At 41.7% G+C, this 112,908-nt stretch overlaps 4 protein-coding genes across 6 annotated transcripts; 3 read left to right on the top strand and 1 right to left on the bottom strand.

Moving 5' to 3' along the window:
• Positions 1-7,375: 7,375 nt before the first annotated feature.
• LOC123774042 (uncharacterized) lies at positions 7,376-39,254 on the top strand. 2 transcript variants are annotated; one of them, XM_045768154.2, is made up of 5 exons: positions 7,376-7,706; positions 9,106-10,473; positions 16,277-18,795; positions 22,738-25,301; positions 29,552-39,254. In XM_045768154.2, the coding sequence occupies exons 2-5, from the start codon at positions 9,441-9,443 to the stop codon at positions 31,608-31,610; spliced, it is 8,175 nt and encodes a 2,724-aa protein (XP_045624110.2). In that variant the 5' UTR covers positions 7,376-7,706; positions 9,106-9,440; the 3' UTR covers positions 31,611-39,254. The 2 variants fall into 2 exon arrangements, with proteins under 2 accessions (XP_045624110.2, XP_045624109.2); XM_045768153.2 differs by having other exon boundaries at positions 7,377-7,706; positions 16,274-18,795.
• LOC123774044 (uncharacterized) lies at positions 38,538-60,334 on the bottom strand. Of its 2 annotated transcripts, XM_069318790.1 has the most exons (6): positions 59,564-60,334; positions 59,294-59,422; positions 58,734-58,912; positions 55,279-56,025; positions 48,677-51,204; positions 38,538-45,514 (listed from the first exon to the last, which is right to left on the bottom strand). In XM_069318790.1, exons 4-6 carry the CDS (start codon positions 56,020-56,022, stop codon positions 42,508-42,510), a joined length of 6,279 nt encoding a protein of 2,092 aa, XP_069174891.1. In that variant the 5' UTR covers positions 56,023-56,025; positions 58,734-58,912; positions 59,294-59,422; positions 59,564-60,334; the 3' UTR covers positions 38,538-42,507. The 2 variants fall into 2 exon arrangements, with proteins under 2 accessions (XP_069174891.1, XP_045624115.2); XM_045768159.2 differs by lacking the exons at positions 58,734-58,912; positions 59,294-59,422; positions 59,564-60,334 and adding an exon at positions 57,050-57,361.
• Positions 60,335-61,972: 1,638 nt separating this feature from the next.
• Positions 61,973-85,362, top strand: LOC123774045 (uncharacterized). The gene is made up of 6 exons (XM_045768160.2): positions 61,973-62,111; positions 65,362-65,522; positions 69,411-69,453; positions 72,602-73,905; positions 76,487-79,239; positions 82,703-85,362. Exons 2-6 carry the CDS (start codon positions 65,421-65,423, stop codon positions 84,429-84,431), a joined length of 5,931 nt encoding a protein of 1,976 aa, XP_045624116.2. The 5' UTR covers positions 61,973-62,111; positions 65,362-65,420; the 3' UTR covers positions 84,432-85,362.
• On the top strand, positions 84,839-98,649 carry LOC138359570 (mucin-2-like). The gene is made up of 3 exons (XM_069318915.1): positions 84,839-84,874; positions 92,977-94,222; positions 97,937-98,649. Exons 1-3 carry the CDS (start codon positions 84,839-84,841, stop codon positions 98,647-98,649), a joined length of 1,995 nt encoding a protein of 664 aa, XP_069175016.1.
• Positions 98,650-112,908: the final 14,259 nt, after the last annotated feature.

Raw genomic sequence — 112,908 nt, 5'->3', positions numbered from 1 at the left:
CCAACTTAGGGTGTTGTGTGTGATTTTCAGGGGCAGTCAGCCGTAGTGTCCTCAAATTCTTGTGTACTGACTCACATTTATGTATTCATGTTGACCTTTAAATGACCTGATTTACTTATGATAATCATAATCCATATGAGTGAAGATCTGATAGTAAATACATAATTAATTAACTTGTTTAAATTGACTAATGTTGTTCCCTAGATCTTTGTCAGTTGAGGCGAGAGTAGAGAGCCCTCTGAGGTTACTAGTTTTAAGATTTTAATGTACAAGTACATGCTAACATGAGAGAATATTATTGGACAGACAAGTTCCATTCCTTGTCTTGTCTATAATTTACCAGAATAGATGTTGGCAGCAACTTTCATCCTTCAACCTTTCTATCTTTCTACTATTCAAGCACTCTTGCTTTCTACTCTTCTAATCTCCTCCTTGATCTCAGTCTCTCCCTCTCATTCTAAACTTTAGCTTTTTCCTGACCACATCTCCCTCCCACCTCTCTTATCTCCCTCACCCCCAGCCCATACTTTATATTTCATATTTTTTTTTCATTTTTCCAATACATTATTGTGCTGCCTGTTGGGTTAATGACACCTTGACCTGGAGTCTTGGGAGTTGTGTTCTCTGCTTGTTCTCCAGTACTATTCTGATGTCATTACTGTTAGAGTACAGCCAGCATCCGCGTTGCATGCTAGGTTTAGGTTGCTGCAACGAGCTTGGTTGGTTTCCCACCCGGATTCCCCGAGGTTGCCCCGTTCTGGTTAGGCGTTCGCTCTTTCCCCCCCCTCCCTGTTCCCGCCTCCGTGAAGAGACTCGTTGGTGCTGAGACTTATGTGGCTTCGGGGGCTGCCTCGTTCAGGTTAGGGACGGAGGCAATCGAGCCTGCTCCTGCTGAGGCTTCTGGGTCGTACCAGCGGCCCTTTCTTTACTGCCTTTCCTCCGCGCACTGCTTTTTCTTAACCACTTAACTGTGCCAACCGAGTATTCTCGGTCGATGGGAAAACTCTTTTTTTCATTTTTTCGTACCCATTCTATATGTGTGCGAGGTTGGTTATGTACGAAATGAACTCTTAGAACCTCCAATGAGAGGCAGCCATCTTGGAAAAAATTCCCAGAATGCCCTAGAGCTGCTGGCTGGGTTAGCCATGGGTGGCGCACGCGCCTCTGGCTCCCAAACACCTGTCTGACGCGGTGTTGAAAGATTGCGCTCTGTCGGTGACATTCAAACCTTATTGTTTGCAGAACATAAGGATCGTAATATTGGTGAAGCTAGGCACAATAAGGACCTAACACAAAGGTCAGATGCAAGTGATACAGCACCTATGAGGACGATACAGCGAGCGTATCTAGTTGTACTGAGCGCCATCCTTGCCCACCTATGCTATGCTATCTCCAATATATTTAGATGATACATAGATGAATCGTTTTCTGCATTCAGTGATGATGCATCTGATACAAGTAGCATAGATGAACAGTGTTACCGGCTTCCATGGTGGTGTTTTCCATAGGTATTTTCAAGAATAGCTGAATCTCTTTTTGACTGAAGGACACTCTTTGAGGCTGGCTGAATCTCTTCATGTGTGGGGCGTTATGTAAGAGCAGCTGCTGGCTTGGAAGAGGGGCCACGCCGTCTCCTTCCAGGTTTATATAACCTCGGCTCAATGCGCGCGCAGCTTGGGGCGGTTAAAGTCAGCTTCCAGACATACGTTCTCTTCCACTCAGAAAACCCACCATTTTTGGGAAAATAGTGTTCTTTTCCTGTAATCTTTTCAAGACTACCTAACATTTTACAAGCTTGGCTACATACCACCTATAGGTACTAATGCCAAGGTGTACGTGAGTACGTTATTTGCAAGCACACAGAACGAAGAAACAGGAAGCGAAAATATATCTGTACCTGGTGCAACGAGAGCGAAGTCGCGCTTTGTATCATGGTACGAAGTACTGAGTGTGTAATACAGTGTTACTGTGTAAATAGTGTGTGAAACTGTACATGTTGTAACTAGTGAATTTTTAACAAGTAATATTGCAACAATAAACATTTATTGTGGACACATTACTGACACATGTATCACAGTTCCATGGAACATTATTAACGTTCTACTGTATAGATATTGTAAAGGACACAAATATGCATCATATACAATAACAAAACAAATAAAACCTCATTGGAAATACAGTACATAGAACAAATAATTGAAAATATATTTGTGGCATCACCCGGTGCTTGAATGGCCCGCGCGACCGTGTCTGGGCGAGTCACGCACGGGCGACCAGCTCCTGATGACGTCACAGTGCACCTTGTCCACGTCTCCACAGCCAAAGTAAGTGGAATTTGGTATTTATTTTTACATAGACATGTTCAGGGAAGGGAATTTATCATTCTACGAAGAAAAAATAATTTTGGGGGAACACTTTATTTCATGCGCACAGGGGGAATTTCACAATAAACTCGGCGCAGCATGGTGGTTAAGGGTATGAGGAAGCAGGAATTCATACAGTTGAGGAAGCTAACAGCAGTAGGGTGTTCAGGCTCGCAGAGGTCAATATTAAAGTCCCCTGCGATAATTAGATAGTCTTTGTTCAGTCTGTTATCGAGTATTAGATTTCTAAGGTTTGAGTTGAATTCGGACACATCAGTGTTAGGAATTCTATAGACTGCACCCACAGACAGGACAGACTCAGCACCCTTGACTCTGAAGCTGGCGAAGATATACTCCCCACAGCAGTCTCTAGTTCTAATTACTTTTAAGCATGTTAGTTCTTGGTGGTAGTAAAAAGCATTACCACCACCTCTCTGAATTTGACGACAGTTGTGAATTGCCGAGTAGTTAGGCATGTTAAAGAGTTGAGTAGTATCCTGTTTCAACCACGTTTCAGTAAGTATAATAAAAGATAATTTGTTGTCAATAGTTTCAATCAAGGCACTAACATCATCGAAGTGTTTACCTAGGGATCTAACGTTCAAGTTGATTACAGAGATATTGTGATTATGTGTTAATACATTGTTTACATCATGTGCTGTAAAATATCTGCAATTTAGATCATTAAAGTGATGATTGTCATAGATAGTGGATAAGAGGTTTAGTTCTGGGTCTATACTTGTCTGCATAAAAAAGCTGATTGCAGGAAAACAAGGCAAGAATGGCAAATTACAAAATAGAATTATGCTATAAAAGGGGGAAAAATTTATAAACAAGACTATACAAAACAAACACAAAATGAACAACAAAAGAAAAAATGAGGTAGCTTACAAGGGGCTTACAAGTACTCTCAGGTACACTATAAGTAATAATTTGCATTATTGAGACACAGGTAAAGCCAGGGGTACAATGGAGTAAGGGAGTATGGCGAGGCTAGGCAACCTAGGTAATAAATGAAATCAAAGAAAAAACATAAACATAGACTATACAATACAAAAGATATAGATATACAAAACAAAGCTATAAACAAGACTATACAATGCAAAAACAAAATGAACAAAAAAAGAAAAATGAGGTAGATTGCTTACAAGTACTCTCAGGTACACTGTAATTAACAATTTGCAATTTGAGACACAGGCAAAGCCAGGGGTACAATGGAGTAAGGGAGTATGGCGAGGCTAGGCAAACTAGGTAATAAATGAAATCAAAGAAAAAAGTTGAATAATAAACATAGGCAAATTTAAGCTAATGATTATTAACTATAAATAGTTCAGTTATGACAGTATAATTAATAAGACCTAAAGAAATATTAATGCACTCAATTAATTAAGTCCAGTAAATGACTAGTATAGAGTAAATTAAAAATTAATTTAAAAAGTGAAACAAGGAGACTTAGGATACCTAGCCCGCACTAGGTGACAAGGGGGTTAATTAAGTTGATTCATTAAGAGTAATAATAAGGTGAGACAAACCACATTGGGAGAGGAAAGTGTTGAGGTTCTCTTCATTAGCAATTGTAAACATTTTACCTACTGAAGTCTTTCTCACTTTAATGAAGCCATCTCTAACGAAGCACTGATGAATCGCATCTGGGTTTTGATGACGGATTTGACGCAGGCGGTAGAGGAGTTGCTGTCTTTTCCTAGTCAAGCACTCGTTGATGTATATTCCCTTCCGTTGGGATGCAGCTGTCCGGACTAGATAAGATTTCATGAACTGGGAAGTCAGCTTCAGGCGAATTTTCCACTGGTTTTGTCCTGATGGATTCTTTTTGCGTACTCTGTAGGCAGCAATAATGTCTGTTTTGTTTAGAATGACCTGCAATTCGTTTTTAATGAGAGCCTGAGCTATTTCAACACACTTTTCACCTTCACGTGATTTTTTTTTATAGATAGAGCTAGTACATACAATGCCTAAAGTCACTATTACGCAAAGCGTTTCGGGCAGGAAAAACATTAATGACTAAAACTTAATGCTAATTGAGATTAAAGTATAAAATGTGTTGAGAAAATTTATAAATAAAATGGGGGGGGGGGGGTATGGAACATGGCAGAAAAACAGCAAAAATACAATTTGGCTGACAAACAGCATTGTTTAAAAATAACAGACATGGGTTGACATTTTAGGGGTAAGGTAGGTTACAGGGAGTTAATTAGGTAGTGCTTAGTTTTTATCTTAAACTGGTTGAGAGAGGTACAGTCTTTATTTATTTATTTATATATAGAAGAAGGTACATTGAGATTGTGAGGATACATAGCATAGTAAAGAACACTGTTTTTCCTTAAAACGGGGGGTTTTCTGAGGGAAGAGAAAACGTATGTCTGGAAGCTGACTTTAACCGCCCAAGCTGCGCGCGCAATGGGCCGAGGTTATATATGCCCTGCGTGCAGACTGCGTGGCCCCTCTTCCCGTCAAGCAAGCAGCTGCTCACTTACAAAATTTATAAAAATGATAACAGTTACATAGCATGAAAATATAAAAGATGAGAGAAAAATTGTAGGTATATTAAAGCACATAGGTAGCTCAGAATGATTGCAATGACAGCTTGAATGGTAGTTTAACAAAACTTTGCAGGCACAATATTTATTTATTTATGCATATACAAGAATGTACATAAGGAATGTGAGGATACAAATATGGTAATTACAGTCTTGTAAAGCCACTAGCACGCGCAGCGTTTCGGGCAGGTAAAGCATATGGCTTATGGCTAGCACATAAAAGAAGACAGCAATGAACACAATGATAAAGTTGTTTGGATTAAGTACATAAAGATTGGGAGATTGGGTAACACTAGATACAGATCAAATATAAAGCTCAGTGTAAGAAACTACGAAGATGAAATTAGGTACTTTTTGTTTTTGTTTTTAAATGAGGCAAAAGTTTGACAGCTTAAAAGTGACTTGTTAAAGAGCAATGCAATAGCAGGGGCTAAAAATCTGGAGTTTTTTTTGTAAATTAGAGTTGGTATCTCCTCAAGGGCACTAGACTTGGTTTTAAAGGAAAGGATTATCTCATTAACATCAGTGGAATTTGCAGGCCTTAGGTACAGAGACTGTGGATAGTTACCTGTAAGATAGTCCTGAACATCAGTACTGGAAGATGGAATATCATTTGCAAGGGATGACCCAATGGAAGAGAAGAACCTATTGAACTCAATAGCAGTATCAGAGGCTGTAAGTTGACCATCGTTATTGGACAGAAGTATTGGTTTGTTATTTAAAATCTTCTTTGATCCCAATATTTGTGAAATTGTGCTCCATGTTTTCTTAATGTTGCCCTGTGTTTGGGTAAATTTATCTTCGTAGTATTTAGTTTTGGCTCTTCTAATTATTTTAGATAGCAATAACGAGTAATTCTTTGAAAATTCTTTGGAGACGATTCCTAACCTATACTTCTTCTCAGGGTCATGTTTTTTATTAATGGATTTGTAACGGTTCTATTGTTACGTAAAGTATGGTGACAAATAAACAGACACTAAGATACTATATATATATTTGGTCGAATGTGCAGAAGTACACAGGTGATACTTTGGTGTGAGTTGAGCGCACTGAGCGTCGGTACAGTATCTCGCAAGTGTCTGCTCTAGACCACACTTGAAAGTAGACTCTGGTTAATGTTTGCTATTCTGCTGCTTATATGCTCGGGCAACACCTCACCGTGTTGCCCGGGCAACGCCTCACCTCATTCATCTCCAAAGGTTGACAGGAATATTAACAATGCATTTGGAGCGAGTATATTATTGGGATAATCTACTCGCTACAGATTTAAGTATTCCCTTTGTAAGCCAAGGATTGTTTAGCCTTTTAGTTGTGAATCGTTTCGTTAGCATAGGACAGTGGGTGTTATAAAGGCTGAGAGTTTTTTGAAGAAAAGATTGCACTGCTAGGTTGATGTCCCCTATGTTACCTAATTCGGACTCCCAGTTGACATTAGCAGCAGTAGTTATAAAACTGCCTATGGCAGCTTCATTGTGCAGCCTATAGCTTATCTCCCTTGTCTCTAGAGGTGGTTTGTTAATGTTAGTTATGAGAAATGTGGGGTAATGGTCTGTAGTGCTATCGATGATTATCCATGAAGTAAGCGGAGAGGTTATGTTGGTCCAGATGTGATCAAGAGTCGTGGCAGTACTATCAGTGATTCTAGTAGGTCTAGTGATTAAGGGTATGAGGAAGCAGGAATTCATACAGTTGAGGAAGCTGGCAGCAGTAGGGTTTCCAGGCTCGCAGAGGTCAATATTAAAGTCCCCTGCGATAATTTTTATCTAATATTAGATTTCTAAGGTTAGAGTTGAATTCGGACACACCAGTGTTAGGAATTCTATAGACTGCTCCCACAGTCAGGACAGACTCAGCACCCTTGACTCTGAAACTGGCGAAGATATACTCCCCACAGTATATGGGGAGTATATCTTATACTCCCAATAATGTCCAAGGCTGCACCTCTCTCAACCAGTTTAAGATGAAAACTAAGTACTACCTAATTAACTCCATGTAACCTACCTTACCCCTAAATATCAACCCATATCTTACTATTTTTAAAACGATGCTGTTTCGTGACCAACTTGTATATTGGCTATTTTCTACCATGTTTTCCCCCTTTTTTAGCTTTTATTTTTTTCTTTCAACGTATTTTATACTTTAAGCTCAATTACTTATAATTACTAAATTAAAAAAATCCTTAACTGTAGCCTCTGTTCACCCAACAGTAAAATGGGTACCTCGTTGTTAAACGATTTAGCGGGTTGTATTCCGGGCAATAGAAGATTAAGGACCTGCACGAAACGCTATGCGTGCTAGTGGCTGTACAAGAATGTAACAACTCTTGTATATAAAAAATATAAATTAAAAATAAATAAAACTACAGAATATAAGTAAGGGAGCCCTAACTTTGAACCAAAGAAAACGAAGAATTAATTCTACTTTGCAGCATAAGCGACCATCGGACGCCATCACCACAACACCAACATAGTCTGAGCTGGGCGCATCCGATCCCACGATCGTCGTCGCCCCTAAATCAACACAACATAGTCTGAGTCTGTCTGCAAGTCTGATTTGCCCCAGTCTTAGCTCTTTAACCCAAGCACCATCAAGTCTGATTCCAAGGGACAAAGTTTAAGTCTAAATTGAGAGTGAGGAGTGATGTGCCGCCTCACAAGACTGATCGGTCGACCAACAGCAAGAGAAATCTTCAGGGATCTCCTCTCTTATGATGAATAACAAACAGAAAAAGATTATTTAACTCAGAAGCCCAAGGAATTACATCAAAAGAAAATTTTTGTATACAGTAAGCCTTACTCTTGCTTTCCTTAAACTCAACACTAACTAGGTGTTAAATATGCTACATCTACACCCCACATATGGTCCAAAATTTTGATTTAATAAATAATAAATAACTTTATTTAGGAAAAGTACATACATAGTTGATTTACAAACATAATGTTGGATTTATAGATAGAGCTAATACATACTATACTTAAAGCCACTAATACGCACAGCGTTTCGGGCAAGAAACTGCAGCTACAGGAGCGGCAGCTACATTTAGCTGCTTTTTGTGACTTATTAAACAAACCTAGAGGAGGCTGCATGAGGCCTATAAACTTATGAATGGCAGCTGTTATAACCAGTCACTCCCACTAATATACGTGCATAATTGACAGGATAGATAAAGATAAATTATTTAACACGGGTGGAATGCGAACAAGGGAACACAGGTGGAGACTAAGTACCCACATGAGCCACAGGGATGTTGGAAAGAATTTTTTCAGTGTCAGAGTAGTTAACAGATGATATGCATTAGACAGTGATGTGGTGGAGGTTGACTCAGTACATAGTTTCAAATGTAGATATGATAAGACCCCAGTAGGCTCAGGAGTCTGTACACCAGTTGATTGACAGTTGAAAGGCAGGACCAAAGAGCTGAAGCTCAACCCCCGCAAGCATAACTAGGTGAGTACAATTAAGTGAATACGTACATACATGTATGTATCTATGGGCCTCGTGGCTGAGTGGACAGCACTTGGGGGTTGTAGTCCTAATGGACCAGATTTGATTCCCGGCGGAGGCGGAAACAAATGGGGAGTTTCTTTCACCCTGATTAGTGCATGTTCACCTAGGAGTAAATAGGTACCTTAGAGTTAGACAGCTGCTACGGGCTGCTTCCTGGGGATGTGTGTGTGTGTTAAGAGAGAAATATATGCAGTAGATTAATATCCACTGCATTCCTAATTACAGGAAAAATAAATTAGTTTGAAAGTTGGAGTCCAAGAGCTAATAGCTGGATTCTACAGACCACATAGTAAATACAAATATAAAAAAAAAAGAGTTTATATTTTGTCTAACATTTATTATGTAAACTGACAATCATTGAGGTAACTTGTTTAGACACAGGATTGAATGGTAACATATGTACAGCTATCACATGTCTGTCCAGCAACTTGTTCACTTGACGGGTGAATTTGGTTACAGTTTATATATTCAACTTCAGCAGCTTATATAAGAGGCTGCAGCTCCCCAGCATTACATACCTTGTGGACCTTAGTATAACCACAGGTTTCTGTTTCTTCTTTTTTAATTTCCTCCATTGCCTCTTCAACAATTGAATGTTGATTGAAAAAGTTATATATAGTATGTTGAAAATTTGCATATCTTATGTTAAATACTAAATATGTATGTAATATTTTCAGATAAATGATTGGATTTGAATGCAGAACTGGAATGCCTTCATTCTCTGAAGATTGTAAAATGTTAAACAAGTTTGACGTTTCATCTTTCTGTTAAGCACTGTATTCTAACACTCGAAGGCTTCGTTCATAAAATATTGGAGCAACAATATTAGAATAAACTCTTGTACGAACTTATACCTCATACTTTATGCATTAAATAATGTGTAAAGATATGCAGACATGAAAGCGGTATTTACTGTCACATTGTCTCGTAACATTTCTCTGAACTCAAAGAATTAATCCACTAGAAGCAATGTTTTATTTAATAGTAAATTTAAGAATGGCATGACAGTAAAATGCCTATAACGAGGACTGGAAGTAAGAACCTTTTGAGGATGAGTGTAGAGAACAGTGTTGTTGATTCACATAGTAATAAAGAAACCTGTGAAGAAAGTAGTAATAATACTGTTAGTGGTGCAAGTAGTAAAGACAGTGCTAAGAGTTTAGAAAATTATAAAGACTGTGTAACATTGTCAAAAAGTAGTAAAGACTGTGCAAAGAAATCAGAAAGTAGTAAAGACAATGCTAAGGGCACAGAAAGTAGTAAAGACTGTGTAAAGGAATCTGAAAGTAGTAAAGACAATGCTAAGGGCACAGAAAGTAGTAAAGACTGTGTAAAGGAATCTGAAAGTAGTAAAGACAATGCTAAGGGCACAGAAAGAAGTATAGACTGTGCAAAGGAATCTGAAAGTAGTAAAGACAATGCTAAGGGCACAGAAAGAAGTAAAGACTGTGCAAAGGAATCTGAAAGTAGTAAAGACTGTGTAAAGGAATCAGAAAGTAGTAAAGACAATGCTAAGGGCACAGAAAGTGCTAAAGACTTTGCAAAGGAATCTGAAATTAGTAAAGACTGTGTAAAGGAATCAGAAAGTAGTAAAGACTGTGCAAAGGAATCTGAAAGTAGTAAAGACTGTGCAAATGAATTAGAAAGTAGTAAAGACAATGCTAAGGGCACAGAAAGTAGTAAAGACTGTGCAAAGAAATCTGAAAGTAGTAAAGACAATGCTAAGGGCACAGAAAGTAGTAAAGACTGTGCAAAGGAATCTGAAAGTAGTAAAGACAATGCTAAAGGTATAAAGAGTAGTAGAGACTGTGCAAATGGACCAGAAAGTCTTAAAGATGATGCTAAAGGTACAGAAAGCAGCGAAGGCTGTCGCAAGGAGTCAGAAAGTATTAACCAGGGATGCCATAAGAATCATGATGAGAAACCCGCAGAAGCAAAACAGAGTGATGTTGCAGTCATTGAAAACTATGCTGGGGGGTCAGAAAGTGACCAGAGGTGCTATGAGAAGAGACCAGCAGAAGCAACACTCATCAATGACTGTATCGGTAAGCAAGTTAATAGAGCTAAGGTATTATACATTGTACAGTAATTGTAAGAAACTTGTATAGCTTTTTTCTCCAGGCTGATGTCTGTAATGAAATACAGTACTTTAATTTTAATCTTCAATACATGAAATGGATTTTATTTTAAATAGCTAAACCTAACTTGGCAACCTAACCTAAGATATATCTCTTTTTCCAAAATTAGCCCTTTAATTAAGCAGATTATATTGATAACATTCATTACTAATTTTAGGATTATAAGAAAATTAACAGGAATGTTTTGGCTATTAGGCAAATTAGGTCTTTTATCACCTGTTATCAAGGCTATGAAAATTTTTGGGCTTGGCTTCTTTTGTGTCTACTGTCTTTGGTACTATAATGTACAGATATGTGGATAATTTTTGTTTTATTATATAGTTGGATTTTCAAAACTTAAATACCAATACAGTACGTATATATTTCTGAAGGAGCCCCTTGTGGCTTCCTGAAACTACAGTACTATACTGTATATTGATATGGTACCATCTACTACGATGCATGAGTCGTGGAGTTCTATAGGCCTACCAGGGACCAGCACCAAATCCTGACTAACTCAAAGAGGCGCAGGTAGCGGTGACATTTATTTTCACCACTTCACTGGGGAAGGCAGCCAGAAAGTCAGCAAATCAAAACAAATCACTGCTGGCTTCAAAAGAAACAGGAACCTTGGAACTAGTACTGTACAAGCTCACTTGCCCCCACGTCCCGACACTTGTTTGAAGGGAGAGGGGGAGGTAGCTCACCACCAGCCAGTGTCTCGGCTCCAGTTCTGTAGCTTATGTAGTGCTTACTGGCTTGTCTCTGTTCTATACTGGCTCTGATGTTTTGCTTGTTCAGCTGAGTAGTGGTGTTTGCCCTAGGCGGCATTTCCTATTCACTGTAATGTAGTGTGAACCTAGTTTGGAGAGTGCTTGGAGGTGCATGTGCACAGGTTTTCCTTTCTTGTGTGTTCCCTAGTGCAGCCCTTGCATTTCCAGGGTTATCTTCTCAGGAGTGTTTCGGGGTCACTCATTTAGAACTGCCTCTGTACTACATGCACCTCCTCTTCTCCTACTGGGCATGCACCTCTGGACATTCTCCACTGGGGTTGCTCCTGTTACATTGCACGGCTCAGCTGTGTTGTGACACGGTGGTGTGTCTGTTCTGCAGGTGAGATTGTACTGTCTGGTGACTGTCGGCCAGGTGCTGGTTCTCACTTTTTGGTGGTGTACTCGCCTAGTTGTGCTTGTGGGGGTTGAGCTCTGGCTCTTTGGTCCCGCCTCTCAAGTGTCATTCACCAGGTATACAAATTCCTGAGCCTCCTGGGCTCAGGAATCTTATCTAATGTGTCTGTGGCTCATTTGGGTACTCAGTTTCCACCTGTGTCACCTTGTAATTACCTAAGTGTAATTACCTAAGTGTAGTTACAGGATGAGAGCTACGCTCGTGGTGTCCCGTCTTCCCAGCACTCTTTGTCATATAACACTTTGAAACTACTGACGGTCTTGGCCTCCACCACCTTCTCACCTAACTTGTTCCAACTGTCTACCACTCTGTTTGCGAAAGTGAATTTTCTTATATTTCTTCAGCATCTGTGTTTAACTAGTTTTAATATATGACCTCTTGTTCTTGAAGTTCCAGGTCTCAGGAAATCTTCCCTATCGATTTTATCAATTCCTGTTACTATTTTGTACGTAGTGATCATATCACCTCTTTTTCTTCTGTCTTCTAGTTTTAGCATATTTAACCCTTAAAGTGCGCATCATGTCATATGACGTGTTGGACATTGTTCCAGTCAACTGCGCATCACGTCATATGACGTGTTGGAGTACTACTACAAAACAAACCCCACATGGTAAAAACTAAAACAAAAAACCAAACAGAGAGGTAGAAACTCCATACAATCTCAAGGAAACAAGCAAACAAGCAAACATCACACTTTACTGCCGCACCGATCGTCCGCGCAGCCCTCCCCGCCCCGAGAGGGGGAGGGGGGCGCCCTGGACCTACGCACCGGCTGCCTAGCACCAGTTCGTAAGCTAATGTCAACCGGGATAGATGCTTCTCTGGCCTCAGTTTCCTAGGCGGTGTTTGCCTTGTGGCGTTCACTGCCGTGTGTTGTGTTGTGCGGTGGCCAGGAGCACCTCATCTGAGTCATGGCTGCATGCGCTTAGTGGCTGACTTCCCTAAGCGCCCTGTGAGTACTGCCCTTGCGTAACAGGGTTATCTTCCCTGGGGCGTTCGGGAACCATTCCCATAGAGGTTCTTGCTGCTCGGCATTTGCCTCACCCTCTGGGCCAGCTGGGGCTTGGGGCCCTTGTTTGGCCCTGGGTAGGGACTGGTATTGTGCTGGTTAGGGCGTCAAGGTGTTGCGCGACCTGCCACCTAAGCGGCGACCGGTTCCTGTTGCCTCTGAAGACGGTGTACTTTTGTGGGGGTTTTCTTTTGTTTTTATATTCATTTGCTTGGTGGGGGTCTGCCTAGTGTGGCTATAGTTCCACTGGTAGTGTTTGGCGGCCCTCTGCTAGGCCCCCGTGATTGTACACGTTGCAGGGGTTTTCAGTGTTATACTCTACCCCTTGTTAATTTTGGGTGTTTTAACCGGTTAGCAACACCTTGCTTGGGCTTCCCGTAGTTGTTACCCCTACGGGCCCTGGAAACCCCTGTCGGGGCTCGGTGGACCATTGTATGTGTCTTCCGGGTTCCAACCCGTCTTGTACGGGATCGTTGGTTGCTGTGCCCTTGTCTCTGGGTGACAGTCGCCACTTTTACCTCCGTCATGTTGCCTGTTGGGTCACTGACACCTTGACCCAGAGTCTTGCCAGAGAGATTCTCTGCTTGTTCTCCAGTACTCTCCTGATGTTATTACTGTTCAGAGTACAGGCGGCATCCGTGTTGCAAGCTAGGTTAGGTTGCTGCAACATGCTAGGTTGGTTTCCCACTCGGATGCCCCGAGGCCACCCCGTTTTGGTTAGGTGCTGTTCGCCCCTTTCCCTCCCTGTTCCCGGCTCCGGATCATCTGCGGGTTTCGGGGTTGGGATGGGGTTTAGTTGGGGCCCGAGACTCGAGCGGTTTTCGGGGGCTGCCCCGTTCGGGTTGAGGACAGAGGTTTTCAAGCCTGTTCCTCCTGCCAAGGCTTCTGGGTCTTACCAGCGGCCCTTTCTTGCTGCCTTTCCCATGGACTCTTCAGTTTCTTTAAGAGTGGAGGGCTTGGAGGACAGCTCTGCCCCGGGGCCTCTGTTGCGGGTTCCCGGGGCTGTGGGGGAAGCCTGCTAGCAGTTCTGGGGCAGTTTGCCCCTGCCTGGGTTTTCTGCTTCTGGGCTGAGTTTTTCGCTCATCCAGTCTGCTTGCTTCCCACTTTTGCTGGCGTGTTTTTGTATCTTTTGCGTCAGACACAGCCCTCTGTTCTGGTGGCCATTTTCGTCTGCCACCAGAACAGAGACCACCAGAACAGTGGCCTCTGTTCACTGGTGAACAGAGGCCACTGTTCATATGACGTGATGCGCATGGATGCATCACGTTCATATGACTGGCCATGGACGTCTTCGAGTCGGCGTGGTTTAGGTGTCGCTTATTTTATGTGGCGCCCTTACCCGCCTGCGAGGCGTTCACGGTGGATGCCCTTCGGCAGGACTGGTCGAGGTGGGGGTATTTGTTCCTCTTCTCCCTGTCCAGCTGTTGCTTTGGGTTCTGGCTCGGTTGGAGCCCATTCCCACAAGAGTAGTCCTTATGGTCCCTTGGTGGCCGGCCTAGCTTCTTTTCAGACGCTGCTTGATAGGTGTTCGAACCCGGGGCGTTTTCCTGCGGCTCCGCCTCTTTCGGCAGGTCAGACCGGTCCTCTACGTGACTGGTTCAGCCTTCTCCTCGGCTCTTCGCGTCTGGTATTTTGACGCAGGTATCACCATCTCTGTGGTGATCAGGTGGCTTTGTTGATGTCCCACCTGTGAGCTTTGTCTCGGCGACAGTATGACGTTCCTGCTGTTTCTATGCACTTTTTCTTGCTCTTCGTAGGTTGTCTTCTCTTTCGCATCGAGTTGTCTTGTCCTTTCTTGGGTTTTCAGGACTAGTTTTGATGTTTCTTACTGTCACCTGGTTTTGTGTGGTGCTGGCGGAGCCGCTCCGGCTTGTGTTCAGGGTTCAGGGTGGTGGACGTCACATCTGCCCCGTTTCGTACGCTTTCTCGTGTTTTGTTTCACCTCCAGCCTGCTCATGCGTCGCCTGAGCCATCCTGATACTTGATCAGGGTGGCCTTCTTATCTTCTCCTCAGTTTTTGGTAGCACCTTCGGTTCAGGTTTCTGTTCTTTGGTACTGGTGGTAGGTTTGTATGTTTGCAGCCTTTCTCCGTCTTGGCGACGGTCGAGATGGCTGCTTTCTGGAGGGGTTCTTGGGTTATTGATGATTGGTTCGGCCGGGGGTGCGTCCTGTATTGTCTGGTTGCGCTTTTTGCCGTTGCCTGCGTACCGTGTCTGGGGATGCGCTTTGGGTTGATCTGGTTCCCCTCGTTCCCTGTTTCAGGGCTCGGGTCTCCCAGGTCGTCCGCAGAGTTTTAAAGTCTTCCAGCCTGTGGTCTGTCCTTGCGCCCGTGCTGTTCGGACGTTTGCAGCTTTTGCTGCTGTGTTGGTGACGTCTTGGGTTCATTTCGGGCGCAGGGATTTGAGGGTCGCACAGGTTCTTGGCCGTCCATTCTTTAGGCGCGTCTGCTCCTGTGCGTTCTTGTTGCCTTGGGTCGCAGGTTGCAGCCTGTTGTCTCGGCTTCGCGTTGCGGAGTTTGTGGCGGCCGCCTCCCGGGTCAGCCCTTTCTTTTCCTTCTCTTTGGGTATGAAGCTCCAGGGAGCCGTAGGGGCTCCCCACAGAAAACCAGCGTTGAATGTAATGAAACACCATTTTCTGGGTGAGCCCCGGAGGCTCCCTGGCAACCCTCCCTCCCACCGGTCGGCGTTTTTTTCGCGTTGATTGAAGCTTGGCTTCCGAACTGGTGCTAGGCAGCCGGCGCGGTAGGTCCGGGGTTTCCCCCTTCCCCTCTCGGGGCGGGGAGGGCTGCGTGGACGATCGGCGCGGCAGTAAAGTGTAATGTTTGGTTGTTTGCTTGTTTCCTTGGGATTGTAGGGAGTTTCTACCTCTCTGTTCATTTTTTTTTTTTTAGTTTTTACCATGTGGGGTTTGTTTTGTTATGCCTACCTCTCTGGGTGCAAACCTTGGTCGATGGCAGATAAGGATGACCCCAATCACAAGGGGTTCATCTAGGGTCATTGCTCCCTGAAACCTCTCTGAAGGGGCCAGGTTCTGGCGCTGGTCCCTGGTAGGTCTGAACTCCTTAGCTAATGTCCTGGTCTAATACACCATACATTAGCCTGATAAGCTCCAGAGAGCCTCTGGGGCTCACCCAGAAAATGGCGTTTCATTACATTCAACGCTGGTTTTTTACAGCCCACCCTCCTAAAATGATAGTACAGTACTTATAACTATTTAATTATTATAAGTAATCCTAGCAATTCTAGGCTTAATGCATGCTATGTTTGGGCTTTTATAGCACATACAATATGTGTGCTATCTTAGACCTGAATGCTTAATTTTGGTTTTAGCTTTATTTTCCTGACTATAAAATTAAAAATTACAGAAAGTGGAGTTTTTGGTGGTCCATCAAGTACTACATATTTATACTGTATTTTGGATCAAATACAGTAGTTACAATAAATTCTAGCATTTCAGAAGGAAGGATTGAGTTTTATGTAGATATATATTGTATGTACAGTAGACTGTTCAGTGTGCTTTGTTATCTTTCAGAAGATGTATCAGAGGAGGAAACTGAGCTGGATTTACTCAATATGGAGGATTTTGAAGTGGTAGATGCTTTTGAGGTTGAAGAGGATCCATCTGAACTGTGCCATGGGAGTCCACTACCAACCTCTGGTGCTGAAAAACACACCAGGAACACACAAGTTACACACACAAGTACTGCAACAACAGATAAAAGCAACAGGAGCAGAGAGGTTGGGGATAAGCGAAGCAGAGTCCATAGCTCTAAAGATTCTTCAGACTTACGTAATGAGCGAAAGAGTAGTGAGTCCTCCAGAAGACATAAGAGAGATGATTCAAGAGGCTCGGGAAATTCTCGTGGGAGATTCGATACTCGTCATGACCAGAGGAAAAATCGTTCGGACAGACCAGTTGATAAGCATCATTCTGTAAGGTCATCTAATCACAGATCCAATAGAAAGCGAGATTACTGTAAATCAAAAGACAGGAACAGTGACAGTAAGAGAGTCTGTGTCAGAGAGGAGAAAAATTATCGTGAAAAAGAAAGTTCTCAGAAGTTAAGAAATAAACAGACAAACTCGCAACTATCTAACAAACAGAATGAAATAAATATACGAAACATATCACAGAATAACGATCAGAAAGTTAGTATAAATAAGAGAGATGCAAGTGACCATGGAAGAGAAGCAGCAAGTGCAAGTTGTGGTTCTAAGAAAGTTGAAAAAAATGAATTAGAATCAAAGCTTGATTGTCACAAAGTCAATGAAAGGTCAGACAGTATTTTAGATTTTCTACTAGAAAAAGACCTGGCTCAGGGAGATAGCTCTATTGATAGAGAATTAAGTCAAGTAATTGATGACAGAAAACAGAAAGAAGAAAATTCTAAGCAGACAAAAAGCAATGAGACCCTGAAGCAAGCTCTACGGACTAATGATGAAATGGAGAGTTGCCAGAAAAAGTGTATCGAGCTGAATTCTAATACTTTGGAATCTAAATTAGTTAGAATTTCTGAAGGTTTAAATAAAGATCCTCAATCTGAGTCAACCATAAAGGATTCTAAACTAGAAAATCCCAGCTTTAATCAGGCTGAAGAACATTTCAAGCAGAAATGCAGCAATATAGAGCAAACAATTCAAACTTTTAATCTGAAACTCCTGCAGGAAACAGCATATTCCAATGAAAATTCAAATTCAAAACAGTCAGTTGAATATTTTAAACATAAAGACAAATCTGTAAAGAGTGCTGTAGGTTTGGAAAAAGAGGATGGCAAGTCCAAGCGGACATGTGACGAGTCCAAGCAGACAAGAGAAGAGTCCAAGGAGAGGAGTGATGAATCTAAGCGGAAGAGTGATCAGTCCAAGCGGAGAAGTGATCAATCCAGGTGGAGGAGTGACGAGTCCAAGCACAGAAGTGACGAGTCCAGGCAGAGGAGTGGCGAGTCCAAGCGGAGAAGTGACGAGTCCAAGAGGAAGAGTGACAAGTCCAAGGGGACGAGTGATGAATCCAAGGGGACGAGTGGCAAGCCCAAGGAGACGAGTGGCGAGCCCAAGGGGACGAGTGGCGAGCCCAAGGGGACGAGTGGCGAGCCCAAGGGGACCAGTGGCGAGCCCAAGGGGACCAGTGGCGAGCCCAAGGGGACCAGTGGCGAGCCCAAGGGGACGAGTGGCGAGCCCAAGGGGACGAGTGGCGAGCCCAAGGGGACGAGTGGCGAGCCCAAGGGGACGAGTGGCGAGCCCAAGGGGACGAATGGCAAGACCCAGCAGGAAAGCCTTGATCACAACCAGGAGGATGCTAAATATAAAACAGATGTTGACTCTGAACAAAACTGTTTCAAAATTAAACAGAAAATTGAGGCTAATAAAGATGACTGTCATAGCAGTAGGAATGGAGCTTCAGATTCCAAGCAGAAGGAGTCTAGGTTTAAATCTGAAATGGCAACAGCTAAAATAGAAATGTCTAAATCTGAACTTAAAACTCATGACTCTGAAGACAAAGATGAAACATTAATGATGGACAGTGAGGGTTCTAAACAGGAAGACCTTCTTTTGATAAAGGCAAAGGAAACCAAGAAGTCTGAGGGAGTTAAACAAGATGTTAGGATATCTCAGATCAATGATAAGTGTTGTAGATGGGATATTTCTATAGAGTCGAAACGAAGTGACAACAGATCTCGGAATACTGCTAAGGGTTCTAGATGGGATAAAACTACAAAGTCTGAACAAGAAGAAAAAAAATCTCAGAATGTTGGTAAAGGTTCTAGGTTGGATAATTCTAAGGAATCTAAACAAAAAGATGGCAAATATCATAACAATTCTAATAACACTAAACAAGAGGATAGCAAGTCGAAACAGCAAATTAACTCCTCTAAGCCAGGAAGGGACACTAAGTCCAAACAAGAAATTAAAGATACTAAGAAGAATTCACCAACTTTGCAGAATGATCCCTGTGACATGGAAGGGATGATAGACAAATACTTAGAGTCTATAAGGAAAGAATATGCAACAACAACAAAGGAACATGTACCTGATAATGATGAAGTATGTAAGAAGGTGAGTAAACTTTCCATGCCTTCTCATTTTATATATGTTCAAATTGATGCCCATGATATGTAGTAATAATTCTGTATGCAGGACTATACCAAGGGTGATAACTTTTTGGCATGCGACCTGCAGTGCCGCCCCTTGATTTCTCATGAACTACCCATAATAATAATTAACTAAGTGACAGATTGCCCTTTAAAAATAGCTTCCATTACAATTGATGGTGCACCCAGCATCAGTTAAAAAAAGCAGGTTTTGTAAATGTGTTTTCAAATTAGGTTGGACATCTCCAAGTAGGGTTTTACTTTATTGTATATGAGGAGGCTTTGTGTCCAAGAGTTGGCCTTAAGGAACTGTAAGTGATGACAGTTGTAACCAAGGTAATTTTATTTCCCCACTTAAAAAAAAAAAAATATGTAAATATATAATATATATATATAATATATATATATATATATATATATATATATAACTGAAAACTCACACCCCAGAAGTGACTCGAACCCATACTCCCACAACTGGTATGTACAGGGACGCCTTAATCCGCTTGACCATCACGAGTTTTTGTGTGAGTTTTCAGTTGTATATAGTCCTGGGGACCATTCAGGCTTGTTTGCATATATATATATATATATATATATATATATATATATATATATAAATTTATTTATTTATATTTATTTATTTATTAGTATGTTTTGGTAGCAGTCTTTCCTGTAGACATATATTATTAAATATGACCGAAAAAGTAAGATTAATAATTCTAACACGAATTTTCTCAATGTTTCTTATATTTTTCTCAACTGTTGATGGTAACTGAAAAATCAATTCTCCAAAATTCATTTTTATTTCTAGTCTGACGCGACACTTGAGCGCGTTTCGTAAAACTTATTATATTTTCAAAGACTATAGTTTACACAGACACAACTATAACTGAACAGAGCTTAAACATCTTCGATTTTATACCTGCATTTGGGTGAGGTGATATGTTACAACAGTTTTGGATGAGGTGAAAACAAACTTTCAACACAAGACAGAACACGAAACAATGGGTATAATATTTTGTAAGTTAAAGGGAAGAATGGAAGTAACTGCAAAGGGCCTATTGGCCCATATTTCTTGATGCTTCTATATTGGTGCAGAGTCTTGAAGTGGGTAGAATATAGTTGTGCATTAATTGGCTGTTGATTGCTGGTGTCGACTTCTTAATGTGTAGTGCCTCACGGATATCTAGCCGCCTGCTATCGCTGTATCTATCGATGATTTCCGTGTTTTTTATTAAGACTTCTCTGGTGATGGTCTGGTTGTGGGAAGAGATTATATGTTCCTTAACCCTTAAAGTGCGCATCAGGCCTGATCGACGACCGGGCCATGGGGACGCTAAGCCCCGGAACAACTCCAAAGGTAACTCCAAGGTAACTCCCAGGTAGTCCGCAGGGTTATTCGGTCCAACCAGCCTGCGGTCTATCCCCGTGCCCACCCGTTCACTGTCCCTGTTCATAAGTTTGCTGCACTGGCTGCCATCTTCGGTAATACGTCTTGGGCTGACATTCGGGCAATGGGGTTTTTGGAGGTTGAACAGGGTCCTGGCCACTCGCTACCTTGTGAATGTTCCGAGGCATGGTCGGGCCTATGTTACATCGGGTTGGTGGTTGCAGCCAGTTGTCTCGACTTCCCGTTGAGGGGCAAGGGGTGAGGGCCGACCGCCTCCCGGGTAAGTCCCTCTTGTTTTTGTCTTTTGGTAAATAGCTCCAGGGAGCCAAAGGGGCTCCCCCTAGAAAACCAGCGTTGAATGTAATGAAATGCCATTTTCTGGGTGAGATCAGGAGGCACCTTGGCAACCCTCCCTCCCTCCAGTCAAGTTTTTTTTTTTCTTTTTCACGGTTTTTGACACCAAGCCTCAGAACTGCAGGGTAGATTGCCAGCGTGAAGGTCTGGGGCCCCACCTTCCCCCTCCCGAGGAGGGAGGGATTGTGCAGACAGCGGCGTGATGTCATGCTCGTTTGCTCGTTTTCATTTGGGGAGTTCTATCCACTAGTTCGGCTTTCAGTAGCAATATTGTGACCAGAATAGGGTTTTGGGGTGCTTACAGGAGGGTTTTGGGGCGCTAACCTTTCTGGGTGCCTGACCCGGTCGATGGCAGACATGGAATTCTTCCAACCACACCGAAGTTTCCATAGGCCATTGCTCCTCGTGCCTCTTCTGAGGGGGCCAGGTTCTGACTCATGGTCACCAGTAGGCCTAGAACTCCACTCACAGTGACTGATGCCTAAGTCTAATATATATATATATGTATCAGCCTGGATAGCTCCGTGAGCTTCCGGGTCTCACCCAGAAAATGGCGTTTCATTACAATCAACGCTGGTTTTGTGTCTTTATTGCCAAATCTACGACAAGCAGGTAGCTTCTCTGACGGTGTCTCACCCGCACTCTTCTTCTTGGCGACAGTATGAGATTTTGTGGTAGTCCTTTTGCCATTTCCTTTCTGCGTCATTTTTTATCAGTTTCTAAGCATGTGGTGTTCTCCTTTCTTGGCTTTTCCTTGATTGGTGTCTCATGCTGAATGCTGTCACCTTGCATCATGCAACACTGGCAGAGCCACTACATCTTGCTTTTGGTGTCGATACTACTCTGGCACCGTTTTGCAGGCTGTCACATGATATGTTTCACCACCTGCCTGCTCATGTGTCACCTCCCATCAAACACCTGATGAAACTACGATGTTGCTGCAACTTTCAAACCAATATAGCAAGTTTTAACAATGTTCTAATGTGTCATAAAAAGTTATAACAAGATGTAACAACTTTATTACAAGTTGGAACAGTGCTGAGCCTGCCTGGTCCTTAGAATGTGTTCTTGGTTTTCTTTCTTTAACTCATTTTACTTTCACCTTTTGGTCTCTGATTCTTTCTCTAAGGCATTGTTTTTGGTTTCTCTTGCCTGCTAATTTTGGGTTCGAGAGCTTCATGCTCTTCCCCGAAGGTACGGTTTCTGTTCCTTTGGCCTTGGTGAGTGTTTTGTTCATTTTGCAGCGGTCTCCTCCTTTTCTGGCAAAGAACGTGCCTGTTGGCTTCCAGAAAGCTCTTTTGGTTATTGATGCTCGGTGTCCCTGATCATGCACTTCCCATGTGCCCATGGTGTTAGGAAGTCTACTGCTCTTTCGGCTACGTTTGTGAATATGTCCTGGGCCAATATTCAGGCGCGGAGGTTTTGGAAAGTCTAATAAGGTTCTGGCGGTTCAGTAGTTGGTGAATGTTCCTGGGCTTCGGCATCCTTATGTGGCCTAAGGTTATTTCTCTTGTCCAGAGGGTTCTTCCTTCTTCGGGGAGCCACAAAGGAGTCCCCTAGAACGCCAGAGTTTGAATGTAATGAAATGCCAATTTCAGGGTGAACCCCTGGTGACTCTCAGATCCACCCCGTCCTTTCCAGGTAATCAGGGTGTGTTTACATTTGCTCCAGAACTGACAGCTCAAATCTGGTCAGGCAGTAAACCACTTCCTTTCTCCAATCGATTGGAGGAAGGTGGGCTGAATGAGCTTGCACTAATTTCGATAGAATGTGATCATTTGTTGACATAGTTAAGGGAGTTCATTAGGCGGGTTTCAAGGCTTTGGTCTCTTTTTTTTTTTAATCTAGCACAGGTTTGTTTTGACTCGCTGACTCTTTAGTTGCCCTCCGCGGTGAGGTAGCAAAATGTCAATGCTCCTGGCAACTCTTTGAGGGGGTTAGGTTCTGATGCTGGTCCCCCGTTAGACCTATACAACTCCACGGCTAGTGCTACATGGTAGATGAATACTGTCTCTGTATATTGCTTCAGGGAACCACAGGGGCTTACTGAGAAATTGGCACTTCAATACACTTAACTTTATTTCAAAAAATACTTTTGACTAACATACTTATTGAGTTTTTTTTAATGAACATGATTGTAATAATTAATTTTTTTATTTACAGGTAATTGGTAAGCGACACAAGTACAGGTTTAGCAAGGTGGTTATAATTGGAGATTCTCGCATCAAGCACTTGGAAGATGTTGGGATAAAGAGAACATTTGGCCCTCTGGAGATCAAGTGTGTGCCAGACTTGACCTTTGATAATCTGGAGGAAGCTGTGAAGCATAATGTTGATAAAAGCAATTGCCCTCAAGGAATCTTGCTCATCTGTAGTGTTGGCATCTATGATGTGATTGAGTTAAATAACAATTTATCCTGCAAGGAAATGCTTGACCATGAACCAATGGAACAAATCTACTCTCGAAACTATTATAAAGCCTCATATATTTCGAATTATGTGGTGAAAATGACTAAAAGATTAAAAGGATTATTGGGAGATAGTTCAAGAGTCTACTTTACAAGTATTCTTCCAGTACATATAAATAAATTTAATGAGTGCCAAGCAAAAGCTCATGAGAAAGCTACTGGACACATCCCAGATTTTCCACCTTTCATAAAAAAGCATTATGATAATGTAGAAAAGAATATTAATAAGGACCTGAATAAATTTAACGCCTCAGTCATAAAATTAAGTTTGAGAGGAGATGGGAAAATAATTCCTTGGAATATTTTACCTTCTAATTCAAGCAGATGTCTGGAGGATGGTATAAACCCATCAAGAGATGCAGTAGAAAAGTATATGGTTCCAATGTTAAAGTGTACCATAAAGCAGTACCATATAAACAGGTACCAGGAATTTGTTATTATTGGCGATTCTAGATTACAAAAAGTACAAAGACTGTGGTTCAATAATTATGAATGGAAAATTTCTATATTTACACAGGGCAAGTTGTCCTTCCGAGCTTTGACTGAGGACAACCCCATTGTGAAGGAAATTTCAGGCAAGAAGGATGCACTTATAGTTCTTAGTTTAGGCATGTATGATATTATAAACTTTGTTGCAGAAGATGGGTGTGACTCCCATAAGATGAAATTGGAATTACCCTCATTATGTTTTGAGAACTTGGACTCAAGTGATAAACTCTGGAATGACTTTGTTAACTCACTGAAGAGCGTTGACGAACTTCTCCGTAAAGTAACGACTAACTGTGATGTAATAATCACAACCATTTATCCATTTGATTTTCTGACCTTACAGAACTACTTGGTCAAGAGACACGCTGAAGAAACCGGACACATTGTAACAATTCCTTCACAATCCATGGAAATAAAGGAAAAATTAAACAGGATTGGGCAGTTTATATTAGGAATTAACAGGATTGCATTTACACTTGCTGAAGTGAAACAGTTGCCTGTCTGGGACTTTAACAGTTTAGTGTTTGGTATTCACCTGCCAAAAGATAATGTTCCTTTGATTGATGGTTTCAATCCAACTTCAGTTGTAGCAAGGAGGATAGCTGAAGCTTGTGTGAAGTTTGCTAAGACTTCTCAGTATGTCTGTTCTCCAAAGTTAAGTCTTGATAAAACAGAGGACGATGCTGACTTTGACAAGATGCTTCATGTGCGCCAGCCTCATTTATCAACTCTTTTAGAAATCTATAATTTTGATTTATCTGTCCCACCACTTTTGATTGAAAAGAAACGGAAAGGTAAAAGTGATGAAAAAAACAGTTGTAATGATTACTACAGTTTTATAAAACAAAAAGTACTTGTGAAAATATCTAGTGTTTTGAGATTAATACCAAATGTTTATATGAGCAGGCCTTTGCCTATTACATTACTGCAAGAAATGAAAAGAGAGAGCAGTATAGACAACTGTGTAGCTGCCAGGGGGGAAACATCAACAGCAAGTGCCAGTGAGAGTAGAGAGAGCACATACAGAACTAAGAGTCGAGCCAAATACTCCCGTCCTGAGTGTGCATCTCCATCTGCCTTGAGCTCATCACCACATAGACATGTAAGTGAGAAAATCAAGTTCAGAACTGAAAGACAACATTGTTCTATTAGAGCTGGCAGCTACAATAAAAATCGGCATCTTGATTCTGTCTCTCCATCTTCCGTGCGTTTGTCATCTCCAGATTATCAAATAGGGAAAAAAACAAAATTTAAATGGGATGAAGCAGACTCTGTTATAAGGAATAAATTGGCAGGAAATTACACAGTAAACTACACAGACAGTAGCTTTACTATTTGCGAGGATGATACTCTAAATAGATTCAAAAGCAGTGAATGGCTGGGTAGAAATTATAGTCCTAGCAGAAGCTGTAGTCCAGAGAGAAAGTATAGTTCAGGGAGGGAATCGAGCCCTTGGAAATATGGTAGTAAATTCAGACGTAACAGTGGAGATATGTCTTACAGTGAAGAAGAAAGTTACTATTATAACCGAAAAAGTTATAGTCCAGAAAGAATTAGTAGGCGGGAGAGATATCACTCGCCTGTTAAACAGTATCCTTTTGATAGAGATGAAACATTCAGGCCAAATCCAAGAAGAAGTTGCAGTCCAGTCCAACACTATGCACATAGCTCAAGTGATCGGGTCAGCAGCGAGCGTTTGAGACAAGATAGGCACCCCAGCCCATGGAAGAGAGCGATGCGCTCATCTTCACTTTCTCCACATTGGAAAAGGTATGAATATACTTGGTTTATATCTTGCCCTAACTTCTTTCTGGCATAATTCTGTGAGTTGAAGGCATCATTAATATAGTATGAAGTATACCTGGAGCATACCCGGACAGGAGTTTCGGGAGTTCTACTTCCCTAGCCCAGCCTGGGGCTAGGCTCGGCTTGGGACAACTTTGTCCAGCAGGCTGTTGCTTGGAGCAATTTGCAGGCCCACATATCCACTACATCCCAATTGGTCCAGTACTTCTTGCAAAAACTTACCCAATTGCTTCTTGAAGAAGTCCACCTTTGTTCTGGCAATATTTTTAATGCTTTCTGCGAGTGTTCATCAACCGTGGACCTCTGTTGTTCAGACAAAGCTTTCCAATTGTGCTTATGGCACTTCTACACTTCACTGGTTCTATTCTGCATTTCCTTCCATATCTTTTGCTCCAGTATGTTGTTATTCTACTGTGCAAATGTAGAACTTGGCCTTCCAGTATCTTCCATGTATGTATATTATATTATACCTCTCTCATCTCCTTTCCAGAGAGTACATTTTGAGAGCTTTGAGATCATCCTAATAATTTAGATGTTGTATAGTTTGTGGTCTTATTTGGCCTTTCTCATCCTCTGTTACATTATCTTCCAACCCTTCCTTTCTGTTCTTTTTTCTTTCCCCATTTCCTTCTCCACCCTGCCCATCATTCCTTTGGCCCTGTCTCATCCTTCCCCTTTCTCTGTTCCTTCCCTCCATTTCTTCATTTCCTACCTCCCTCTCTCCCATCATTTTGTCCCTCCTTCGATCTCTTCAACTTCAAAGGTTTGCTTTCTTCATTGTCTGCAGATTGAGTTTGCAATGTCTTTTTTGCCTGTTCAGATTTTGATTAAGCTGTTAGCTTTTTTCCCTTCATTCTACAGAATGAAGAGGAATTTTTCATTCCCGCATTCAATTGGCCTTGGGTGTGTGCATCATAGATTTCATTTCTTAAGTTTTTGCTGGTGACTTATTTCTTTTCGGTTTTGTGCCAGCCTCCATGGCTAATACAATTTCATAGGAATTTCCACAGTGTTCTTTGCTCTCTATGGGTCCTGTGTGACTCCTGTTGCCCCTGCAGATCTTTTCTAGCTTTGGCATATTTAGCACTTCAATCCTCTTCTTGAAGCTTCAGTTTTTCAGTTCTGGAAGGTATTTAGTAGCATGTTTTTGCATCTTTACCAGTTTATTGATGTGCTTCTTGAGATATGGGCACCAAACAACCATTAAATATTCAAATTTTTATCTCACAAAAGTTGTCAAATATTTCTTTAGTATTTCACCATTCATGAATTTGAAAGCTATTCGAAACTTGGAAAGCATAGCATAAGCTTCTCTCGCAATGTCCTTTATGTGGTCCTTTGGTGACAATTTGCTCTCCAGAACCATCCCCAGATCCCTTTCTTTGTCTGCCTTCTTTAATGCCTTTTCACATAATTTGCAGCGTGTGTGGCCCATTTTCTCCTATGACTTTCCATAACATGGCATTTATACATATTGAATTCCATCTTCTTAGTTGTCCAGGTCATCTTGAAGGGCTTGTTAATTGTCTAATTCTTTTATCTTCCCTAGTAGTTTAGAATCATCAACAAACATGTTCATATAATTCTGTGTTCCCTCTGATAAATTGTTTATATAGACAATGAAAATTACTGGTGTGAACTGAACCTTGTGATACTATACCAGTAACATTTCTCCAGTTTTGTGCCTTTCTTTTTACCACCCTCATTTTCTGTGGGGAACCCCTTCGCCTCCCTGGAGCTATCAGGCTAATATGCAATTCATTAGACCAGGGCATTATTCAAAGGAGTTCAGCCTACTGGGGACCACAAGCCAGAACCTAGCCCCCTCAGAGAGGCACGGAGTAATGGCCCTGGAAAATACCTGTGGTTGGGAGTTTTCCTTATCTGCCATCGACCGGGGCTAGGCACCCAGAAATGTAGGCATAACAAAACAGACCCGACATAGTAAGATAATTACAACTAAAAACTGAACAGAGAGGCAGAATTCCCTCCAATCCCAATAAAACAAGCAAACGTCACACCCCACCGCCACACTGCTAGTCTGTGCAGCCCCCTTCCCCTAGGAGGGGGAGGGTTGAGCCCCCCCCCCCCCCCCAGTGTTTTGCCTTTGTGTGTCCTCTGCTGTTCATTGTGTGGAGGCCAGGTGTCCCTGAGGTGTACTGGGGCTGCATGAGCTTAGGGCAGCCTTCCCTAAGTGCCCTGTGAGTACTATTCTTGCGTGTCAAGGTTTTCTTCCCTGGTACATTCGGGACTCCATTTCCGTAGGAGTTTTTCCTGCTTGGCATCTACCCCACCCTTTGGGTCAGCTGGGGTTTCGTAGCCCTTGTTTGGTCTTGGGTAGGGAGTGATATTGTTGATGGTTGGTGCATCAAGGTGTTGCACAGCCAGCTTACCTACGCAGCCGCCGGTTCCCGTTTCGTCTGGGGACGTTGTATTTTCTGGGGCGAAGCCCCTTCGACTTCCTGGAGCTAACTGAGCTGATGTGAATGTATTAGACTCTGGTATCAGTCAATGCGCATGGAGTTCTAGGCCTACTGGGGACCATGAGCCAGAACCTGGCCCCCTCAGAGACGTACAAGGAGCAATGGCCTATAGAAACCCCTGTTTGGTTGGAAGCTATGTCTGCCATTGACCGGGTCAGGCACCCAGAAAGGTAAGCACCCCAAAACAATCCTCTATTATTAAAATATTGCTACTGAAAGCTGGCCAACTGGACAGAACTCCCCAAATGAAAAGGAGCAAACAAGGATGACGTTACTGTGCCACTGTCTGCGCAAGCCCCCTCTTCCCCCACCCTCCCCGGGAGTGGGAAGGGGGAAACCCTAGACCCCCGCTGGCTATCCACCCTGCAGTTCTGTGGCTGATGTGAACTGGCAAGGTCGTGTGCCTCTGGCTCCCGTTTTCCAGTTCTATGCCTTGTAGTGTGGTACTGTCTAGTGGTGGTGCACGAACCAGCAGTTATTTCACAAGTACTTGGGCTGCTTGCACCTAGGCTCCCCTTCCTTAGGTGCCCTGTAAGTACTGCCACTTGGGGCTTGGGTCCACCTTCCACAAGTCACCTCTGCAAGGTCTTTTGTTGCTCGATGATTGACTGCCTTTGGTGTCTGCTGGAGCAGACAGCAAAGCTCTGGAAGGACGTCCGTCCTTCGCCACGTCCTTCCAGGAAGAACCCTCAGACAAAAGTAGTCTCCCTTTCGATAAGAATGGGGTAAGCAGGTCCAACCACTGCAGGTTGGAGGTCTTGCTCCCTAACCCTTCAGAAGGCTGCAAGCCCTGTGTCACAACAAGAGCATTGGGTCTTTTTTCTGGGTACAGTTGCCAACAATATCTAGTAATGTGGTTTGGACGTTTACAGTGACCGACCACAGATACGTCGGGGAGAAGAGACATTACTAACAGGATTACCCTTCGGTTCACTCGGTCTTCTGTTACTGGTAACATACTGTGTGCTCTTAAGAGTAGTGTGTCCCCATAGCCTTCCTCCTATCACCATAACTGGTGGTTTGAAAAGGCTCTGGCGAGGTTATGTATTAGCCAACCCCCGCTTAACTCATGGGCACTTAATGGAGCGCCGCCCTGCTCCTTATTGTCCGAATTGCATTGTCCCTCTTACGGTTGTGCATATTCTTTTCAGTTGTCCTGACTTCCAGGATGTTCGTGCGTCTTGCTTCCCAACTGTCCCTCACGGTCACCTGTCCCTCAATAGTATCCTTGGTAAATCTTTGATGTTGTTCGCCTTATGTGCTTTTGTTCTTGGATTGGCATCCTAAGTGATATTTAGCGCCTTTGGAATATCCCGCACTTTTGATGCTGCTACATAGCCTTCCCGGCTTGGTGCCTTATTTTGATAATTATTTACTTACTCAGACTACCTGTTGATGATTTCGAGGATCAGCATTCCCACAGCATGGTCTCTGTCGAGGCCTCGTGACTGCTGGTCTGATCAACCAGAAATAAAGCAATGAGTGTAATGCAATGGTTTTTCCATGGTGGCACCTTTGTAGCTACCAATCCCCACTCTGTTCTCCCTTTTTCATGTCTTAGGGCACCTTGATTCAGTAGGTGTTCTGCTATATCAGAGTTTTATTTGGTAGGTTCCTAATTAGCAAACATCTGAAGTTCACTCTGTCACTGTCTATTATTTAATTATAATTATTTTATTATTATTATTTGACTATTATTAAATGTAATTTATAGTTTATCATTATTTTCAGATCACGGCTGCGATCACGATCACAGTCAGGATCACGATCACAGTCACGGTCACGATCCCAGTCATGGTCACGATCACAGTCACGGTCACTGTCGCGCTCACGATCCATCTCGAGCTCTCGCTCGCATTCAAGCAGAGGAAGAAGAACCAAATATGGTTCAAGCAGAGGAAGAAGAGATGAGTCTGGTTCAAAGCATTCAGTTATTGTGCGTGCACTGCACTCTCTGCGTGAAGTTCACGACCGAGAGTGTGATATGTATAGAAAAAACCCTAAAGCTCATCCTAATTACACTAAAGAGTATCGAACATTTGTTGACAAGAAGAGGGAGAGAATTCTTTCACTCGGAGGTGATCCAAGCACATATGACATGACAAGAGAATGGGAAATATTTTGGCAGTCTCGTATGGAAGCTATATTTAATGAATGTTGGACAGTCAAGAGAGACCAGTGTGTATCAATGCTGCCTATTGATAAAAGTTACTCCCGTTCCCCTTCTCCCTCTTCTAGTTGTTCTGTGTCTTCAGATAGTTCATCAGATGCCAGCAATTATAATTGTAGAATCCTTCGTAGAAAGAGAGCTAAACACACTAGATCATTGAGTGCGCATAGAAAGAAAAAAATTAAAAAAATTAGGAAGAATAGAGAGAGAAGTATTAGAAGTAGAGATCCTTCCAGTCATTATGAAGACAAGGAAGTACTAGATGAAAAGAAGAGGAATGCCAAACAGAGAGACTTTACCAGGAAGGGAAGGAAAGATGACCACTTCCAGAGTCCCAAATGTTCATCAAGTGAAACATCTTGGGATAATGATCTCGCTGGAGAGAAAGGAAGTAGTGGTGTTGCTAACCAAAGATTAAAGAATGTAAAGGATACTAAGGAAAAGTTGGGTATGGAAAAGATGGAAGGAATTATTAATGAACTTTTACAACAAGTTATTGAACCCGTAAATCCAAATGAACATGTTACAGCAACTTCAGAAAAGACAAGCTCTAAATCTGAAGATTTGCAGAAAACATGGGATGGGAGGTTGTCTCTGAAGGAAGGTCAGTTGAACCTCCTTGCACCCAGGAATTTAACTGAAGATGAAGTCTCTTCGACAACTCCTTCAGAAGGGTTTTCAGCTGAAGTAATTAAAGTTTTAGAATTATTGAGTCATTTAGGTGAAAGATTGGGAGCATTACAGAGCTCTGTGAAGTTACTACATGAGAAGGCATTAAAGCTGAAGTCAAATGGTCTGGACACAATGAAAATTTTTGATGAAATAGATAACAAAATTCTTTTACATATGGCAGCAGATAAATTAAGAAATGCACTTCAGGGTGACAAACTAAACCTCATTCAGAAAATCATTACAAGTGAAACTGAGCAAAAACTAAGCCTTTTACTTGAAAAAGAAAAAGATCGATCTTTGCTCTATGATTTAAATGTTGATAGCATAGCTAATGCTTGTCTTGGAAAAAGTTCAGCTGAGACTACAACCTTTATTGAAAATGCTTTGATGTATCTTGGTCACACTGAAGTTCCTCAGGATCAGTTAATGAGAATTCACATGGCAGTTAAGACGGAACAAGCAAAGATATTTTCCCTTTCAAAGAATGTGCCTCAAGGTAGAGATTGTGTAGTTAGTAAACCATTACAGATACCTGTGCCATCAGGAAAGCCAAGTCATCATGATGCAGTGCCAATATCACAACAATACACCTCTGTTCCACCTCCCTCTTTAGGATCTGCCACCTATTCTCAGTCTCACATAAGAAATTTATGTCTGCCTTTTCCTGTTGCTCCTGGACAAGAAGCTGTCCCAAAACCTGTTCATACAATATCACAAGCTCCACCTCAACCTATTGCTAGTACATCACAAACTGCACCACACACTATTGCTTCTACACTACAAATGATACCTCAGCCTGTTCCTCCACCTGTCATTATGCCAGGAAGTCACACTTTTGGCTCTTCAACTCACACTGCAAGAACTGTAGTCAGTGACAAATTGTCATTAACTGATTTTCTTTCTTCAATATCAAGTTCCACTGTAATGAACAGTGTAAAACCATCTTAAGGTTTCTTAATTAGGTATTCCCAGTGTAGTTTTTTATCATCTATTTTTCTTCTTTTGACATTTTCCTCCAATATCTCATGTTAAGCCTCTTTGTATTAATTTGAAACTAAAATTTAATACTGTAGTTGAGTTTGAGCCCCAAAAAGTTAGGTTGCTATTAGCCCCTGGCAGCTATTTTCTATTTTGTTATTTGATATTTTTAGCTTTTCATTGTACTAACTTGAAACATACCATGTTTACTCATCACCATGAAATTGAGTTTCCCTTCTGTGGGAACCCACGTCGGCTCCCTGAAGCTGTCTTACTGATCAAGTGCCATATTACGTGAGTGTCATCACTCAGAGTTCTTTGTATGCCTATCATGGGACCATGAGCCAGAACCTGGTCCCCTCAGAGAGGCACAGGGAGCAATGGTCTATGAACACTTTACATGTAAAGTACAATATTGTCATCTTGCCATCAACCAGGGAAGGCACCCAGAAAGGTAGGCGAATCAGAACAGAATACTGCCTTGGTGAAAAGTGTGACCTACATCCTCAAAAGTGCAAAAGAACTCTCTCATAAAGCAAACAAACAAGCAAAGCTTTGTCCAACTAACCCCCCCCCCCTCCCATAAGCGCCCTCCCCCATCCTGGGCGTGAGTAGGTCGGGTCACCCCGAGTCAGTTCTTTGATACCGTGCCAAGTGGTCGCTGGTTGATTTGGGGTCTTCTGTTACGGACTGCCATCTCTTTTTTGGGCTGAGATTTACCACCTTCCTGGTTATTCCCTGTTTTCCTTCTCTGTGGGTTCTTCTCATGTCCTCCTTCGGGGAGCTGACGGGGCTCCCCACAGAAAACCAGCGTTGAATGTAATGGAACGCCAGTTTCTAGGTGAGTCCCGGAGGCCCCCCCTGGCACCCTCCCTCCCTCCCTCTGGCCGGTGGTTTTCATCATTCAAAGAACTGATTGGGGGAGGCCCAACTTACCCAGGCTGGCTCTCCATCCCTCCTGAAGGGGAGGGATTGGCGCTAACCAGCGGGGGGGTTAGTCGGATGAAGTTTTTCTTGCTTGTTTTCTTTATGGGGGAATTCTTTTGTGCTTTTTAGGATGTAGGTTGTACGTTTCAACCAGGCAGTAGTCTGTATTGATTCGCCTACCTTTCTGGGTGCCTTCCTTGGTCAATGGCACGATGGCATACTTTACATGTAATGTGTTCATGTGCCATTGCTCCCTTCACCTCTCTGAGGGGACCAGGTCCTGGCTCATGGTCCTCAATAGGCATACAAAGAACTCTGTGACTGATGACATTCAAGTAGTAAGGCACTTGATTAGTAAGATGGCTTCAGGGGTACTCCGGGGTACACCCAGATACTAGCATTTCATGACATTCAATGCTGTTTTTTATTGAGCTGCCTAGTTCAATGCCAAAATTTTTGGTACATTTGTTTTTTCTATCTCTGTACAGTATGTGGAGAATGCCTCATTATACAGTATTTATTTTAAACTTAAAATATGGCAATGGTGATCGAAACTGATCTTAATCCGTGATATTTAGCAGTCTAGTCCAATGAAAGCTATTGCTTTTATATATTAACTTGTTTACAGATGGAATGGGTGATTTGAACATTCATTCCTGAATCTAGAACTTTTATCGCCAGTTAGGGGGACAAAGCAATAAAAAACTGCCCACCATGTTCCCCCCCCCCCCCCCTCCTCTCCTAAAAAAAACTTACTTGCACTATATCCACACAACTTATGTGTCCACAACCATTTAATACACTATACAGTACTGTACTGTACTATACTATGTATTATCCTCAAAAAACTTGGTCCAAATATTTATATCTTGATTATAATATTCTGAAACTGACATTCTTTCCTACTGTCCCCACGGGACACTTGGCCCTTGAATGAATGCTTGGTGAATCCGATACCATCGATGTTGCTCGCCTTTTGTCTTTTTCTTTTTTCTTGTATTGGAATCCTGGGTGATATTTAGCACCTTTTGAATATCCTGCAATACAGATGGTGCTACATAGTCTTCCTGGCTTGGCATCTTCTTTTAATAGTTACAAGCTTAAAGCTGATATTACTCAATTAGTGAATTCATTATAAAACCTGAAATCCTTATACAGCACTACCTATTCTAATTATGCTACTGGATTCATTATACAGGTGGTCCTGTGATTTAGTGGTATTGAATTACACTTGTTCAGAGTTAAGTGGGTTTGCTCTTTTATACCAAGTTTAAGAATTATGTATGTGGAAAATTGATTAGTAAATATAATGTCCACTATTTCTCAGGTTATCTGTGTTCTGTGGCAGTGGGTCAGGCTTCCACACGTACATTTTACTCTCATTCTCTGAACTCATGCAGGTATTCATTAAATTAAATGTACAATCTTTCCTCCACATTCATTATAATACAGTACAGTACATAAACACATTATAGACAGCCCTTGATTTATGCAGAGATTATATTTTTGTAAAATCTATGTATGTGAGACCTGCACAGCTGAAATTTAAAGGTTTACGGTACTGTATGAGGAAAATAGTGTTATATTTGAGACCTCAATGAACTGCCTTTTTCAATTCATGCTCAACAAAACACCTATGGGACTTGAAACATTATATAAAATACTCCCTCTGCTTTCTAGCCATAATACAGTACATGATGAAGTCCACAGTGCTTGAAGGTGCATTAATCCAAAAATATAATGCAACATTTTGTTAAACAAAAAAATGTTGTGTAGAGACTCAATGAAATGGAAACAATGAAGTAAACCCACAGATAACTTAATATAGTATGTGCTTGACCTGTATAACACAATTCTGAACTTTGTATGAAACTTAAATAGTTCATAACACTGATTGGTGTTTTCCAATATTTTGCAAACCAGGGGCTGCCTGTGTTGTATTTTAACTAATTGATTGTGTAGTACTCACTGAAGTCATTATATTCCAGATACTCATTTCACTCATTACACTTCCTGAACTCATTGCAGTACACTGCTCTGTGTGCCATATCCTGATATATGCCATCTTCAGGATTCCTCTCTTGATTGGTAATGATTACAATATATGTTATCTTCAAAATTTGATGCAGCTATGATTGGAGATCAAATATTTGACTATCTGACAACTTCTCTTAAAAAATTTATGTCACGATAGAACATAACTGCAAACTTCACATAAAGTTTTCTCGCCACTCTTGGCTAACCCAATAAACAAAATATCACCTGACTTTAAAGGATTACTGCAAACTAATCAATTAAAATTTATTTTTTATTCGAAGCTTAACTACAAAAATTGTGTTTTAAGTTTTAAAATACATAAGGTGATGGAAGGATCTGGAAATGCAGAATCTTGTTTAGCATCATCATTGAAACTGTAAGCCAGTGTAGTAAGCTCTTTCTAGAATATTGAAATAATCATGTACAGCAGCTGCATACTCTTGTATTCTGTTTGACTGCAACACCCAACAGCAATAATGTATTTTATATTACTGTACTGTATAATCTTTCATCTCTCCCATAATTAAAAAAGCTTTATTGATCAGAAAATCTGGGAGCCAGGACCATTTTAGTTCTCTACAAAGTCAACTTATATATATACTGTATATAAAAACAAATACTGTATATTGCACCAACAGATGATGGTGCACAAGGCATCATACTGATACACTTATTAATTGTTAGAAATGCACTACTATATTTTTCTTGTTAAATATTTTAAGTGCTGGTTATACAGTACAGTATGTTATTTTTGTATTTATCGTGGATACAAAGGAACGGTGTCCACCAGAGCTTTAATAATTTTCTTGTTCACACAAGTTAAAGTTGATATTTAAGCTTTTACCGTCATTCTATTATCTATTACTGTATTATCTCAATTTTATGTAATTGGAACATGGTGGCATTAGTAAGGCCTGTTAATTTTTCTGATACATTTTCTTTTGATAATTACTTGGTCCCGAGTATTTTGGATTAAAGACATCATTTATTAAGGAATGTGTTTTCTCTTGTTGAATGCTTCAACAATACAAAAACAGCTGTTTAAAGTTATTAAAAATCAGATCAATATTGTAAAAATTAGTTAGGTTTTGTATGTGTCACGCAGAGTGCAGGGGGGAGGGGGAATACAGTTTGAACATAGTTCATATAATTACATACAGTACTCAGTATTTAAATAATTTGTCACAGCTATTCCTGGAATTATTTGTGGATTACATTAAGCAAAATTATACAGAAAATTTGTTTAACAGAATGAGGGCAGGAAAATTTGTGTGGGTTCCTTTTCTGGTCATTACACAGTTGTAATGACCACTAGGCCACTTCTTCAGTTTGATATACTGTACTTTTAAATCTTAAACTGATATTTATTTCTATTAATATTCAATGCATTTTGGTATTATAAAGCAATTTATAAATTGACCTCCATAACATTAGTCTTCATTCATATACAAAACTATTTTAGTTTCTTGCCTTTATACCATGTACAATGAAGTCTTTAATCCCCCTCCCCTCCACTGTCCTGAAATGTCTTTTCTTTGAAAATTTACACCAATTCACAAGCTGCTGCTATATTTATGGACAAGTTAAACTCTGCAGATGCCCATTAGCTTTATTACTCTATATTTTGCAATAGAACCTTAAGGTATTGCTTTCTGCCAGGTATGAATATTTTTACTATGGGTTTTACAAGATTTTATGGGAGATGAAAACAGTTACTTCTCGTGTATCAGTTATTGTTATTTTAAGCTCTTTCAGTGCTCATATGACCCCAGAGGCTTTTTTCAAACGTGTCTCACCCTTGATGATAGAAATCCAACATGCCTTGTTGGATGCCTTGTATCTCATTTTTAGTAGATATAAGGCAGTAGAGGTTTGCGGGGTTCTCAGCCATAGTGGTGTTGTCATCAATCACCTTGTTGAGACCACTTTAAAGAAGTTGTTTGTTCCTGTCCCATTTCCCAGAAGCAAGTTTCATAGATTTCTATCCTGTCTTTCATAGCATGTTCTAAATCCATTGGAGAGAGATGTGGTTAGCCATTGTAAAGACTGTCACAATAATGTGGATAGAAACAGTGCGTATTGTAACTCAACCAACACATGAAATGTAATTAAAGTGGTGACATTTTGGTCCATCTTGGACCCTTAGGAAGTCAAAATGGAGCAGCAGCATTATTTCATATGTGGATTGGGTTATTTGGTTAGCGATTACAAATAAAATACATAGTATACTATCAAGTGTGACCTAATATCATATCCTTCCTCCTGTCACTGAGGCAGACTGTGGGAAACATCTCTAGCTAGGTTACATATTTGTCACACAGGATTTACTCTTGGACACTTACTGGAACAGTAACCTGTATCCTACTTTCATAACAACAGTCATCTCCTTGTAGAATGCCCTGGTTTTCAGGGTTATCTTTTTGAGGTGATTTCGAGGCTTAGCGTCCCCGTGGCCCGGTCCTCGACCAGGCCTCCCTTTTGTCACACATCCCCAGGAAGCAGCCTGTAGCAGTTGTCTATCTTCCAGGTACCTATTTTACTGCTAGGTAACAGGGGCACCAGGGTGAAAGAAACTGCCCATTTGTTTCCGTCTCCACCAGGGATCGAACCTGGAACCTCAGAAAAAAATGACTTGCACTTCGGATTACGAATTCGAAGCGCTGTCCACTCAGCTGTTAGGCCCCTAGCAGAAAGTGATCAGATATTATAATTTCACGCTTCTTAAAAATTATATGTTCCTCGATAAAATCTTCTGTGAATCCGACTTCACTGACAAAGCTCATCTTTTATCAGTGTGCTCTTGTCTTGGCATCCTGAGTGATATCTGAGTACCATTATACATGTATCACTAATGCGAACAAGCCTGAACGGTCTCCAGGCATATATGCAACTGAATTATAGTTATGTATCACTAAATAACATTTTCTTAAGACTGCTGTAATAATATCTTATCAGCATTCATGCACAGAAATTGTAATTTCTTATAAAATAATAACTACATTGATAGAACTTTATAAGGGAAGATGTATAGATATTTGTATTAAAATCTCCAGAAAGTAATGATCCATTGTGAATAATATTGCAAAGTCAAAAAATTTTTATTGCTTAAATTCTTAGCACAAGAGGCACTTACTTTAAATGCTGCCATTATTACATACTGAACTGGGGAAAATCTGAATCCATTGTCATAATTATACAAATACTGTTCTTAACACACTATTATTTTTGTATCATTGCATTATTTGGTATTAATGTGTTAAACTGTATATATGTCAATAAGTGCGAAGAGTTTGAATTCTGTAGAGAGTAGTGACGAGTATTCAAGACATAATTTTTTTGTTAAGTATATTGTACAGTAATACATAAGACAATTGTTTTCTACCTCCTGCACCTAGCTCCAGTTGGTGTGATATATTTTATATGTAAAGATAAAATTGGGTACAGTTTTCAGAGTGATTACTGTGCTGGACTAGCAGTCCAAGGGTCTTGTAGCCAAACTGGTTTGTTGTGAAAATCCAACTGGTTCACATCGCCTAGAGATGGTCTTTCTTTCTCAGTCGGCAATCATCAATCCAGCACCATGAAAGGGTTGAACTTTAAATTCTTCTGTTCCCTCCATTGTGAAGGAACTTGTCTATGCTTGGAACCTGCTCCAAGAGAAGAGTAGTAGAGTTTGATAGCACATTATATAATGTATCATACTTAAATAAAATTCATTGCATTGATCTTTCACTTTTGTATAGAACTTGCAAACATGTAATTGTATTGTACTATATTTGTTTCTGAAAAAAATATGCACTTTCATATTAAAAGTTATGTTTTTGGCTGAGTAAAATTAATAACATTCTTACGGAAACTGAATTTCACAATGCATGGTTTCCCTATCCATATGTCCATAGTATATTTTCAGTATGGGAAAAGAAAAAATTGATATCTTGTAAGATGAACCTTTTAGGCTTTATTCACCAAGTCCTTGAACTTGGCCATTTGCCAACAATTTAATCGTGCAGTTCAGTTCAATACTCGCCAAAGTATTTTATTGGTAAGAGCATAGTCTACAGTAAATAAAATAACAAAGCTAAAACTTTTTATTGTGAAAACATTTCGGAAATGAGACAATTGTACATTTTGCACATAGTTATAAATAGTTATGGCTGTAAGACAAAACTGAAGTTGCTGACATAATGATGTAAGTAAAAAGATGTGTGCAGGAGTTTAATGTTGTGATACATTAACCTTCTCTTAGTTTCATGTACAGTGTAGTACATATTTTAATTTTTCTAATATAGAATAGCATCATTCCATGACCTGAAGGGTGTAAACACATATTATGTATGTATACAGTACATATGTAGTTTAATTAATTGTCGCTACAGATATTATAAAATGTTAATTTGTTGAATTTTTTGTTAATTATATAAGTTAAACCTCTGGTGATTAAATTTACTATACTGTACTTCATGTATTAATGTTTTTTTTATCAAAGCCAATTATATCCATTGCAATTATTCTACACTTCTGAATAAAAAGTTTTTAACCATGAGTAATTTTTTTTTATCTGCTAATCAGTTGTTAGAATTTTTTGTTTGACTATAAATGTAATGAAGAGCACTTGCATATGTATTATAATAAATTGTTTATTCTGAAGAAGGAAGGTTGTTCATTTACCTCAGTGATGATGGGTGAGCTGCATACTTTTGATACAAATTATTGAGAGGTTAGCTTTGTCCTGTTAAGTTCATCTTTAGTTCCAATGTTCAGTAGTTTTTAGGATGTTGCAGTGGGTGTGAGGTATACAAATGATAATTTAAGAGGGCTTCTTGCACATTAAAAATCAGGAAATATGTCATGCATTGTTACATACAATAGCAAGAGTTTACAATATACTTAGGGCATACTTGGCCCTCTCCTCTTTCTCATCTACATTAATGACCTTCCAAATGCCTCCCAACACCTCAAACCAATTCTATTTTCTGACGACACAACCTACATTTACTCCAGTCCTGACCCCCTTGCTCTAAATGCCACAGTAAATACTGAGCTAAATAAAGTCCATCACTGGCTAACTGCCAACAAACTCACCCTTAACAGTGACAAAACTTTCTATATTCTGTTTGGCAATAAATCCTCTAATCAAATAAATCTCAGGATAAACAATACCCAAATTTGTAACAAAATAGATGGCAAATTCCTTGGCATTCTCATTGACCACAAGCTGAATTTCCAGGGACACATTCTAAATATATCAAAGTTTCAAAAACTTTTGGCATTCTTTCTAAGATCAGATATTATGTACCTCGCCCTGCCCTGGTGAGTAACTATTACTCCCTCATCTATCCATATCTCAACTATGGTATTTGTGCTTGGGGTTCTACTACCCAAAATCATTTACGTCCTCTAATTACTCAACACAAAGCTGCTATTAGGACAATATCAAACTCTGGCCCCAGACATCACTCGGTACCCCCTACTCAAATCTCTGAATATGTTAGATATTAAGTCACTGCACATTCTCTCGTGTGTATTATACATATATAAAATGCTGAACTGTAATGCCAATCCTGACCTCAAAAACTTCATTGAAGGTTGTAACAGAACCCATGAGCACCACACCAAACAAATACTGTTTTGATATTCCAAGAGTACGACTTAAACTAGAAATGCTCTACAAATCAAGGTACCCAGAATGTGGAATGACCTGCCCAATGTGGACTGCTGCAATCAAAACGGTGAAGAGTAGGAAAAGCAGAAGAGTAAGCAGGGCAACCATAATCGAGTTTAGACAGTATGAGAGAGGAAAGCAAAGAGAGGAGCATGCGCCTATCTGCTCCCCAAGAAGTATGTGACAGAACCTTAAGTAGGTTAAGGACCTTAGAACATTCAACACAGAGGTAAGAGATATGGGGCGACCAAGACAAACGAGTGTCAAAGATTAACCCCAAAAGCTTAGCGGAATCCCTGTACATAAGGGGATGACCATAAAGTGACATAGAGGGACGAAGAATGACATGCTTCCGACTAAAAGTCATAACGCAAGTCTTAGACGTAGAGAACTTGAAGCCATGATCGGTGGCCCCAAGACGACATGGCATCAAACGCAAGTTGAAGCCGCCGTTGAAGGAGAGGCGAATCATCACCCTGACAGCAAAGGATAAGATCGTCAACGTAGAGAGCGGAGAAGACACCAGAAGGAAGAGAGGACAGAAGACCTTTGAAGGCAACTAGAAAAAGAGTAGTGCTCAGAATACTACCCTGGGGCACACCCTCATACTGCCTAAAAGGGGCAGAGAGAGGGGTACCAACCCGCACACAATAGGAACGACGAGAGAGGAAACTCTGGAGGAAGAGAGGGAGATTCCCACGAAGGCCAAAAGAGTGAAGTTGAGACAGAATATGATACCGCCAGGTAGTGTCGTAAGCCTTTTCCAGGTCAAAAAGGACGGCAACAACGGAGGTCTTCGCAGCAAAAGCAGTACGAATATAGACCTCCAAGTTCACCAGGACATCCGTTGTGCTGCGGCACTTGCGAAAACCAAATTGAGAAGGGGAGAGGGGGTGATAGTGTTCTAAGAACCACATCAAACGAACATTAACTATACGTTCAAAGAACTTGCAGACACAACTCGTGAGGGTAATAGGGCGGAAGTCCTTGGGGGATGACCCGAGAGACCCTGGTTTCCGAACAGGGAGGACAACAGCATCGAGCCAGTCCTAAGGGACTGACGACGACTCCCAGACCTGATTGTACAGACTCGATAAATACTGAGACGTGCACGGAGGGAGATGGCTAAGCATTTCATAATGAATGCCATCTGAGCCTGCCGCCGTAGAACCGCAGAGGGCTAGGGAAGACTGAAGCTCAGAGAGAGAGAAGGGATCATTATAGGGAAGGCGAAGATGAGTACAGAAATCTAAAGGACAAGATTCAAGAATAGGGTTACGAAGAAAGAAGGATTGGGGAAGATGAGAACCAGAACTAACAGATGAAAAGTGGAAACCCAGTTTGGTGGTGACCTGCAATGGGTCCGCCACAAGAGCACCACGGAGGCGAAGGACTGGCGAGACATCGAGAACGAACTTACTGGCTATCTTGCGGATACGTTTCTAGACCAGCGACAGAGGAGTTTCGGACGTAACGGTAGAGACAAAAGACAACCAGCATGCACGTTTAGCCGCACGGATGGTCCTACGGGCCACTGCACTCGCCTTCCGAAACAAAAGAAAAGACTCAACCGTCTGCCAGTGGCGATGTCTCTTCCAGGCTGCACGCTTACAGCGGACAGCCCGAGCACAGTCCACATTCCACCAAGGAACGCACCTCCGCATTCCCTGAGAGGAAGAGCGAGGAATAGAGAGGTAGCTGAGGAAATTTCTTCAGGGGAGTTGGAGGCAGTACAGAATGCCCCTTGCTCAAAAATTAAGAAAATGTGTGCAGCATGGGAAGAACTGCAACTTTTGCTGAAACGACTCACCCTAATCAAGCTGCAGTAGTGCAGTAGTGTCAAGCTGTGTGGTGCCCCTTCCAAACAGTTACACCTCTCCTCCCCCCCCCATCCCTCATCACCATCTTCCATACACCAAGAGTCCTCCATAAAAGTAAGATAAACATATGTACTGTATCGTAGTTAGAGAAAAAATTGTATTCAGTATAAAATGTATTTGTAAGTTAATATTTTGAGGGGTGGGGAACGGATTAATTCAATTCCCTTTACTTCTTATGGGAAAAATAGTTTTGACTTACGTTATTTCGACTTATGATAAGTCTCTGAGAACAGATTACCATCATAAATCGAGGCCCCACTGTATTTGAAATTTGCAAATTATGGGGAAATAAGGATATAATAATCCTTTTTAAGTCACATTATAACAATCTCAAATATATCATCTCTCTACTGCAGTTGCATCAAGTTTTGAAATTAAATGGTTGTACACTGTTCATTACAGTCACACTTGATATGGAAGAAAGAAATTTTTTAAATGACATTTTCTCTCTCGTTACAGCTTTTTCAGTACATGCTGAAAGGTCAAAAGTGTGATTACCTTGCATAACAGGTAAAGACTGAGGTACCATTTGGGTTGTAACTTGTGGAATATTACAGGCATGGTGTGGTGCAGTAGACCTATGGTGTGGTGCAGTAGACCTATGGTGTGGTGCAGTAGACCTATGGTGTGGTGTGGCTTGTGGTGCAGTAGACCTATGGTGTGGTGCAGCTTGTGGTGCAGTAGACACACTGTGTGGTGCAGCAGACACACTGTGTGATGCAGCCTGTGGTGCAGTAGACATACAGTGTGGTGCGGTTTGTGGTGCAGTAGACACATGGTGTGGTGCAGCTTGTGGTGCAGTAGACACACTGTGTGGTGCAGCTTGTGGTGCAGTAGACATACAGTGTGGTGCGGTTTGTGGTGCAGTAGACATACGGTGTGGTGCGGTTTGTGGTGCAGTAGACACATGGTGTGGTGCAGCTTGTGGTGCAGTAGACACACTGTGTGGTGCAGCTTGTGGTGCAGTAGACACACGGTGTGGTGCAGCTTGTGGTGCAGTAGACACACGGTGTGGTGCAGTACACACACTGTGTGGTGCAGTAGACACACTGTGTGGTGCAGCAGACACACTGTGTGGTGCAGCAGACACACTGTGTGGTGCAGCAGACACACTGTGTGGTGCAGCTTGTGGTGCAGTAGACACACTGTGTGGTGCAGCTTGTGGTGCAGTAGACACACTGTGTGATGCAGCCTGTGGTGCAGTAGACATACGGTGTGGTGCGGTTTGTGGTGCAGTAGACACATGGTGTGGTGCAGTAGACACACAGTGTGGTGCAGCTTGTGGTGCAGTAGACACACGGTGTGGTGCAGCTTGTGGTGCAGTAGACACACGGTGTGGTGCAGCTTGGGTAGTAGACAAACACTGTTGTGCAATAGTGGCATAGTGATGTGCAGTTTGTAGTGCATTTGGGGCACAATGGGGTGGAGCTTTTGGTGTATTAGCGGTATGGTGTGGTACAGTGTGTGGTGTGTTCGAACCATGTTGTGCTGTAGTGTGTAGTGTAATAGAAGCAGGTAGAACAGAGGTGTGAGATGAAATGCTTATATAAGGAGAAAATGAGGCCGACTCTAAACAAAGAAGTTGACTGGAGGAGTGTGAAGCAGAGCTGCAGTGCTGTGATGTTGGCACTTCTTCATCATGACTTTGCTTTTCTGGTTGTACAGCTAACTGTAATGGTCTACTAATCCCACTATCTCTATTTTGAGGAATATTTTTTGAAAGACCCAATATCACCGCTTGTTCTACCTTAACTGCCATGTGAATCTTCAATAACTGATCTTGAGAAACCTGTGTATGACCATGATACAATAATACATTTTCAATAAAAGTTGTAATTTCATTAGAACTTTTTCCAAGACAAGCACTAGCTATGCTATCAATCTTTAAATCACAAAATTTAAAGTCATCATTTATCTTTTCAAGGAGAATGCCTAGTCTTTGCTCAGCTTCCTGGATGACAACTTTCTCAATTATATTCAGTGTGCTATCTTTTGTTGCCTTACTTAATTTGTCCTCTATCATGTGTAACAGAACTTTGTCATAAACTGAAGAAAAAATATTCATTATATCCTGCCCATTTGACTTCACTTTCAGTGCATTCTCATGCAATAACTTCACAGGTATCAGCAGAGCACCTAACCTATGCCCTAAATGACTCAACGTTTCAAAAAGACAAATTACCTCATCAGTAAAACCTTCTGAAAGAGATGGGGAAGACACTTCCTCTTCTGACAACTCACTGGTTGAATCAAACATCAGTTTATTATTCTTTGGAAAACTTGTACAATATTTGTTTGGTAAATCCTGTAAATCAGAGCTTGTATTTTTTGTGAGCTGAACATCCAATGCATTTCTTTTGTAAGTTTCTGCCATAACAATATGTTTCTCAGAAGACTGCTTAGGTTTGTTTGATATGCAAGAAAACATTGGTTCAGTTGTAGATGAAGTGGCTGCCTTACTTGCAACATGATCAACTGGATTCACAGGTTCAGTTACAAGCTGTAGAAGTTCATCAATGAAACCTTCCATCTTTTCCATACCCAACTTTTCCTTAGTATCCTTTACATGCTTTAATCTTTGGTTAGCAACACCACTACTTTCCTTCTCTCCAGTGAGATCATTATCCCAAGATGTCTCACTTGATGAACATTTGGGACTCTGGAAGTAGTCATCTCTCCTTCCCTTTTTTATAAGGTCACCGAGTTTGGCATCCCTCTTCTCTTCTTGAACTTCCTTGTCTTCATAACAACTGGATGAATCTTTATCTCTATCACTTGTATCCTTTCTCTTTTTCCTTATTTTCTTGGCCTTTTTTCTATCCCTTTCTATAGATATCAAGCAGGTATCTGTACTTGATGATCTACGATGTTTATTTAACTTTCTAATAGTTTTATATTTATAAATGCTGGCATCTGATGATCTGTCTGAAGACATAGAGATACTAGAAGGAGAAGGGGAACAAGATAAAATCTTATTGACGGGCAGCATTGATACACATTCGTCTCTCTTGATTGTCCAACATTCATTAAATATAGTTTCCAAACGAGACTGCCAAAATATTGTCCATTCTTTTGTCATATCATATGTATTTGGATCACCTCCAATTGAAAGAATTTTTGCTTTTTTCTTGTCAACAAATGCATGATATTCTTTAGTGAAATCTGGATGAGCAATTGGGTTTTTTCTATACATTTCACACTCCCGGTCATGAACTTCACGCAGAGACTGTAATGCACGCATAATAACAGAATCATTTGAACCACACTTTCCAATTTTCTCTCTCCTTGAACCATACTTTTCTCTTCTTTCTCTTCTTGAATTGGAGCCAGAGATGGACCGTGATCTTGACCGTGATCTTGACCGTGACCTGCAAATAAACACAATCTATAGATTAGTGCACACTTGAAAATAGTTTGTCAAATAATAAAGTTTCAGTAACAAGCAGGAAAATGCCACTATACATGTGCAAATGATTATATGTATATTGTTGAATATGACCAAAAAAGTAAGATTAATAATTCTAACACAAATTTTCTCAATATTTCTTATGTTTTTCTTTACTGTCGGTGGTAATGAAAATATCATTTCTCCAAAATTCATTTTTATTAATGGTCTGACACTAAGAAGCACTTTGTAAGGACTTCTTACATTCTCAAAGACTTCTTTACACTTAACACTACACTTATGATACACTTGATACACTGTGTATGATACACTTGATACACTGTGTATGATACATTTGGCATAACTCTTCCTTTTTATTGGTTTTGGGTGAAGCGGGTATTGGGTGAGGTGGGTACATGAGAATGGAAGTAACTGCAGAGGGCCTATTGGCCCATACGGTGCCTTGAAGTGGGTAGAATATAGTTGTGCATTAATTGGCTGTTGATTGCTGGTGTTACACCAGCAATCAACTGCAGTGCAGAGCTGCAGTGCTGTGATGTTGGCACTTCTTCATCATAACCTTGCTTTTCTGGAATACTGTATTTATTTGTGATGAAGAACATCATCTTCGCCATAATTACCCCTTCCCCTGTCCCCTCGTCCTCCCAACCATCCCACACTCCCATCCCCTTGTTCTCCCCACTTCCTTGTCCAATGCATTCCCAAATGATCTAATGTTCCCATCAGAAAATTGGGAACATCAAATGATCTGATGTTCCCATCACTGAAATATAAGAAAAACAGTTAAGAACACGAAATGAAAAACAATGAAAAATAAAAAAATAAACTATACTCACAAAATGAACAGTTTGGTAAAAACACCTCAATTCCAATGCAATGTCACAAAATAGTTAACCCTTTAACTTCGCGGCCTACAAATATGACACCCCCTCAGTGCGCAGGAAATAAATTCTCTTGAAAAAATTCTTTTGTTTTTTTAAAGTGTCAAAAACCCTTCCCCCAGTATGGATATGTCAAAAAAATTTCGAACTTGTACTTACTTTGGCTGCTATGGGGTCCGTAAGTAGGTGCGTGACGTCATCATTCCCCGTCCACCCGTGCAGTAAGCTCCCGGGCCGGTGGGGCGCCCTGTGCGGGGCACGCGAGTTGCCGCGAATATATTTTTGTTCATTTTTTGCGCACAGTTCCAAATACATTTTATTTGTTTTTACGTGCTAATCCTATGTATAATGAACACGTACACTATATTATGGCAGTAAAACATCCGTACTGTCCGAAGACACTGTGTTATGTGCATGACACTTGTGTACACATATGTTGCACATATTTACCATGTATCATGCTAATTTATGTATATATACAATCTATTTACAGACTATACACTGTCACACACTATATACATTCACCATCAACACATTCAGAACACCGCGAGTGTGAGCATCCACACTCAGCCAGCCCTCCCTCACTCCTCCAACATCTTACTCGCCAACATTGCTCCTCCAAATCATAGAGTTATCCGGACGCAACACATGATGAACCCCCAGCCTGACAAACCAAGCATCAACAACCCAAGGACTCTCCGAAAAGCAGCAGTCTCATTCTACGCCAGAAAAGAGGGAGACGGCTGTAGACGGACATACCTATGACCACGACCAAAGGAGCAAAAACCTCTGCGCCGGAGAAGAGCATGAATAGTTACGGTATTCCTATCAGCCATGGATAGATCCGGGGAGCCTCCAGGACTCACCCAGAAAATGGCATTTCATTACATTCAACGCTGTTTTTTTTTTTTTAAACAGCGCCATCTGTTAAACGGAGGAGCAACACACGTTATACTATATATTTTACGATTCTATTTCAATGTTTTCAATTTCATTGATAATTTGAATTTTATAGATTTTGATTTATTTTCATTTTGATTTAACTATTTTGTGACATTGCATTGTTCTGCTTTGTGTCTGGAGAGTTTCTCTCATGAGTAGGTTAACCTACTCATGAGAAACTCTCCAGACACAAAGCAGAATGCTTTGAAAGAGACCAATGTCGTCTATGCCTTCAAATGCCCACTTTGGGACTGTAAGCCTCAAAGAACTCGGTATATAGGCAAGACAACAACATCTCTCTCCAGGCGATTAACGATGCATAAGCAACAGGGCTCCATTAAGGAACATATAATCTCTTCCCACAACCAGACCATCACCAGAGAAGTCTTAACAAAAAACACAGAAATCATCGATAGATACAGCGATAGCAGACGGCTTGATATCTGCGAGGCACTACACATTAAGAAGTCAACACCAGCAATCAACAGCCAATTAATGCACAACTATATTCTACCCACTTCAAGACTCCGCACCAATATAGAAGCATCAAGAAATATGGGCCAATAGGCCCTCTGCAGTTACTTCCATTCTTCCCTTCAACTTACAAAATATTATACCCATTGTTTCGTGTTCTGTCTTGTGTTGAAAGTTTGTTTTCACCTCATCCATAACTGTTGTAACATATCACCTCACCTAAATGCAGGTATAAAATCGAAGCTGTTTGAACTCTGTTCAGTTATAGTTGTGTGTGTGTAAACTAGTCTTTGAAAATGTAATAAGTTATTACGAAACGCGTTCAAGTGTCGCGTCAGACTAGAAATAAAAATGAATTTTGGAGAATTGATTTTTCAGTTACCATCAACAGTGAAAAGAAATATAAGAAACATCGAGAAAATTTGTGTTAGAATTATTAATCTTACTTTTTCGGTCATATTTAATAATATATGTCTACAGGAAAGACTGCTACCAAAATATACTAATATATACAGTATATATATATATATATATATATATATATATATATATATATATATATATATATATATATATATATATATATATATATATATATATATATATATATATATATATATATGTATGTATGAATGAAAGATAGAGAAAGTGAAAAGCAGGAGCCCAAATAGAAAGAGGAGGCAGAGAAAGGGGTTGTGACTATGGAACAAATCAACAGGTCAAACTCTAGACATAAATGCCTTCACCTAATGGAACTATATTCTTAAAATTATGCAAAAAGTCATATACAGCATATTACACAAGTGTAAACTATATTACATTCATACCTTCTACAATGTAAATCAAATACAGGAGAGTGCATCTCTCTCTTCCACTTGCTGTGATGGCTATGTAGGCTCAAATGTTTATTGCTGGCATGGTTCCTGAAGTGAGGTTCTAGGTGACTTACTGGACTGAAACTTCTTTTTGGCCTCTCTCTCCATGTTTCATCTCTATATATAAAGTTCTTTTTAATGGGAGAGCAAGATCTCTCCCATCTTTTCCTTTCTGGACTAGGGCTATATTCTCTCTTAGGGCTATGTTCTCTTTTGGGGCTATATTCTCTCATGAAAGTATTTTCTCTCTTGGGGCTGTATTCTCTCTTGGGGCTATATTCCCTCATGGGAGTATATTCTCTCTTGGGGCTATATTCTCTCATGGGAGTATATTCTCTCTTGGGGCTATATTCTCTCATGGGAGTATATTTTCTCTTGGGGCTATGTTCTCTCTTGGGGCTTTCTCTCATGAGAGTATTTTCTCTCTTGGGGCTATATTCTCTCATGGGAGTATATTCTCTCTTGGGGCTATATTCCCTCATGGGAGTATATTCTCTTTTGGGGCTATATTCTCTTATGGGAGTATATTCTCTCTTGGGGCTATATTCCCTCATGGGAGTATATTCTCTCTTGGGGCTATATTCTCTCATGGGAGTATATTCTCTCTTGGGGCTATATTCCCTCATGGGAGTATATTCTCTCTTGGGGCTATATTCTCTCGTGGGAGTATATTCTCTCTTTGAATGACATATTTTTTTAATGCTACATTTTTTGTTTAGACTATATCCTGGATTTGGACAATATTCTCCCATTGGACTATAGGCACTGATTGGACTATAACTTCCGCAAAACCCATCACTACTTTTGATTGGACCAAAATATATTGCTGGCTCTAGATCAAGAGGGCTACATTTGGAATTTCTGAAGGAATTGTTTGAGTTATTTACTCTGTAATATTCTGCCCACTTGCTCTTCATAACTGAACCTGACAAATCAAAACTGAAGTTTTCCAAAAAGGTAGATAAATCAGGCTGGCGCATACAAAGCTGCTTGTTAAATTCAACTTCATCATTTATATCCATAAAACTTAACTTTGGAGAACAGACATACTGAGAAGTCTTAGCAAACTTCACACAAGCTTCAGCTATCCTCCTTGCTACAACTGAAGTTGGATGGAAACCATCAATCAAAGGAATATTACCTTCTGGCAGGTCAATACCACACACCAAACTGTTAAAGTCCCAGACAGGCAACTGTTTCACTTCAGCAAGTGTAAATGCAATCCTGTTAATTCCTAATATAAACTGCCCAATCCTGTTTAATTTTTCCTTTATTTCCATGGATTGTGAAGGAATTGTTACAATGTGTCCGGTTTCTTCAGCGTGTCTCTTGACCAAGTAGTTCTGTAAGGTCAGAAAATCAAATGGATAAATGGTTGTGATTATTACATCACAGTTAGTCGTTACTTTACGGAGAAGTTCGTCAACGCTCTTCAGTGAGTTAACAAAGTCATTCCAGAGTTTATCACTAGAGTCCAAATTCTCTAAACATAATGAGGGTAATTCCAATTTCATCTTATGGGAGTCACACCCATCTTCTGCAACAAAGTTTATAATATCATACATGCCTAAACTAAGAACTATAAGTGCATCCTTCTTGCCTGAAATTTCCTTCACAATGGGGTTGTCTTCAGTCAAAGCTCGGAAGGACAACTTGCACTGTGTAAATATAGTGACCATCTCTCCATCCTTTATAGGCCACACTTTTTCCACTTTTTGTAATCTGGAATCACCAATAAGCACAACTTCCTGGTACCTGTTCATATGATACTGCTTAATGGTATATTTTAGCATGGGAATCATATAATTTTCTGTTGCATCTCTTGATGGGTTCAGCCCATCCTCCAGAAATTTGCCAGGATTAGAGGGTAAAAGATTCCAGGGAATTTCTTTCCCATCTCCTCTCACACTTAATTTTGAAACTCTGGAGTTAAATATATTCAACTCGTTATTAACTAGCTTTTCTAAGTTCTTACAATATGTTGCCTGATCTAACAGAACATCAGGACAGTGTCCATTAGCTTTTTCATATGTTCCAACCTGATATAAATTTATCTTTGATGTATTTAATGGCAAAACATTTGTAAAGTAGACTTCTGATTTTTCACCCAATATTTCACGTAAACTCTTACACATATTCATGATATTATTACCAATGGTTTTGCCTATATATTGATTTGGAAAACAAATGTGTTGAATCTTTATAGGATTATGCATTTGCTGGGAGGTTAAATTATTACCAAATTGGATGATATCATATATACCAACACTACAAATAAGCAGGATTCCTCGAGGGCAAATGCTTTTATCAACATTATGCTTAACAGCTTTTTCCAGATTATCAAAGGTCAAGTCTGGCACACACTTGATCTCCAGAGGGCCAAATGTGCTCTTCATCCCGACATCTTCTAATGGCTTGATGCGAGAATCTCCAATTATAACCACCTTGCTAAACCTGTACATGCATGGCTCGCCAATTACCTGTAAATAAAAATACGATTAATATAGGCATTTTGAAATAGAAATTTTGAAAAAGGGATAGCGGACAAATGTAAAACAGAACCAGGCCTAGTCTACAAATTTATAAACAACAAATTGCAGGTAAAGGATAATATCCAGAGGTTGAAAATGGAAAACAGATTCATGTAAAATGAAAAGGAACTGTGTGAAACATTAAAAGAAAATTTCCAAAGTTTGTACAAAATGAAATCTTCAGAGAACCAGACATAATCAGAATTCCAGAGAACAACATAGAGCACATAGAGGTGTCTAGAGACAAAGTGGAAAATATAGTGGCACCATGACTTACGACTGCCTCGACTTACGATAATTTCGAGTTACGATATAAATTTCATAAAAAAATGCAACTCGACATACGATGGTGTCGTCGATTAACGATATTTGTTGGTACACGTTCGGGTCGCCCGAGAGCGTGGTTCCCGGTCACATGAGCCAACCTGCCTCAGTTTACTACAGCTGCCCGCTTAGTGACGATTACGCCTATAAGAAATTCCATTTTTGTGGTGATTTTTTGCTTTTTGAACATAAAAGTAACTATTATATATCACACCATGGGTCCCAAGAAAGTCAGTGGTAAGGTTCAACATATGAAAACCCATATAAGAATCACCATAGAGCAAAAACAAGAAATCATTCATAAATATGAAGATGGTGTGTAGGTTGTTCAACTAGCTAGGCAGTACAACAAATCTCAGTCAACGGTATCCACCATACTGGCTAAGAAAAAGGACATTATGAGTGCTTAAGTGGCAAGAGGCGTATCAATAATCACAAAACATATAACACAAACACTTGAGGAAGTTGAACAGTTGTTATTAATTTGGATGACTATGTATGTAGTGAAGACTATAGTATAGACTACGGGAAGAAATGCAAACTTTTGATGAAACAATTCACCCAGAGCAAGTTGTAGTAGGCCGTTGCCTTCACCTATTCAATGACACTGTGATGCATCACTATAGACAAATGTTAAAACGAAGGGAAAAACAAGTGTCTCTTGACAAATTTTTAATGAGACAAACAAGCAGTGAACCACAACCAGGTCCTAGTGGTATGCAGACAAAACGTAGGAGAGAGTGTACCCCAGAGGAAACATCTCTGCCTGATGTGATAATGGAAGTTGACTCCCCTTCTAAACAGTAACACCTCTCCTCCTCCCCCCCCTCATCACCATCTTCCATAACCCATCAAGGGTCCTCCATAAAGGTAAGATACACGTATGTACTGTATTGTAGTTAGAAAAAATAATTGTATTCAGTATAAAATGTATTTGTAAGTTAATATTTTGGAGGGTGGGGAATGGATTAATTCAATTCCCTTTATTTCTTATGGGAAAAATTGCTTCGACTTACGATATTTCGACTTACGATCCGTCTCTGGGAACGGATTAGCATCGTAAGTCAAGGCCCCATTGTATGCTCAAGGAGCTAAGTAAGAACAAAGCAGTTGGCCCAGATAGAGTTTCACCATGGGTTCTGAGAGAATGTGCATCTGAGCTCAGCATTCCACTTCACCTGATTTTTCAGGCATCCCTGTGTACAGGAGTCACAGCAGACGAGTGGAAAAAGGATAACATAGTTCCAATCTACAAAAGTGGTGGCAGTGAAGACCCCTGAATTATAGACCTGTATTGTTGACAAGTGTAATAGTTAAAATGTTGGAAAAATAATTAAAACTAAATAGGTAGAACACCTGGAGACAAACAATATAATATCAGATCGTCAGTATGGTTTTCGATCTGGAAGATCCTGTGTAACAAATTTACTCAGTTTCTATGATCGAGCCACAGAGATTTTACAGGAAAGGGACGGTTGGGTTGACTTCATCTATCTGGACCTAAAAAAGGCTTTCGATAGAGTTCCACATAAGAGGTTGTTCTGGAAACTGGAGCACATTGGAGGGGTGACAGATAAGCTGCCAACATAGATGAAAGATTTTCTGATAGAAAAATGAGGGCAGTAATAAAAGGAAGGGTATCGGACTGGAGAAATGTCACACACGGAGTACCACAGGGTTTAGTTCTTGCACTGGTGATGTTCATTATCTACATAAACGATCTACCAGATGGAATAAAAAATTATATGAACATGTTTGCTGATGATGCTAAGATAATAGGGAAGATAAGAGACTTAGATGATTTTCATGCCCTTCAAGAAGACCTGGACAGAATAAGTATATGGAGTACCACTTGGCAAATGGAATTTAATGTAAATAAATGCCATGTTATGGAATGTGGAATAGGAGAACATAGACCCCACACAACCTGTAAATTACGTGAGAAATCTTTAAAGAAGTAAGATAAAGAAAGAGATCTATGGGTAGTTCTAGATAGAAAACTATCACCTGAGGTTCACATTAAGAACATTGTGCAAGAGGCCTATGCTACACTTTCTAACTTCAGAATAGTTTTTAAATATATGGATGGAGAAATACTAAAGAAATTATTCACGACTTTTGTTAGACCAAAGCTGGAATATAGAGTGGTTGTATGGTACCCATATCTTAAGAAGCACATCAACAAACTGGAAACGGTGCAAAGACATGCCACTAAGTGGCTCCCAGAACTGAAGGACAAGAGCTACGAAGATAGGTTAGAGGCATTAAATATGCAAAAACTATAAGACAGAAGAAAAAGGGGTGATATGATCACTATGTACAAAATAGTAACAGGAATTGATAAAATTGATAGGGAAGATTTCCCGAGACCTGGAACTTCAAGAACAAGAGGTCATAAATTTAAACTAAACACACATGGCAAAGAAATATAAAAAAATTCACTTTCGCAAACAGAGTGGTAGACAGTTGGAACAAGTTAGGTGGGAAGATGGTGGAAGCCAAGACCGTCAGAAGTTTCAAAGCGTTATATGACAAAGAGTGCTGGGAAGACGGGACACCACAAACGTAGCTCCCATCCTGTAACTACACTTAGGTAATTACACACAAGAGTTCTTACATTCTTGTACAGCCACTAGCATGCATAGCATTTCGGGCAAGTCCTTAATCTCAAGTCCTTTGCCCGAAACGCTGCTCATACTAGTGGCTTTACAAGATTGTAATTACTATCCTATGTATCCTCACAATCCCAATGTACCTTCTTGTATATAAATAAATAAATAAATAAATAAATAAATCTTAATATTCCCCAAAATATGACCCGCCAAATCGTTTAACAACCAGATACCCATTTTTCTGTTGGGTAAACAGAGGCTACAGTTAAGGATTGGCACCCAGTAAATCCTCCCTGCCAGGATTCAAACCCAGGCCAAAAGCTTGCAAAGTGCCATGCCAGACGAGTGTCTTACCACTACGCCAAGGGGACTGCATTTGGATTATTGTTCCCAAGCATGGTGACCTCATCTTCAGAAGGACATAGCTGCTCTGGAAAAAGTGCTACACCGGGCAACAAAAATCAAGTCAACTATTGTATCAGGAACGGTTGAGGGACCACAGGGCTAACACTGCAAAAAAAAAAGGGGGGGGGGATGACAAGGTAGATTTCATTGAAACTTAAATGCTGAAACATTTGGAGGATGCTGATGCGAACAATTTTTTAAAAAGGTCAGATGTAACACAAACAAGGACCAATGGAAGCGATGAGTCACAATAACGTGGCGGAAGTATGTTGACCAGACCACACACTAGAAAGTGAAGGGACAACGATGTTTCGACTGGAGAATGGTCCAGGACGGACCGAAACGTCGTCGTCCTTTCACTTTCTAGTGTGTGGTCTGGTCAACAAGGGGCAATGGCTTCAAGTTCAACAAATCACAATGTAGGACTGAAAGCGGGAGATGCTTTTTTACCCACAGGGGTTATAAACCCATGGAACTGCCTACCCGATGCAGCCACAAATGCCAAAATTGTTAAATTTTAAAATCCAACTGGAAAAGATCATCAGGGCAAATGTGGGAGCACTTGACAAGCCACCAGCTTCCTGTCTTCATCGAGGACACTAGAGTAATAGTGACCCTCAGGTAAATGAAGCACACCAGCATTAATATCTATAAACTGGGAGTATATGGGAACGCTACTCACCTTTTTACATACTTCATCACTCAGCCTTGTAATCGTAGTATGCTCTTTTCTTATAGACTCAAAATACTTATTTATCTTCACCTCCACATCACAGCTGGTACCAACTTCACAGCTAACATTAGCTGCTTCACAGCTCGAGATGAATTTTTTACAACATTCACTTGATTCTCCTTTGCTACAGTTACAATAATAGTATACAATACTATTTTTCTTATTTCTTATAATTTTCTGATTTTCATGTTCTGATTTTTTATTTTTGTTTAACTCCTTACCAGACAACTGAGAGTTTGTCTGTTTATGAGTTATCTGAGAATTTTCATTTCTACAATAAGTTTGCTTATTTCCAAGATGCACTCTCTTAATATCACCTTTACTATTTGCTGATTTATAGTGACCTTGCTTTCTATTGGCCCTTGTAGAATGTTTTTCGTCAACTGATCTTTCCAAACAAATTTTTCTCTGATCACGACACACTTTGTATCTCCCATTTGACTTTTCTGATCTCAAATGACGTTTATGTCTTCTACGGAAGTCATTATTTTTATACCGTCCCTTTTTTTTTGAGCCCGAACGTTTTTTAGACTTGTGGAATCTGTATTTTTTATCCGTGCACACACTGCTGGTGTTGCTTGTATCTGTTGTTGCAGTACTTGTGTGTGTAACTTGTGTGTCCCTGGTGTGTTCTTCAGCACCAGAGGTTGGTAGAGGGCTCCTCGCCTCACAGTTCACACGGATCCTCTTCATGCTCTGAAAGCAAGAAGAGCAAATAGTATAAATAGTAAATAAACATTTTATTTTATTTTATTTTATTTATATTAAAGTAAATAAATTATAATAAAGTAATTAAATAATTAAATAAAGTAAATAAATTATAGTACAGTAAAGTAAATAAATAGTAAATAAACATTTTATTTTATTTTATTTTATTTTTATTTAAATACTGCAATGTATATACTGAATGTAAGTACTGTATACTATATGTATATAAATATTTAATGCAACATCATAGAGGTGTATTTATTTATATACAAGAAGGTACATTGGGTTTATGAGAGTAGAGAGAGTTGAAGTTAAACATTCTTGTAAAGCCACTAGCATGCATAGCGTTTCAGGTAGATCATTAATCTAACATATAATTCTAAAAAGGTAATTTCTAGCAAAATTAACAAACACAATACAGATACATTGTAAGAAAGTATACAAATACATTGTAAGTATAAAAATGCATTTGTAAGAAGGTATAAAAATGCATTGGTAAGAAGGTATAAAAATGCATTTGTAAGTACAAAAAAATACATTGTGGAGTATAATGAGTTTGACAAAAAAGTAGGTACATTAAAGTAAATTTAAGGGTTATCCACAGGTACATTTTAGCATAATTTGAGGATTATGATAAATTACAAGATATAATGTAGCAAACTATGTGTATAACATGATATAAGATAACATCAATGATTACAATGGTAAAGTTGTATAGCAGGGGTACATACACTGAGGGATTGGGCAGCACTAGATACAGTGCGAGTTTCAAGCACTAGGTAGGAAACTATGAAGATGAAATTAGGTACCTTTTGGTATTATTTTTCATTTAGGCAAAAGTTTGACAGCTTTTCAATTTGTTAGGGAGTGAGATCCATAGACCCTTTATTTGCATAGTGTTTACACAGATTAAGTTTGACTCTGGGGATATCGAAGATATATTTATTTCTGGTGTGGTGATTATGTGTTCTATTACATCTGTCTGTTACATACATACATGTCTATTACATACATGTAAATATGTATTTGCATACATATTTCAAGAAGTTGGCGCTGAAGACAGCAAAAGTCACAAGTTATTATTGATTAAGTGAATACGATGCTAGAGGGTTCGAATGTGCCCGCAAGAACCAATTTCTTCTTATTCTTGCGATAAATGCACTTTGCATAAAGTTTTTCCTCCCGCTTACTGCAGAACCACTTCCTCGCTCAGACCATATTGGCGCCCAAGTCACACGCTGCCTCGCTTTTGTTGTAGGTGCCTCCCGCTTTAGCTCACTTTCCCTTTTTTACTTTTATTATTATTTTTGTTGTTTAATATAGAAGGGAGTATCACCTCGGGCTGGAAGAAGGGGACCTTTAGCCTCGAAGGAAACCATACATAATACATTAGAGAGAATGTTTAGTCCCCTCCAATAAATAAATAAAAAATAAATATTGATTCAAGTACAGTACATACATACAAAGTGAAATACAAAAGTTGATGGCTTCATAGATAGAGCTAGTACATACAATGCCTAAAGCCACTATAACGCAAAGCGTTTCGGGCAGGAAAAACACTGAAACTAAAACTTAATACTTAGATTAAAGTATAAATTGTGTTATGAAAAAATCAGAAAAAAATTGAATAAAAAGGGGGGGGGGACATGGCAGAAAAAAACAAAAATACAATTTGGTCAACAAAGAGCATTGTTAAAAATCGTAGACATGGGTTGACATTTAGGGGTGAGGTAGGTTACATTGAGTTAATTAGGTGGTACTTAGTTCTTATCTTAAGCTGGTTGGGAGAGGTATAGTCTTTAACATAATTGGGAAGGTCATTCCACATTCGAGGTTCCTTGATTTGTAAAGCATTTCTAGTTTGACTAAGTCGTACTCTTGGAATATCAAATAGGTATTTGTTTCTGGTGTAGTGCTCATGGGATCTGTTACAACCTTCTAGGAAGCTTTTAAGGTCAGAACTAACATTACAGTTCAGCGTTTTATATATATAAAATACACATGAGAGGATGTGCAGGGACTTAATATCTAACATATTCAGAGATTTGAGTAGGGGTACCGAGTGATGTCTGGGGCCAGAGTGAGATATTGTCCTAATAGCAGCTTTGTGTTGAGTAATTAAAGGACGTAAGTGATTTTGGGTAGTAGAACCCCAAGCACAAATACCATAGTTGAGATAAGGATAGATGAGAGAATAATAGAGTGTCACCAAGGCAGGGCGAGGTACATAATATCTGATCTTAGAAAGAATGTCAACACTTTTCGAAACTTTTTTTGATATATTTAGAATGTGTCCCTGGAAATTCAGCTTGCGGTCAATGAGAACGCTAAGGAATTTGCCATCTACTTTGTTACAAATTTGTGTATTGTTAATCCTGAGATTTATTTGATTTGAGGATTTATTGCCAAACAAAATATAGAAAGTTTTGTCAATATTGAGGGTGAGTTTGTTGGCAGTTAGCCAGTGATGAACTTTATATAGCTCAGTATTCACTGTGACATTTAGAGCAAGGGGGTCAGGACTGGAGTAAATGAAGGTCGTATCGTCAGCAAATAGAATTGGTTTGAGATGTTGGGAGGCATTTGGAAGGTCATTAATGTAGATGAGAAGGAGGAGAGGGCCAAGTATGTTGCCCTGGGGAACACCAATGTTGATAGGTAGGGTGGGAGAAATTGAATTATTCACAGAAACATACTGGAACCTGTCAGTAAGGTAAGATTTGAGGTATTGCAGGGAGTGTCCTCTGACTCCATAATGTTGTAATTTAAGGGGGCGATAGTTAGGGTTCATAAAAGTTGTTCTAGTGCAATGAAAATTTATTGACGTGTTACACGTGAAGAGGGCTGCAAGTGGTCCAAGTTTCAGCATCGCAGCCTAAATAGAGAGGGAGAAAAAAAAAAAAAAACTTTTTTTAACCATTTTTTTACATGTTTTAAAGTTGATATAACAAATACAAATATCAACTGATATTATTTCTATGATACTCAGCTATCACAATACTATATAATAAAGGTTGTCTAGTGGCATTATTATCCCAAACCTATTTAGTGCAATAATACAAATTTTCAAAGTTCACCCAAAAAATTATGCAACAAAATGATGTTTATAAATATATATAAAATCAATAAATGATCTTAGGGGAAATATATAACTTGAGTTTTTAGAGGCACAGACTCTACATATAATGTGCAAGTTCCATGTAAATTGAATAATAAATAAAAAAGTTATTCAACCATATAGTTGCAAATTAGTTACCTGTAAAAAATGAAGGTCAAAGTTCAGCCACCTTTGGCTGAGGTTGATGAACTACCAATTTCAATCAAAATTACCACCCTTGTAGATTGGCATTCCTTCAGTAAGGTGTGTAAGTTCCATGAAGATTGCCTGATAAAAAAAAAAAAAAAAAAATTATTAAAAAAAAAAAATTAAAAAAAAAAATAAAAAAAATAAAAAAAAAGACAGCAGCTTTATATTTACAATTATTTATGATATAGTATCAAGATATAAAACATAATACATACTAACCTAATATAATTGGTCTGAAATATGCAACATCTTGCAACATCAAGAGGGAGAACGTCTTGAGTTGCAGGTCTAAGATCTTGAGTGGCAGGTGCCGCAGGTGGTGTGGCAGGTGCCGCAGGTGGTGTGGCATGTGCAGCAGGAGGTGTGGCAGGTGCCACAGAGGTGTGGCAGGTGCCACAGGAGGTGTGGGTGCCTGGGTGTGAGGCGAGGTAGTGTGTTGTGGGGGCGGGAGGCTGCCCTCTCTCTTCACTCAAGGGAACTCTTGTTTTGCCTCAGTGTGGCTTTACGCTCCTTCTTTACTTGGCTAACGCGTAGAGCTCTTGCCTTTAGAGCTTTCTTCTTGTCCGATACTATATCCATTGTGCAGTATATGCAAGAAAATACGATCTGTGCGAGCGCGTCAGGCATGCGACCGCCGGCACAGACACTGAGAGGGTGACTAAGCCAGTAAATCGGATTATAGCCCCTCCCTCTCACAGAAGACAGTTGCCAGCGAGTGTGTTTATAATTTGTATATGCATAACAAGATATTCTCCACTCTATTGCGAAATACTAGACGCTTACAACGTATGACGCATCACCCTACGGCGCACCCGAGCCGCGAGGACCAGATTTCGGGCAATTGCGGCTGGAAAATTTGCTCTAATTACGTTATTTATTATCATAACATTAAACGGTTTGCACCACGGTGTTGCCAGAACGTTGTAGTATTTTTATAAATTTTTCGTGTTTGGCCGAATTTTTTCGGCCAAACAATTATAACGCCCTCTTAAGAAGAAGGTTTTGGTGGTTGACAGTGTCAAAATCCTTACGCAGGTCCACAAATAACCCAACAGGAAACTCATTTTTATCAAGAGCTGTATGCATCAAGTTAATCATACTAATAAGTGCATCGTTAGTGCTTTTTTGGGGTCTGAAGCCATATTGACAAGAGCTAAGTATATTGAGTTTGGCTGTAAGAGTAAAGCTGCTTATAGATTAATTTTTCAAATATTTTTGATAAGTTTGGCAGAATTGATATAGGTCTGAAGTTGTTAACATCAGTGGGATCATCACATTTGTGGACAGTTACTCTCGCTTTTTTTAGAATATCTGGATAAGTTTGGAGTTCAAGTGACTTGTTGAAGAGCAATGCAATGGCAGGAGCTAAAAATCTGTAGGTTTTTTTGTAAATAAGAGTTGGTATCTTCTCAAGGGCACTAGACTTGCTTTTATGGGAAAGGATTATGTCAGTAACATCAGTGGAATTAGTAGGCATTAGGTACAGAGACTGGATAGTTACCTGTTAGATAGTCCTGAATATTAGTACTGGACGATGGAATATCATTTGCGAGGGATGACCCAATGGAAGAGAAGAACCTGTTGAACTCAAGAGCAGTATCAGAGGCTGAAAGTAGACCATCATTATTTGATAGGAGCACTGTATTGGTTTGTTATTTATAATCTTCTGTATTATCTGTACACCAGTTGATTGACAGTTGAACGGCGGAACCAAAGAGCCAGAGCTCAACCCCGCAAGCACAATTAGGTGAGTACAATTAGGTGAGTGCAGCAATGTGCTGCTACCTTTTTTTTTTTTTTTTTTTTTTTTTTTTTTTTTTTTTTTTTGAGATATATACAAGAGTTGTTACATTCTTGTACAGCCACTAGTACGCGTAGCGTTTCGGGCAAGTCCTTAATCCTATGGTCCCTGGAATACGATCCCCTGCCGCGAAGAATCGTTTTTTCATCCAAGTACACATTTTACTGTTGCGTTAAACAGAGGCTACAGTTAAGGAATTGCGCCCAGTAAATCCTCCCCGGCCAGGATACGAACCCATGACATAGCGCTCGCGGAACGCCAGGCGAGTGTCTTACCACTACACCACGGAGACTGCTGACAGTCTATATTCTATATGAAAGATTACACAATGTGGCTAAAAAAACAAGCTATAAGTTTATCTAATATTTCCATCTACAGGATGGTTAGTTTGGCACGACGGGGGCACAGAGGGTCCTGGTGACTGTTAGTGGAGGTGTCCTGGGTGCTCATTGTTCAGATATGGTAACCCAATATTAATTAGTAATTACAACAGCCTGACTATTTCTATTGCCCAAGACGGGCTGCGTATTAGTGGACTTGCAAATATGTATTTTACACATCAATATTGTTGCAGGACCAATTGTACCTTTTTATAATTATTTAGTTGGTCGTATGTTAATAATGCCCGAATGTTAATTTATGCCCGTATGTTAATTTATGCTCGAAACGCTTTGCGTAATAGTGGCTTTAGGCATTGTATGTACTAGCTCTACCTATAAGTCAACCAATCTTTGTAAAAATTTATTGTATGTATGTACCTTACCTAAATAAACATTTTATTTATTTTTATTTTATTTTAATGATAATATTGATAGCATGGTGTAGAAGGGAGAGGGAGCTGGAGGTCCGGGGTGCGCGGGAGGAGAGCGACGGGTTAAGACCAAACAATCCCCAGCGCTGGGCTCGCCATGTTGACTTTCTTCACCACTCTTCCAGCAGTGGTAACCTGCTAGCTTCACCACCCACGTATGCAAACACTTACGTTTGTTTCCTTCACTGTTGCCCTCAGAGATTGTTATAATAACTTTAAGAGAAGGAGGCATGCCTCACTTAACTTAGGAATACTACCAACATAGTTGTTGGTTTGACATTCTAATTGGCATTGGTAATTTTTTGTGGCACTAATAATACAGTATTATTCATCTCATAACTAAGTATTGACACTGGTACTTAATGGTAGAGAGAATATTTTAGCATTCATCTTGTTGAATTACTCTTATCAAAGAATGACTAGGAGAAGGCTCATTAGTGTGAATGGTAAAGCACTGTAAGCACTGCTTTACCCCAAAAGACAGTGCCACACATCATTCTAGTTTTCTTCTGTTTTATTTGCACTGGTGGTTTGACACTCTTGCAGTCTGCCCTCATTTTTCATTACCTATTTTTCTGATCATAGTACCTTTGCGATTTAACAGATTTTATCCCGATTGGGTCGCATTCTTCCGTCCTTAATGATTGGCGTTTGGTTTAATTGTTCTTAATTCAGTGTGTGTTATTTATGACACTGGCTTTTCAGAGAAGGTACAGTGCCTGTTTTCCTATATCGTCCACATCTTTTTCTCTGCTCCACTTGTGCTGGGTTGGCAAGTGGTAAAGCATTCTTTGTTTTCCTTCTCAGACTTCCAAGTTGGGGGAAGGGGGGGGGGGGCAGTTCATGACAACCTGCTAAGGTTTGGCTAGTTTATTCCTGCTACCCAACTCCATCCTCCCTTGTTGGAGGTTCTCTATTGCCACTCTTCCTGTGGCAATCAGGGATCAGATGTGGGTCTGCGTACTCAGATCAGTGTACCTACTGGTGTGCCTCTGCAACCTGAGTAAGTACTATACTCATTATTGCACTTTGGCTATTTTGTATTTCTCTTTATGTCTGTAGTTGTCTGCTGTAGGGAGTTTTGTCCAAGGAAGCAACTGAATGGCCTAGTTTAAAAATAGGGCTTTGGATGTACATGTACTGTAGATGAAAAGCTCCTTTTTGAGCCAGATACTTGGTTTCTCACTTTCCCTACCCAGTGCTGTCCGGGGTTTTGTCACACAATATGTAGTTGCTTCCTGAGACTAGGATGACGTGTAGGATTTTGACTGTCACTACAGGTGAGCCTATTACCAGTTAGCACAAAGATCTCTCTTGAAGTGAAGTAGTGTTTGAAGTTTAGGTTATTGAGCCATCTGTGGTCATTCTAGGTTGGATAGAATGAGTCAGAAATAAGGGAAGTCAAATATGAAGCCCCCCATGGGAATGAGGGATTGAGTAATCTCCAGTGTTGCCTTCAAAATGAAACCTAGCCATAGTCATAAAAAAAAATGGTAAAATTTTTTGCAGGCGATGAGTCACAATAACGTGGCTAAAGTATGTTGACCAGACCACACTAGAAGGTGAAGGGACGACAGCATTTCGGTCCGTCCTGGATCATTCTCAAGTCGATTGTGGTAACATTTTTACTTTGCTCAAAATTTTCCATGCAATTTACTGGGAACTGGCTTCAATTCCTGGTAATCTACCAAGACAGTTTGATTTAGCAAGCACCAATATTTTTTTCCACCAGCCAATTCATTTTGTACTATTGCAGTCCTTTTAAGCAAGGTCCTACTGTTATATTGATTTAGAATCCACACAAATTATGCCTAAGTGTTGAACTCTTTCCAAAGAAGCTATGCCTTTCTGAAGATGAGGTCTCCATGCTTGGATACAGTAATCCATGTTGGGCACACCAGAGAGGAAAAGACTGGCCATAACTGTTAAGGTTGAAACACTTCCCACATAGTTAACTGAATAATTCACTAAACAATTTTATGAATTAATTTGTTAAGTTTCTGAATGATGTTTATAGGAAACTTGGCCTTCAAGGCAACTGTTTCCTTTTTACTCGTGCATCAGATTCATCAGCGTGCATCAGTGGACAGCACGCTGGACTTGTGGTCCTGGGTTCGATCCCAGGCGCTGGCGAGAAACAATGGGCAGAGTTTCTTTCACCCTATGCCCCTGTTACCTAGCAGTAAAATAGGTACCTGGGTGTTAGTCAGCTGTCACGGGCTGCTTCCTGGGGGTGGAGGCCTGGTCGAGGACCGGGCCGCGGGGACACTAAAAAAAAATGCCCCGAAATCATTTCAAGATAACCTCAAGATCTCTTTTTGTCATTACATTGTTTGTGTACTGTATAACTACTCTTATATTAATTCTGGCTGTAGGATTCTTAATTCTTACGATAATTTAAATATCACCAGTGTAAACTGCAAAGCTAATCATCATTAGTACAGTTTCAATACTGTACTGCAGCTTTCTCTCAAACCAGGTTGTGTAGATTATGGAACTTGTAATTATTATATGATTAGTAATTACCAAGGGTTTTTAATCTTTTTTTGTTGATTTAGTTAATTAAAAATATTTGACAACTGGGTTAAGTTTGATATTTGCAGGTTATTTGTCTGAAAACAAACAATCCATCTCACACACATGGTAATATTTTAATATTATCATGGTTGACAACTGGCATAACTTCTATAACAGATATGACATGTATGCACATGATGGGGGAGTTAACCATGGGATTAAAACTCCTTATCGGTAAGAAAAAAGCCATGTTCAAATGAATTAAGAATGGGGCATTCTTCTGTATCTAGAATTTGTTTTATCAAACTAGCAAGAACATGTTAAAATGAAGTAAAGAAAGCTAAAATAAATTATGAAGTGCACATAGAGGAGCAAGAAAAGACAAGTTCTAAAGAGTTTTTTCAAATGCAGTACTGTATATCAAGCAAAGAATAGGGGGGGGGGAGACTAAGCCATTAAAAAAATGGGACAGGTCAGGTAAGTTGTCTTTCTTTGTATGCATAAGTCTTGTAAGGTGTACAGTACAGCATTCAAAATAGAGAAACTGCAAGTTGAGTAGACTTTATTCAATAATAGCATTTTGCCTGTGAGGACTTTATCAAGGCCTATTCACATGTCTGTTTCTCTACATTGTTGTCAACATTTTATCCTCTTTTGATCCAAACTTAAGAATGGTGGAACAGTAAGGCTTGTCATTATATTTACACATTGTATTATCCTTCAGAGAGTGATATATGTTTATCTCTCAGAATGTTCGGTAATACGTTTATTGCTTGTGATGCGTGTCTATGTATGTATTAACACGATGTACTGAACGGGGTGAGAATAGCTTGAGCTACCTCATCCCTTTGTGTGTATTTTACCTCAATAAACTTATTTCAATTTCAGAGAGTGATGTTGGAGCTGTTGTGGAGGAGAAAGAGTGAGGAATTTCAGAAGACAAAACTATGGCAAAACCAACAGGAGGTGTTGAAAATAATGCAACACTACAGGAGTTGGATAACCTGAGTGACATTAGTGATGATGTGGATGACATCCTTAACCAGGAGGTAAAGGTGCTGGGTTCATGTTAGGATATCACATGCTCATTTGGATCACTAGTTATTCATAGTCAAATATTTTCCTCTTTTATTCCTTCCCACTTGTAATACAGTATGTTAGAGTTGTAAGTGCCATTTGCAATATTCAGGCATATACTAAATAAGTATACATCTTGATTTTTTGTTTACAGTACTGTATATGTAAACAGTAACCATACAAATACTAAACCATTTAAATTTATTTAAACTTTGTATAACTACATTAATCATGAAATCTCTTGTTATCAAGTTAAGTTTTATAGTTGATTTGAGTGTGTAATTATAGGTATGGTACTAGAAGCTGGACAAAATATTATTGTTCTCTTGGGTTATCTTCTTGAGATGATTTCGGGGCTTTAGTGTCCCCGCGGTGTGAGTGTGGTCATTTGTATTACCTACTTTATTTTAAAAATATTTTTAGTAAAAGCAGGTCAGGTGATTAATACATGATGATTATTTAAATATTTGGAACAAACTTTTTGTAAAATTTGGTTCACTTTATGGATCCATAGTCAAGAACAGGATGCCTGTTAGGTTTATCCAAGTCCCCATAGGCCAACTGATGAGCTTCTGCAGATGTAATCCATAACAGTTGACTAATTCCCAGCTACCTATTTACTACTAGGTAAACAAAAGCATTAAGCGAAAGGAAACTTTGCATAAATGCTTATCCTGCCATGGGAGTTGAATCCAGAACCTTTCGTGCTGTGACGCGACTGTGTTGACAACTAAAAGACCCCGGCTTTGATGTCCGGGCAGGGTAAAATGTTTTGGTACATTTGTTAACACCTCATAACTCTGTACACGTAGCAGCAAAACGTTATTTGGTACTGTACTTTAGCAACTGATGTAGATCGCATCCTGTGAAGGGTCAGTTGTTGGTATAGGGAAACCAAAACCATGTGTGCAAAGGTACAGTTTGTCCTATAAACTTGGGCTATATGATAAATCATGGAGATAATCACCTTGAGTTGTGAACAATGAACATCAACAGATCACAGGTTTTAAAATATGCTCCTGAATGGCTAAACTTGACCAACCTGCAAAGAAACTGAGACAGTTAGGCCTTTGAAAATGGGTGCATGGGCATAGGTTGAGGAACAATGCTGCAAACAGCACCGGCAAAATAAGGCCCCACCTGAGAGTAGTTTGGTGGCTAAGGTTTAGAACCTTATTCCCAAGCGTGGTGTGTTCAAACTGCCTGAGTTCCAGCCAGAGCTGTCTACTTTCCCTGCGTACAAGTGCAAAGAGCCGTTTCCCTTCTTAACCACCACACTGCGCACCTTATTTTGGCAAAAACTTCATAGTGCAATTGTTTAGGACATATTTTTGTTATTTTTATAAATGTTCAGATAAAGTTAATGTAAAAATGTTTCCAAACTCAAGCATTTTCATTTAAAAACCGATGAAAACATTAAAATATAGCTAATTAAAAAAAAGCACAACATTCAAAGTGCCTTAGGGTGCTCTGCACAGAACAGTGGTTAAGGATAGAGAAAGCTCTTTCAAGTGGTTTCCTTCTTTTGACTGTGGTCTAGGGCGTGACTGCTTCATTACCAGATGTGGCATTGGGACACAGTTTTACTCTGGTGGCAGCTAAGTTCTGGTTGAAGGGAAGGTAACTTGGCTTGACTGGAAAGGTAACTTTTCTGGGGGGAGCCCCGTCGGCTCCCCGGAGCTTTCCCAGGCTGATATGCTAATGTCAGACTTTGACATCAGTCGTGTGTATGGAGTTCTTAGGCCTACCAGGGACCATGGACAGAACTGGGCCCCCTCAGAGAGGCAAGGGGAGCAATGGCCTATAGAAACCCCCGTGTGATTGGAAGCATTCTATGTCTGCCATCGACCGGGACAGGTACCCAGAAAGGTACCTGTCGCCTCAAAAACAAACCCCTATTCTGGTTAAAATTGCTACCAAAATGCCAAACTAGTGGATAGAACTCCAACAAAAAACAAGCAAACTAGTGTGATGTCACACGTCGCTGTGCCACTGTCTGGGCAGCTCCCCCCTCCCCGGGAGGGGGAAGGGGGAGCCCCAGACCCTCCACGCTGGCTACCCACACCTCGGTTCTTGAGGCTGATGCTATAGGCGAAGGTCGTGTGCTCTGGCTCCAGTGTCGCTACAGCACTGCTTCGCATGTGGTGTTTGTTTTTGTGAGTGCGAGAGCCAGGAGTTATCTTCAGTACTCGGGCTGCATGCGCCTAGGGCTGCCTTCCCTAGGTGCCCTGTAAGTACTGCGCTTGGGGCTTGGGGCCACCTTCCACAGGCTCCTTGGGGTCTGCCTCTGCTGGTCCGTTTTCCCTTTTCGGTTTTCGGCCGCCTGTTGGGCTCCTGGGTGTTCTGTTCTCCCTTGTTACCTGCAGGTAGGAGGCAGTTTGCACTGGTAGGGGCGCAGGGTGCTGCACAGCTTTGTATTCCCGACATAGCGGCCGGCTCTGTTCCTCGGGGTTCGCTGTCCTCTTGCGGGGTTTTGTTTTTGGTTTTGGCCTGGTGGGGGGTTCTGCCCTATTATTCCACTGGTGTTTGCCCTTCCACGGTTCTCCTCGGTGGCGCCCCCTGCTAGGTCCCCATGAGTGTACACGTCCCTGGGGTTCAGCTATAGAAGTTCGCTTGGTAGTTTGGGCGCCGGTTAGCAGCGCCCTGCCTGGGACTACCTGAGTGCGAGTCCTTTTAAAGTAAACGCTTGGAACCCTGGGAATCCCCTAGGGGGCGCGTGGGTCCGATGGATGTGACCCTGGAGTCCCCGCTCGCTGTGTGCGAGTCTGAGGGTTGCTCGGTCCCCTTGTCTCACGGTGACCCTCATTGTTTTTGCCTCTGCCACGACGCCTGTTGGGTCGGTGTTACTTTCGATCCTGAGTCCTGTGACTGTTGCTGCTTGTTTGTGACTCAATTTACCCAATCCTCTGATGATTCTATTCGGGTACAGGCGGCGCGTGCGTTGCAAGTTAGGTTTCATCTGTTGCAACGTGCTCAGTTGGTTGCTCACCCGGATGCCCCGGGGCTGCTCCGCTTTGCTTTTCGAGACCCGAACTTGGGGGTGGGGGTCACTTCGATCCTGGTTCAGTCCGCACCTCCTCGTCCTTCCCCTTCTGTTCATTCTGGTTCCCACCCCCCCCTGCTTCCGGCCCTGAAACGTCTGAGGGTTTCGGAGTCGGAGTAGGAGTTACTTGATCTCGAGACTCGGGCAGCTTCGGGGGGGGGGGGATGCCCCTTCCAGGGGGGCGGCAGAGGCATTCGAGTCTTGTCTTCCGGCCGAAGCTTCTGTGTCTGACTAGTGGGCCCCCTTTCTTCCGGCTTCTACGGCTGCTCCGTCCCTGTCTTGTGGGGAGTCAGGGCTTGGGGAGAGGACTTGGCTCCGGGTTCTATGGTGAAGGACCACAAGGCTGGGGTGGGGCTGACTTAGGGGGCCTTGGGCCCCGCTGGACCCCGCCTGGGTTTTTCTTCCCTCTGAGCGGGGCTTACTGTTGCAAGGAGTGGGGTTTTCTTTTACCCCCTCTGCGTACAAGTGGGGTTTGTTTTGGGGCGCATATCTTTCTGGGTGCCTGTCTCGGTCGATGGCAGACATAGAATGCTCCCATCTACCGGGGGTTTCTATAGGCCATTGCTCCTCGTGCCTCTGAGGGGGCCAGGTTCTGGCTCGTGGTCCCCTGTAGGCAAGAACTCCATGCACTTTGACTGATGCCCGAAAGCTAATGGTTACTTATCAGCCTGGATAGCTCCTGGGAGCCCAGAAAATGGCGTTTCGTTACATTCAACGCTGGTTTTATTAAATTTAGATTTGAATATTATTTATTTTAACTTTGGCATTGTCTTACTCATGCAAGTAACTCATCAAATGTAATTTCTATATTTTTTAGGATCTAGCAAATTCGAACGCGGAAAATGGACATGCAAATAATGGTGAGTTGACATTCCTGTTGAATTTTAGTTTTAAATTTTAAAGAACAGTTATCTCATTTGATGTACACATTGTTTGTAATATATGATAATAGGAGGTTTTATTCAGTATTTATTAATGTGAACACGGAAAATTGAATCTGGTTTTGTAAAGACTTTTTGTAAATTCTAGACACTTTAACCCCCAAAGTGGGGTAAGTGTGGCAACTCAGTTGAGCTGAGGAATGATTTTCACTGTCAATGCTGAACCCTGAACTTACTGGGAGAGTCTCTTCAGTGTTTCTGAGCCTCACTCTGGTACCTCCCAGCCTTGGCTGCCATACCAAGCCTCTGAGTGAGCATGACAAGATACCAGGGCCAAAATCTGGTTCACTAGCCAACACATGTAAAATGGACACCAGCCTTTTTGTAAAGGTAATAACAGTATAATGCACATGAAGGACAAACATTAGAGAGTAACACTTGAAGGGAGCATTCTCCTTCCTCTGGCTCAACTCTGCTCTCTTCTGAAAATATTTTATTTCTGGGGGACTGAAGCTATCTCACTGAGAAGGCTCCTCATTGGGTCACATTAGTTGCAGGAGGTTTTGTTTAGCCTACCAGGGACCAGAGTCTGAACTTGGCCACCTCACAGAGGCACAGGCATGCGTGCAGGCATTCTTCATTGGCATGCAGTGGGGGATGGTCTTCTTTTCCCCTCCTACTTTTAGGGCTGATCCTCCCCTCTGCTGCACACACAGTCCTTGGGACATGGGTACCCTCGACATGGTCATTTCTGTTTTACCACCACCCACCATTTTAACATGGAGCCGGAACAACCGTGGACATCTTCAAGAGGAAACTAGATTTATTCCTCCAAGGAGTGCCGGACCAACCTGGCTGTGGTGGGTATGTGGGCCTGCGGGCCGCTCCAAGCAACAACTTGGTGGACCAAGCTCTCACAAGTCAAGCCTGGCCTCAGGCCGGGCTTGGGGAGTAGAAGAACTCCCAGAACCCCATGAAGCAGGTATGCAAATGATGTGCATCTCTATGGTTAAGGTTGTATTTAGGGCCCAAGATCTGATAAAGATGATACTTATACAGTACAGTATTGTTTTCTTCCCCTTGGCCTAATTAGAATAGGAATTGTCTAGTCCCATGAGACAAAAGCAAGCATAATGTGAGAAATAATAGTTGATTTTAATATGGGGTATCTGGTACTCAAACTAGTGTGTAGACAGGGTGTCTAAAGTGACTAGAGGCACCAGCCAGTGCTCACTTCAGGACCTGACCAATAAAAAAGTCCAAAGTTTTTTTGTGAACAGCAGAGGTGCTTAGCAGGAGCAACTGTGATTCACTGAAGAGCTTAGCGGGCAGCGCCAAGCCTTCCGTGTCTATGAATAGCATTCACACTGGCTAGCAAACATGGCACTTGTTCTTGATCAACAAGGCCAGATTATCTAGGGACATAACTGAAACTATAATGCACCAAGATAACCTGCAGGACATCTTTGAAGTGATTCCTTATTTTCCTGCAGTTGCTGTTGTGTGAACAAACAGTAACATCATTCCCCGTTGTCTTATATGTACTAATATACACTCAGTAATCTGAATCATATGAAGCCGACATCTGTGACTTAGCCAAATTTCTTGCCGGGAATGTCCAAAAATGAACAAATTCGCAAGTTTTTGTACAACCCAGATACTGTACTTCCACCGTTTACCCCGGATACTCCAGCCATTTACCCGGATACTCCTGCCATTTACCTGGATACGCCTGCCATTTACTCCCACTGTTTACCTGGTTACTCCTGCTGGTTACACAGTTACTTTTGCCATTTACTAAAAAATGATGAGTACGGGTGCCTTACAGCTGGGTGGACAGCACTTTAGATTTATAGTCCTGAGGTTCCGGGTTCGATCCCCGGTGGAGACAGAAACAAACGGGCAAAGTTTCTTTCACCCTGATGCACCTATACACCTAGCAGTAAATAAGTACTTGGGAGTTAGACAGCTGCTATGAGTTGCTTCCTGGGGGGGGGGGGGGTTTGTAACAAAAAGAAGGCCTGATTGAGGACCGGGCCGCAGGGACGCCGAGCCCTGAAATCATCTCAAGATAACCTCAAGATAACAAATTCATTTAGGTTACACAAAGTTTTAGGCTAGTGGAATTCAAATTACCGAGCTCTTATAGTACATATGTAAATAGTGTAAATAAGCTATTACTGTATTACTGTAACATGACATTAAATCTTACCCTTAAACCCAAATATCCATTGCAATTGTATATTTGTTCATTTTTCACAATTTCCCTCTAGTATTCATTATATAAATTACGATGACAATCTTGCAGTAAAACGAGTCCCTCTTTTGGTATGATTATCCCAGATTCTTATCCTATCATGTGTGTTCCATGTGCTACATAGTCATACTGGCTTAGTACTGTCTCCTGATAATTACCTTATATTCCGGGTTGACTCAGAAGAGAAGCCTGCGAACAGTTGTGGTTTTGATAATTGTGTTTAGTGATACCCATAGATCCCAGTTAACACTGCTGATGTATAATGCTTCATACTCAGGAACTCTGGCTTGGTTCAGCACTGTTATTTTGATAGTGCTTGTGGTCACAGTTTGACCCGAGTTCTTTCATTACCAAGGTCGATTGTAATCTGTGAGGGCAGCTAAATTTTTCTGTTTAGTAGATAGTTCCATTCGTGTTATACATTATAACTATTAACAGTTTCACATCTTGCTCCATAAATAATAAGTTTCGCTATTTTAAATAATACAGTAACAACCAGTTTGTGTTAAGGTCGGGAAGATCATGTGATGATCGCTGAGGTCTTTGAGCAAAGAGGCAGTTGGCCAGATGGCATCCCTCTAGTCCAAAAATTAAATTCAATAAAGTCTCACACAAAAGATGATTTTGGCAGTTGGAATACTAGTTGTGATGGAGGCTGAGATATGGAGGTATGGGAGAAAATTGTATACAACTGACTGGCTGACCCTCTGTTTGACTATCCATCCATCCTATCCCATGCATCCCATCCATCCCATCCAATCCAATCCCATTCATCCCATCCATTCAGGTAGCTAATACTCAACCCTGTAATCATATGTAGGAGAATACATATACCTGTTTACTGTACAATATTTCTGCTTTATTTTTCAGGGTATGTGTCGGAGGAGGAAACTGGTCAGGATTTACTCAATATGGAAGACTTTGAAGTGGTTGATGCTCTGGTGGACTTTGAAGTGGTAGATTCTGTCGAGGACTTTGAAGTGGTAGAAGCTCTGGAAGATAGAGAGGATCCTCATGAATCACAAAATATGAGCCAAGTGCATGCCTCTGGCATCGCAGAGAGGGACGTCAAGGACAAGCAAGTTGCACGCGCAAGTGCTACAGAAACGGATCAAACAAACAAGAGCAAAGAATGCAAAGATGAAAAAAATATTCACAAATCTAAAGATTCTTCAAAATCACATGAAGAGGGAAAGAGTAATGACTCCCGTAGAAGAAATAAAGATAATTTGAGGGAGTGTGAAAACTCTGGTGGAATATACAAGGCAAGTGGTAATCAGAGGGAAAGTCATTCTGGAAGGTCAGTTGACAAACAAAGTTCAATTAAATCATCTAGCGACAGATCCAATAAAAAGAAAGATGGTGCCGTAGTAGAAGCGAAGAGTGACGGTAAGAGTATGTATGTCAGAGAGGAAAAAAATGATTGTGGTAAGGAGAATTCTCAGAGAATTACTAATAAACGGACAGATTTACAATTGCCTGATGAGAAAGAGAAGCCTGACCAAGTTCTACCAAAATGCATTATGAAAGCAAGTGACCAACTCAGTAAATTAAATAAGGATGGATCTATAAAATGCATTTCTGAAGACATAAATATTACAATATCCCAGAACGAAGATAAGAAAATTATTGAAAATAAGAAAGACACTTTAAGTAATTCGGGCAAACAAGAATTGAGTGCAAGGTGTGGAACAGACACTGTGAGTTGTGAAACCAGCTGTGCAAGTTGTGGAGCAGCTGGTGCAGGCTGTGATGCAGCTGGTGATACAGCTGAGAATGTCAACATCTGTGAGTTGAGCAGGTCCTCTTGTGAGATAACAAGTGATACCTGTGAGTTGCCTGGCAATAAAGATAATATTTTAGATTTTCTTCTAGAAAAACAGATTTCTCAGGGAGAGAGCTCTTTTGATATAGAGCTGAGACTAGTTACTGAGGATTCTAAACAGAATACTGCAAAATCTAGGCTGGCAAATAGGAATCTGAAAAAAGATCCCAAGGCTAAGCATGTATACAAGAGTTTGAAGGAAGATAACATAAAGCTTGAGCAGACAACTAAGCAATGTTCTAAGCTGCAGCAGGCAGTTAAGTTTTGTAAACAGGATTGCAAACAAAAATATCAGAAATTTAATTGTGAAACTGAACATTCTCAAGAGGAAAATCTATTTTCTAATCAGGTATAGTAATTAAGTATACTTAGTATAGTATAAGCAATATACAACTTGTGGTTTTGTCACGTTTGTTAATTTTTTATTGAAGGTTTACATGTAGTATCATAAAAATGCCTAATCATATTTACATTAAATTGACAACACTTTTGTAGGATCATAAAGCTGAGGTTAATTTCATAATACTGCACTCGTGTTTTTCTTTATATCTGGAAAACACCTCATTGGACTGTATTGACTTGAAACAAAACACATGTAGCATATTGCCAGCTATAGGTACAAAAGAACCTCAGCACTCGAACAATTCGGCACTCAACCACTGTACATGTTCGGTACTCAACAGTTTGTTTGGCATTCAAACGTAAACACGCATCCCAGACGAGTCAGTTTCCCAGTAGCTGTCGTTCAGTGCACAACACCACTAGACTTCCCTACATTTTCTCGTGTTTTCTTGGATATTTTTTATATTCTTAGTTTAAATAAGTCACCATTTCACCTAAGAAAGTTAGTAAAGGTTAGTGATAAGGGCCAAGCAAAAAGAAAATTAGTTAGAACCACGATTGAGATGAAATAAGAACTTGGAGCAAAATAGGAAAGCGGTGCCCACGTGTCTGCTCTTGCTACTGGGTTTGGTATGCCTAATTCTAGTTCTCTAATAAAAGAATGGCATGATCACAAAGTATGAGTACAAAGGAAAACTTATTAACTAATGAAAAAAATGTTTGTTAGAAGTAAAAGGCATAAGACCATCACGACAAAACAATAAAAAAAAGTGAGAAACAATCAAATTAAGGACCCCAAACCTAAAATGAGCACATCAAATGCTCCACAAAGAGGTTTACCTTATAGCTAGCCATCACCTGAGGAATTATAGGAACAATATATATGTAATAGAATATTCACAATGTAAAGTCCATCCGGTAAAGGGTATTATTAACCATGATACTAAATTAACAGCTACAACACACACGTGACCTTGAGAAGAAGTATAGGTTAGGAATTGTCTCCAAAGAATTTTCAAAGAATTACTCATCATTGCTATCTAAAATAATTAGAAGAGCCAAAACTCCCTGTAACCTACCTTACCCCTATAATGTCAACCCATTTCTGCTATTTTTAAACGATGCTTGTTTGTCGACCAAATTGTATTTTTTGCTGTTTTCTGCCATGTTCCCCCCTTTTTTATTTTTAGATTTTCTCAACACTTTTTATACTTTAATCTCAATTAGTATTATGTTTTAGTCATTAGTGTTTTTCCTGCCCGAAACGCTTTGCGTAATAGTGGCTTTAGGCATTGTATGTACCAGCTCTAACTATAAATTCATCAATATTTGTATCACACCTTGTATGTATGTACTTTACCTGAATAAACATTTGAATTTGAATTTTGAATTTTGAATGTGTATGAAAATGAAAAGTAACAAAACACAGGAGTAGCTCTTTGTTCAGGCCCACTTGGGGGACCTTATATCTTGGATTCCATTTCTTGGTTTCTTACAAAGGTCTTATGTCCTATACTTTTAATAAATAAATTGGAACGCCACTTGCTGTGGGTTTCTGGGGGGAGCCCCCTTCGGTTCTCCGGAGCTATCCAGGCTGATATGGATGTTATTTGACTTTGGCATCAGTCGGTGTGAATGGAGTTCATAGGCCTACCGGAGACCATGAGCCAGAACCTGGCCCTCTCAGAGAGGCACAAGGAGCAATGGTCTGTAGAAATGGACATGTGATTTGAAGCATTCTATGTCTGCCATCAACTGGGCCAGGCACCCAGATAGGTAAGCACCCCCAAACAAACCTCTATTCTGGTTAAAACTACTGTACATGGCTTTCTTGCTGACTTGCTGGGTGGTTTTGTTCACCTTCCTGCTCTTTGCAGGCCTGTTACATTTGCTTCTTGCATTGTGTCCACTACTGGCTTCTTGCAAAGCATGACTATTTGAGTTTGTCTTTGTCTGCCCTTCTTTCACCCCAGTCTGCATTGTTGTTATTTACATTTGTGTGTTGAAATACCTTGGGAAATCCTCCCAGAAATCCAACATTGAATGTAATGAAAAACTGTACTACTCTCTGGTGGGTTTTCTCTGCATTGTCTTCGAATCTTCCCATGTTCGGGAAGTCATCGTGTTTGGGCAGTGTGTAAATTACTAGGTTGCTGGGGCTGCCATATTATGGGGTGTGGAATTAATAATCTGTTTGTTCTTGATGAGTTGTTCAAATCAGGGTTACAAATGTTGTCAAAGCAGTCGCTTGTTTTGTTGCACGTTACCTTTCTGGTGAATTTTCCCATTGGTTACTGTAGAGATGTAGTACTCCCACACTCCCCTTGCCTCTATAAGGGGGGCCAGATTTTAGCACTGTTAGCGGCTCATGACGCAATAATCTGGTGTGGTGTAGTACCTGGGTTTGGAAGACTCCAGGGAAGGGGAGGGTAGCTCAAGGAGATACTTTGATTACACTGGATTTTTTTTTTATAATGTTGTCTTAGGAATTACATACTTTTAGTATTCTATGTCCTTGATTAACCTACTTGTTGATGAAATTGTATACAAATGAACTTTATTGTAACAATGGTTTATTTTATTTACAGGTAGTTGGCGAGCCACGTCTGTACAGGTATAGCAAGGTGGTTATAATTGGAGATTCTCGCATCAAGCACTTAGAAGATGTTGGGATAAAGAGCACATTTGGCCCTCTGGAGATCAAGTGTGTGCCAGACTTGACCCTTGATAATCTGGAGGAAGCTGTTAAGCATTATGCTGATAAAAGCAATTGCCCTCGAGGAATTTTGCTCATTTGTAGTGTTGGCATCTATGATATGATTGACTTAAATAACAATTTATCCTGCCAGAAAACGCAGTGTTCGTATAACCATAAACCATTGAAACAAATTTGTGATGTAAAAAAACATTCAGCAAATGTTTATCGCACTTTAGTGACTGTGAATAAGAAATTAAAACAAATGTTTGGTAAACATTCTGCAGTGTTCTTTACAACTGTTCTCCCAGTAAGGATTTCAAATTATAATTTGTTTCAGAAACGTGTTCACAGTGAGAGCACTGGACATGAGCCAGTTTTTTACAAACGACATTGGAATGCTAATATGGAAAAACAAATTCAAAATAAGGTATTTAAATTTAACATAGAAGTGGCAGAGTTATGTGTCCGGGGAGATGGTAAGGAGATTGTTTGGGGCCTGTTACCTCTTAAACCAGAGTTCAAAGTATATGTAGATGAATATTTAGAGGATGGGCTGAACCCATCAAGAGATGCAACAGAAAATTATATGATTCCCATGCTAAAATATACCATTAAGCAGTATCATATGAACAGGTACCAGGAAGTTGTGCTTATTGGTGATTCCAGATTACATAAAGTGGAAAAAGTGTGGCCTATAAATGATGGAGAGATGGTCACTATATTTACACAGTGCAAGTTGTCCTTCCGAGCTTTGACTGAAGACAACCCCATTGTGAAGGAAATTTCAGGCAAGAAGGATGCACTTATAGTTCTTAGTTTAGGCATGTATGATATTATAAACTTTGTTGCAGAAGATGGGTGTGACTCCCATAAGATGAAATTGGAATTACCCTCATTATGTTTAGAGAATTTGGACTCTAGTGATAAACTCTGGAATGACTTTGTTAACTCACTGAAGAGCGTTGACGAACTTCTCCGTAAAGTAACGACTAACTGTGATGTAATAATCACAACCATTTATCCATTTGATTTTCTGACCTTACAGAACTACTTGGTCAAGAGACACGCTGAAGAAACCGGACACATTGTAACAATTCCTTCACAATCCATGGAAATAAAGGAAAAATTAAACAGGATTGGGCAGTTTATATTAGGAATTAACAGGATTGCATTTACACTTGCTGAAGTGAAACAGTTGCCTGTCTGGGACTTTAACAGTTTGGTGTTTGGTATTGATTTGCCAAAAGATAATGTTCCTTTGTTTGATGGTTTCCATCCAACTGTAGTTGTAGCAAGAAGGATAGCTAAAGCTTGTGTAAAGTTTGCGGACAATTCTCTGTATGTTTACAATTCTTATAAACATCCTACTCAAATAAAGGATGACACTGAATCTGACAAGTTGCTTCGTATACGCCAGCCTGATTTGTCTACAATTATGGAAAGCAATACTTTGTCGCTTCCACCAACCAATATTGGAAAAATAAGGAGAATTAAGTGTATTGATCGACTGGGAGTTAGCATTATTAATAACTCATGCAGTAACATTACAAAAAAGCATTATCTTTTACAAATCACTTCTGCTTTAACATTGACACCATGTGTCTATATAAGTTATGTAAAAGGTAACAGAAAAGCAAGTAGTGATACTGAGTCTCTCTCTCCAGTTACCATGGAAGACACACCAGTGGTAAGTGGATTTTCCAAAAACTCTTATCTTGAGTGTGTATCTCCAACTGACTTGAGTCTATCACCATGTAGTTATGTAGGTGAGGAGAGAGTGTTCAGCCCTGAAAGAGAGAACTTTCAGAGTCAAAATTCCCTTCTTGAACCTGTCTCTCCATCTTCAATGCGTTTGTCATCTCCAGATTATGAAGAAGATAAAAATGCTGAATTACATGATAAAGCGAGCTTAGTTATGAAATGCAACTCAACAGAAAATTATACAGTAAACTATACAGACAATACCTGCAGCTTTTCAAAGTATGGCACATCTGATTTGATCTCTGCAAGACTGAAGAGTAGGGAATTGTTGGGCAAAAATGATAATGATAACAGAGAGAACAGTCCCAAGAAGAAGCATAGTCCAAAGAAGGACTATAGTCCAGTGAGGGAGCTTAGTCCTTGGAGATATGGTAGCAAAGTCAGTGACCGCAGTGGTGGTAGATGTTACAGTATTGAGGAAAGTGACTGTTATGATAAAAATCTTTCTAGTCCAGAAAGAATAAGACGGGAGAGATGTCACTCGCCTGTTAAACAGTACCCTTTAGATAAAAAAACGTGGAGGCAAAGTCCAAGAAGAAGCTGCAGTAGAGAGGAGATATGGAGGCAAAGTCCAAGAAGAAGTTGCAGTAGAGATGAAACATGGAGGCAAAGTCCAAGAAGAAGTTGCAGTAGAGATGAAACATGGAGGCAAAGTCCAAGAAGAAGTTGCAGTAGAGATGAAACATGGAGGCAAAGTCCAAGAAGAAGTTACAGTAGAAATGAAACATGGAGGCAAAGTCCAAGAAGAAGTTGCAGTCCAGTCAGGCACTTGGGCCATGGCTTCAATGATAGGGTCACCAATGAGCACCTGAGACAAGACAGAAGAAACACCAATTGGGAAAGAGATTTGTACTCTCCTACAAATTCTTTACACTGTAAAAGGTATGAATTAAACTTTATATTTTTCCTTTCTTGGGGGAGCCCCGTCGGCTCCCCGGAGCTTTACCAGGCTGATATGCTAATGTCAGACTTTGGCATCAGTCATGTGTATGGAGTTCTAAGGTCTACTGGGGACCACGGCCAGAACCTGGCCCCCCCCCTCAGAAAGGCAAGGGGAGCAATGGCCTATAGAAACCCCCGTGTGGTTGGAAGCATTCTATGTCTGCCATCGACTGGGTCAAGCATCCAGAAAGGTAAGCATTCCAAAACAAACCCCTATTCTGGTGAAAATTGCTACCTTAACCCTTAACATGCTCGGGGTTTAATATCCTGTCATCCCCACAGGCGCATGTCATTTTGAAAAAAAAAAATTATTTTTTCTTCCTAACCTGTTAATTTGTGTTCACTGATCACGGGAAAAATAATAAAAAAATCGTAAGTGGCATATATTGCCCGCTATAGGGCGGGGAAGTCTGGCAAATTATAGGCGCTGACTCAGCGTGCGTCCCAGGCGGTCTGTTGCTCGCAAGCTGTCAGGCCGGAGTTGCCACAAAGAGATAATTACCGAATTATTTCAATGTCTCTGATTGATTTTTCATACTTTTTTTGCTGTAATATTATTCAATAGTGTGTAGTTTGATATATTTATATAATAAAATGAGTGAATCATTGCTGTACTCAAAAATATGGTGTGCATATTGTTGATTCAATTATTTTCATCAATCAGTGAACAAATACTTTGTCGGTTATTACATTATAAGCACAGGTTATATATAAGTATCTGCATGTTTTGTTCACTATAACGAACCACTAAGTAGCTATTATGAGTCAAAAAGTAACAAGGAGTGACCGCCGTGTACCAGCCAGCCACTCCCGCCCTCCCTCCAGTCATCTGACTCACCCTCATTCTCCTCCCACAATAATGTTTTTGCTATAATTCACTATATACAGACGTTATATATAAGTATCTACATGTTTTGTTCACCATAACTGTACATCTAAGCTTGTATGGTGAGTAAAGGCACAAAGATGTGGCTACTCACACAGTCAGCTGATCGGCGGCCACCCTCAAGGCCAGACGCAGTAATATTTCTCCTCCAACAATACTGTGTGGTGTTATTACGCTATATACACACACATTATATATAAATATCTACCTGTTTTATTCACCATACTTGTACAAATAAACTGGTATGGTGCCCAAAGACCATCGTGGTAACCAGTAAACAACACTGTCGTCTGCACGGTGGCGTCGTGCAGACGATGCCACCGCCCTCACCAAAATGGCAGCTCCAAACCTTCTCTTGCTGTTTATACCTTCTATACACACGTTATATATAAGTATCTACATTTGTGTTCACCATAGCGAACCACTAAGCTGGTATGCTGAGTGCAGTCAATAAAAGGTGGCCACACACAGTCAAAAGACATCGCCACCACCCTCCCTCCCACAGCATTACTCCTCCCTCCATGGCGCACAGCGCTAAATATCACCACAATCCTGCTATTATCAGAACCCTGGTCAGTTTTATCACAGTCAGGGGTCTTCTGTAATAATATCATCGCTACATAATAGCATGAAGAAGTATAATTTGGCATTTTTAGGCGATGCTGTGGTCACAAGCTGAACAGCAGTGCTGTTAGCTCATGCTGCGTGTGTCAGGCTTGGTTGCTCACTCAATACTGAGGCCAATAACACCCGGGAGTTTGGCCCACGATTTTTTTAAAAAATGGCGTCTGTTTACAAGAGCCCTGATGAAGGTGTGGTGAACCCCGTGTATCCGCGGGCTGTTTAAATCTTGCGTAGTACTCCAACACATCATATGACGTGATGCGCAGTTGACTGGAACAACGTCCAGCATGTCATGTGACGTGATGCGCACTTTAAGGGTTAAGCCGAACTAGTGGACAGAACTCCTCAACAGAAAACAAGCAAACTAGTATGACGTCACACGTCACCGCGCCGCTGTCTGCACAGCTCCCCCCTCCCCGGGAGTGGGAAGGGGGAGCCCCAGACCTCCCACGCCGGCTATCCACCCATCAGTTCTTCGGCTGATGCTATAGGCACCGGTTATGTGCTCCGGCTCCAGTGGCTGTTTCAGCACTGTACCTAGAGTGTGGTGTCTGTTTTCTAGGTGGTGCGTGAGCCTGGAGTGATTCTCCAGTACTCGGGCTGCATGCGCCTAGGGTTCCCTTCCCTAGGTGCCCTGTAAGTACTACCCTTGGGGCTTGGGGCCACCTTCCACAAGTTCCTTGGGTCCTGCCCCTGCTAGGCCATTTACTGCTTGATTTTTGGCCGCTCTTTGTGTGCTCGGGTGTTCTGTCTCCCTTGTTCGCCTTAGAGTAAGGGGCAGTTTTGCACTGGTGGGGCGCAGGGTACTGTGAAGCTTGTCTTTACCAATCATGGCGGCCGGCTCTGTTCCGCTTGGGTACTCTGTCCTCTTGCGGGGTTTTCTTTTTCTTTTTGTTTATCTACCTGGTGGGGGGGTCTGTCTTTGTTCTTGCCCCTTGTATCCCTTGTGTTCTGAGTATTTTCTGGTGGTACCCCCTACTAGGTCCCCGTTAGAGTACACGTCCCGGGGGTTCAGCTCTTAGAAAGTTACAACACTGTTACAACACACAGCAGAACCTGTCCACACCCACTGTCACAACACACAGCAGAACCTGTCCACACCCACTGTCACAACACACAGCAGAACCTGTCCACACCCACTGTCACAACACACAGCAGAACCTGTCCCCACCCACTGTCACAACACACAGCAGAACCTGTCCACACCCACTGTCATAAAACACAGCAGAACCTGTCCACACCCACTGTCACAACACACAGCAGAACCTGTCCACACCCACTGTCACAACACACAGCAGAACCTGTCCACACCCACTGTCACAACACACAGCAGAACCTGTCCCCACCCACTGTCACAACACAGCAGAACTTGTCCACACCCACTGTCACAACACACAGCAGAACCTGTCCACACCCACTGTCACAACACACAGCAGAACCTGTCCACACCCACTGTCACAACACACAGCAGAACCTGTCCACACCCACTGTCACAACACACAGCAGAACCTGTCCACACCCACTGTCACAACACACAGCAGAACCTGTCCACACCCACTGTCACAACACACAGCAGAACCTGTCCACACCCACTGTCACAACACACAGCAGAACCTGTCCACACCCACTGTCACAACACACAGCAGAACCTGTCCACACCCACTGTCACAACACAGCAGAACTTGTCCACACCCACTGTCACAACACACAGTAAGCTTTTTGTCTTGAGATGTGTAATACTTGCCATATTATCTAGGTTCTTGTTATTTCATTCAAATAACAAAGTACTGTACTGTATACACTTATACTGCCGCACTTCTCTTTGTTATTGAATATTTATTTTCCGACATGGACTATTTTCAAGCATAATACATTGCTTGTAATTATTTGCAGGTCACGGTCACGTTCCATCTCGCACAGTCATTCAAGCACAAGAAGAAGAAGAGGTTCAAGCAGTGGAATTAAGGAAGAAATTGGTTCAACTAGTAGAATAAGAGAAGAGTATGGTTCAACTAGTAGAATAAGAGAAGAGTATGGTTCAAGCAGTAGAATAAGAGAAGAGTACGGTTCAAGCAGTAGAATAAGAGAAGAGTATGATTCAAGCAGTGAAAGAAGAGACAAGTACAGTTCAAAGAATTCTGTTATTGTATGTACACTGCGGTCTCTGCGTGAAGCTCATGATGAGGAATGTGACATGTATAGAAAAGTTCCAGTTACTCATCCTGATTACACTAAAGAATTTCGAGCATTTGTTGAAAAGAAAAGAGAAAAAATTGTTTCGCTCGGTGGTGATCCATACACATATGACATGACAAAAGAATGGGAAATATTTTGGAAGTCTCGTATAGAGGATATATTTAATGAGTGCTGGGCAGTGAAGAGAGATCAGTGTATGTCATTACTTCACAATAAAATTTACCCTCATTCTCCCACTGCATCTAGCTGCTCAGTGTCTTCAAGCAGATCATCAGATGCCAGCAATTATAGTTCTAGAAACAGGAAGAGAGCTAAATACACAAGATCACCAAGTGTAAATAGAAAGAAGAGCACTAAGAAAATGAGGAGGACTAGAGATAAAAATATAAGTGATAGAAGTAGAAGTTCTTCCAGTCATTATGAAGACAAGGAAGAGCTGCTGGAACATGAGAAGACTGATGACAAACTTGGAGACCTTATCAGAAAGAGGGAAAGAGATAGTCACTACCAAAGTTCAAAAAGATCAATGGAGACATCTTGGGAAAATGATCCATTCACTAGAGATAAAGGAAGTAGTCATGTTGCTAACCAGAGATTAGAAAATGCTGGAAATCCCAAAGAAAATGTGGATCTGAATAGTATGACAGGAATTATTGATGAACTTCTACAACATTTCACCAAGCCTGAAAATACAGCAAAAGTTGAACCATTGTCGTCTTGCATATCAAACGAAGTTAGTCAGCCTGGTGACAGGCATACTAGTTTGGATGAGAAATCCGACAAGAATCCATTAAAGATTGATCTATCAGAAAAGACAAACTTTACATTAGATGATTCACTTAAAAATCTTTGCGACAGGTTTCCTCAAAAGGTCGATCAGTTGAAATATACAGAGAGACATTTACCAGAAGAAGAGGTATCTTCCACAACTCCTCCAGAAAGTCTTACAGATGACGTGATTGATGTTTTAGAGACATTAGGTCATTTAGATGAGAGGTTGGGTGCATTCCTGAGCCCTGTGAAGTTATTACATGAAAAGGCACTAAAATTGAAGGCTAGTGGACAGGATACCATGAAAATTTTTGATGAAGTTGATAACAAAATTTTGTTACACTTGACAAGGGACAAATTTAAAAATGCAGTGAAAGGTAACACACTGAATATCATCCAGAAAGCCATCATTCAGGAAGCTGAACAAAAACTAAGCCTTCTTCTTGAAAAAGAAAAAGATCGGTCTTTACTCGACGATTTAAATATTGATAGTATAGCTTGTGCATGTCTTGGAAAAAGTACAGAAGAAACTACAACGTTTATTGAAAATGCTTTGATGTATCATGGTCACACTGATGTTCCTCAGGATCAGTTTAAGAGGATCCACATGGCAGTTAAGGCAGAACAAGCAAAGATATTCCACCTCACTGTTTAGAGCTAGTCTCCATTTTTCATTCACATATAAGTACTGTATTTAATTTGGCTCTTCCTGCACCACAAGCTGCACTACAACATGTCCCTGCTATACCACCATGGTGAATACCTGTATGGTCCTGAAGCTTTGCCTAGGTCTAAAATTATATCACCTCACTCCCCATGTTGTACAACATGCTGCTGCATCACAACCTGCCCTTCACCACAACCTGTCCTTCACCACAACCTGTCCTTCACCACAACCTGTCCTTCACCACAACCTGCCCTTCACCACAACCTGCCCTTCACCACAACCTGCCCTTCACCACATCCTGCCCTTCACCACAACCTGCCCTTCACCACAACCTGCCCTTCACCACAACCTACTAACATCACCACCACCACCACCTTGTTTTACAATGTGTCATTATGCCTGGAACCTTTATTGCCTTTTATGACTTTTCAGTCAGTGGTGGAAGATCTGTGACAAGAGGTAATATGTCTTTACCAAGCTTCAACAGGTTTATCAGTTGACTTTCAAGGTTAGTGTGAAGAAATGATTCAAGATTAATCTACATTTAGATTCACAAACAAGAATTTTGTAAGAGCTTTCAACTGTCTACATATTGTGGAATTTGAAAGTGATTAATCTTATGTTTTAACATTATAGTTTAATAGTGTCCATGTGTGGAGGTCTGCAAGTGATGTATCTTGCCAGTTTATCATCATTGAATTGTGTGCCAGTCTGGAGGAGTCTGAATGTGAGAAGCTCTATTCAAATACAATATTATATACAATATAACACACTTCAAAACATCTGTATACTCCTGCAGCATTTGTGCTGGTGACAACATAATACTCTTGTGTAGTTTCACCAATATTATCAATAAGAAAATTGCCAAAGGGTTGTGTTTTCTGTTGTTGAGTAAGGATGTAACTAAAAAAATTGATTTTTTTATAAAAAAAATGAGTATTGTATACATCACACAATGCAGGTGAAATGCCCTTGACGGCATCTGTTAATATTTATACCCTTCATTTGCAACAGTTATTAATGAACAACTGCTCATTATTATTATTGGAATGACTTGTGGCTAACATCGACTACTGCGTTGTATAGACTAAACACGTCATAGTTTATGACTCTGCTTCTTTTCCTGTGTTATTATCTTACTAACAACCTAGTCTATCCTTAATTCTATACACACTTAATATTTAATGTGCTCAAAATGTTATTTTTCTTAATATCTAGACATTCTCCATTTAATGTTCATATTGGAATTTTAGCTTGGATTATTATTGCTTGTAAATAATAAGCTAGTAAAACTGTAAACACAGGAATCCACAAGTGATGGCACATAAATGAACCAAGATGTGTAGATGTGTTATACTAGTATGCTAGGTTGGGATTTATGCCTGGGGCCAAGTAATGGAACTGTGGTTATAATTTTCAGCACCATGTGTGTGTATTGTGTGCCTGGTGTATTATAAGTAAGTAATTATCAAAAGAAGGCACCAAGCCAGGGAGACTATGTAGCGTGTGCATGGTGTGTGATCCTCTTTTTGTATGTATTTATATGTGATGTGCTTTGGTTTGTGTTAACCAGGGAGCCCCTCAAGGAAGTAATGGTCGGACTTGCTCCCCATGTAGATGTTATGATAACCAAGTAAAATAATAATAGTCGGATCCATTTTTGTATAGTCATCAAAAACTATGGCACAGAGATAAAATTGGTAGTTTTCATAACTTAAGGAGAAATGGCATAGTATTGACAGTTTTAATGTTACCATCATGTACTGTATTAGACAGTAATCAGAACTCATCATCATCAGAGAGGTACTTTTCGTGGCACAATTGTTTTTATCACATTTGTTTATCAAGATTTATTTTAGCATTAAGATATATATGTATATAAGAGTGAAGAGTTTTCAGTGTACAGAACATATGAATTAGTGCTTCATGCTATAATCATGTATACTGTACTTAAGTGTGATAGGTCCTACATATATTATTTGCTATCTGTTACTTCTTCTAGAAGTTATGATTCCATCTTTTGTGAAAAAAATTCAGTTAAGTCAGACAATAGTAGAGTGACTTGGCACATTTTATACGGGTTTTAATAATTTTTTCATGATGCTTGATATTTTACTAATCTACTTGCAGAGTAACTATATATTTCTTCAGAAATTTGACTACAGTATCACATTTTTTCTCTCCTTGTTTGTAATACTGTAATGGCAAAAATGACATTCTCTAAGGAATTGAATTTTCACTTGGCACAACTAATGTCCCACCTTGTCCATGGTGCATGCTGGAGTGCAGTGTTTGGTGGGACTTAGCTTTAACATTTATATTAAACTGAATCATCCATTAATAATTCTTAGTTCACATTTTACTGGCTAAGACTAAGTGTTGCTGCTTAAAGCAGGGTGCAATAGAAATTGAAAAGAATACAGAATAATCTGTGTGAAAATGTTTTGGATACTAAAATATTTGTATATTGTGGGCATTGTGTTAATTATAATTTTAGGCAGAATATAAAATCAATGTTCCTAAAAATGCTACTAGTAAAAAGAACTGGACATAACTTTGATGTTGACACAAACTTTCCTTTGGTGACATGTATGGTTCTGAACAAGTGTTAAGTTTTCCTTCATAGAATAGCTTGTCATTCCATGGCCTTGAGTATGAGCACATAATTCTACAAGTCTATAGATATAATTACAAATAGCTTTATTAATTGTCCTACATCAATAACATGTGGAATGTTCATGTGCTTAATTTTTAATACTGTATACTGTATTACGGTTTAAATAATAAATATTACAGTCAGCCTTCGCATATTGAGTTCAAAGGATGCAAATTTTCCCCTGCATAATTTTGCTAATGTATTTTTTTATTTTGAGTTTGGGTTCTTCCATACTCAAGTTGATGTAATGTTCATAGAGCTTGGGCTGTAAAATTGATGGGGTGATGTGTATCACTGCAAGGATGTTTTTTTTGCTTTGTACCACCCATTGTCTCGTGCCACTATTCATCCCAGTTAAATCCAATATTTAGACACTGTATTTTGACCTCATCATTCCTTAAAAATATCATGTGCTTTATGGGTTTCATTCCTGCATAATAGCTTCTATGGGTACAGAAATACTAAATTGAGAGTAGACTTTTAGATGGCGACATTTTGCTTGTAAATGTAGAGATAAATCCCTTGTAGATAAAATATTTCTTTAGTAAGGTTTCCTTTGAACTTGGTGTTTCTCAGCATCTCTTGTCAGCCATTTGTGCTCTGTTCAACCATGATGGCTCCTCTCAGACATTCTGCAACTCTTGCTGCACATTAGTCCTTGAACTTAGCATGCAGAAGGAGCATTTGTAATTCATTGATAAATTAGAAATGTTTGAAAGTAAATATCTTAAAAGTGGGGCATTGCTGCTTTCTTTGATCACTCTATTATGTGAATAGGCAAGATGAAGTGCATAAACAGTCCAGTACTGTATATTTATGAAAAGGTGTAAATCTTGCTTTGGTATGTAAGAAGGTCTAAGGGTCAAAGTGGCACAGGATAGAGCAATCATCACAATTTTTGCCATCCAACATATGTAGTCAGAAATACATGTTAGCTTGATGTAAACCATAGCCGAATGGAAAAAGTATCATGTCCAATCGCCTTCCAGTGACCCGTTGATGGGCGAGTCAGATCATGATGACCCTCTCACCAGGTGTTTTATGATCTAAGTGAATCTTTGGAACATATCCTATTTTCCCATGTAAAGTTAACTTTGTGCAAACTATGATCATTTTTTTTTTAAGAATGCAGGTAGAGGGCTGACTGTACTTGATTTATTCAAACTAATCATCAGAATTTTCAATCGAAAAAATTCAACTCTGTTGTTAACAGTATAATAGCTCCGATAAATTTTTTACCAGAAGATATAATAAATGTAAATTTTTTACCAGAAGATATAATAAATGTTTATTAAGTTTCTTTTATTTTAAGTATTTTGTCTACTAATCAACATAATTATTGTGGGCTAATTGGAAATATTATTGAAACTTTTTTGCATATGTAACTGGAATCATTACTCTATAAACTTAGGTCACAAATCTGTGATTAGAAAATCTAAGTCATTTCATTAAATTCTCCACAATCTGCATTACAAAATTCTAGCATGCACATACTGACATCGGTTCAGCTGGCACACTTCAACTGTTTGTTTACAGATTGCATTAACAATGATTTAGGGAATGGTTGTATATTACCTCAGTGATGAGTGCAGTGAGCTATAAAGTAGCCAGAGGGAAGTGGACTTTGATCTCTTCATCTTTGGCAATAATATTTACCATATATTGTAGTTATTACAAAAAGGATTGAATAAATGTAGAAGAGTTGTAAATTTCATTTATTATGGTAGGGTATCTTATGGACCAAATACTGTATGAACATTATGAGTTGAGATTGTGCTAAAGGTACAAATCACCATCTTTACAGAACCAAAGTCATGTAAATATATTTGATATTCAAATAAATATAATAAATGTCAACCTGTATATTTTTGCCCTAGTTGTGAGCAAAGAGAGATGGTATGTTGAGTTAGTATAAAAATATTGTTGTTACTGTAAGGCATATCAAAGTAACAGTTGCCATGTTATGGAATTTTTTAATCCACCTGTGATCTCACGGGTGGTTTCTTGACGTTGTGAAGGGGGTCTTTTGTGCCACGTGTGGGGTAGGTGTTGGTGGCTTCTACTCCCTGTCCTGCTGGCTCTGACAGTGCACAAGTGATTCATGTCTTACTTATATGGCTTTGCCACCCATGTATTCCCCATTGTTCCTTCATCTGAACATTGAGCCTTCCTAGTGGTTCCAGCCACTGGGGGAGGCAACACACTTCTTTGGTGCGAGATAGGGGTTAAATGGAAAGTTCAGCGAGATTCGCCTGAATCAATTGGCTTGGCTTGCATTGCAGGGTTGACATCCTATCAGTCCCTGGGCTGCTATTCAGACCCCTTCTGCAGTTACCTGCATAAGCTCTTTATGTTATCTCTGAGGTTGCCTAAGTGTTTTTTACCTCCCGTGTGGGTGCAGGGCAGTGAAGTCTAATCAATGTTTTTTTTATATGTTAACTTTATAAATACAGTACATCCCTTCTTCCTCTCAGATTCATGGAGTGGGCAACCAGGCCCCCCGAGTCTGTGACGGAAGATTGGGATTCCACTGGTCCAGACGTGTTACGCCTATACTTGGCTTCGGCACTGACAAACCTTTCTGATCCGTTCCATACCTCAGCCTTTTTGGCAAGGATGTTTCCCCAAGTCCCATCCTTGGTTTGATTTGATTTGAAGTCCCGAGTGATTACAGACTCTATGTAGAGCAACTCCACCTTTGTTACAAATGTGCCTTTTACCCACCTCCTTAGGGGTACACAGTGCCAAAATCTCTCAAACCCCACCACTTGACTTACTGCTACATGTCAAGCCTGGCCTTGGGCCGGGCTTGGGGAGTAGAACAACTCCCAGAACCCCATCAACCAGGTATCAACCAGGTATCAACCATGGTTAGGGGCCTGACAGATGAGTAATTACCTAAGTGTAGTTACAGGATGAGAGCTAAGCTTGTGGTATCCCATCTTCCCAGCACTCTTTGTCATATAACACTTGAAATTACTGACGGTTTTGGCCTCCACCACCTTCTCACCTAACTTGTTCCAACTGTCTACCACCCTGTTTGCGAAAGTGAATTTTCTTTTATGTCTTTGGCTTCTCTGTTTAGTTTAAATCTATGACCTCTTGTTCTTGAAGTTCCAGGTCTCAGGAATTCTTCCCTATCAATTTTATCGATTCCTGTTACTATTTTGTATATAGTTATCATATTGCCTCTTTTTCTTCTATCTTCTAGTTTTGGCATATTTAATGCCTTTAACTTCTCCTCGTAGTTCTTGTTCTTCAGTTCTGGGAGCCACTTAGTAGCATGTCTTTGCACCTTTTTCAGTTTGTTGATGTGCTTCTTAGGATATAGGCATCAACCGCTGCATATGCAGCGGTAAACTAGATCTATATATGAAAACTCTTTCAGGACAAAATTTAAAGTAAAACTAGATTATGTAAAACTAGATTAAAGTAAGATTGTTTCTATCTTTCTTGAGACGTATAAAAATCTTACGTTTATTAACGATTCTGCGTGAAATAAGCATTGTTCTGAGATGAATATTGCGGATTTCCGGCTCTACGACCGATGAAAAATGCAACTTTTATACAACTACAAATATCTTTAGTTTTACTTTAAATTTTGTCCTGAAAGAGTTTTCATATATAGATCCAGTTTCTGCCGTTCTTCTGACATAAAAAGACCTTTGGTTTAATAAGTTATAAAGATGTTTTCAACAATATTACTAGGGCTTTCACCGATTCTAACATGGGCGACCCTTTTGGAAACGCAACACATGGGTTGACCTGATTGATATATGGGTCAGATTCCATTAAGGTTCGGAACATAAACATTAGCAATAAAAATGATGGAAAGTTTCTTGGCATATTCCTAGACAAGAGACTCAACTTCAGTACCCACATACAATACATAACTAAGTCTCTAAAACAGTTGGTATACTCTCCAAAATCAGATATTATGTTCCTAACTCTGCTCTCATCTCTCCATATTATGCACTAATCTATCCCTATCTCAACTATGGTATCTGTGCATGGGGTTCAACCACTGCAAACCACCTCAAGTCCATCATCACCCAGCAAAAATCTGCTATCAGAATAATATCAAATTCTGCTTTCAGACAACACTCAGCCCCCTTGTTTAACTCCCTAAACATGCTAAACATAATCTCACTCCACAAATTCTCTTGTGTCAACTACATTTACAAAACCCTGTTCTTAAATGCAAATCCTGCTCTGAAACTCTCCCTGGACAGATGTAATAGGACCCATTATCACCACACCAGAAATAAATATATCTTTGATATCCCCAGAGTTAAACTTAATCCTTGTAAACACTCTAAGCAAATAAAGGGACCCAGTTTATGGAACTCACTCCCTACTGAATTGAAAAGCTGTCCAACTTATACATCATTCAAAATCAATACTAAAAAGTACCTAATTTCATCTTCATAGTTTTTCACTTTTTGCCTTAAAATTGCACTGTATCTATTGCTACCCAATCTCCCAACCTTTATGTTCCCAATTTGAACATCTTTACTATTGTGATCATAATCATCATATGTGCTGCCAATCTGCTGTATGGTGTTTATAAATCTTGTTTATCTGTATCTTTTGCTACCCAGTCTCCCAATCTTTATGTACCCAATCTGAACATCTTTACCATTGTGATCATTGCTGTCTTATATGTGCTGTCAATCTGCTGTATGGTGTCTATTAATCTTTTTTAAATTACTAATCAAGCTGTCAATGTAATCAATCAGAGCTTTAATATAACAATGTGCTTTAATATACTTACTTATCTCTCTCATCTCATTTTTCTCTTGCAATGTATCTTTATCATTTATCAATTCTGATAGAAATTACCTACTTAAAATTATGTGTTAGATTAAGGACCTGCCCGAAACGCTGCGCGTACTAGTGGCTTTACAAGAGTGTAAATACTGTACTATCCAATGTATTCTCACAAACCCAATGTACCTTCTTGTATATATATAAATAAATAAATACATGACTAGCAGGTACCAAGCTTGGCGGGCGTCCTGTTCGCTCTATTGTTTACCTCCTCCTGGCGTCTGAGCCGCCGCACATAGAAAACGGATGGTACCGTTTTCTGTGAACATGACATCCCTCCTTTTCTTTGAAAAGAATGAATACAAGATGTCTACCATCCAAAGCAAAGTTATTGACACAAAGTTATTAACATATCAAGAGATATTGCATACCTTTAACATTAATTAAGCCCACAAAGAATTTAAACAACTTAATCTTTACTACAAAGGATTTCAATGTTAAAAATACATATGCAATGTTAAACAAACATGAAAGAAACTGTAATACAAAGTTACAAAATATTGAATGAGAGATCTGCATTATTCAAACAATATTAAATTTAATTTAGCATAATAAGTAAATACTTTGCATTACATAGGAACACAATTAATCATCAAATCGTGTAGGGCGTTTAATGTACATTTACAAAGGTGAAATGTAATTCTGATCAGCTTCCATATATACTTTATACCCATACATATACATACACACACACATATACATACATATATACACACACATGCATTCACATACATTTGTCTCTTTTACTCTGACAGGGTGAGATAGCTGATAAAGAAACTAGTGTGCAATTAAGCACTTAATCACTGAAGGTGATTAAGGTGCTTTTACAAGCTAAGGTTATATAGTTACATTATATACATACATTGTATAATTAATCTCTTACATGGTCAATCTTGGATACAAGTCCAATATATCATCAAGTGTTCCAGTACTCATATAGTAATTACAGAGTTCAGCATACCTTAGCCCAGGAGGGCGAAAGTCAGTCAATATGGGACATTCTGCAATATAATGTTCAAGAGAGTGCATGTTTTCTCTTTCACAAAGTTGACACATTGTGTACTCGACATTTGGGTTTTGAGAAAGCTGCCAGATACGTCTATATCCCAGGCCTCCAACTACCAGCCTCTACGACCCCCAACTACCAGTCTATACGACCCCCCAACTACCAGCCTCTACGACCTACCCCAACTATCAGCGTCTACGACCCCCAAGTACCAGCCACTACGACCCCCCAACTACCAGCCTCTACGACCCCCAACTACCAGCCACTACGACCCCCAACTACCAGCCTCTACGACCCACCAACTACCAGCCTCTACGACCCCCAACTACCAGCCTCTACGACCCCCAACTACCAGCCACTACGACCCCCAACTACCCAGCCTCTACAACCCCAACTACCAGCCTCTACGACCCCCAACTACCAGCCACTACGACCCCCAACTACCAGCCACTACGACCCCCAACTACCAGCCACTACGACCCCCAACTACCAGCCACTACGACCCCCAACTACCAGCCTCTACGACCCCCAACTACCAGCCACTACGACCCCCAACTACCAGCCACTACGACCCCCAACTACCAGCCACTACGACCCCCAACTACCAGCCACTACGACCCCCAACTACCAGCCACTACGACCCCCAACTACCCAGCCACTACGACCCCCAACTACCAGCCACTACGACCCCCAACTACCAGCCTCTACGACCCCCAACTACCAGCCACTACGACCCCCAACTACCAGCCACTACGACCCCCAACTACCAGCCTCTACGACCCCCAACTACCAGCCACTACGACCCCCAACTACCAGCCACTACGACCCCCAACTACCAGCCACTACGACCCCCAACTACCAGCCACTACGACCCCCTAACTACCAGCCTCTACGACCCCCAACTACCCAGCCACTACGACCCCCAACTACCAGCCACTACGACCCCCAACTACCAGCCTCTACGACCCCCAACTACCAGCCACTACGACCCCCAACTACCAGCCACTACGACCCCCAACTACCAGCCACTACGACCCCCATCTACCAGCCACTACGACCCCCAACTATCAGCCTCTACGACCCCCAACTACCAGCCACTACGACCCCCATCTACCAGCCACTACGACCCCCAACTACCAGCCTCTACGACCCCCAACTACCAGCCACTACGACCCCCATTCACCAACTTCTGGAACAGACGAGCTATAAATCGAAAACAAAATAGTTGTCAGATGTCGCCCAGGTCGACAGAGAAGTCTCTCAGGTCGACACACAAGAACACACGATGTATATGTGGGCACTCAAAGCTATGCACATATGTGTACACACACACAAGGTTGGTCAATATGTCTCATAGTCGTATTAATTTCTTGAATAATTCATCACTCATTTAAAATGATTAATGTTGTTCAAGTGTAACACATGGTGTAGGGACCCCCTGCACACTGTGACCCACCAGTGAGGTGGCCACAAGTGAACACAAACGCTGGCAAAGAAAGTCGCTACATTAGTAAAACAGGTCAGCAGAGCTAGGCCATGTCTGCAGCGTGGCCAACAGGCCTCTTTCTGGCTGCCTTCCAAGCCCCTGATGCCGCTGGGGCTCCATCATATCCGAGCAATAAAGACACGCTGCCACTCGCACCTTACAACCACTTGGTGCTTTCTTACGCGCGAGCAATGTTCCGGATCTCGCGGGAGGAAAGTATTATGCTGGACGTTTTTTAAGACACTTCTATGACACCTCAATAGTTTTTATCTTGCTTCAAGCCACATCCGGAACACATACACTACCGGTACTTTTGTCCGGGTTTGCTGCCCATCAGTAAGTGGTTGTACGGTATGAAACACGATACTTCCAAGTGCGGTATGGACCAGCTGGCTCTTATACCCAAGCATGAGGCCCAGCTGGCTCTTATACCCAAGCATGAGGCCCAGCTGGCTCTTATACCCAAGCATGAGGCCCAGCTGGCTCTTATACCCCCCCAAGCATGAGACCCAGCTGGCTCTTACCTCAAGCATGAGGCTCAACTGGCTCTTACCCCCCAAGCATGAGACCCAGCTGGCTCTTACCTGAAGCATGAGGCTCTTACCTTGCGCCTTCAGCGTGAAGTCTCCAAAGGAATTTGTTGACTTACTGCGGGGAACACGGGCCACAGGGATAAGAGCCTCGTTGGACGTAGAATCACTGTTTACCAACGTACCTGTGGATGAAACAATCGGAATGATAGCGGACAGAGTGTATCGTGATCCGGTCTGTACTCCTCTTGACATACCTGAAAACATTCTAAGGAAACTACTCCAAGCTTGTACTAAAGAGGCACCCTTCTTGAGCCCGGATGGGCACATGTATAAGCAAGTAGATGGGGTCGCCATGGGTTCTCCCCTAGGTGTCCTGTTTGCGAACTTCTACATGGGTACCATCGTGCAAATGGTCTTAGTCGACATGAACTTGAAACCGGCCATATACTGCAGGTATGTTGACGACATTTTTACACAGGGACCTGATGTCAGACATCTGCAGGAGCTGAAGGAGGCATTTGAGCAGAATTCTGTGTTGCGTTTCACCTACGAGATGGAGAAGGATGGGAAGCTGCCCTTTCTAGATGTAACAGTCATGGAAAGGAGCGGAGGTTTCCATACTGCAGTCTACACTAAGGAAACAAACATAGGAATGTGCCTAAATGCCAACAGTGACTGCCCAGACAGGTACAAGAGGAGTGTTGTTAACGCTTATGTCGACCGTGCTCTCAGCCACAGCTCAGGATGGAAGCAAGTCGATGAAGAACTCTGTAGGGTGAGGCAGGTCCTAGTCAACAACGGCTTCTCCAATGGTTTCGTTGAAGACATCATAAGAAGAAAGGTGAAACGCCATGCAACCTCTGAAGAGAAAACTAACACAACACTTGTACCCCCTATTAGACTATTTTACAGGAACTTCTTTTCCACAGCTCATAAAACGGAGAAAAGGGTCCTGAAAGATATTGTTAATAGAAACGTTATCCCTACAGACAAAAATCAGAAGATACAATTGACTATTTACTATAAAACCAAAAAAACGGCCAACCTACTCATGAGAAACTCTCCAGACACAAAGCAGAATGCTTTAAAGAGACCAACGTCGTCTATGCCTTCAAATGCCCACTTGGGGACTGTAAGCCTCAAAGAACTCAGTATATAGGCAAGACAACAACATCTCTTTCCAGGCGATTAACGATGCATAAGCAACAGGGCTCCATTAAGGAACATATAATCTCTTCCCCACAACCAAACCATCACCAGAGAAATCTTAGCAAACAACACAGAAATCATCGATAGATAAAGCAATAACAGGCGGCTTGACATCTGCTAGTCACTACACATCAAGAAGTCAACACCAGCAATCAACAGCCAATTAATGCACAACTATATTCTACCCACTTCAAGACTCCGCTCCAATATAGAAGCATCAAGAAATATGGGCCAATAGGCCCTTTGCAGTTACTTCCATTCTTACCTTCAATTACCCAATTAATACCCATTGTTTCGTGTTCTGTCTTGTGTTGAAAGTTTTGTTCACCTCATCCAAAACTGTTGTAACATATCACCTCACCCAAAATGCGGGTATAAAATGAAAGCTGTTTAAATCATAGCGTAGTAAGAACTCTGTTTAGTGTTTGCAGGTTATAGTTGTGTGTGTAAACTAAAAGTCTTTGAAAATGTAATAAGTTATTACGAAACGCGTTCAAGTGTCGCGTCAGTCTAGAAATAAAAATGAATTTTGGAGAATTGATTTTTCAATTACCATCAACAGTGAAAAGAAACATAAGAAATATTGAGAAAATTCGTGTTAGAATTATTAATCTTACTTTTTCGGTCATATTTAATAATATATAACTGAAAACTCACACACATAATAATATATGTCTACAGGAAAGACTGCTACCAAAATATACTAATATATATATATATATATATATATATATATATATATATATATATATATATATATATATATATATATATATATATATATATATATATATATATATTACCTAGAAGGGGTACCACCTCTGATGCAAGTGTAGGGACCCGTAGCCTCGGAGAAGAAAATAAAGAGTACTCAGAGAAGACCTTGTGGATCTTCACTGAACACTTTGATATTTTCTTCTCCTACCACCCCTATTCTTTTGGTATGTGTGTATATGTATCTAACTTTATTTGAAAATGTCATTACACAAAAAGTTACAATATTGATTACATGCAGGGTACAAGGCTGCTTGTCACAAGTTAAACCGTCCCCTCAAACATCACAACACTCACCACAACACACTACAACACACCCACCACAACACAACAACAACTACTACTAAGAATGTCAGGGAAATAGAGAAAGTACAAAATAGAGATCTGTTGTATGACAAGAATTTTGAGCGTATAGACACGTGCGCGCGAGGGGGTTACTGGGAACAGGAGGCCAGACTGAAGGTGACAATACGCCACCCCGACAATAATTGCACCTACCAGTAAATACTATAGGAATTAAATATCGATTAAATGACAGAATCATGAGTAAGGGGGAGACATGATAACTACATACAAACATTCTCTGAGGAATAGACAGGGTAGTGAACGACGGACTATTTTAAGCGCGAGGTGCAGGAATGATGTAACACATCTCGAAACTAATTTTCTAACTGATCCACAGAGACATTATAACATATTTGTTTACTATCAGAGTAGTGAAGATATAGACTGCATTCAAATATAGACATAGGATGTTACAAAGCAGGACCAACCCCAGTGAGCACAATTGAGTACACACTTGCAGAAAGCTATTGTTATCGTCACACACAAGATATTATAGTTCAGATCAAATAAAGAGTTTGGTATATGATGATGAGAGAGTACCTACGAGGAAGAAGTCAAAGGGTCACAGTGAGAGGTGAGGAACAAGCACCACAGGAGTCTGTATAATAGTTCATTCTGGTCTTAAAGATACAAATCTGATCTTAAAATATACAGCACACTTGATCCAACTGGCCACAACACAGCTGGCCACGCCACAGCTGGCCACACCACAGCTGGCCACGCCACAGCTGGTCACACCACAGCTGGTCACACCACAGCTGGCCACACCACAGCTGGTCACACCACAGCTGGCCACACCACAGCTGGCCACACCACAGCTGGCCACACCACAGCTGGCCACACCACAGCTGGCCACGCCACAGCTGGCCACACCACAGTTGGCCACACCACAGTTGGCCACACCACAGTTGGCCACAACACAGTTGGCCACACCACAGTTGGCCACACCACAGTTGGCCACAACACAGTTGGCCACAACACAGTTGGCCACACCACAGCTGGCCACACCACAGCTGGCCACGCCACAGCTGGCCACACCACAGTTGGCCACACCACAGCTGGCCACACCACAGCTGGCCACGCCACAGCTGGCCACGCCACAGCTGGCCACGCCACAGCTGGCCACGCCACAGCTGGCCACGCCACAGCTGGCCACACCACAGCTGGCCACACCACAGCTGGCCACGCCACAGCTGGCCACGCCACAGATGGCCACGCCACAGCTGGCCACGCCACAGCTGGCCACGCCACAGCTGGCAACACCACAGATGGCCACAACACAGCTGGCCACACCACAGCTGGCCACACCACAGCTGGCCACAACACAGCTGGCCACACCACAGCTGGCCAGCTGTTCTATAGACTAGGTGTGCTGGTCACTGCTCTATAGAGTAGGACATGAAACAATGAAATATATCAAATATAACAGACTACTCAGCCACTTTTCCTGCGTCAAATTCGCGTCACTGAGCGAGGCAGTAAACATTACCACACCAGACCCCGCACAGGACCGTGAGAACACCTACACATCACATTGAGTTATAATGGTAGAAATACGTGATAACATTAGCCATGTATGTGGTATACCACAGGCAGTATACAGAGGGAGAGTGGTGTCTTGGTGAGCGGCACCACTCACCCGGGGAGAGGCACCACCAGCGGCACCACTCACAATGTATCACACTGACCCCTGTGTGTTCCCTAGTGTGTCACACTGACCCCTTGTGTGTTCACTCACAGGATGTGTGATGCTACGGAAAAAAATAAATGAAAAAAGCAGAAACCAGGTACAAAACGCAGTCAAATCATGACAACGAAAAGGCAATGTAAAGGATCTGGGTGTACTCATGTGGGAAGACCCTATTTTTAAAGAACACAATAAAGTAGCCGTCACAACTGCAAGAAAATGATAGGTTGGATAACAAGAAACTTTCACACTAGAAATGCTATACCGATGATGACACTTTTCGCCAAGACACTAGTGCTCTCTAGAGTGGAGTACTGCTGCACAATGACAGCCCCTTTCAAAGCTGGAGAAATTGCTGACCTGGAGAGCGTGCAGAGATCCTTTACTGCTAAAATCCACTCAGTAAAACATCTAAGCTACTGGGACCGACTGAAGAGCCTAAATCTGTATTCTCTTGAGCGCAGGCGGGAGAGATACATAATAATTTACACGTGGAAAATAGTAGAAGGGCTGGTCCCAAACCTGCACACAGAAATAACACCACATGAGACCAGAAGACATGGCAGGATGTGCAGAATACCCCCGTTGAAGAGCAGAGGTGCAACAGGTACTCTGAGAGAGAACTCTTTTCAACATCAGAGGCCCGAGACTGTTCAACACGCTTCCACTACACATAAGGGACATAACTGGCCGACCCCTCACAGTGTTCAAGAGAGAACGTGACAAACATCTCCAAAGGATACCTTATCAACCAGGCTGTGATTCATACGACAGGCTGCGAGCAGCCGCGTCCAACAGCCTGGTTGACCAGTCCAGCAACGAGGAGGCTTGGGCGATGACCGGGCCGCGAGGACGCTAAGCCCCGAAACCAACTCAAGGTATACTCAAGGTAAGGTATGCTGCCCAGTACTGTCACTATAAACCCTTGAACTATATGTTTAACACTTCTCTAACCCTGTCCATGGAGGACAGAAGAAAATGTATATATGCTGGTTAGCATTGTAAATGTCTGGCCACGTCTGTGGTAGAAAATAATAATAATAATAATAAAAAAAAAACTTGTCACTATGGCGGTGTGTTCACTCACAGGATGAGTGACGCTGCCCAATACTGTCACTATGGCGGTGAGTTCACTCACAGGATGAGTGACGCTGCCCAATACTGTCACTATGGTGGTGTGTCCACTCACAGGATGAGTGGCGCTGCCCAATACTGTCACTATGGCGGTGTGTCCACTCACAGGATGAGTGACGCTGCCCAATACTCTCACTATGGCGGTGAGTTCACTCACACGATGAGTGACGCTGCCCAATACTGTCACTATGGCGGTGTGTCCACTCACAGGATGAGTGACGCTGCCCAATACTGTCACTATGACAGTGTCTTCTAGAAGATAGAGGAGAGGTGATATGATCACCGCTTACAAAATACTAACAGGACTATAACACATTGACAGAGAGGAATTCCTGAAACCAGCAATTTCACGAACAAGAGGACACAGATTCAAGCTAAGAAATCGGAGGTGCCGAAAAAATAATTGAGAAGATGGAGGCCAAAACCGTGAGTAGTTTCAAAGTTACAAAAAGAGTGCTGGGAAGACGGGACACCACGAGCGTAACTCTCGCCTCGTAACTACAGTTAGGTAACTCCACCACCACCACACACGACACAGTACCAGTACCGTGCCCGTGTGTTCAAGAGAGCTGTGATGGCTGGGTGTGCGGCCTCAAGGGTAATAATGCCTATAATCCACAACGATTGTTATTGTTGTGAAAGTTGTGGTTATGGGCGAGCAGAGCTGCGTGTTGGCTGGCACTGGTGTAAAGTGGCACCTCCCTCCCCCCTGTGTTGTCACCTGTGTCTAGCGGCCAGGTAGTGGCCGGCTGGGTGACACCTGCTGGTACTTACTTACCAGCGGCCAGGTAGTGGCCGGCTGGGTGACACCCGCTGGTACTTACTTACCAGCGGCCAGGTAGTGGCCGGCTGGGTGACACCTGCTAGGTGTTGGCAGGAGTCGCGGGTGTTGGCAGGAGTCGCGGGTGTTGGCAGGAGTCGCGGGTGTTGGCAGGAGACACCGGTGTTGGCAGGAGACGCCGGTGTTGGCATGAGACGCCGGTGTTGGCAGGAATACCGGTGCTGCAAGTACTATTACACCAGTCCGTTCTCTGGACCGTTCAGGTCACTAAACTGATGCTAAACTGCCCGAGCCTAACCCAACCGTGGACCCGCCAATAGAAAGCGGGACATCACTTCAGTTTTGCGAGCCGCTGTTATTTTTATTTCATACTTCGCCCAGGAGCTCTGACCCTCCAATACTGCTCTGTTCTTAGACGAGTGGAAGATTTCCTAGCTGATCGGTGGAGAGAAAACACGGAGACATTATTTATACAAATAATTAGCTCCAGGAAGTGTTATCGTGTGTAAACCGACCCGTGTAAACTGAGCCATTAAGGTATACTACCTTAATGGTAAGCACGCCAGGATTGTCATGCTGGTCAGCGTCTAATACTGGAAGCGGTTCGCGACGGCAAGATTGCTATGTATGCCAGTGTTGGATCGTTTGATAGCTCTAACTACACCCGGATTAGGATCTTTGCTATGGTGGCTGTGTTTATAGTTGAGTAAGCCAAGCAAGGCATTCCCGAGTGATATATTGTCAATTATGCAACAAAATTAGCAGCATTAGCGCCCACAGGAGTGCTAGACTGGCGCTAACTGCTACTTCCAATTCACTTCTCCCAGCAGGGGTGCGGGACCTCCATTAACTACCTGGTGGCGAAACCTGTTGTTAATGGTGGTACGCTGAGACCAAGCTCGGCCAGCCCGGCCTGTCAGCAGTCTTGGGTGGAGTCCCTCTAACAATGCTCCCTCAACACTGATTTATAATGCTGTTTACATTATGACGCAGAGTGATAAAGCCGCAGTACTAGAGCCCGTGATGTTTCAATCTCCAGGGCTGGACCACTCAAGTCTCCAGGGGCTGGACCACTCAAGTCTCCAGGGGCTGGACAACTCAAGTCTCCAGGGGCTGGACCACTCAAGTCTCCAGGGGCTGGACCACTCAAGTCTCCAGGGGCTGGACAACTCAAGTCTCCAGGGGCTGGACCACTCAAGTCTCCAGGGGCTGGACCACTTAAGTCTCCAGGGGCTGGACCACTCAAGTCTCCAGGGGCTGGACAACTCAAGTCTCCAGGGGCTGGACCACTCAAGTCTCCGGGGCTGGACCACTCAAGTCTCCAGGGGCTGGACAACTCAAGTCTCCAGGGGCTGGACCACTCAAGTCTCCAGGGGCTGGACAACTCAAGTCTCCAGGGGCTGGACAACTCAAGTCTCCAGGGGCTGAACCACTCAAGTCTCCAGGGGCTGAACCACTCAAGTCTCCGACCAGGTGGAAGTCACCAGGTCTCAATATTGTGTTCTGACTGTACTGAATGATTCTCTTGACACGCTAATTGTTACATTCATCTTTACTGTCATTCATCAGAACCGGCTTCTGAAAAGGATTGTAACGTTACAATCACTGTAATGGCCTTGCAGCGGTGAAACTGTACATGCGAGATAAATAATGGCTTCCCCTGATGAAGACGACGGAACAACAACTTCATCTTTAAAACAATATATAATATAGCAGCAAATAGAGTTCATAACTGTATATGTACTGAGCGGTGTTTGCTAATAACTCGTATGAAGTGCAGGACGACCCATGAAGTAATTATCAAAAGAAGGCACCAGGTTATCTTGAGATGATTTCGGGGCTTTAGTGTCCCCGCGGCCCGGTCCTCGACCAGGCCTCCACCCCCAGGAAGCAGCCCGTGACAGCTGACTAACACCCAGGTACCTATTTTACTGCTAAGTAACAGGGGCATAGGGTGAAAGAAACTCTGCCCGTTGTTTCTCTCCGGCGCCCGGGATCGAACCCGGGACCACAGGATCACAAGTCCAGTGTGCTGTCCGCTCGGCCGACCGGCTCCGACCAAACCGGGAAGGCTATGTAGCACCATCAAATGTGCGGGATAATCAGAGGGCGCTAAATATCACCAACGATGCCAATACGAGAACAGAAACGTATAAGGCGAACAATATCAAAAGTATCCGAGTCACCAAGGATTCTATCGAGGGACAAGCGACCGCGAGGGGCGGTCGGGAAGCAAGACACACGTTCGTCCTGAAAGTCAAGACATTCAACAAGGATATGCACGATTGTAAGAGGGACAATGCAGTTTGGACAATACGGATCTGGGCGGCGCTCCGTGTATGTATGTTAAGCGTGAATGGCCAATATGCCACCTAGCCAGAGCCGTTTCCTACCGCCGGTTACGGTGGTAGAAGGAAGGCCACTGGGACACACTACTCTTAAGAGCACGCAGTTTGTTACCAGTAACAGAAGACCAAAACCCTGCCAATGGGCAAGGATGGAATAATGAATAACCGGGTAAAAGTCAGAATGAGGAATAATTTAAGGGATATTGGACAAGTGTGGATAGCTTCCTTAGCAGCAGCATCTGCACACTCATTTCAGTTCACACCAATATGGCTGGGAACCCAGCAAAACTCCACTGTCGTAAATCTACTAGAAATAATAAACAGCCAATGCTGAATCTTGACTACTGCAGTATGGACTGGATTAAAGGACTCCAGAGCCATGAGGGCACTGCGAGAGTTAACAACAACAAAGAAGGATTGACAGTGAGAAAGCAGTTGACGAACAGCATAGGGAATAGCAAAGAGAACAGCATAAAGTTCTGCCAAGAAGATGATGTCTCTGGAGGCCGGCGACACATATAGGTGTGGTTAGGAAAAGCAACAGAGTAGCCTACACCGTCTGCACACTTTAACCCATCGGTGTTGACGGAGATGGAGCGCGAGTGGTGAGGAAAAGTTTTCATGGAAATGGTGTTTCAGAACTGTAGGGGGATTAAAAGTTTGTCACTTGGGACGAACTGGCGAAAGGTCAGCAAGAAAGACCATGAGAAAGGAGAAAGGGGGGGCGGGGGAACAAAACATAAGAGAAAACAGTGACCAACATAATTAGTGAAGACGGCAGCAGGAGCATAAGGCCGCAAAATGACAGAGAACGACAGAGAACGGTCCCTTGGAGCATCACATCCCGGCGGCCGCCAACTAAACCCCCTTACGACGACAACGGGATGGAAAGGGAGGGGAACACGACCCAAGAAGCGTAGGACGACCCATGACATCCATTACATCCACTCATAACGCCGCGGGTGTCCCTGAATAATGAGGTCAGCACATGGAGTCAGGACAATATGTCAACATAAGAGACAAGAGGACTTGCTGATCACTGCTGGGTCTAAAAGATTGGTGCTGTTGTGTGTCATGTGTGCGTGGTGTCTGCCGCTACAGTCCTTAACACAACTGGTGTGGAACACCTGGTGCATCATTCCTCGTCCCCTGCTTGTTGGTTCTCTTACCTGGAACAGTCAATCACTGTTCCAACACCAGCTTTATTATGTGTACTTGTTTAGAGTTAAGCTCCAGCAGCCACTTTTTGGACTCTTCTTTCACCTTGTGCAAAGTGTAGTGGAGTTTAGGAGGCCTGGTCGACGACCGGGCCGCGGGGACGCTAAGCCCCGGAAGCACCTCATGGTAACCTCAAGGAGTGCAGCTTTGTACCGTGGGTATCACTCACCCTAGTAGCGGCTCCTGTGGGTTCCCGCCGGTAATATCTCTCCACTCTTGTCTGCTCCCAGAGTAACTCTTATCTTGCTCTCATAATCCACATCTATGCAGCGCCTCTACACACTCCTGCTTTGTGGTCCTCAGTGTCGCAGGTCTGTGAGGAAAGATTTGCCGTCTATAAATCCACCGTGGCGTTATAAATGATTTTTGCGCGCGTGCGTGTGCGTGTGTGCGTGCTCGCGTGTGTGTGTACTCACCTATTTGTGCTTGCAGAGGTTGAGCTTTGGCTCTTTGGTCCCGCCTCTCAACTGTCAATCAACTGGTGTACAGATTCCTGAGCCTACTGGAATCTGTGTGTGTGTGTGTGTGTGTGTGTGTGTGTGTGTGTGTGTGTGTGTGTGTGTATACTCACCTAATTGTGCTTGCGGGGGTTGAGCTCTGGCTCTTTGGTCCCGCCTCTCAACCGTCAATCAACAGGTGTACAGGTTCCTGAGCCTACTGGGCTCTATCATATCTACACTTGAAACTGTGTATGGAGTCAGCCTCCACCACATTACTTCCTAATGCATTCCATTTGTCAACCACTCTGACACTAAAAAAGTTCTTTCTAATATCTCTGTGGCTCATTTGGGCACTTAGTTTCCACCTGTGTCCCCTAGTGCGTGTGTCCCTTGTGTTAAATAACCTGTCTTTATCTACCCCTGTCGATTCCCTTGAGAATCTTGAATGTGGTGATCATGTTACTGGGGATGTGTAACAGAAAGGAGGCCTTGTCGAGGACCGGGCCGCGTGTGTGCACGCGCGCGCACGCATTCTAAACAACGTTTGCACATGAAGAGAGGAGGGTAGTGGAGAGGGGGGGGGGCAAGGAGTCCAGAGAGGGGGGGGGAGGAAGATATATTACTGTCAAATCAAACTTGTGTGTGACATCTACTGACATAAAACATCGTATATTTGATTGGCTACAGTTAGTGACCACTCACAACAATTGGCTAGAGTTTACGACCAATCACAACAATTAGCTAGAGTTTACGACCACTCACAACAATTGGCTAGAGTTTACGACCAATCACAACAATTGGCTAGAGTTTACGACCAATCACAACAATTAGCTAGAGTTTACGACCAATCACAACAATTAGCTAGAGTTTACGACCAATCACAACAATTAGCTAGAGTTTACGACCAATCACAACAATTAGCTAGAGTTTACGACCAATCACAACAATTAGCTAGAGTTTACGACCAATCACAACAATTAGCTAGAGTTTACGACCAATCACAACAATTAGCTAGAGTTTACGACCAATCAAGGCAATTAGTGAAGTGTTTAAAGCCACTGACAAAGTGTGAAGGAGCAAGGCAAACATCACACACGATACATTTGCATTAAAACTTGTAAGTCACCAAGTAGTATTTGTTGTGTGGGAGAGTAGTTAAGAGATAGTTTGGTGAGTGCCGGCACTCTGGCCAGCACCTGGCTCTCCTCTCCCCCCCTTGTGTCGCCTCATTCCTCCTGCACACTCAACACAAGCAACACACGATGCAAAACAAAGTCACGCTGCGCAGGACGGCTGGTGGTACACTCTGGCGCTGCGCAGGACGGGTGGCGGTACACTCCGGTGCTGCGCAGGACGGCTGGTGGTACACTCCGGTGCTGCGCAGGACGGGTGGTGGTACACTCCGGTGCTGCGCAGGATGGCTGGTGGTACACTCCGGTGCTGCGCAGGACGGCTGGTGGTACACCCCGGTGCTGCACAGGACGGCTGGTGGTACACTCCGGTGCTGCGCAGGACGGGTGGTGGTACACTCCGGTGCTGCGCAGGACGGCCTGTGTTCAGGTGGTGGAGCGGGTGTACCTGGTGTATTCAGGTGGTGGGGCGGGTGTACCTGGTGTATTCAGGTGGTGGGGCGGGTGTACCTGGTGTGTTCAGGTGGTGGGGCAGGTGTACCTGGGTGTGAGTGTAGACGGCGGTGTTGTGGTGGTGGTCACAGGTGGTGGAGGCGCAGTAGGCTGCGTGGAGAGAGAATAGTTTCATCCGCCTGTACACACAGCTTCCTTCTTACTGCCTTAACGCAATGGTTGCTGTTATATTGATCAGCACACTCATCTGTGCCCACTGTCGTGATCTGTATCGTAATGAATACCTTGAACTTAAGTGAAAGTTCTCATTGGCACACCTTTGTTGTGTGTTCAGAGTGAGCCGAGCACAGCGGTGTGTTGCTCCACTACTCTCACACTAACTCACCCTTCTCACGGCTCCTTCCGGATCCCAAGAACTTATTACTAACTATTTGTCCTACACAGCCCTAGGGTGTAGTCAGGGAATGTTTAGGCTACACAGCCCTAGGGTGTAGCCAAGGAATGTTTAGGCTACACAGCCCTAGGGTGTAGTCAGGGAATGTTTAGGCTACACAGCCCTAGGGTGTAGCCAAGGAATGTTTAGGCTACACAGCCCTAGGGTGTAGTCAGGGAATGTTTAGGCTACACAGCCCTAGGGTGTAGCCAAGGAATGTTTAGGCTACACAGCCCTAGGGTGTAGCCAAGGAATGTTTAGGCTACACAGCCCTAGGGTGTAGTCAGGGAATGTTTAGGCTACACAGCCCTAGGGTGTAGCCAAGGAATGTTTAGGCTACACAGCCCTAGGGTGTAGCCAAGGAATGTTTAGGCTACACAGCCCTAGGGTGTAGTCAGGGAATGTTTAGGCTACACAGCCCTAGGGTGTAGCCAAGGAATGTTTAGGCTACACAGCCCTAGGGTGTAGCCAAGGAATGTTTAGGCTACACAGCCCTAGGGTGTAGTCAGGGAATGTTTAGGCTACACAGCCCTAGGGTGTAGCCAAGGAATGTTTAGGCTACACAGCCCTAGGGTGTAGTCAGGGAATGTTTAGGCTACACAGCCCTAGGGTGTAGCCAAGGAATGTTTAGGCTACACAGCCCTAGGGTGTAGCCAAGGAATGTTTAGGCTACACAGCCCTAGGGTGTAGTCAGGGAATGTTTAGGCTACACAGCCCTAGGGTGTAGCCAAGGAATGTTTAGGCTACACAGCCCTAGGGTGTAGTCAGGGAATGTTTAGGCTACACAGCCCTAGGGTGTAGCCAAGGAATGTTTAGGCTACACAGCCCTAGGGTGTAGCCAAGGAATGTTTAGGCTACACAGCCCTAGGGTGTAGCCAAGGAATGTTTAGGCTACACAGCCCTAGGGTGTAGTCAGGGAATGTTTAGGCTACACAGCCCTAGGGTGTAGCCAAGGAATGTTTAGGCTACACAGCCCTAGGGTGTAGTCAGGGAATGTTTAGGCTACACAGCCCTAGGGTGTAGCCAAGGAATGTTTAGGCTACACAGCCCTAGGGTGTAGTCAGGGAATACCACAAATATAACATTCTTTCATTAACAAGTTGTGTAGATGTTTAGCCAAGATTGCCTTCCTCAGCGGACGCATAATTATATACTTCGTTCGCCGAGTACAAAAAAGATCCCCTTTTTAGTAGAACCATTCAGCGGTTACCTACCTCGCGCCTTTCTCTCTCTTAGCACAAATCAGTGTGTACACCAGTACGTCCTGGTGTTTACCACCACAATGACTTACAATCATTTGTTTACCCACTAGTGCAGCATTACACAGCCAAACTCATAAACTGTGACCACAAGAAAAAATTGGCAGCAAACACCAGCTGTGTTTACAACGCCTTGGGCGAGGTTGCCCGCACGCGAGCTCGCTACCCCTTGACTCTCGCTGCTCCTCTCATATTCTCCGCACTTAACACTAATTTCGTGATGACGTATTTAGTACAAAAATGTCAATTATTGTCTCAGCCACACTCTCAGCCAGCGTGTGGCTGAGGGCGACCACAACGTCAGGAATGTGGACAATCTTGAGAAAGTTCGGCAATTTGGTAAAGCGAATGACAGGTAATTCACAGTCGGCGCCTCGACACAAAATGGCAAATACCTCGCCATTTTTCAGTCCTGGTTTACACAGGCTATTAAGTTAACACACACACGCGCGCGCGCACACACACAGCTACAGGGGCCCTGGGTGGCTGAGTGCATAGCGCTCCAGACTCGTAGACCTAGGGACCTAGACCTAGGGAACCTACGGACCTAGGTTCGATCCCCGCACCCGGCGGAGACAGAGGGGAAGAGTTTCCTTAACCCTGATGCACCTGTTACCTAGCAGTAAATAGGTACCTGGTAGTTAGACAGTTGCTACGGGCTGATTCTTGAGGGTGTGTGTGGCAAAAAAATAGTAGTTAGTAACAGTTGATCGATTGACAGTTGAGAGGCGGGCCGAAAGAGCAGAGCTCAACCCCCGCAAGCACAACTAGGTGAATACAACTAGGTGAATACACACGCACAAACACACAGGGACCTCGCGGCTGAGTGGACAGCGTTCTGGGATCGTAGATCTAATGGCCCGGGTTCGATTCCGGGCGGATTCGGAAACAAATGGGCAAAGTTTCTTTCACTCTGATGCGCCTGTTCACCTAGCAATAAATACGTACCTGGGAATTAGACAGCTGCTACGAGCTGCTTCCCGTGTGTGTGTTTACTAATAACTGACACTGAAAAAGTACTTTCTAATGTCTCTGTGGCTCATTTGGGTACTCAGCTTCCACCTGTGTCGCCTTGTGCGTGTACCACGAGGTGAGGTTTAATTCCCGTAGACTCTCCTCGTAGCTCATACCTCTCAGCTCGGGTACTAGTCTGTGTGTGTGTGTGTGTGTGTGTGTGTGTGTGTTGGGGGTAAGAGAGATATATGTAGTAGACATAATGGAGGAAAATCAATTGGTTAGAAAGGAGGGGTCCAAGAGCTAATAACTCGATTCTGCAGATACAAATAGTAAATACACACAAACACACACACACAGTGAGGGCCTGATAGCTGAGTGGACAGCGCTCTGGACTCGTAATCCTTGAGTCCTTGTTCGATCCCAAGTGACGGCAGAAACAAATGGTCATAGTTTCTTTCACCCTGATTACTGCTGTTACCTAGCAGTAAATAGGTACCTGGGAGTTAGACAGCTGTTACGGGCTGCTTCCTGGTGGGGGAAGCAGTATATCAAAACCTGTATGAATTCACCTTCCTAGGTGAATACATACAGGTTTTGAAGTCACATTCCCACGGTCATAAATTCAATATTATTTTATTCGTAATGGTGAAGAGAGAGAGAGATGGTGATGTGGTAATGTCGATTGCCACAGTGGATTGTGATATTACCTTCACTGATGGTGCGTGCCGCTGAGAGGTTGTGAGGTGACCACAGCTCTTGGGCCCGAGTGACGGGCTCTTGGGGGCTGGTGGCGGGTGTCACCTCACTCAGGTGCTGCACCTAACTTTTATGTGCCCCCTCAACCTCTCCAGTGCTTCCTGCACCTCTCCAGTACTTCCCGAAGTTCTCCAGGGCTTCCTGCACCTGTCCAGTACTTCCCGAAGTTCTCCAGGGCTTCCTGCACCTGTCCAGTACTTCCCGAAGTTCTCCAGGGCTTCCTGCACCTGTCCAGTACTTCCCGAAGTTCTCCAGGGCTTCCTGCACCTGTCCAGTACTTCCTGAAGTTCTCCAGGGCTTCCTGCACCTGTCCAGTTCTTCCCGAAGTTCTCCAGGGCTTCCTGCACCTGTCCAGTACTTCCCGAAGTTCTCCAGGGCTTCCTGCACCTGTCCAGTACTTCCCGAAGTTCTCCAGGGCTTCCTGCACCTGTCCAGTACTTCCTGAAGTTCTCCAGGGCTTCCTGCACCTGTCCAGTACTTCCCGAAGTTCTCCAGGGCTTCCTGCACCTGTCCAGTTCTTCCCGAAGTTCTCCAGGGCTTCCTGCACCTGTCCAGTACTTCCTGAAGTTCTCCAGGGCTTCCTGCACCTGTCGAGTACTTCCTGGACCTGTCGAATACCACCAACACTCGGAATTGATTGACAGAGAGAGAGAGAAGTGTTAATACGACGTGAGAAACACATGAGGAGCAAGAAGGGAGAAAATGAGCTTAGAGGCAAGAAAGTACGACACGAAAAGTGAGGTAAATCACCGGGCCGTTAATCACCAGACATCATGGAGGAGAGAAAACGGAGAGAGTGCATCATGACAACAACAGCCGTTGGCGCCACATAACAACGTCTCCACTCGTTACCTCTCCAAACATCAATCTCAACAATCCTCAACAATTTTTGTTTCTTTCCTGAACTGCAAAAACCAAATTTCTATTAATTCCAAGCCTGCCTAATTCTCGTTTATGATAACTTTCTAAATAGCTGATAGAAATTCTACCACAATTCTACTATCAATTTTATCAATTCTGATAGAAATTACCTACTTAAATTGATCTGTTAGATTAAGGACCAGCCCCGAAACGCTGCGCATACTAGTGGCTTTACAAGAGTGTAATTACTGTACTATCCAATGTATTCTCACAAACCCAATGTACCTTCTTGTATATATATATATATATATATATATATATATATATATATATATATATATATATATATATATATATAAATAAATAAATAAATAAATAAATAGCGTTCAATTTTGAGGTGGTGTGGTCGTTAGCGTGTGGTTGGCCGTGTTAACGACGGTTTAAGGTGGTAAGTGATTAATTAACCTCAGTACAAGGCTATGTGCACATTACAGACAGGAATGGTTGCGTCCCGAGTGGAGATTCCGGGTTGGTGGAGATGAGGGCAGCAGGAGGCTGCCTGTCCCCGCCCTCGCCATACACTCATCTTTATTTAAAAGCTCTACTTTCACTTCTCTTATGTTACAGCTAAGTTGTTAACAGTTGTTTGTAGACACTAACAACTTAGTTACATTCATGATCTCCTATTGGGATCATATCAACTACCCTGGAAACACAAACCGTAACTGTCTCTATTTTCCGCTTGTTACAACTTGTAATAAAGTTGTTACATCTTGGCGTAACGTGTTTATGACGTATTAGAACGTTGTTACAACTTGCTATATTGGTTGTTGTAACTGGTTAGGAAGTGTTAAAACTTGTTCGAACGTTGTACCAACGTCGTAGTTTCGGTGTGTGTTTGGCGGGTAACCCCTTATATTTGCTGTAAATTATTTCATAATTGTTATAGCCTATTGAGAAGAATTTATCTCTAATTTATTATATAACCATTTTCATTTATATTTCTTCCAAATGAAGAACCAGCATGAGATTATTGGTGCTAGGACGTAATAGAACTCTTTATTTCATGAACAAATACAGTCTCGTTAAAATCCATAGAACACTAGTTCTTGGAATTAATATCAAACCACTTGCTCATTATTCGTTTTCCACTTTTTCACAAAGTGGTGGTCCTTCGTAGCTATTAAAGTTTTCATTAATTAATTCAAATATTGGAGTCAGATTTTCCCACACCACCACCACCTGCACCATCCCCAGCACCACCACCTTCACCATCACCACTTACTCCACCACCTGCACCACCCCCAGCACCACCACCTTCACCATCACCACTTACTCCACCACCTGCACCATCACCACTTACTCCACCACCTGCACCATCACCACTTACTCCACCACCTGCACCATCACCACTTACTCCACCACCTGCACCACCCCCAGCACCACCCCCAGCACCACACCCAGCACCACCCCTAGCACCACCACCACCTGCACCATCACCACTTACTCCACCACCTGCACCATCACCACTTACTCTACCACCTGCACCATCACCACTTACTCCACCTGCACCACCCCCAGCACCACCCCCAGCACCACCACCACCTGCACCATCACAGGGGACTATCTGTATGCCGCCCACAGCCAGTCACACTGCATTACTGTCTCTGGCTAAGGCGTGAAGTGGATGATTTAGGAGACTGTTGTGGGTGTTGTCCGGTGCTTCTGTTGTACTCACATAGTTGTGCTTGCGTATGTTGAGCTCTGGCTCTTTCGTCCCGCCTCTCAACTGTCAATCACTTGGTGTACAGATTCGTGAGCCTATTGGGCTCTATCATAACTACACTTGAAACTGTGTATGGAGTCAGCCTCCACCACATCACTGCCTAATGCATTCAACCTGTTAACTACTCTGACTCTGAAAAAGTTCTTTCTAACGTCCCTATGGCTCATTTGGGTACTCAGTTTCCACTGTGTTCCCTTGTTCGCGACCAACCCGTGTTAAACAGGTTACCTTTATCTACCCCTATCAATTCCTCTGAGAATTTTGTAGGTATAGATCATGTCTCCCCGAGCTCTCCTGTTTTCCACCGAAGAAAGGTTCATTTCTCGCCGCCTTTCCTCGTAACTCATGCCTCTTGGTTCTGGGACTAGCTGTGGGAAATTCCC

The sequence above is a fragment of the Procambarus clarkii genome, chromosome 91 (genome assembly GCF_040958095.1).
Source record: "Procambarus clarkii isolate CNS0578487 chromosome 91, FALCON_Pclarkii_2.0, whole genome shotgun sequence".
NCBI classification, from domain to species: Eukaryota; Metazoa; Arthropoda; class Malacostraca; order Decapoda; family Cambaridae; genus Procambarus; species Procambarus clarkii.
This window is presented reverse-complemented; position numbering and strand designations above follow the sequence as displayed.

Excerpts from the sequence above, each read along its gene's own strand:
- LOC123774042 (XM_045768153.2), top strand. The coding sequence starts at position 9,441 with ATGCCTATAACGAGGACTGGAAGTAAGAACCTTTTGAGGATGAGTGTA. Across the intron at positions 18,796-22,737 it reads ATGATGAAGTATGTAAGAAG|GTAATTGGTAAGCGACACAA; the intron begins GTGAGTAAACTT and ends TTTTATTTACAG. Across the intron at positions 25,302-29,551 it reads CTTTCTCCACATTGGAAAAG|ATCACGGCTGCGATCACGAT; the intron begins GTATGAATATAC and ends CATTATTTTCAG.
- LOC123774044 (XM_045768159.2), bottom strand. The coding sequence starts at position 57,073 with ATGTATGCAAATACATATTTACAT. Across the intron at positions 56,026-57,049 it reads ATGCAAATACATATTTACAT|AGCATGAAGAGGATCCGTGT; the intron begins GTATGTAATAGA and ends TCTTGCTTTCAG. Across the intron at positions 45,515-48,676 it reads TTTGATTTACATTGTAGAAG|GTCACGGTCAAGATCACGGT; the intron begins GTATGAATGTAA and ends GTTTATTTGCAG.
- LOC123774045 (XM_045768160.2), top strand. The coding sequence starts at position 65,421 with ATGGCAAAACCAACAGGAGGTGTTGAAAATAATGCAACACTACAGGAG. Across the intron at positions 65,523-69,410 it reads ATGACATCCTTAACCAGGAG|GATCTAGCAAATTCGAACGC; the intron begins GTAAAGGTGCTG and ends TATATTTTTTAG. Across the intron at positions 69,454-72,601 it reads AAATGGACATGCAAATAATG|GGTATGTGTCGGAGGAGGAA; the intron begins GTGAGTTGACAT and ends TTTATTTTTCAG.
- LOC138359570 (XM_069318915.1), top strand. The coding sequence starts at position 84,839 with ATGCCTGGAACCTTTATTGCCTTTTATGACTTTTCA. Across the intron at positions 84,875-92,976 it reads TTGCCTTTTATGACTTTTCA|TTGACACATTGTGTACTCGA; the intron begins GTCAGTGGTGGA and ends TCTTTCACAAAG. Across the intron at positions 94,223-97,936 it reads GACACACAAGAACACACGAT|CACACTTGATCCAACTGGCC; the intron begins GTATATGTGGGC and ends TAAAATATACAG.